This window comes from Schistocerca gregaria, chromosome 6, assembly GCF_023897955.1.
Source record: "Schistocerca gregaria isolate iqSchGreg1 chromosome 6, iqSchGreg1.2, whole genome shotgun sequence".
Classification (NCBI taxonomy): Eukaryota; Metazoa; Arthropoda; class Insecta; order Orthoptera; family Acrididae; genus Schistocerca; species Schistocerca gregaria.
The window spans coordinates 137,431,453-137,575,631 of NC_064925.1; positions in this window are offsets into that span (position 1 = coordinate 137,431,453).

Genomic DNA, 144,179 nt, shown 5'->3' on the forward strand with positions numbered 1-144,179 from the left:
ACCGTACCAAACGACAAGGGCGGCGAACACGGCGAGGCCCATGCACCACGGTTAGGGACGCCGGTTTGTTTACCACACAAGTTGGCTCGTTGAACGCTGACCGGAGACTCTCCGTCACACGTTCACCCGGAAAACTCGCCGGGGGAGCAGTCAAAGATAGCGAGACAGCCGAATATCGATATCACAGATGCAAGTAGAACACCCTAGCGCCAGCCGCCACGGCTCAAATAGTTCTTCCCTAATTCGTTTTATTTTGGGATGTTGGAAAGTAGGATGCTTATGAGGGAAAATGTCAATTACTCATACTTCTATATCCCTTTGGGGAACTGAACAAGAGCAGTATTTAGATTGGATGATGCATTCTTCACCGTGTTGAAACATCCTGGGAAGCTAAAACAGTGTGTTGTACCGGGATACGAGCCAGGAATGTCTTCAAGTAATAGGACCTATAATGAACAGTCTTATTTGGACACGATATCATTCTGGTGGAACAACTGACATACGTATCTCACTATTAATAAGCGCGTTATATTGCACTCAGTAAAATGTATATGTATTGTAGCCTTTGAATGTACTAATAATGAAAAGCAACTTGATCATGCCTTGTGAATCAACACCGGCAGTAGAAACGCGAGGAACAACCACACAAGGTCCGTCGTAGGTGTCTCTAGTTGCATGGCTAAATGCTTCTATATGATACTGGAAGTCTGCTGCTTCTCGACGAAACTAGCTTCTTAAAAAGAACTCTTACGGTTAACACCAAGATAATGCCTTGAGTGTCACTTCATGAAAGACTGTGGTAACAGGGAACACGGAACTTGCGCAAAGACGTGGAACTTCAGTGCTCTAATTGAGTCGCGCAAGAGTGTTCAATCAGCATTGAAAAATATGAAGTGACAAAGACTGAGAAAGGAGCTTCTCGTGATACCTAAAGTGAGATTTTACGCATGAAATACTGAACAGCAATACTTACAAAACTACAACGAGAAACCTTAGGTCTGAGGGCCACATATACCGTGTGTCGCAAGAGAAATGGTCAATATTCAAGTATGTGACAAGAACACTCATTTGAAACAGAAAACTTCAGAATGACGTATTCCCTATTCCGAATGGTTTCCGAGATAGAAGACATTTAGTGTGCATTTGGTTCTTGGCTAGTGGCACTTAGTGTGCGTCTTACCCCGCCCCCCCCCCCCCCCCCCACGCCCACCCCCACCTCTTTGATAACTCCCCCGGGATGTCTTTCTGTCACTAAATCAGCTCCTTGAACGCGCATTTGTCTGTGGTGTGCTTTGAGTGAAGTAGTGTAAGGCACTGAGAGTTTTCAGAGGCCTGGATCCTTTAACTATGCTTTTGCACTCAAGCCAGCTAAAATGCTACAAATCTACATTAATAAAGAAAACATAGATTTGGTTTATGTTTACGGCTTCTTCGATTGTAATGACCCTGCTTCTGTCGAAGAATATCATCGGCGCTTTTTGACACGTCGAATTCCTTATCGTAGAGTGTTTACCTGAGTTTTCAGCACACTGTGTGCAGTCTGTATGCTTCCAAGTCCACTTTATTCATCTGGACATGTACTGCAGCAAGTTGTGCAGGAACAGCAGCATTATTCAAGCGGTGCAGCGTAGTCCTATTACCAGTACACGTCGCATTCCTGCACGTATCAGTGTACAATGAACACGTGTATGAGAAACATTACATGTGGAGTACTTCCACCCATTTCACATTAAGTGATTCCACAATCTTCATATTGGTGAAAATGCCACACAACTTCAGTTTTATTACTTCTTAAAATATCAGTCGTCAATTCGTTCCATTCTGTGCGGCTGGTCCCGGCGGAGGTTTGAGTCCTCCCTCGCGCATGGGTGTGTCTGTTTGTCCTGAGGATAATTTAGGTTAAGTAGTGTGTAAGCTTAGGGACTGATGACCTTAGCAGTTAAGTCCCATAAGAGTTCACACACACATTTCCTTCCATTAATTCTTTTTACTGATGAAGCCAAGTTTATACAGAACGGAATCAACAAAACACTAACAATCATCGATCGTCCAAGGAAAATCCACACGCTACAGTGGAAACCAGTTTCGGAGTTTCTTTTTCGATAAATGTTTGGTGGAGTAGGTTCAGTAACATGTTGATAGGTCCAGTCATTTAGAAGAGTGAATGACGGGACGAATTACTTGCATTTCTTTATTTTATTTATTTGAAAATTCGTTTCTTGAGCCCATTGAGAATGTTTGTTCACCAAGATCGTCGTATATTAACGCCATTAGATTCTGGCTTATGTGCTTGGATGAAGTTTGAGGCATCAAACAAAAGGTGAATACGTAAAATGAACTGCTTCATCTCAACAAGGACGCTGCCGCCCTCATTACGGAACGGGCAAAGGCATTCAGACAAAACAAGACAACATATTCTTCCAAAAGTGCACAAATTCATTGAAATTGACGTCGGGATATTAGAACATTTATTGTGAAGTGTACAACAGATGTAACGTGACTAGGTCCACAGTTTCCGATATTATAATGAAGTGGAAACGTAAAGGGACAGGCCGACCGAGTCTGTTGACTGACAGAGACCGCCGACAGTTGAAGAGGCGTGCGGTTCTAGGGGCTGCAGTCCGGAACCGCGGGACTACTACGGTCGCAGGCTCGAATCCTGCCTCGGGCATGGATCTATGTGATGTCCTTAGGTTAGTTAGGTTTAAGTAGTTCTAAGTTCTAGGGGTCTGATGATCTAAGATGTTAAGTCCCATAGTGCTCAGAGCCACTTGAACCAGTTGAAGAGGTTCGTAATGTGTAATAGGCAGACGTATATCCATACCATCACACAGGAATTCCAGACTGCATCAGGAACCGCTGCAAGTAGGCTGGTGGTAGGAAAACTTGGATTTCGTGGTCGAGCGTCTGCTCATAAGACACACATCACGCCGGTTAATGCCTAACAACGCCTCGCTTGGTGTAAGGAGCGTAAACATTGCATGATTTAACAGAGGATAAACGTTGTGTGGAGTGACGAATCACAGTACACAAAGCGGCTTTCCGATGTCAGGGTGTGGGTGTGGTGAATGCCCGGTGACCGTCATCTGACAGCATGTGTAGTGTGAACAGTAAAATTGGGAGGTGCTGGTGATACGGTGTGGTCGTGTTTGTCATGGAGGGGCTTTGCGACCATTGTTATTTTGCGTAGCACTATCACAGCACAGGCCTACATTCATATTTATAAGCACCTTCTTGCTTCCCACTGTTAAAGAACAATTCGGGGATGGCGACTGCAACTTTTAACACCATCGAGCACCTGTTCATAATGCGAAATGGTCACACGACAATATCATCTCCGTAATGGACTGGCCTGCACAGAGTCCTGACCTGAATCCTATAGAACACCGTTGGGATGTTTTGGAACGCCCAATTCGTGCCAGGCCGACTGAAATCGATACCTCTCCTCGGTGCAGCACTCCGTGAAGAATGGGCTGCCATTCCCCAAGAAACCTTCCAGCACCTGATTGAACATATGCCTGCGAGAGTGGGAGCTGTCATCAAGGCTTAAGTGTGTTCCAGCACCATACTGAATTCCAGCGTTACCTATGGAGTGCGCCACGAACTGGTAAGTCTTCTTAGCTAGTTGTCCGTCACAAGGCCTCACAACAGCTTCCATAGACCTACTCACTCCACCTTTGCCACGTACCCCTACCTTCTACTTATTACCTAAAATCCATAAAGAGAACCATTCTGGCCGTTCCATTGTGGCAGGCTTCAAAGCCCCAACAGAACGTATCTCAGCTCTGGTAGACCAACACCTCCAACCTATCACCTGCAGACTCCCATTCTACATCAAAGACACAAACCACTTCCTAGAACGCCTCAAATCCATTCCCACTCCACTCCCACCTGAAACCTTTCTTGTCACCATAGATGATACATCCCTCTACACAAACATCCCACATACCCATAGTCTCTCTGCCCTTGAACATACCTCTCCCAACGCCCACCCGAAGATCTTCCAGAAACCTCGTTCCTTATCACACTTACCAACTTCATCCTCACCCATAATTACTTCACTTTTGAAGGCTAGACCTACAAACAAATCAGGGGAACGGTCATGGGAACCAGGATGGCTCCATCCTATGCCAACCTCTTCATAGGCCACATGGAGGAGGCTTTCCTGAAGACCCAACAGCTGCTTCCCCTGGTCTGGTGTAGGTTTATAGATGACATCTTTGTCATCTTGACTCATGGTAAAGAAAAACTCCTTAATTTCCTCCATAACCTCAAGTCCTTTTAGAATCTGAATTTCACCTCATCCTTCTCCAAAACCCTAGCTACAATCCTGGATGTTGACCTTCATCTTGTCGAAGCTCACATCCACACCTCTGTCCACATCAAACCCACAAACAAACAATAGTACCGTCACTTTGATAGCTACAATCCATTCCACATCAAACGCTCCCTTCCCTACAGCCTAGGTATTCGCGGCAAACGTATCTGCTCCAGTGACAAATCCCTCAAAAATTACACCAATAACCAGGCCAGTGCTTTCCTCTCCCGCAACTATCTTGCAGACCGTGTCCACAAACAGATCTCCTGAGCAATACATTTCTCCCCGTCCAACAACAATGTTCCTACCCCCAGACCACACAGAAGCATCCCCCTTGTCACAAAATATTATCCTGGCCTCGAATACATCAACGAATTACTCTGCCAGGGATATGACTTTCTCAAGTCAAGCCCTGAAATGAGATCATCCCTTGACAATATTCTCCCCACACCACCCAGAGTTGCCTTTCGTGCCCCCCCCCCTAACCTCCGTAACATCCTTGTCAAACCCTACAATATTTCGGGACCACCTTCTATACCCAGCGGTTCCTACCCCTGTAACCGACCCCGCTACAAAACCTGCCCCATGCATCCCCCCACAATCACCTGCTCCAGCCACGCTACTGGTATAACATACACAATTCAAGGCAGGGCCACAGGTGAAACAACACATGTCATTTATCAGCTGACATGCTTGCACTGCACAGCCTTTTACATCGGTATGACAAATAAATAGGTTGAGCGCATGAACGGGCACAGACGAACTGTCCGCCTAGGAGATGTCCAATACCCAGTAGCAAAGCATGCCCTCCAGCATAATTCTAGGGACCTAGGAACCTGCTGGCCTGGACTGAACCTACGTTAACCAACCTCACTCCTATTTACTCTTCAGTCTTCTCCTTTTTCCCTTTCCTCTTTAGCCATTCACGCATCTTTTCATCCTATATAGTTGTGTTTATCTTTATACTATATACCTCTTTACTTCTGTATGCATCCTCTTTCGTTTGAAGCTGGCACAGTACATACAGTAGAATATCTTTGGCTTCCCTCTGACAACCATGCCTCCATCCTTGCTACCCTCCCTGTTTATCTTTCCCTGTTGCTTCATAACCTCGCTTGTGGGTAACTGAATCCACTTTCCCTTCTTCCTTTTTTACTTTCCCTCATCCCTGACGATGGAACGAAGTTCCGAAAACTAGGACCGTAAATTTTCTGTTCTCTTTTTTGTATTTAACGGCTGTACTGAACTGAGGTAAGTACTGGCCAGCCCCTCTATCTCTTTGTTAGTATTTGTCCGTATTCTTTTGATCCCATAGTGAACCTGATTTCGTGCAGTGCAAGGAACATACTGTCATGTGTGACAGCAATGTGCGGCAATGCTGCAGGAGCTTTCCAGCAGTGTGAGCAGACGTTCATGATGCAGGTGGTCAGGGAAATAAACGTCAACCGACGATCTTGTTCGGCGATTGGATCAGACGGTTCGAACGAAGGGTGCGCGAAGGGCAGTTCAGAACAAGAGAAGGGGAATGCCGTCATCTGGCACTGTCCCTGTACACGACAAAGATCGGCCCCACGCTGTAGATGCACCAAAGACGCTGCTGCAGCATTGTCAGTTGGAAGTGTCTATTCGCCAGCATGCATGCCGGCCTTGGCTGATTCTGATGTTCATCTCTCTGCCCACGTGAATCACTGGTCACGGGATCAGCAGTTTACATACAACGAGCTCTAGACCAGCGAGGAGAATTGGGGGAATGCAAAGGCGGCTGCCCTCTTTGACGAGAATATTGGGAACGCAGTGTATTGGAAAATTGGTACCATGTTACGACAAATGTTTAAGGGGCACTGACAACTGTGTAGAGAAGTTCAAATGGCTCAAATAGCTCTGAGCACTATGGGACTTAACTTCTGAGGTCATCAATCCCCTAGAACTTAGAACTACTTAAACCTAACTAACCTAAGGACATCACACACATCCATGCCCGAGGCAGGATTCGAACCTGCGACCATAGCGGTCGCACGGTTCCAGACAGAAGCGCCTAGAACAGCTCGGCCACACCGGCCGGCTGTAGAGAAGCAGCTGGAACTGTATTGCTAAATGTTGCAAGTAAAACGTTTGATTTTCACTGTGGTTTCGATTTCACGACCGAAGGAATCTTGAAAAAAACTATCCCTCGTATAACTCTTTCTACTTCTGTAAAAGCTCTACTGTATGACAAGTATTTACAGAACCTGATCTGGGAATTAATTAATTAATTTTTACATAATTCATTCCAATTTTACCCTCACTTGTCACCTAGGAAACCACATATACGATGTAGTAAACGTTGCGAAATTTCTTATGTGCAGTGTATTTTAAAAGTACGAACCACCTTAAAAAAATTCTGACGTTCAAGTTTTCTACTGACTTCATCAGGACTGAGAGAAGCTTGTTCTCAACTTGCCTTCAGGGTTCGCTTTTGCGAGCACGAATTCATCCAGAGTTGAGAGAAGCTTTTAATACATACAGCGAGCCAAAGTGTCCCGGTTTATTCCGGAATCCGTAAAGATGACGTCTCCAGAGTGCTCTCATATCGCTGTCGTCGGATCGATAAATGTCGCTAGTCGACCGACGACAGCAATGCCATCACTGGCCGTGGGTATTCCTGGCCACCGCAATGCTGGAACACGTAACCTCCATCCGTCCGTGCTCTGGCTGCTCACGTGTCTGCACGTTTAGTGGCAGTTCTCTCGGAGACTGTATAGTCCAGCTGTGCGTGCTGTTTCTTCCGAATTGCTCGACACTTTACAGCTGCCACAGCATATATCACGGGCTACGCAGATGCAGTCGCAAGAATTTTGTCATCGGACGCGATAGAGCTGTGACTGAAGACAAGTCCTCGTATTCACGTGTCCACTATCTCCTTCGACAAGAGCAGGACTATTTCTTTCCGCAGCCCTTGGGGCTTGTGTTGCATGTCTCATGACCTCAAAGACGAAGAGACGTCAAGGCCTGATCTCTCTTTCTCCCCTACTCTTCTGTGCTCTTTCTTTTGTGCTTCTGCCTTACTCATGTCTTCGCTATACTCTTCCAACCAGAGAACTGGCCTGAGGCTAACGTATTGGCTGACGTCTCGCAGAACCGAAGACGAGTGTCCTCTCCACTCGTTCGTGTTTCAGAATTTTTTCCTGAAAAAAGGTACAGTGTAATCATACGGATTCCAAGAGCAAACATCTCCCTCTGTTCTCGGTCCTTGTTCTCTCTGCCCAGCAGTTACGTGGGGATCGCGCCAGTAACTCCGTTCACGGAGTATTGCTATATAGCGTATCTGTTTATTAGATATAATTGTCTGCATGATTCCAAACTAGCCTCTTTACAGGCTATGTATTGAAATTAAACAACCCCTTGTTTAACTATCCTTTTTCGGTACCCTAATGAAATGCTCTCCGAAGAGGATATTTATTGAAAATTTCGTAATTCCAGTTGTATCTAGTATACCAGCACAAAATAAGTGATTTCGTATAATACATTAAATTTCATAAAATTTATTATTTCATTTGTTTACTTGCATGTCATGTTCGTCCATTGTGTGATAGCATTATTTTGCATTCACTAATTAAGCCATAATTATGAGAAATTTGGTGGGAATTGGTGTTCCGCACTATTTTGTATAATGTGATGTATACCATATGTAAAAATGTTTTATATGATATACTCCAGATTGGGCATCAAATACGAATGGTTTTGGGTACAGTGATTCAAAATAACTTTGAATTTTTTATTGTCAATTTAAAATATTGTACTACAGCTTTGTTTACTTTATTGTTAAGAACATGTAAATAGGGGGAGCAGAAGGCTCAGAGGAGGCTCACTTGGAGGCAATTCACAGACGCGAGCACTGTGTCGCACGCCAGTGTAATAATGTAATTGCTGCACTACGGTTTTGTGACCATGTAGCCTGTTATGTGGTGTATGCTCCCACCAAGAAGAAGTTGTGCAGTTTGTCATTAATAAACGACTACAAAACGACTTGGTACCTGGATTATTTCATGGAATTCATGTAACTATATCCAGCTTGCAGATGAAATGGACCGGAATGAGGACTTCAGCAGCAGCGGCAGGAAGCAGATTACTTCTAGTTGCATAAAACTGAGATATGTATAAGCAATGAACTAAACTTTATGTATCACTGCAGAACTAACTACTAAAGTGTAATATTTCGAAACTGTTCTAGCAGTAAGCATATGTATTTGTCACATGTTATCTTTGAGTAGTGTAGGCCAGAGCGATCAGAAAAAATGAAACCCCCATGAACACACGTTGTTGGTGTCATTGCAACACAAGTATAACGACAAACTTTTCAAATTCTCTGTTCCATCAAATAATCTTTCAATGATTATTTCTGTTGTATATTGAAGCCTCGATTCGAGTCTCCCCTGATGTGAAGGTCGATGGCAGCATGTCATGACCTCACACAAATGCAGGATGCTTTTCGATCGGTACCCCTGGGAGTTGCAGTGGGATGATAGAGGCTACCACGAGTTGGGTAGTTGTAGCAATTTGGAACGTTCTATAATAATTAGTACCGGAATAATTTAGTAAATAACTTTTACTTATCTGTGTCCTGATACTGCCCTCCAGACACATAACTAACAACAACTATCTTTCTTCAATACTAGTGACTCATTAATAAACATTAACTCGGTTATACAACAAGCAAGATAACACAATTCTGGTATTACGTGCGTAATACATGAGCGAACTAGAGGCTACGAAACCTAGCGAGCTGAAGGCTATTCTAATCTGATTTCGCTCACGACCTGTAGGTGACTCGGCCGGCGCGATCTGCAAGTCTCTATCCGTGCCACACGGCGGCGCTCCAAGCGCCAGCGAATCCAGGGAGGTTGCAAGTGCTGGACCGTTATCGAGTATCGCAACCTCTAGCGTGGTGTCTGACGTTGACACTACATTCCTCCCCCCCCCCCCCCCCCCCGCCAAATTTCGTTACAGTACACAACATACGATCATGAGCAAGTTACGAACTAACACTAAAGATATCAACTACGAATACACACTAAGATATATATATATATATATATATATATATATATATATATATATATTGCATGCAGTTGCTACTAATTGTTAAGAAATTTTCGTCCTCGTTATGGAATGAATTGTCCAAAGTAGTTATGATAGGCTCAATTTCAAATATTTTTGCCTCTGTCAGCTATCTATTTATGTTATTGGGAAAATGAAAAGCTTTCGTGCCTGCACGTTGAACTCTCTGAGAAGCCGGCGGCTTGAGTAATGAGTATGGAAGATAAGCTTTTCTTCTTTGTACATGTGGACATCACTATTTTCCCAAATGGTGACGTTAATTTTGACGTTTTTCACTAGCTAACGTATATATTGTGAAACAGAACTCAAATTATCTAATTTCTTGAAGAAGCGTCTATGGGATAATTAAGGAGGAGCACCCAGAAATGGAAGAGGAAACGAAACTTCACGGATTACAGCAGTGATTCAAGTCACATTTATGGAGAACTTGTCAGTATCGACCCACATATCACTATGGCGACACAACAGCTCTGGCTTGGATGTATGCACTGATTCGGTTGGGAGGGTGTCGTAAAAATGTTGTGTCCTCTCGTGAGGCAAACTGGCCCGTAACTGTTTTAACTGGTCCTTGGTACCGTGAATAGTGACACTAGGATGTAGTTGACATCCGAGCTGGTGCCACAAATGTTGTATTGAGAACAGATCTGTGGATTGTGCCGGCCACAGGAGTATCTCAACGTCCTGGGGAAACATTGCTTTTCTGAAAAAAAATGCACCACGATACTGTAGAATGAGAGGTAATGAGTATTCAGGGTGAATGTGACGCGCTATTGGCCGTCAGATTTCTCTCAATCACTACCAGTTGTGGCCTGAAGGTATACCCAATGGTTCTCCACATAATGACAGTAGGAGTAAATCCAGTGAAATCGATGTGGCTCTGCAGAACATTGGAAGAATGGGACCTCTTCCCAGGTCGCCACACTACACGCTGACGATGGTGATCTGGGGCAGTGCAGAACCACGTCTCATCTCTGAACACAGTGTGACACCAGTCATCAATATTCTACACTTCTCGGTAACGGCAACAAGCCAAAAACAGCAGTTTGTGTTGTGGTTCTAACAGAAAGCTAAGCATGGAGTGGAAATCCGATAGTCAGGCTGCAGGTCGTATCTGACCAATGGTGTCTAAGAGAGCGCACTACGTATACTAAGATAACAAGCGCTTGCATGAAAGGAGCTAGATGTGCTTGGTGCAGAATACAGCGATCTTCCCTTGTGGTTGTCAGAAGTGTTGGACTGGAACTTTGAGGACAGACATGCGTGTCCATTGAAACTCTGTCAGATTCTGATAACACTGAATCAACGAGATCACAACATTCTATGTCCTTCAATGATCACTCAAAATCTGATGACGTGAACACCACTTATATGCCCTCCCAGCACTAGTGACAACACTGAAAACGACCAGCACTACCCCACTTTGGTAGTTACGTAATTTACAAAGACCTGCGACACTAATCATTTACATATGCGCTAAAGGCACAGGGTGACACACAAAAACGGGAACATTTCCACAGTCCAATAAAACTTGAAGTGATGAAGAGAAGAAATTGCGTTCATAGTAATTGAAACCTTACCACTTTGCCGTTTACGAAACATTGAGGGCATTTATCTTTTTTTTTTTTTTTAATTGAGTCCTTTAGATGCCGTCCTCCTGTACGAATACATTCTTGAAATTTGCTGTTGAGATACCTCATTGACCTCTGCAATATCTCAGATGGGTTACTGTGAATTGCATGCCGAATTCTCTATTTTAACACATCCAGGGTTCTTGGTCGAGTCGTGTAGACTTCGCTCCTGCTCTAGTCCCACAAGAAAAACTCACAAACGGATAAATCTGGCGATCTATCGGGCCAGGATATCAAACGGTTGCCAAACAGTTCTCGCACATATGCCATTGACTGCCGTACACTGTTTGATGTCGTTCTGTTCAGATGAAACCAGGCTTCTTGAACGTTTGTGAAGTTGTTGAATGCAGTTGTAATGAAAGTTCGTAACATCTCCAAGTAACGATCGGCATTGACAGTTATTCTGTTTCCCTGTTCATCTGATCATATGCGAAAAAATACTGTCCGATAATCCCGTGTGATGAAACACCACACCATACTGTCACTTTGCAAGCGTGTAAAGGGCGCTCACGAACGTCATTGGGTTTTGTGTTTGTCTTTTAACGGTAGTTCTGTTTATTCACATAACCTATGAGATGGAAATTTGCCTCATCTGACATCCACAACTTCTTTAGAAATTCATCGTTATTGTTTATTTTGGTGTCATTTGTTGACAGAATCTTAATCTTAATCGGTAATCGTTGTCCTTCAATTGCTGCGTAATCTGTAGTTTGTACGGATGAAATTTTAAATCAAGATGAATAATTCTGCGAACACTCTCCAGGGGCATTCCAACCACTGCTGCTTGTTTGCGAATTGAGCACCTTGGTCTCCATAAGACAGACTCGTGTAAACACCAATGTTCGCTGGAGAACGCACACTTCTTGGTCGTCCTATTGGTTTCTTCTTGAGGGCAGAACCAGTCTCTTCAGAGTCATTAATCCAAACTTTTATCGCTTGTTTTGACGGAACAGCATCATGATATCCTAAACTATAAAAACGTCGAAACTCCCTCTGATCCGCTACTACACTATCATTGTTTTCATAAAACATTTATATGGCTAAAGCACGCTGTTGTCCGTCCCACTGATCCATGATTACTAAAATGGCAGATTGTTTACTCGCTAACTGTCACGAACCCGCAGTGATGCCACCTGCCCATGGCATTTCAAACATTCTCGTTATTCTGTGTCACCCTGTATTTTCGCATACAATGTTACATTGACATTAGACCATGTCTTCTGAGTGATACACGTTTTGTCAGTCAATACATGTTACTGTATGTTATTCATGAGTTACCCCAGAGTTATACACTGAGTAGCTAAACTACTATGACCACCTGCTTCATAGCGTTTTGGTCCACGTCTGAAGATCAAAGCAGTAGCGATTCTGCGTGACGTGGATTCGACAAGTCCTTAGTATGTCTCCGATGGTATGTAGTAGCATACGTCAAAGCACAGGTTATGCAGTTCCTGTAACGTAGGTGCTGGTGATTTGCCGGTGCTGAGTTGACACGCGATAACATCTCTGATTTCTGTTTTTGGTTTGTATCAGGCGAATTGGATGGCCACGTCATCAACATTAGTTCGCTATACGCTCCATAGATCACTGTAACCGGCCGCGGTGGTCTCGCGGTTCTAGGCGCGCAGTCAGGAACCGTGCGACTCCTACGGTCGCAGGTTCGAATCCTGCCTCGGGCATAGATGTGTGTGAGGTCCTTAGGTTAGTTAGGTTTAAGTAGTTCTAAGTTATAGGGGACTGATGACCACAGCAGTTGAGTCCCATGGTGCTCAGAGCCATTTGAACCATTTAAATCACTGTAGCACGATTCTGGTCCTGTGGCATGGACAGTTATCATGGTGGAATATATCATCGTTAAAGGACGCACCTAGCTGCAGTAATGTTCGTGTAGTCTGAAGCTGTCACGATGCCTTTGGACTGCTGCCACAGCTCTCATGGAAGCCCGCGTAGGTGTGGTTCGTAGCGTTATCCAGCTCTCAGCGACCTGCAACCCTGACGCAGCAAATGTAACCAACAGCCTTTCGTCTGGATAACGACGTATCTGGACATACCCATTGACAAGATACATGATATTTGTAACTTTCCTTTGGTTTACGGCCCAGCCTCGATGATCCCGTGTCTACTGGAATTTTAATTGACTTTATAGTTGGGGCTACATGTCAAAAGGTAGACGTCGTCTGTTGCAGAGCCCCCTGTACAACAATGCAGCCTGACGGTGTGCTCCAAAACACTTATGCCTACACGAGTATTGTAAGACTTCGTCAGAACTCCAATAGAGCGCCGCCGATCCTACTTTACAGATCGAGCAAGCCTCCGAGATCTACGTTCTGTGACGAGGCGTGGACCCCCAACACCTTGTCCCCTGGTAGTCGATTCGCCGCCATTCAGATACTATTCATAAATGCTCACGACAATAGTGTGTGAACCAGACGGGCTTCACAGTTTCTGAGATATTTGTTCCCAAGTGTCGCATCAAAAAATCTGAACATTGTCAAAGTCGTTTACAGCAGCTGATTTCCCCATCTGCGCCTCATACCATCGCTAGAGTGGTTCTCCACTTGTCTCTACTCAGTTTATATACCTTTCTTACAGTGACCGCCAACACCACCAGGCGGCATTCAATCTCTGTCTGTGGATCACTCCCTTCTTTATTTGGTCTAATTGTGTTAACTGTTAAAAATAACATTTTATTTAAATTATTCCTATCGCTTGTGGCCTTCGGCCGACAAATTTTGAACTCTTATTAATAAGGCCTTCAGCGTTCAGTGTAGCTTGTGTTACAATTTTTTTTTAAATGACTGTTTTTAAAAACTTATTTCCTTAAATAAAGTGTACGTGTTTACTGTGCAACCAACGGGAACTGATTAGCCCCGTCCACACCTGTTCCTGCCTTCCCTAACTCCCATGTCTAAGTAACCATTGGAGGAATGAATAACCAATTTTTTAATTGGAAGACGAATATGTTTCAGATGTTTTCCTTGCTGAAATGGGAGCAGAGGGGATTCTTTGCACTAGCGGTCGTTCTGTTGACAGAGACGCACTTACTTACGCGGTAGACTTAGAGTAGGATGCTAGCCTTTGAGGTAGTGAAACGGTTGAAAGAGACACATTTAGAGGTTGTAATCTTCAGACATGGCTTGTGTCCACCAAATAACAAACACCCCTGAGTGTCCATGGGACACACACGTTGCAACGGAGAGAAAACATGGTAAGAACTGTCGAATGGGAGATGAAGGCAATAAGGAATATTTAGGCACGTTGCTCTAAGTAAATGCGATTTCATTTCAGAATCTCATTAAACGTTTGGTGGCACATTAATGATTCAGGAACTTGGGGTTTTGCATTTCATATTCTTTACATCCAATGGCAGGTCTAAGAAGTCATCGTGTCCTAAAGTGGATAGTGCATTTAGCCTTTTGTTGAGGTATGAAGTTTTAATTTTATTATTTCTTTTCTAATGTTTGGGAGCTCTGTCATATTATAGTCATATCTGACTGTTTAACGGTTTTAGATTCTGTATGTCTTTTACTTCTGACTTTTCGGAACTGATAATGTGATTTTATTTAATGTTTTTTGCTGTTGCTTTAATGTGTTATTACGCTGAATAGCAAGGGTTCATGTGTTATTGAGCTGAATAGCAAGGGTTAGAAGGTTAGAAATTTTTCTTAATACCCTTTCACTTTGCCACAGGCGAATGCCTGTCATGCCAGAAACACAGGCAGAAGTAGGAAGTGAGATAGTATGTCGCAAGTGGTTCAGGCCCTAGACAAATTACAACACTGTCTGCCGTGTGAGAATTACATCGTGCAAGAGCTTCCTACAGTAGACCACTTTGGGAGGAACTGACACAGCAGTCAACAGCCTGTTACGTGAATACAGCAGATTTGACACACACGCCGTCATTACAACCAGAGCCTCGCGTCATAGCCTCACGCTAGTTCCCTTTAAATACTCCAGCGTTCCAGCTCTCATCATAAGTTGGTAATTGTGATTCATGGAATTCACGATAACAGCACAAGATTCCACGATTACAATATTGTAGTGAAACGATGTCCTAGATGCACCAGCACAGTCTACGAACTAGCCTACGATCTATTCGAGATGATGGTTTCGCCTGATGAACTTCATGCTGCTCACCGCCTACCATCTATTGATAGAGAAACTCTCTTCTGACAACACCACATCGCAGGATGGTGCCAGCACTGAACCTCAAAGCGGAAGTCAACAACAGTACCTCTTCGTGTCCACGATCCTGTTCAACACCCAGGTGTGTCTAGGTGTTGAAAACTACCAGGAAATAGGGAGGAGATCAATCGACCACGAGACTACTGACACAAGTACAACACGGATTGGTCATCAAGGGTATCGTAGTATTTGAAGCGTGCAAGGTCCCCTCGCTTCTAAACTGATACTATTATTAGCTTAGCCGCGAGTCCGTGGAGGGTGGTATATGTGACGTAGAGTATGACTGGTGAGCATTTCCACCCGGAATTTGCGAGTGTAAGTCGGACCTTCCCAGATCCGCCTTGGTGGGTCGTGTCGTCGGATTTCCTCCTACCTGTACGCAGTGCAGCTCTCGCAAATGCCGTCCCTTGCAGATTCTTCATTGGCGCATTGGATGTCTCTGTCGGTGGAAGATAATTATCTGAAATTGCTGTCGATTAACTTTGGGGTATCTGTTTACTCGAAATTAATATTGAGAATGCCGTAATATCACTTTAATTCCTATTAGATCAATAATGAAACACTCATGCCACAAACTATCCGTAACCGAGAGCATGGCTACCATCGAACAAGACAGGAAGAGCTCTTAACGCCGACTGTCGACTTTGGCGCGCAGTCCGTATCTCTTACTAGTTTCGTCACAGCTCGTGGATTCCCGATAAACTTCGTACTTACTAAGATATGGATTTGTTAATGAACGGGTGTGAATTTTAAAGAGGCAAAATTATGATAAATAGTTTTAAACATCCAGAGGCTCCTCCTAGTACTCACGTTCTCATAAATGACTTTAATTATTAATTATTAAATATAAATAAACAAAATCGGTGACTTTGGCGCCAAGATGGCGGTACTTCTCGTCATGTATATTTCCCAGGCTAAGGCTAGGCGCAAATTAAGACGCGTATAGCGCGTGTGGCACGACGCGGTGCAGCGCGTGTTTTTGTAACATCACAGGTTCAAATCGGACCGCGCAAATTGCGACGCGACGCGACTGGGACGCGACACGCGCCTGCGCCAGGTCGCACGGCGTTGTGATTGCGGCACAGTTTCTCGCGCCGCACTTGCCTCGCTAGCACCGTGGGAAATTTGAGGCGGCCATATGCTCACATCGGAATGGCGCATATCAGCAGTGGTAGTGTCGCCAATACGATAAATTTTGCCTTACTGTGTACTGAATTTTATTGCCTCTGGGTAGTGTTTCGTTTTTCGCCATTTAAACGCTCCAGCTTTCTTCTTTAGCACGTTATGCTTTTTTGTTATTTGTATCTGCATAGTTTTGTTTTGTTTTTATTCTGTCAAGAAAAGTGTATACTTCAGTAACTGATGAGCCATTGGCCGCTGGAATTGCACCATATACCTCCGCGATGTTTTCAGATCGCAAGAAGGGACGGAGGTTAGTGAATAAGGAAGCAAGGAATATTATAAAATCATGTGATTAAGACTCAAGGCAGGAAAGTAAAGCAAGGTTATATTCTCGCTGCCTAGTAAGCTAGCGTATCTGTACGATCAGTTTCATAAATTTAGGAAGGGATAATCTCTACAGGTGTGATACCTTTGTGCTTGTGGTAAAAAGCGTCCAAGATCTGAAGTATAGAAGTTTCACTGTGATCACTCTGATATGAATGTAATAATGTAATACGACACACTGTACTACATGCATGTGAACAACATACACTCCTGGAAATTGAAATAAGAACACCGTGAATTCATTGTCCCAGGAAGGGGAAACTTTATTGACACATGGGCTCAGATACATCACATGATCACACTGACAGAACCACAGGCACATAGACACAGGCAACAGAGCATGCACAATGTCGGCACTAGTACAGTGTATATCCACCTTTCGCAGCAATGCAGGCTGCTATTCTCCCATGGAGACGATCTTAGAGATGCTGGGTGGCACGGGATACATGCGGACGTGCATTGTCCTGTTGGAACAGCAAGTTCCCTTGCCGGTCTAGGAATAGTAGAACGATGGGTTCGATGACGGTTTGGATGTACCATGCACTATTCAGTGTCCCTTCGACAATCACCAGAGGTGTACGGCCAGTGTAGGAGATCGCTCCCCACACCATGATGCCGGGTGTTGGCCCTGTGTGCCCCGGTCGTATGCAGTCCTTATTGTGGCGCTCACCTGCACGGCGCCAAACACGCATACGACCATCATTGGCACCAAGGCAGAAGCGAGTCTCATCGCTGAAGACGACACGTCTCCATTCGTCCCTCCATTCACGCCTGTCGCGACACCACTGGAGGCGGGCTGCACGATGTTGGGGCGTGAGCGGAAGACGGCCTAACGGTGTGCGGGACCGTAGCCCAGCTTCATGGAGACGGTTGCGAATGGTCCTCGCCGATACCCCAGGAGCAACAGTGTCCCTAATTTGCTGGGAAGTGGCGGTGCGGTCCCCTACGGCACTGCGTAGGATCCTACGGTTTTGGCGTGCATCCGTGCCTCGCTGCGGTCCGGTCCCAGGTCGACGGTCACGTGCACCTTCCGCCGACCACTGGCGACAGCATCGATGTACTGTGGAGACCTCACGCCCCACGTGTTGAGCAATTCGGCGGTACGTCCACCCGGCCTCCCGCATGCCCACTATACGCCCTCGCTCAAAGTCCGTCAACTTCACATACGGTTCACGTCCACGCTGTCGCGGCATGCTACCAGTGTTAAAGACTGCGATGGAGCTCCGTATGCCACGGCAAACTGGCTGACACTGACGGCGGCGGTGCACAAATGCTGCGCAGCTAGCGCCATTCGACGGCCAACACCGCGGTTCCTGGTGTGTCCGCTGTGCCGTGCGTGTGATCATTGCTTGTACAGCCCTCTCGCAGTGTCCGGAGCAAGTATGGTGGGTCTGACACACCGGTGTTAATGTGTTGTTTTTTCCATTTCCAGGAGTGTATTTCCACTGCAAGCTAGAAACAGTCAAAAAGCAGTCACAAATAACAATGTTTTAATTGGTTCGCCGTGATGAGAAAAAGCATTTCAATTGTTGCATGGGCATTATCAGCATTAATAAACTAATTATACTGCAACAGGCTACACAAATGAAGAAATTGGTCGGTATTATTACGATAGTAGGAATATCCTAAAAGAGTGTTATGATTACATATATTTAATTTGTTGAAATGTGCTGCTGACAAAGGCAGATCTACTTTCATGACAATGTTTTTCTAACTCCATCTCACAAGGCACACATGGCTAACTTGTGCATTCCTGTCGCGCACATTATGCTTCGCTGCTGACAATACACTGACCATTGTGTTGTGCGACAGACCAATTGTTTATTTTTCTCAATAACAACTATTGTATTCGCGATCACGCAATGTCAGTTTGGCAAGCCGTAGGTGGGTAAACAGCGTCTGGCATGTGCCTATGATTTTGCCTGAAGGAACGCTCGTCATTATTTTAACACTGCTCAGATCAAGAGAAGGAATAAAATCCTTTGGTAAGTTTCCATTCCAGTCGCTCAGTGTTAGAAATACGATGACTTATGGGGATTCCACCAAAATTCCAACAGAATTGCCAATCTGTTTTTGTGTGAGTTGTTTACCTTTCCTCATTCGAAGAAGCATCACCATTTATGAGTAAAGGCCACATTTCTCTTGGTGACTGGTTTAATTGTACTTCCTTTGTCACAATGTAATTTGCCAAACTCATCTCACAGCAGTTATTGAAACAGAAATCCGAAACGGAGGGCCTCATTAAACAAGTAATTAGCAATCACAGAGCTCAATACCTTACGAAAAACCTCAAAGTATCGGTTTGCAGTAACATAAAAAAAGAAATTTCATGTTTATTTTCATACTAGGAAGCTCTTGTTTCGCTAGCTGTCGATAACTGTTAAACAATTACAGTCACAGGAGTGAAATAAATAAAAAAAGAAATATAAGTAGTGATATATCACCATAGATAAGAAAGTTCTGTGTGTTTAATAATTGGCCGCACACTCTCCTCCTTGTGTGCTATCATTCGCCAAACCTTCGTTTCGATGTCTCGAGCGGTTTAGAAGGTACGAGAGGTGTTGCGAGTATTTCATTCTCGCGGGCGTGGGATCGGAAGTGAGCGCGCTACATTGGATCCACTGTCTCGAGATCGGAGGCAGATAGAGATCTCCTCCCAAGTCTAATCAAAAATTCTGCATGCTAGCTATATTTCATACGCAGCAACATATGGTGTAATCGGCACCAAACGCAAAATCATAGCGATCCCTAATTTTCGTTGCAAACTTTTTGAGTTTGCGTAGTGTCTCACTAGTGTACATCACAATAAGAATGGTCATTAGCGAGGTGATGTACACTTCGTCACGAAGATGACATATAACGCTACAAGTAAGGCAAAAATCAAAGATTTTCAGAGAATAGTTTCTGTAAAATCGTTGGAGAAAGATAAGAGGTTGCGCGCGCTTCGGTTCAGTCAGCGCAGAGCTTCGCCAGTCGGCGCGTGCGAAGTTGGTGTACGCGTCGCAATATGCGCTGGACCGGCACGTGCGTGTCGCGCTGTAGTGTCGTGTCACTTCACACGTGCTACACGCTTCTCAATTTGCGCCTAGCCTAATGCTTGTTGCTACGGTCCAGCGCCAAGCCCCACCCCACTACGCGCGACATATGGTCGCTTCGTCACATAGCCAGCCAACGTGGGAAATGCTCTCCGATTCATGGCCGGCTACGTGCTACAGCACTTTCTAACTATCGTAAATACATTATTAAGAGACAATAATTTTTTTTTTTTTTTTTTAAAAAAAAATTCTTTATTTCCATAAACAATGTTAATTTTACATCTAGCCCACTGCCTTATTTGATTAGTGGGCCAAGTTAGTTATACAAGGGTAATTAGCAGCTAATTCTAAGTTCTATGTAGTAACTAGTTAGTATATAAGTGAACAGTAAGCAATGGGCAACATTATTGTTAGTCTACTACAAACATTTAATCTTTAGACTAGTTACTAATCCTACAGCGTTACAGTTGTGTCAGCTAATTTATATAAACCTACTGTAGAGCCTTGCTCATTGAGCTAACCCCAATGAGCGTGCCCCTGACACTGGGCAGGCCGAGATGGTGATCGCTGCAGGTTACTAATAATAAAATCTAAAAACTAAGTCCTACAACTAACTTATCCTAATGTCAAGTCCGGTGCGTTGTCTGGTTTGGTAAGGCTGCACCCCACCCCCCCCAGAATCCTGTGGCGCGGCGGATTCAGACTGAGGAAGTCGGCCTTTCCGCGCCCAGGCGGTTTGGGAGTAGGGTATCATACTCTATCTGTGTCCTGGGTTATCTCTTTTTGTGCTACTATAGGTCTTTCAGGTAGTCCTTTAGGACTTTCTGAGATACCGCGTTAGCCAGTTTGTTTATGATGTCGAAAGTGTCGCGATGTCTGATTAGTCTAAAAGTGTCGTTATGTGGTAGTTGGTCCCGCAGTACTGAGGCCACATCATTGAAAAGGGGGCACTCGTAGACTACATGGTCAGGAGTACCCTCCGGAACACCACAGTCACACGCAGGTGTCGCCTTTTTACCAAATCGACATAGATATGTCGAGTACGGTCCATGCCCAGTGAGGAAGTGGATGAGTCCCCGGGATGGATCGAAATGTGACATTTCCATCCTTTCCCTAACATCTGGTAGGAGCTCAAAGGTACGACGCCCTGTTTCTTCGGTTTCCCACGAAAGTTGCCATAGCAGCTCCCCTTTTTTCCTAATTTCTACTTTATTTTCTGTCCTGCTGCCCAGAATTTCCTCGGTTTTTTCCAAATTCCCCTTTTTAGTCCAGTACCAAGCGGCCTGCTCCCGAATTTTGATATCCAGGGGGCAAAGCCCCATAATAACTAACAGGGCTCCTCCCGGTGTAGTTCTGTATGCCCCCACTGATCTCAGGATCATATTTCTCTGCACTCTCCTCACTGTCATGGCGGGTACCACCCTCGTGAGCCTGTGTGCCCAGACTCCGGATCCGTAACCCACTATGGATGTTAGTATACTGTTATGATAGAGTTTGATGAGATGTGGTGGAAGATGAAACCGCTTATGCCCAATGGAGATGAGGTTGTTGAGTACCTGTAAAGCTCTTTGAGTTACGGTTTCAATGTGTCTACTGAAAGTCCACCTTTCATCAATGATGATACCTAGATAGCGTGTCTCACGTCGCCGGAGAACTGGTGATCCATCTATCCTAACAGTTGGGTTACGAGCTAATTGTCCCTTTAGAAGAAGATAGGTAGACTTGGCCGGTGAAATTGTCATTTTTGTCTTGCGGCACCACAGTTGGAGTGTGTTTATTGCTCTCTCGATCTTAGGCTCTATGTCCTCTCGGCTACGGCCGCCGACCAGTAGGAGGAGATCATCTGCGTAGGCTATCACCTCCAGCACTTCGTCGCTTTGTTGTAATGTATCTAGTAAGGGTTCCATGTGGATGTCCCAGAACAGCGGACCCAGTACGGAACCCTGGGGACATCCCTTGGTGATAGTTTTCCTTACTCTTGTGCTAGCAGATGATAGCCAGACCTCCCGATCTTCACAATAGCTCCTCAGACAGCCATATAGCGGCCCTGGACACTCCTTCTCCCTTAAGCAGGAGAAGAGCGAAGGCCACCACAGGTTGTCGAAGGCGCCACTTATATCCACCATGATGCCAACAACGTACTTGTACGGGGTAGAGCCGCAGACCTCGGCCGCCAGGGCGATTGCATCAGATGCCGATCGTCCAGACCTGAAGCCAAACTGCCTGTTGCTCATTCCGCACAGCACTCGGTGTGCCGCCAGTCTATCAGCCAGAAGTCTCTCCAGAATCTTCCCAAGCAGATCAAGCAGGCAGATAGGTCTATAAGATTTGGTTTCTGCTGGGTCTTTGTCAGCCCCTTTCTTTATAATTACCACATTTGCCCTCTTCCATATTCGAGGGAACTTTTTCTGCTTGATGCATTCGTTATATAAATGAGTTAGAGGGGCGACTATCTGGGGGGCCAGGAATTGCACCACTTCCGCCACAATACCGTCTGGCCCAGGAGCTTTTCCTCTCTTCAGGGAATTTATGTGGCCAGCTACCTCTTCTTCTGAGAATGGGTAGACTGCCATATCATTTTCATACGCATTGTTGTTATTCTCCCGCAGCTGCCGTTGTTCATCTGTCTCATCCGCTGTATCATCAGGCAACAGGGAGTGGAGAAGGACCTCAGCAGTTTCCTGCCAAGACCCCGTCATCCGGTCCCCATGCCTGACGGTTGAAAGCTCCATCGGAGAACGGATCTTTTCCCGGACAAGCCTGTAGGGAACTCCCCATGGGTCTATTGCTAGTTGGTTCAGAACAAAGTGTTCCCAACTTTTTGTTCTAACTTCCCGTAGCTGTTTTTGGAAGTTATCTTTGGCTTCCCGGTAAAGCTGCAGCCATCTTTGTCTTTCTTGCCAGACGACACTGCGCTGGTAGTGCCTCCTGAGCCTTCTGACCGACCGGCGCATCTCCTCTAGTTCAGCAGACCATGGTGATGGAGAGGCCGCCATGGCCCTCCTCCTAGTAGGTACGGCTGCCTTGACTGCTCGAGTTATTACTGAGACCAGTTCTTCGGCTCTGTTGTCAACGTCAAAGTGTCTGTGGTCGTCACCTTCTGATATCGGAGGAATGTCGCACTCCCCAGCAAGTCTCTCCCAGTCGGCTCTATTGTAATTGTATTGTATTTCCCACCCCATGGCCCAGCGGCTCTCGCCATCTCCTATGTTGAAAGTAATAAGATTGTGGTCACTTGTAGTGGCATTCTCAACTACTTTCCATTGCTGGATTAGGTATGCTGCGTTTGGCGTAGCCAGGGTCACGTCGATGTTTGTGCCTTGGCCCCCTCCCGCCGCATAGGTCGGAGGGTTGCCTGGCTTGTTAGCCACTACAAGCTGCAAGGCCATGATGGCTTCTTCTGCCTTCTCTCCATTGGGATCCCTGGTGCCGCTGTACCATAAGGGGGATTTGGCATTCATATCGGCAGTCACAAATGTTTTCCGCCCCCGCAACGCCGTGATAGCTGTGGTGAGATGAGCTAGGTGTCTTTCAATATCATCACCATATTGAAAGTATGTGTTGATCATAATAATAGCTCCTGCTGGAGATTGCAGCTCCACGACGTTGCAGTGGCTGGTTGTGAACTGCGTTAGAACTGTAGCCCTTATCAGTTTGTTAGTGATAATAATTGCCGCTTTTGGGTCTTCACCTCTGCAGACGACTTGCCAGGTCGCAGCTGTGAAAGCAATCTTCCCGTTTAGGGAGTACGGCTCCTGCAGGCAGACCACATCCAGTCTCCTCTCCTCCACTTCCCTTCGCAACTCCTGCATGACAAGTCTGCTGTTATGGGTGTTTAGTTGGCCAATGGTGATTTCCGTCATGTAGTTGTCTATGGAGTGTATGTGTGAATCCTGTCATGAGGCCATGTTTTGTTCCAGTCGAATGTGATACGTCCATTTGCCAGAACAGCTTGTCGATAAATTTCATTCAGGTCGAATTTTTCTCCACGTCTGTCAAAGACTTTCTTTAGTAGGTCACGCAGGGCTCCGAAGTCAGTGGGGAGATTCACTGACTTGAGTTGAATTCTGTCCACAGCCTCCATTACCGAGAAGGTGACTCTCTGTCCATATTCATGTCCCACCCGAACCACATGTCTCAAGGCAGTGGTCAGGGTAGTCGGCTGCTCCAGCCTCGCCAGTTGCATGGTGAGTTCCAGGTTTGGATAGACTCTGACTGGATCGACAGGTGGCAGTCTCACTACAGGATCTTTTATTGCATCTGGTTCACTTGAACTAGTTATTTTATTTTCTTGAACTGGTTGTTTTGTTGTTATATTTAATTCTGCTGAGACTGCCACCGTCTCTGGTACAGGATGCCGTTGCCGTAGGTCTTTTGTCGGCCTTGTTTCCCTGCTTGGGGAGGAGGGGAGCGTGACTGCCAGAGGCCTCGTTTGTGTCCCTCTATCCGTAGTGGTAGAGTCGGTTTGAGTGCTTTTATCTACGGTTCTGGTTGTGGTGCCCATGTGCAACCTCAAGAAAAGCTTGAAAGCACTCGCCCTCAGGGCATCCCTCCTCCTTTTGCTAGGGGATTTCCTTTTGGGCATCCTGTTGGCTTTGGTTTGATCAGCCATAGTCTATTCTTGAAATAAGCCTTTGTTCCAAGAGACAATAATTTATTAAAACTAGTAAAAATGTCTTCCTCACTTACAAGTGGGACCAGGAACACTCCAGTAGCAAGCGCGAGATCACTTCCCCTGCACGCCGGCAACCCGCTGTGCGGCCAGGGTCACTCACAACTTCTCTTGGGACTGCAACCGCTGAGCTGCCTGGACAGACGTGAGCTAGTATTCAACAAGCAACTGAATGCGCAACAGCCGTGGTGGCGCAGAAGGGCGACAACTTGTAAACATTGTGAATGAATGATATAACTCCGATGCTTCACTAGCGTCTAAGACGCTTCAGAGCTTCCCAAAATCTATCCCGACTTCACTCAGAGGTGTCTCGGCTCGGCCCCTCTGTACATTTATGGTTATATTAAAAATGGTCAATTTGGGAAGCTTTGTAATTTTAATATTTTGGTGAACAGAATAAGCCCTTATTACAACTGATATTTGTAAGGGCCACATCTGGACTCATATGTTAGGATGATTAGTTTTCTAACATTTTCGTTGCGAAACAGCTTTTCATTTGTGTCGTCGAAGTCTCTCGCGGTATCATGCTTCAATACAATCTTCTCGGTTTACGAACGGGGTCATTTCGAATAAAACACTAGAGCTTCATCAGATGTCTCCGCCGTCGTCATCAAGAGTTCAAATCACTGACTACCGGAGCTAGCAGGTGTTTTGATTATAGAGATGTAAAGGAGCTCCTGGTACTTCCAGAGAGGGCCGAAGTGGCGCATATGCGTAAGACAATTTGGGCAGCTCCTAAGGGCCCCGTCCCACCACGAAATGGGATGACGTCACATGGCGCGAGCACCGGAGCCACGTTTGAAATTGCCGCTCCTGCATGTTTGCTTCTGCTCAGTGTCTAAAGCTCGCCCTACTAAGTATGTAACCATGGTCCCTGTTAAAAGTGTTCGTGTTTGTTGTAATTTCGGCCGCTTCTTTAATAACAGAATCCCAGTACGATGTTTAAGCCAAAACTGTCGTTTATTCAGATTCTATTTTACTCCGGTTTTTAGGCAATTTTCAGCCACGGCCGACATCTCAACTTTTCTTTGTTTGAGGTGTCATGAATACCCTCCACATTTTTCTACAATAGTGCGGATGTTTCGACCTGTTTAAATACTACCACATTCACAGGAGACACCGTACACGACAGGAACTCAAAAATCTCTTGTCTTTGACGGGGCGTAACATCTCTTACCTTGGAGACGGGACGGAACACTGGTCTCGCTCCGTGGCTCTTCAACACGCGACCTAGCTTACTAGTAGTTGCTCCACAGTATTGAAGGATTGCAGCTGACATCGCCTCTTCCGCCGATTCACGAGACGTCTTTCGTCGGTACCACTTGAAAATCTTAGGACTTTCTTTATTGCTGTAACCATTTTCTATAAATACGCGCTTCAAATACTGAAAATGCAGACTCTAGAGAGTCGTCGTCAGCAAAAAACTTTGCCCTGAGCTGAGAACCGTTTTCTGATGTACAAGGTGGTGACAACTGTTGGCGTTCAAATACCTGCCAGCGTGCGTAGATTCCTGAACACTAAATGGCCAAGCCGACCTCCTACCTTCCGTACAACTAAAACATCAGAGAACGGAAGCCTTCCATCCCTCTCAGACTCGACAGTAAATTTAACGTTTGGATGGATACCGTTCACGTGGTCTACGAACTGCTGCAGTCCATTTTCACCATGAGGCCATATCAAGATGTTCTCGTCAACGTATCGTAGAAAGCAAGGCGTGCACAACCTCGCAGCGGTCAGAGCTTGCTCCTCAAAGTGCTCCATGAAAATATGAAAAAGATCGCGACAGCTGGAGACATTAGGGATCCCATGGCTGTGCCATCTATCATCTCATAATATTCGTTACGGTACCGGACGCTCCATCTGTCCAAAGCTCGTGTATTTTATTCGAAATGACGCGGCTTGTAAACCTAGAAGATTTTATGGAAGCTTTTCATTTCACATTTGACTCTGCGGGGAGCAATCAGCACCTCGATAGGGTTCAATCGATGCAGATCAGAGTGGCAGTAGAGCGAACATCGTGGCACCTCACAGCTATTCCTGCAATAGCTTACTTTATCGATTTCATCTCTTATGGCAAGCAGAAGAAGGTTAGCTGAGAACCAAGAATTTAATCATGTGTGACGTGCGGATTCCATCTTTTTTTTTGTCATCTTCATCTCAGAGTAGCACTTGCAACCTACGTCCTCAATTATTTGCTTGACGTATTCCAATCTCTGTCTTCCTCTACAGTTTTTGCCCTCTACAGCTCCCTCTGGCACCATGGAAGTCATTCCCTCATGTCTTAGCAGATGTCCTATCATCCTGTCCCTTCTCCTTATCAGTGTTTTCCACATATTCCTTTCCTCTCCGATTCTGCGTAGAACCTCCTCACTCCTTACCTTATCAGTCCACCTAATTTTCGACATTCGTCTATAGCACAACATCTCAAATGCTTCGATTCGCTTCTGTTCTGGTTTTCCCACAGTCCATGTTTCACTACCATACAATGCTGTACTCCAGACGTACATCCTCAGAAATTTCTTCCTCAAATTAAGGCCGGTATTTGATATTAGTAGACTTCTCTTGGCCAGAAATGCCTTTTTTGCCATAACGAGTCTGCTTTTGATGTCCTCCTTGCTCCGTCCATCATTGGTTATTTTACTGCCTAGGTAGCAGAATTCCTTAACTTCATTGACTTCGTGACCATCAATCCTGATGTTAAGTTTCTCGCTGTTCTCATTTCTACTACTTCTCATTGCCTTCGTCTTTCTCCGATTTACTCTCAAACCATACTGTGTACTCATTAGACTGTTCATTCCGTTCAGCAGATCATTTAATTCTTCTTCACTTTCACTCAGGATAGCAATGTCATCAGCGAATCGTATCACTGATATTCTTTCACCTTGTATTTTAATTCCACTCCTGAACCTTTCTTTTATTTCCATCATTGCTTCCTCGATGTACAGATTGAAGAGTAGGGGCGAAAGGCTACAGCTTTGTTTTACTCCCTTCTTAATACGAACACTTCGTTCTTGATCATCCACTCTTATTATTCCCTCTTGGTTGTTGTACATATTGTATATGACCCGTCTCTCCCTATAGCTTACCCCTACGTTTTTCAGAATCTTGAACAGCTTGCACCATTTTATATTGTCGAACGCTTTCTCCAGGTCGACAAATCCTATGAACGTGTCTTGATTTTTCTTTAGCCTTGCTTCCATTATTAGCCGTAACGTCAGAATTGCCTCTCTCGTGCCTTTACTTTTCCTGAAGTCAAACTGATCGTTACCTAGCGCATTCTCAATTTTCTTTTCCATTCTTCTGTATATTATTCTTGTCAGCAGCTTCGATGCATAAGCTGTTAAGCTGATTTTGCGATAATTCTCGCACTTGTCAGCTCTTGCCGTCTTCGGAATTGTGTGGATGATGCTTTTCCGAAAGTCAGATGGTATGTCCATCATATCACTTGTCAAAAATTTCACTGTTCACGGAATATCATTTGGCAAGAGGCTCGGTAAGTCGCAGTATGTGGAAGTAGGGCTGTCACATACACAAATATCTGCACACGATTGTTCACCCCAGTAAGTCTCAGCCCGTCTGTGTCCATTTACGCCTCATCTCGCTGAACGTAAGAAAACATCTCATGTACAGGAATATAGAGTTTCAACGCGCTTTCAGTAAAAGTCAATCTGAGTGGGTGACTGGTTCAAGCTGCAAAATATACCAGGTTAGCAATGAGAGGGTAATGAATCATTGGTGTATTGGACGCTATGACGCATTCAGACATAAATAACGTTTACTTAAATTAACTCCAGCAATACTTATATACATTGTCCATGTGACTCTATTATTGTTTATACCTTTCAGCAGAACGCCGGTCCCCGCCTAAAGGATCTATAGCATTCAGTATCAGTACCAATGGACCAACAGTTGCCATCATCTCTATGAGAACAGTCATGCACAAAATAACTGTTTAATTCTCTTCAACACGGTAGTATAATTCATTCACCGCCTGAACTGGAGGTGGAATAAAACAGTATGCTACTGCATAAACTATGGCGAGAGCTAGACGAACGTTGTTTCAAGTATCCTGTAATTTTGTTTATTGACTTTGGTAGCACATTTCTTGAAGATTGATGCGAACTTCTGTGGCCATCTATATTAAAACAGAGGCAGGATTCCATCTCCCACGGAGATGAAACTTAATAACTGCAGCTTAAAAATTCATGACAGGCTAGTGGTGAATTCTCTGTAAGATGGCGAACTGTCGATATCAAATACGAAGTAGTGACCATTTCGTATGCACTGTGCTTATTTGGCATTATAGGAAACCTAACAATGCAAGGAATGCCGTGGCGTCCTGCACAAGGCCCTGACATCGATTGTCTCCTATTAAGGGCTGCCTAATGTCTATAATGAATGCCATGTATTTTCCCGCTGTCATATTCTTCCTGGTATCTTCTTTCTGTCGATGTCTTGGCGGCTTGTTGGTCTACATAAGCTGAGAAGTTCGTGCTCACCCTGCACCAAGCTATCATTTTCTACTCCATCTTGAGTATCGACAGAAGTAATGTGATGTTCAACATGCTCATACTGCATTCTGAATAAATGCCATACAAATCGGCGTTCTGTCACCATTACTTAGTTTTTCAATGTTTTCTCCAAACAAATGCTGTGGCAGTTTCTTCACCAGTAACACGATTTCATTCCCCGTCCATCCTCCACTCTGGTTCGGCATCTATAGTGACTTTGGCTCCGACGAGACGTTAACTTCAGATCGGGCTTCTCTCATTTCATTCGCCGTGAGAGCATCTAATCCAGTCAGATGACCTTAGAATATATTTTGAGGCCACTTTTCTTAGGAAGAAACTCCGCTCCCGTCTAAGAAATATCGAAGAGATTTTTGGTAGTTAGATTACTGTGCTCTTTACCACCCTTCCTTAAGCGTGCTTTACAATTATTGTATAGTAAAGGAGCCTTTCAGTTCGTGTGTCCTGTGCTTTGTCGTCTCCTGCGACTTAACGAGCCGCACAACAGGAATTACTTTCGCATTTACTTTAAATACTCTTCATAAAAGTCACTGACGGATAAATATTTTTTCACTGTTTACTAGTTGTAGTTGCAAACAATACACACGGAGTATCAGGTAAAGGATGTTTACTTTCATTTTTAAGTAAATGGAAACTGTGAACTTGTTTAAGTATAAGATGAGTTGATGTTTACTGGAGGACGGAAAAGCGGACAGTAACTAACATTTATTTGCCCAAATGATGCCTCCCAGGCCCCTCCGCAGGCATAAATATGGAAAGCTGATGAGTGACTTTTTCTCTAATTTTCACATGACTCGTTGCCAACTTCTGCCAGGCGATGATTGATAAATCAAGTTTTATTGAGACCACATAATAGCTGACAAATCCTGCTAGACGTACCATTTTGAAACTGTACCGTGCAACTTCACAGAAGAAATAAGTGTCGGAAAATTGGACATCTGATTCACAGTTCCATTAAGTTTCGGGTGTGCAGCCGCAAGAAATCTCCTTCTTCTTCTAATATTTCGGCAGTTTAACGTTCAGCCATCTTCAGAGTGAGCCGCAAGACTGCCGCTCCAGTGCTCGCTTCGTCCCTTTATACTGTTGTACCGCGCGATTGCACATGGGGCCACAGATGATGTAGTTGCCAAAATTTCGACGTTTTCGTACAACATACTGTGACAATTATCAATACAGTGCTCTGCCACTGCCGAATTGTTAGGTTGTAAAAGTCGTGTTTACCTCCGGTGTTCTGTACATCTTTCTTGGACAGTACGAGTTGTTTGTCCGATGTAAGAAAGGCACATTTGGCAACTACATCATCCTTTTGGGACTCGATAGCGAAGGAGGCAATTGAAATTCGCTTGACGACGAATTTAATTATTAGAGATAGTGGTTTCAATCTTGATAAATCATGGAACCCAGCACTTGCTGTAATAAACTCGCAAAGACATCGTCACAGTGCAGCTCACAATGATATATCGATATGCCAACACAGATCAACTGCGGAGTCATAGATACAACTCGGGCTTTATGCACGTCTCTGCCGCCGACCAACGTCTCTTGCGCATTTGCATCTGTGGCCGCATGCCCAGTCGCGCGGTACAACAGTATAAAGGGACGAAACGAGCACTGGAGCGGCAGTCTTGCGACTCACTCTGAAGATGGCTGAACGTTATACTGCCGAAATATTGGAAGAAGAAGAAGGAGATTTCTTGGGGGTGCACACCCGAAACGTAATGGAACAGTCTTTGCACCGCCAAAACCCGAAGATTCACATCTGATTCACACTTTGTGATCCAGAAGCTTGAGCTCTGAACATCGATTCCATCAGTTTTATTTAATCCCGCACATGGAGACTTGTGTACGGCAGACCGTGACTTGGACTGCTCTCAAGCGGGTCGGCGATTACTCATCTGCCACTGGTGGGCGTTGACGTAGAGGTCTGCACGCGTTCCGCACCTGTTGCTGCTTAATATTGTCTAGGGCTGCGTGAGCAGGCAATGGTCCATAACGGCAGCCTACAAACAGTGCAAGTATGTACACACTGATTGGTCTCTACACTGAACAGTAATATGAAACAGTGCCTGCGAAGCTAATGACTATGGACGGTTGTTTTTCACTCAGAGTATATACTCGCTGCTGTGAAATAAGATGCAAGCAGTTTTTCGGCTGCTGCTTTGTTCTCCAATGCTGCACAGATGCTTGACAGGTACACACAAGTCGCTCGTCTTTCCACTTGGACACACAATATAAGAACTTAAAGCAATAATTATACATTAACATAGCACGTATAGTAACCAATAGCGTAAACTGGCGCACGTGAATGTTTGCGATAAGAGAAACGAAACCTTCCCACGAACATGGTCCCGCCAAAGTGTCTTCTGTAAAATAATTGCAAATGTCTGGGTAAGAGCCATAACGAAATATTGCCCTAGGTAGCACAGCTATACGGGTATTCTAAAAGTAACTTTTCGATAACGTACCTACATAATTGACTGAAAATCACCTATAATCTACATTAACAAGAAATAAAGTACTTCCTCAGTGGATTACGTGTTAAAATTTACTGTTAAAAGAGGTATTCCACGTGTCGTCCTCGCTTTTGCAAACAATTCTGTACTCGTCTCTGCAATGGATTACGGATAAAGTTGTGCTCTTCAAAAAATTACGGTTCGGTAGTTTCGGTAAAGTACATAAATGACGTAGTAAATGGTAGAACTACCGCTAGTATTGGTAGTGCTGTTAGGGAAAGACACGTAACCGAATGTGCAACAGAGGAACTTGAATCCGACAACTTCTGTTTGTCTTTCGTTTCTTTGGTTGTTTGTTTCCATATAATCAAAACCACTCATTATTCAGCGTTAGTTCATTGTGTACTTTACATCCTTACATAACATAATTGTTTTTAAAATATATACAAATTAGTTGATCGCCTAACTTCTGTAACCAAACTTCTATGTAATTAAAGCAATTACTTTTGAAGCAGGCACAGTTTTCATGCACAAACATAAAAGTTACATCTAATTATTGTCAATTTTTCTATCACAGCACAGCGCTCTTCATCATGATCAAAGGCAAGAGTTTCCTGTTACGATTCACCTCTTCAGGTTTCTAAGAGAATCTAGTAAGATACTGATCGCATCCATAAACAAAGCGATCGAGATGAGATAGATTCCTATAAGTGTGCAATACGCCTAACGTAGAGGTAACGCGGTTGGGATCTTAACTGACCAAGGCTACTGGGAAAGCTACCGCAGTCTACGCTTTCTTATGATAGTCTACGGTAGTTTTACAACTCTAGTTTTGGATAATCTCATAAATCTTGCAAGACTGTACAAAGCGCTACTCCAACTCTTCAGCCATCAGAATAGGTGTGTTGTACACTTCACTTTTGACAAGACTGAAGTCAGGTGCTCCTGGACGCCGAGGTACGGCCCCTGACCGACGTATCCGTCTTGGGACATACTGGCACGTTATGTGTTGTCTAATGCTTGGCGTCTGTTTAAACTTGGAACAACTTGATACTTCCGGAAATACATAGCGTACGAAACGAATGTTACAAAACAAAAGTTAATGTTTTCAAAAGGAACATCTGTTTGTGTTACAACTGGCCAGGTCCCAACGCCCTCTGCCATGGGGTGGTCAACATTTTAATTCTAAATGAGAACTCCCCAGTTTTATTTCACATTCGGATTCTACGCCAAAAATATCCAAAACCGTTTTCCCGTATGTGGTACTTGGATCTCTAACCCACAAAATTCAATTTTTTCGATCACTGCATTTAAGAATCGACGCAGTTTATTCCACATTACACATACGCTACAAAACGTAAACGTTCTGTTCTAAACAGTTGACTTTTTTAAAAAATATAATTTAGTTTTCAAAATTTGATTATACAGTAAAACTTCTTAATTTAGACATTTAAACTTTAGCAAATACGCTACTTTTAACGTTTTCTGTCCCATTGAGGTTTAATTTCGGTGAGTCCACACACCATCGGAGTGCTTCATTTCGCTGAGTTCGCTCGAATGTCGCCATTAGGCTGGCTGATTGTGGCGTGTTCTTCCGTCCAACCAGTGTAACTCTTGGCCTGGCCACTACACGGCTACCAGCGGAACACAGTCCACAGCCATTGTGAGGAAAATAGTGACCACCGGAAAAAATGCTCCTATTGGAGCACAAGGAAGGCTAATTGCTCCTGTTCAAGAGACTGACTGAAATGTGGGTTAGCAGTTGCCTCATTCTGCCTCATTCTGCCTCATTCTGCATTCCTCAGCACCTTAAAAATTTCCCCAAAAATTGTGGCGTGGGAACATATTTGCGCTCTTTTCACAACGCATGAGCGTCTCACTCCCACAAACTCCCGTTCTTGTAATTCGCTCATACCCACTATGCCGTAGCTCTAAGTCACTCGAACTCTCACCTGCCCGTTCTCTCTTACTCTTTTAGCCCAATCCGTAGTCATTTTCTATTTGGGTCTAACTGCAATTGTCTGCTTCGTTTCTTCCTGGTGCTACCACTATTACTACTACTACTACTACTACTACTCAATACTGTCTCCTCGCATTGTCACTATCTCCCTCTTACTCTCTCTTGCTGCTAGTGTCTCATTCACTATTTCCGACTGCTTCTATTCTATCTCTCTCTTCCTAGTTGTGATTGTCATAGACCCTGTGCCTCATTATCCCTGGGTCTTGGCCACATCCACTTTCTCCTTCTATTCCTCTCTCACTGGCCACTGGCTCTGTCTCATTCATTCTTCTCCTAGCACCGTTCTGTCACTATCAACTATGTTCCACTGCTACTGTGTCCGCTCTTTCTCTCACACTGCCATTGTCTCTTGTGCTCTTCGTGTACCACAACCGCTGTCTACTATCTTACAGCATTTCTTACTTTTCCATCTCTTTCCCACTGCCATTGTCTCATTTTGTCTTAGCGTCAACAGGCGCCAATACGTACTCATGCCAAAATTTTTGCGCAATTTTTAAAAGTACTGACGAAGGTAGAATGAGACGCCTGGTATCCCCACTTTTCACACAGGAGCAAGCCCGCCTTTTTGTGCTCCGATAGGCGCAATTTTCCATAGCTTCCCTCTTTTCTGTACTACAGCAGGTAATATCACTGATATAAAAAGACCTTTATGAGTCATCGAAATTCTGATAATTTACTCACGTGAAATTGAACTAAGGGGAAATTAATAGTACACCTCAGACATGATTTAACGTACACAAAAATTTTGCATGTGCTTTAGTGCTACAACATGGGCTTTCCAGAACTGTTTTGTTGACAACAGACACACTTTACAGGATATTTCTCCGAGGTATGATATGTTTTCGTCTCAGAATGGGTATTACTTGCGTCTTCTTCATTTGTTATGTACACTCCTGGAAACTGAAATAAGAACACCGTAAATTCATTGTCCCAGGAAGGGGAAACTTTATTGACACATTCCTGTGGTCAGACACATCACATGATCACACTGACAGAACCACAGGCACATAGACACAGGCAACAGAGCATGCACAATGTCGGCACTAGTACAGTGTATATCCACCTTTCGCAGCAATGCAGGCTGCTATTCTCCCGTGGAGACGAACGTAGAGATGCTGGATGTAGTCCTGTGGAACGGCTTGCCATGCCATTTCCACCTGGCGTCTCAGTTGGACCAGCGTTCGTGCTGGACGTGCAGACAACGTGAGACGACGCTTCATCCAGTCCCAAACATGCTCAATGGGGGACAGATCCGGAGATCTTGCTGGCCAGGGTAGTTGACTTACACCTTCTAGAGCACGTTGGGTGGCACGGGATACATGCGGACGTGCATTGTCCTGTTGGAACAGCAAGTTCCCTTGCCGGTCTAGGAATGGTAGAACGATGGGTTCGATGACGGTTTGGATGTACCGTGCACTATTCAGTGTCCCCTCGATGATCACCACAGGTGTACGGCCAGTGTAGGAGATCGCTCCCCACACCATGGTGCCGGGTGTTGGCCCTGTGTGCCTCAGTCGTATGCAGTCCTGATTGTGGGGCTCACCTGCACGGCGCCAAACACGCATACGGCCATCATTGGCACCAAGGCAGAAGCGACTCTCATCGCTGAAGACGACACGTCTCCATTCGTCCCTCCATTCACGCCTGTCGCGACACCACTGGAGGCGGGCTGCACGATGTTGGGGCGTGAGCGGAAGACGGCCTAACGGTGTGCGGGACCGTAGCCCAGCTTCATGGAGACGGTTGCGAATGGTCCTCGCCGATACCCTAGGAGCAACAGTGTCCCTAATTTGCTGGGAAGTGGCGGTGCGGTCCCCTACGGCACTGCGTAGGATACTACGGTCTTGGCGTGCATCCGTGCGTCGCTGCGGTCCGGTCCCAGGTCGACGGTCACGTGCACCTTCCGCCGACCACTGGCGACAACATCGATGTACTGTGGAGACCTCACGCCCCACGTGTTGAGCAATTCGGCGGTACGTCCACCCGGCCTCCCGCATGCCCACTATACGCCCTCGCTCAAAGTCCGTCAACTGCACATACGGTTCACGTCCACGCTGTCGCGGCATGCTTCCAATGTTAAAGACTGCGATGGAGCACCGTATGCCACGGCAAACTGGCTGACACTGACGGCGGCGGTGCACAAATGCTGCGCAGCTAGCGCCATTCGACGGCCAACACCGCGGTTCCTGGTGTGTCCGCTGTGCCGTGCGTGTGATCATTGCTTGTACAGCCCTCTCGCAGTATCCGGAGCAAGTATGGTGGGTCTGACACACCGGTGTCAATGTGTTCTTTTTTCCATTTCCAGGAGTGTAGATCCAACGGCCGTGCCGCAGTGGTAGCAATGGTTCCCGTCAGATCATCGAAGTTAAGCTCTGTCGGGCTTGGCTAGCAGCTGGATGGGTTGCCGTCCAGGTCTGCCGTGTGCTGCTGGCAAGTAAGGTGCACTGAGCCCTTTTAAAACCAATTCAGGAGCTACTTGGCTGACAAATAGCGGTACCACTCACGATAACTGACAACGACCGGGAGAGCGGTGTTCTGTCCACATGCCCCTCCATATCCGCATCTGGTGACGCCTAATGTCGGGCGGCTGATCGGTAACGTTGGATCTTCAAGGCCTCTTCCGACAATGTTTGATTGTGTTTTTTTCTTTTATTTTATGTTTCATGTAGAAGTGAGATAACGTTTGACCACCACATCTCGGAAATGGATGAAGATCCCAAAAACGTTTTCAGGGTTGTCCGAGTCGCGGTCTTAGGAATATATCGTAAAAATTACGGCTATTTGCTTTGAATAGCTGTTTTGGGATCCGCAGATCGGTTTCGGTACCCAAAACCTAAGTTCTTGCTGTGTTTCTAGGTAACGGATAAAAATTTTTTTAATGGGAAGATGGCACTTGATAAATGTCTAGAGAATATACAGTTAAAATTTGAGGAATTTTCTGCGGTAAGATATTTTGATATCCCCTGCTAGTGGCAAAAAATGGTGAAAAACGCTTTTGTCGAATTTTCCCAGGAACCGTCCCTGAACTAAATCGTGTCTTCACGAGACGCTTAAGGCACACCATAGGCCATATCCAACGAATTCAAAATTTGACGCTGTACTCTAGAAATAGTTGTATAAGACGACCCTTCTGTTGGGCGTACAAATGGTTCCTAGTCCGAGCACGCCAAAACCCTTGGCCCTAGGTCGGCCGGAGTGGCCGAGCTGTTGTAGGCGCTACAGTCTGGAACCGCGAGACCGCTACGGTCGGAGGTTCTAATCCTGCCTCGGGCATGGATGTGTGTGATGTCCTTAGGTTAGTTAGGTTTAAGAAGTTCAAAGTTCTAGGAGATTAATGACCTCAGAAGTTGTTTCCCATAGAGCTCAGAGCCATTTGTACCACTTGAGCCTTGGCCCTACCTTTCTATCACCTATAGAACCCAACGTACATTTATCGTACTACATGCTGTCGCATGCGTACCAATAGGGGCGCCTACTTCACTCTCGTCCCCGCTCTCAGTACCCCACCACGTGGCGCTTCCAACAGTAGCACAAGAGCCTTTATAAGCACGAACACTGAAAAATTCGGTACCACTCCTCCCCAAGGAGCTGTTTCAGGCACAACTGAAGTAATGAATGGTTTACCTGTAGAAGAGTAAATCGAAATAATTCTAATTTATAAGGAGGCTACAAGTAATCTGGACGCCATTCTTGTCCTTCATGCTAAACGTTTTGCTGATTGATCACGATCTCGTACGACTGTTTATCGTGTTATAAAATATTTTAGCACCGAAGGAAGCCTGAAGATTAAGAAAGAAACTCGCAGAGCACTTGGAGGTTTAATGAAATTGTAGTACTGGCTGTAATGGCTCGTAATGCACAAGCAAGTTCCCGAGAAATATCTGAACAGTCAGGAATTGCTTACACAAAGGCTTTGGTGATAATAAAACATCACAAATACCACCCCTAGTGAGGGGGACTTTATATCAAGGGAAACGTGTTCGCAGAAGTACTAGGTATTCGAAAGAACATGATAGAAAGTATCAGAAATGCTTGCGCAAAAGTTACACCAGATATTCTAGTAAACTGTGTACATGAATTCGAAGGATGAATTAGTAAACGTATCGAAATTGAAGGTCATCAGCTTGAGCATTTGTTGTGAATTACAATAATGGTGGTAGCCAAGCGGGATCACTAAAATCACGGACTGCGATGGTGGGAGACAAGAGGACTGAGCAAAATCAAGCACCTTAATGGTAATAGAAAACTATGAAGTCCACTTTATGGATAATGCTAAAAACAGTTTATTTACAAAACATTTTTAATGTGTAATCAAATTTACAAGACAAAATTAAAACTCTCAACTGTTTCCAATTAAACATTTTATATTTCTATAGCAGTTGTAAGTTAGAATCAAATACGTCGGTTGTTAGTTGCAATAACCATAAAAACTGAATTTTGTCGCTTACAGCGCCACTTACCAGGAATGGAAAAATGTTTTGGGTAAACTAGAGATACTTTTTGGCGCAGAATCCGAATGTGCAATAGGAATGAGGGGTTCCCGTATCGAAACAAAGCTGAGTCGCCCATGAAGGAGGGGGTGCTTTAAGGGTTAGCCAGTTATAGGTCCGTCTGGAACATTTTTCTTCGTATAATTCGTATTTTAGGGATATTTAGTTGATCCAAGATAAAACGAACATTCCGTATATGCAGCAAAATGTGCTCCTTTCCCATCCTGAAGGTATCACGTTTCCCCCAATAGCAAGGGCAAAATTCTCAAGCAATTTGGAAAGATCGAGCCACTGAAACCTAAGGTCCACTCATCCATCAAGTTTTCTAGAAGAATGCGTATTCCATTGAAACTATGACCTAGCACGCATAAGAACACATTCGATGAGAAACATTGTTTCTCATGGAAATGTGGGTTGACATATAAGTTAACCTCAAATGGAGAAGGGATTTAATCGAAAATAATATTTGAAATACGTCTGTAGGAACTAGAAGAAAAATCCAAATTCTTAGGCCCTCCCGAGATACCAGCAATTTTTTGAAGGACGCTGTTTCTCGATTTGCCTTTGGCAGCTGTGTTTAAAAGACGCTGCTTGTATGTTGGAGCTGTACCGAACGTAATTCCTAGGTATTTCGGTGTACTGCAATATTAGAAGACTTTGTCTCTAATTGTTACCTCTACTTTGCAACTTGCATGTCTGTTGCGTAGGTGAAATACACATATAATTGTATTCTGAGAATTTAGGTCGAGACACTTATTCTTAAAGTTTACATTCAGGCTTTCCACATGAATGGATGAGGTGCTTACAGCATGAGAATGACTGCAGCTCTGGGCAACCAAACAAATGTCATCAGCATAAATGAATTTTCTTGAAAATGATTCGGTAAGTCATATGCGTACAGGCAGAAAAGTAGGGGAGCCAGAACAGATACCTAAGGTGAGCTATCAATTAGTTTAAATACTCACTTCACCTTCCTGGTAAACATGTTCTGCTACGGCCGATGACCCAGGCGGCAATTCGTCCTATGTTGGACAAAACGCGTGTTAACACTTCTCTGTCCACAACTACAAGGAATTTTATGTACCCCGGTATAGCCAAAGGATTTGCCTATCTTAAATATTGTTTTATTTTCCTGGTGGGTCTGAAAATACTTTGCATCCCATATTTGAATAACACTTCCCCAATGCGACCTGTGACCTTGCTAATAAACGGAAGAAAACCTTGTCGGTGAGGGGCTGTCGTTCGTCGTTGCTCCTGATTGACTGCCTAGAGCGAGGTGCTCGATCTATCTACCAGCTGGAACAGCCATTCTTCGCAAAAGTCGACCGTATGTGTTAAGTCCTATCTTTTAAATAAACAGGTCCACAAATTTTGTACGCCCTGTCTAACAAGGTTTTATTACACCTCTTTTTTGTCTAGGGTGGTGGTTTGAATCTTTATGCAGATAAAGATCAGTACGTGTGGCCTTTCTATACACATTATGGCCCAACGTTCCGTTCCGTCGTTTAATCACAGGCACATCCACAAACTTCAGTTCCCCGTTTCTCTCAGTCTCCATAGTAAATTGGATTTTCGGATTAATGCTGTTTAGATGTATTAGGAAGGCATCCAGCTCCTCTGCTCTGTGTGCCCATACTACGAAAGTGTCATCGACGCAGCGATACCATCTGGATGCTCCTTACTGGCGGTCTGCAAGGCCCGTTGTTCAGAAGTCCCCGTAAACAACTTAGCCCAGCAGGACTAAGAGTACTTCCCATAGCCACCCCGTCGATCTGTTTATAAAAGTCACTATTTTACTGAAAGTAGGTTGTGTGAGGCAGTGTCGGAATAATGCCACAATATCGGCAGGGAAAATATCCGCTATACATGAGATAGCTTTGTTTACCGGAATCATGGTAAATAATGACACAATATCAAAACTAATCCAGGCCCACGCTCATTTCCTATAACTTATCAGTGAAATGAGCTGAATTTTTAATCTGACTGTCAGTCCTACCAACATAAGGTTGCAGCAATGAGGTGACGTGTCTGGCTAACTCGTGGATGTGACCGCCTACAGCGCTGACAAAAGGCGTTAAAGGAACCTCAGGTTTATGCATTTAGAGGGATCCATGGAGTCTAGGTGGGTACCCTTCTGTTTTACACTTCAGATTCTTGTCGTCGTAGGAGATTGAAGACGTTTTCCCAGTTGAATCTTCATTTTTAAAATCATCGTAGTTGGATCCTTCTGAAGTTTTTTTCTAATTGGAGGGAATCAAAATATCATTGGTCTTTCCATAGTAGTCTTCACTTTTCACACACACTGATCTTCATCTGCATAAATATTTAAACCGGCCGAGGTGGCAGAGCGGTTCTAGGCGCTACAGTCTGGAACCGCGCGACCGCTACGGTCGCAGGTTCGAATCCTGCCTCGGGCATGGATGTGTGTGCTGTTCTTATGTTAGTTATGTTTAAGTAGTTCTAAGTTCTAGGGGACTGATGACCTCAGAAATTAAGTCCCATAGTGCTCAGAACCATTTGAACCATTTTTTGAACCACCTTAGACAAAAAAAGAGGTGTAATACAAACCTTGGTAGACAGGGCGTACAAAATTTGTGCACCTATTTATTTGAAAGATGAGACTGGACATCTACGATCGATTTTCGTGAAGAGTGGCTAGTCCAACAAGCAGATAGATCGAGCACTTCGCTCTAGGCAGTGAATCAGTGGCAACGACGAACTACATCCCCCCCACGGCAAGGTTTTTCTTCTGTTCATTACTAAGGTCACAGGCCGCATTGGGAAAGTGTTAAGCAAATATGGGGTGGAAACTACTTTCAGACCCATCAGGAAAATAAAAGAATATTAAAGAGCGGTGGAAGATGCACGACATCCTTTGGCTACACCGGGGTGTATAAAATTCCTTGTGGTTGTGGACAGGTTTATATCGGTACCACAAAGAGAAGTGTTAACGCCCGTTTTGTTGAACATAAGAGGAACTGCCGCCTGGGTCACACGGGTAGCAGAACACGTTTACGAGGGAGGTGATCATGAAACAAACTTCAGCGAGAAGAGCGTTGTATCTAAAACCTCGCATTATTATACGCGCATATATAGAGAGGCTATTGAGATTGATAAACACGGCAATAGTTTTGACAGGAAAGAGAAAGGTGTCAACCTGGATAAAATTTGGATGTCAGCGTTGCACCTGAAGCGTGACGATCGATTACTTTCAATCGAGAATGTTTGAATTAAGAGTCAGTCTCATGGCAGACGCCACGTGATGGACAGTGGTGCCTTCTGCACTGCCTATATAATGAGCGCTTCTTCGAATTCTATTTGCAGTTCGCCGCTTTATCTGCAAGGGTTTTTCCCGTAATCTGAGCCGAAAAGACAGGGGAGAGTTTTAAACATCGACCACGGCCTATCAGGCCCGAAGTTTTAAGTGAAGAAGTTCCCTCTTTTTTTTAAAAAAATCTATTTTTTATGGGAAAAGGGCAATGAACAACAAAACAGCATTATGAAAGTGAATTTACTAAGACCAGTATACAATTTCGGAAAGTGTTTCGTCACACCAAAACTAGCCACTGCGATTTATGTACTGAGAAATATTGTCCAAAGCGGCGTAACAGTTTTATTTTTTTTATTTTTTCGTTCTCCTGAATGTTGCTACATTCATACAGAACGCAGTCCAAATGAATTCACCCGGTCTCAGTAGATCAGTGTTCTGCAACTGGTGTGCCGCAGCACACTGGTTTGCCACCACTAAGTAATAAATTTGACACGAACGTTTAGATTAAGAGATTTTGATTTTAGCCGTTGCGAATTTTGGTGTCTGTAAAGAAATTAAATGTAGCTTTATTTCGATTTAAATTAAGAATTAACTTGTTTATACTTTAAGTATTTAATGCATACTGCTAATAGTTATATTTTCATGTAAATTAAAATTAATTTATTTGTTAAATATTGTTGTTGTCCTTTGCTTTCCTTCAGTTAATTGCATTATAGTCTGTACCACAGCACCGGCTCTGCCAATACGATGGAAGTTCTATGTAACACCATACGTTTTGTGTACAGTTGATTATAATTGTTTTTCACTAAAATTCCGGAGATTAGCAAAAATGGCCCTACCTTAGTTTTTTTATTGCTTTATTTTGATATTTGTTCCTGCACCTAACCGCTTCTTAAACCTACCTTTTTCTTTCTTTCATCGCCAAAGGGTCCACACATTCTCATAAAATAATACAGTATTATATTTCAACAATATTATTTTCACTCTAGCCGGGGCTTTCCACTATTTAAGTATTTCAGTTCAGTTTTATCATAACTGTGCTCTGCAGCAGTACGAATATTGTGATTACTAAACTAATATTTTCTATTACAGAGTTATTACACTTTTTTCGATCCAAATAATTTCATTATGAAGTGCTCAGTCCTTGAATACAAATACTGACACCGTCTAGCACGAAACAAAGAAACAGAAAGTACAGTAGATCAAAGATAACATAGCAACAACCATTTATCTCTTGAGTTTCTTCGATGTGGTGATAAAACATGACCAATCCACGAGTTAATTGTGTGTGGTGAAAAACTTAGTAGGGCTGCTGTGGTTCCCAGTAAACTGATTCGAGATTTGTCAACAAAACATTCCTATTTGTTAAATAAAGATGTAAACTACTGGCGTCGGTTGTTGGAACAAAATGTGAATGTTATATGCAAATTTATGATTGATACAGCAATCATTTCAAACATCCATGTTTGCGAGTATCAAAATATGTGACATAAATTGTCGTATCTTATGACCTCATTGACTTAGAAGCTTAAATTCTATACACCACCAAGGGATCGAAGACCTTAATTACTTGGTTGCCTTTTTTTAGTTGAGTATTTTTTTAAGTCGTCAGTCTTCCAACTGATTTGATGCACTCCGCTACAAATTTCTCCCCTGTGCCAACCACTTCATCTCAGAGTAGCACTTGCAACCTGCTTCGATTCTCTTCTGTTCTTGTTACCCCACACTCAGTGTTTCACTGCCACTGAATTCTCTGCTCCAGACGTATATTCTCAGAAATTTCTTCCTCAAATTAAGGCCTATGTTTGATACTAGTAGACTTCTCGTGGCCAGGAATGTCATTTTTGCCAGTACTAGTCTTCTTTTAATGCCCTCCTTCCTCCATCCGTCATTGCAACTTTGCTGCCTAGGTAGCAGAATTTCTTAAATTCATCCGCTTCGTGACCATTAATACCGATGTTAAGTTTGTAACACCATAGTTCTAATACTCCAATGATTTATTTTGGCTTTTGTTTCATTTAATATTACATCGTTAAGCTTCTGTAAATGTGTTTGAGTGAATAGATAACACAGAATTCTATACTCCTTTTTTGTACAAACTTTGATGTCATGGTTTGCTTCTATGCAAAGTAGTGTATCTGTCATTTAAATTCTTTGTCCCATTTGGAGGGAACAAAACTTACTATATATAATTGTAATTTTGTGTCAATAATTTTTGGTAGAAATGTCAATATGTGCAACTGTTCTGTTTTATTTATTGTATTTGATTACTGTTATGTAAACTGCTGAGCCTCACTTAGGGTTCTTAGTTAGTTTGTATGTAAAAGGTGTAGTGGTTCCCCTCGGTAACGGAACTGTGTAGTGCGCGCAAATTGTGGTTGGCATAGGTAGAAAAGGTGGAACAAGAGTCAGTAGGGGAGGAGCTACGAAACTGTGAACTGCCATGTAACAGTTGCATATTGTGCTGGTCCCGAGATAGGATATTTTTTGCTACTTTCCAATGCCTCGGATGGATGGATAAATAGCTGGAACTATTCTGGAATTTGTATCTACCATCGCCACCAAGAAATGACAGAGTCCACCAATTCTAACTGCAATTCCACCTACCAACATTCAATCGCCACCACATTGCGCAATCACTGTAATGGAGCACTATAGTAATGTACAGTGAAGGATCAGCTTGATGTATGTGTTAGTGTGCTCAAATATACGGTAATTTATAACTAAATTTATGTACCTACCTTGATTTTTCTCCTTATCATAACACCTCTCAAGTTCCTCTCCGTTTGAACTAAAGTGATTACCGAGTGTCCCTACTGAAAGAACATTAAAGACCAGTGTTTTGCTAATTAATGCCTCTTGAACATAGTAAAAAGTGAGTTTAAGTTAATGATGCTTGCTGAAAATAATTTTCATAGTAAAACTGCTTATTAATGTGTTTTTGCCAACTTCAAATTAAAAGTTCTTAAGACAGAAGGCTTATGAAGTTTTTCTTAGTAAATGATCACATTACTGCCTGTTGTAAATCGCAGAAGGTGAGTCAGTATCTTAAATATATGTTAATTTTGTCTCTCACTGTAGTAAAAGTGGAAAACTGCAGTTGTGAAACGTCATATACTCATGTTTGCTGTTTGTCTCTCTTGTGTATTAGAAATGCATATGAATAGTATAACAGGATCCACAATTTGTCTATTGTGTTAATGCTCGGTAACATGTAACAGAAAGACCATTAATTATGAAAACCATAATTTCTTTATTCAAATGATAGTGAGAAGCAACCTGTTAGTGGATTCCAATTAACATTCATTTTAAATAGTAAAGTATTTAAGTGAGAGAGACTTAACGTATATCCAATTACTGATTCTGCAGTGAATAGTAATAATTACGTTATAAAGACCATTCAGCTTGTGTAAGTCCTGAAAGTAATAGTGTGTTTCGGTATCTGTTATAATTTTGCAAATAGTTTGTGCTGCTCTAACTGTTAGTTTCAATCTTACCGTAAACATATGTATGTGTCAGAGTTCTCTGCACTCGCGTGTGACAAAGTATACGTTGTGTTTATCCATAAAAGTTAATAATAGCTATTTTCTTGAACGAGAATGTTAATCATTCTCTTGCCTAGTTAGGCTGGCGACCGTTTTCTTTACCCGTTAAACAGTGCAGATAGGCAAAACTTTGTTTGTTACTGTTCAAATATTTACGTAATTCTGACTTCCACTTCCGCTAAGCCACCTCCGTTAGGTACAACACGGTCAACATAACAAAATTCCTCTTAGAGGGTAACACTGCTCTGTTGCTTTATACCATAACTGCTTTAACAAATAAGTTTTATTTCACGACCTGCTTCCAACTTTAAGGTTATGGTACAGCAGTAGCAGACGATAGTGTTATAAGTTTCTCGCTGTTCTCATATCTGCTACTTCTCATTACTTTCGTATTTTTTCGATTTACTCTCAATCCATATTCTGCACTCATTAGACTGTTCATTCCATTGAGGAAATCATGTAACTCCTCTTCATTTTCACTCAGGATAGTAACGACACCAGCGAATCGTATCATTGATATCCGTTCACCTTCAATGTCAATTCCCATTCTAAACCTTTCTCTTATTTCCATCACAGATTTTTCGATGTACAGTAGAGGCGAAAGACTACATCTCTATCTCACACAATTTTTAATCCGAACACTTCGTTCTGGGTCGTCCCCTCTTATTATTCCCTCTTAGCTCTTACATATTGTATATTACTTGCATCCCCCTATACCTTACCCCTGTTTTTCTCAGAATTTCGAACATCTTGCACCACTCTATATTGTCGAACTTTTTTCCAGGTCAACAAATCCTATGAACGTGTCTTGGTTTTTCTTTACACTTGCTTTCACTATCAATTTCAATGTCAGAACTTCCTTTCTGGTGCCTTTACCTTTCCTAAAGCAATACTGTTCATCATCTAACACATTATCAATTTCTTTTCCATTCTTCTGTATATGATTCTTGTCAGCAACTTGGAAGCGTGGGCTGTTTAGCTGACTGTGCGATAATTCTCGCACTTGTCAGACTTCGGAATTTTGTGGATATTTTTCCGAAAGTCAGATGACATCATCCATTCTACACCCCAACGTGAGTAGTCGTTTCGTTGCCACTGTCCCCAGTGATTTTAGAAATCTAACTCTAATAGTCGATCGCCTATCTCTTATAAATCAACTTCTGTTCTCTCTATCACATCAGAATAATCTTCCCCATCATAGAGGCCTTCAGTGTACTCTTTCCCCCCCTCTGCTCTCTCCTCTGCATTTAAAGTAGAATTCCTGTTGCACTCTTAATGTTACCACCCTTGCACTTAATTTCACAGAAGATTATTTTGACTCGCCTATACGGTGAGTCAGCCCTTCAAACAATCATATCTTTTTAGATTTCTTCACGCTTTTCATGCAGCCATTTCGTCTTCGCTTCCCTGCACTTCCTACTTATTTCACTCCTCAATGACTTATGTTCCAGTATTCCTGAATTTCCGTGAACATTTTTGTACTTCCTTCTTTCATCGATCAACTAAAGTATTTCTTCTGTTACCCATAGTTTCATAGCAGTTACTTTTTTGTACTTATGTTTCTCTTTCCAACTTCTATAATTACCCTTTTTGGAAATGTCCATTCCTGTTCATCTGTACTGCCTACTGAGCTATTCCTTATTGCTGTGTCTGTAGCCTTAGAGAACTTCAAGTGTATCTCGCCATTCCTTAATAATTCTATACCCACTGCTTTGATTCTTCCTGACCAAACTCTTAAACTTCCGCCTACACTTCATCACTACTACATTGTGATCCGAGTCTATATCTGCTCCTTGGTACGCAATACCATCCAGTATATGATTTCGGGATCTCTGTCTGACCATGATGTAATCTAACTGAAATACGCGACTATGTCGCAGATGGTGTAACCGAAATCTTCCCATATCACCTGACCTTTTCCAAATATACCTCCTCCTCTTGTCATTCTTAAACAGAGTATTCGCTACTTCTAGTTGAAATTTATTACAGAATTCAATTAATCTTTCTCATCTCTCATTCCTTGTCCCAAGACCATATTCTCCTGTAACCTTTCCTTCCGCTCCTTCCCCTACAACTGCATGCCTGCGTCGCCGTGTGTATCTGAAATATCGTTGTCGGTGTTGCTTTACTGTCGATTCGGGTAAGAACAACCCTATCACAGAACAGTTCACAGTAACAGACAGTCTGCCCTGCCTTCCTGTTCATAACGAGTCCTACTCCCGCTATACCATTTTCTGCTGCCGTTGATATTACCCTACACTCATCTGACCAGAAATCCTTGTCTTCTTTCTATTTCACTGACCCCTATTATAACTCTAGTGAGCCTTTGCATTCTACTTTTCAGACTTTCTAGCTACCCTACCACGTTCAAACTTCGTAAATTCTACGCCCCGACTCGTAGAACCTTATCCTTTCGTTGGTCATTCAGTCTTTTTCTAATTGCGCCATGCTCCTTGGCAGTCCCCTCCTGGAGATCCGAATGGGGACTATTCCGGAATGTTTTGCAATGGGGAGATCATCGTGACACTTCATCAATTACAGGCCACATGTCCTGTGGAAACACGTTGTGTGCCTTTAAAGCAGTGGTTCCCATTGCCTTCTGCATCCTCATGCCTTTGATTATTGCTAATTCTTCCGCCTTTAGGGGCAGTGTCCCACCCCTAGGACAAGAGAGTGCCCTGAACCTCTATCCACTCCTCCGCCCTCTTTGGCAAGGCTGTTGGGAGAATGAGGTTGACTCATGCCGGAAGCCTTCGGCCACCAATGCTGATTATTAATCAAAATTTTAAGCACTGGCGTGGTTCGAACCTGGGAACGTGGACGTTTTGACGACTAATGAAAAACACTACACCTAGACCACAGGTGCTATTCTTAATGTTAAGAAACGGTAAAAGTAAACCTTGGTTCTGAAGCTGCCACTGAAATTTCAAAATTCCTCTCTCTACTAAAACCGCCAGCGATTGAATCTGTGAAATGTCCAGTGACATCAAACGAGAAAATAAACAGCGGTTATAAGTTCTCACTTCAGATCGGAGAGTCCACCGATACCACTGGCCACGAACAACCCCCTTGCAGCATAAGATGTGTTGATGGAAATCTAAGGGCAAGTGATTCTTTTTTGCAAGGAAGTATCTGAACAAGCGACCGGTGAAGATGTATTTCGTGAGACTAATTCATATTTTCTCCGTTATGAATTATCGTGAATACAATGGATTAGTGTTTGAACGCCGGGCATTATGGCCGAGCGGTTCTAGGCTCTTCAGTCCGGAACAGCACTGCTGCTACAGTCGCAGGTTCGAATCCTGCCTCGGACATGGTTGTGTGTGATGTCCTTAGGTTTAAGTAGTTCTAAGTATAGGGGACTTATGACCTCAGATGTTAAGTCCCATAGTGCTTAGAGCCATTTTTGAGTGTTTGAACAGCCAGAGCCGCTTCCATGGTAGCTGAGTGAAAGGATTCGTGGGTAGGCCATTGTTGAAAAGTCTTTGCGTCACGTCTGAAAACAGTGATGGACCAACTTAGGGGTAGGTACTTGCATTTTTCACTGTTGGGGGGTACGAGTACACTGATTTATTTGCAGATGATGACTGGGTATCTAACTTGGCATATCATTCCAATATCTTTGTTCATTTAAATGCATTAAATTGAAAAATGCAAGATAAAATTTAAACTGTTCTGACTAGTATGTAAAATATTCAAGAATATACTAATAAATTAAATTTGTGGATACAGACAACTGAAAAAGGGTTGTGTGTGACGTTCTCAACTGTATGACCCATTAATGACGATAATAGGGTGTTGTTGAACGTAATTAAGGAACATGAGGTGCTCTTGCAACTGAGTGGAGAGAGTGTTGAGTATTAAGAGTGGAATCGTAATCAATTGATGGATTCGAAAGATCTCCGAATAGTTTAGGTTGCAAGTTAAGACGGCATGAGACGCCACACTGAAAGTTAACCCGTGGTGCTGACTATATAAAATGATTGAGAATGTACTAAAATTTAATAACAACATTTATTTTTTAAAAAGAAAGACACACATAAATTATAGTTATTGATTCAATACCGTAAACAAGTAGCAGTTGGGTTAAGAGAAAAATGGACAAGGATCCTGGGCGGCGGAAGTGAGTCAAATACTTTGGCCCTAAATATCTGGATAAGGCAATCTGAATTGATCAGACGCTGAGCAGACCTTGATTGATAGTCTATATAGGTGCAGCTGAGAGCAAGTAGTGATTGAGATCTGTACGCCCTGACAAGGCCGGAACAGCAGTATGTTACCCTGTTTGCTTCGTGCAGCGATTAACTTGCAGCTGGCGAGATGTGTGTAGCGGAGGCTTGGTGTAAGGCGCCACCTGTGAATCGATCGCGGCCACGGAAGAAATGAAAAATCTCAAGGTCTAGCGATCAGGCAGACGGATAGCACTTTACTCTCTACCAGAACCCTGAAATCATGATAGATCTCGCCGGCCGCTGTGGTCTCGCGGTTCTAGGCGCGCAGACCAGAACCGTGCAACTGCTACGGTCGCAGGTTCGAATCCTGTCTCGGGCATGGATGTATGTGATGTCCTTAGGTTTAAGTAGTTCTAAGTTCTAGGGGACTGATGACCACAGCAGTTGAGTCCCATAGTGCTCAGAGCCATTTGAACCATGATAGATCTCAGTGTGTGACACACCCTTTCGCTGGTCGTACGAGGTACCAATTTGGCTCACTTACACGACAGAGCGCAGAAGGATACCAAACGCCTAGACTGGTAAACCAGAAACGAATAAGTGTGCCCTCAGCAAACGAGTGTACAAGACGTTTGAAATCACACTGTCGGTAGAGTTGGAACTTCACCACAGGATCTCCAGTGTAACTAGTTGCAAGTTAAGTCAGTCTCGGGACAGGTAGCAAGCACCAACCACACATTCCAGAGATTCGACCAGAAGATGCTTCCATACCAAAGTCCAGAACCCGAGTGCCTCAAACCTCTCCAGATAGAAAAAAAATCCCTTTTCCCGCAAAGTGCACGAACGACACCGCCTTCACCCCATCTTGAGCCAATCACAGGGCCTTAGAGGCGCTAAATGTCCCCTCCTACACGACAGCACAAACTCATGTCGAACCAACGCAAGATTTAAGAAACCTGCAGCCTTGGAAAAACAGAAACCGCCAATTACTGGCTTTTTTAAGTTTTCGTGGAGGGAAAAGACGTTTTTCTCTGGAGTCGCGTCGCTTCCCATGGCAACAAGTGAACAGATACAATCTTAAAGATTTTTATCTAAATCGCCTGTACCTTGGAGCATGTTAGTCCTAGCTATGATGTGTAATAAAGATTCTATCCCTAAACGTTTCTCAGACAGCAGAGTTTCTTATGCAACCAAGGTGGCTAATGGAAGTGAGTCACAGGTCTATTTGCAGTATCAATGAACACAAAAACTTGTGAACCGTTGTTACATGTGGCTCTGCACACAATGCCCAGATTATGACTCCACTGTGTAGATGCGTCCCTTCAGTCTGTCGCCCTCAGCCCAGCCTTTGCCCGGTGCCAGTGCAGGTATAGTGGCATTGTCCTGCTGGAGACCTGTCTTGACAAGGGGTTGCTCTGTCTGTGCTGTACAGCCATGGGCCTGTCCGGCAACATTTACTGAGGAACTGGCTCGCCGCCACTTGCTTTCAACTTCCAACATGCCGTGTCTATGAACTAAGAACCATAAAAATACCTCATGCCTTTAGTGCCCTACCACGTTTCATCAATGTCTGCTCAGGCGGTTAAATTTCTAGAGTCTCGCTCAAGGTGCATAAGGTTGTAACATAATCTTTAATAATTTTCCATTTACGGAAAATAGGAGAGAGAGTAACCTGTCCTCTCTCAAGCTTTAGGACTACAAGAGGAACTGTCAGATTTGAAAGAGACAACATTGAAATCAAAATTTTTCGAAGTGCCTTTGGATACATTTCGGTTGCTTATAAGCAATGAATCCCAACTCACTCTAAGATGGCAGGTAATGTGTTACCACTATGTCAGCTACATATTTGTGGGAACTGTGCTTCTAAATGTTGTCCAAAATTAAAACATCAAACACAGAGAGTCTCAGATCCATCAGTACAGAAATGAGGCTTCATTTGTCAAAGATTCCGCCACAATTCAGCCGTCTGTGTGCAGCTAACCAAGCTCAAGTATCACATTGAAGGTATGAGTAATTTATTTTAGAACACCTATTAGAAATGTCATTTCTTGCAGTGAACTGAATTATATTGTCAAGAAATGTTTGAGCCTATTCCTGTTCTATTATAATATTGATAATAACAATAATAATAATACAAATTGATTAGATGATGACACTATAATTAGTAATTATATTAAGAGTCACATCATTCTGGAGGGGCAGATATTTTGGTGTTCCATTTTGAATCTAAACACTTCTGGATTTACCATGAGCAAAGAAATGTTGCGGAACACTGCAGCATATGGTGAAACTCCTGCAAGGAAAAAAAGAAGAGAAAACAAAGACATTGTATTGGAGCACAAGAGCCATTTAACCAGGCTATGTTTCCCATTTCTCACAGCAAGCTCTCTTGTGGACTGACACATGGGTCACGCTAAACAGCGACATCATCTACTCATGGTCATCAGTGTGAAATATTGCCTGTATGCGTACGGCTTTAGAGCACGAAATCGTATGATTATCAGTTACGGACTGCGCAACATTATATTCTTTTATTCTTTTTTTCCGACTCAAGTACCAAAGACAACTGTGTTCACTCTGCGCTCGTAATCGATTACGCTGAATCTCCCTGCACCTATGTAGTTTTCTGGTTCTTGGTACCTTCATTGTTGGATTTGTTTCCATTCCTTCATATTGAACAACCGTTACCTTTCAGCAACGTCGTCATAATGCTATATGTAAGTTTGGTATGTTGATACATGGACATCGCGGTTCAGAACTGCCATATCCGTTCAGTGTGTTATTACTGTGTGATCGTATCAGCCAGCTAAGAGAGCACGTCGTTTGCTGAAGACTAGTAGACTTGTTTCTTAGTTTTAACTGAAGTATTTTCTACTGTTTCTAAATATCCAAGCAAAGAAAAATTTAACATATTATAAATTTAAAATACTATCGTCAAGTATGTACAACGCTGGCTCCTCAAGATTCTTAGACTCAGGCAGTGATGTCTCTAGAATCTGAAAACAGTTTATAGCGACAGGTCAGTTGAGGATCTTCACAGAGTGGCCGGTGTCTGCCTTTAACAGCAAGCAGAAACCCTCAAGACAATCCTACATGTCTACAGTGGCAGTTCCAAATAGCTACAGTAGTGTAAGTGTCAACACAGACGGCACGGAATGAACCCCACGAGCAGGGATTATGTACCAGAAGACCTCTCAAGGCTTCCGCTCTAAATTGGTTTCGGAGAGGGGCTCGTGTTGCATGGGCACGAAACCACTCTCTGCGGCCTAGGCAGCAGTGTGACACAACGCTCTTTTGAGATCCGTACCAGTCTCCGCCCTGACAATACTGATATTCATGTGTGGAGGCAACAAAGACAACTTTTACACCCTAACTGTACCACAAACCGCACTCTTGTCGCGGCGATTCAGTCACGTTTTGAGGTGGAATCATGTATATCCTGCGTGCGGATCGGTGTGGGAGCTGACGCCCTATCCACTTGCAAGGTGGCTCGTCCAACTTGTAGACTCGATGCCTGAGGATACAAGATGAAAATACTTGCAAGTCGGTGGGAACAATGGCGTGGACTCAACAAATTAGGATTGGAAACTACTGTCGAATCCTACGAGGCACTAACACAATGAGTATGTTCAGCAATCCTTCATATGCCCTGTGCGGCTAAGTGCCACGAGAAACTGGCATAACTCAGTTCCAGCGTCTGAGGCAGACTGATAACGGAATTACGAGCAGCGCCGATTGTATATGCTCGCGTGACACGCCTCCCACGCCATCACGTGCTGCCTTCTGACCTTCCTTCCTTCCAGAAGCTTCTTCGACAAATTTTCGCGATCAGCCTCGTACCGCACAAGTAGCTCCGCGCTGATGGTCCTTGTTTGCTCTTCATGGTGTTCTGTTATGCAGCGAAGACCTAGCCGAAACACAGCTTTGAATACCCGAACTGGTGGACAACGGTGTTAGCGCTACCACCAAGCAGCAAGGTATTCAATTGTAATCCGTCGATCACCTCGAATGAGTGTACCAGCACATCCAAATATTCCGGCCGCTGTGACCAAGCGGTTATAGGCGCTTGAGTCCGGAACCGCGCTGCTGCTAAGGTCGCAGGTTCGAATCCTGCCTCGGGCATGGATGTATGTGATGTCCTTAGGTTTGTAGGGTTTAAGTAGTTCTAAATCTAGGGGACTGATGACCTCAGATGTTAAGTCCCATAGTGCTTATAGCCTTTTGAACCATGGCCGTATGCCTGGCGTGATCAAGGTCGTACAGGTTTACATGACCTTGCTGAGATGATCAGACACCTCTCCCAACGACTCACAGTGCTTTTGTTCACTGCCAGGTGTCCACAGACAATCTGTTAGCGCCTATGAACATCTGCGATGCTTTGGTTTTTCTCCCCAAGGAAACTCAATGACTGCTCCGGAACGATCCTACCTTAAAGACGCCATTTTGAAGCTACGTATAGCCCCGTCATCTATCAAAAATGGTTCAAATGGCTCTGCGCACTATGGGACTTAACTTCTAAGGTCACCAGATCCCTAGAACTTAGAACTACTTAAATCTAACTAACCTAAGGACATTACACACTTCCATGCCCGAGGCAGGATTCGGATTCGAACCTGCGACCGTAACGGTCGCGCGGCTCCAGACTGTAGCGCCTAGAACCGCTCGGCCACCCAGGCCGGCGTCATGTATCGAAAATTCATGAAACTATAGGGCTGAAACACAAATATTCCAAGGTGTCACACAACAACTTCTGTTCTTTTTTTTTTTAACCTAAATCGGCCGATAAAAGGAAGGGTTACATTACTTTTTGAACGACCCTCGTATTTCCTCCTCTTGTTTCTTGTACATATTGCATGCACACTCCTTTCCCTGTACCTTACACATAATTTCCTGTGTCTCTTATGACTGAAAAAAACATACTGAGAGTGTCGTACATAACAACGATGTGCTGCAAACAAAAATAAATTATGGTTGCCAAACTTACCTCTCAGAAGGCGACACTGGGGAGATACATGACTGCAAAAGCCTGTGGCAAAAAAGTGTGAACGAAACGGCGCTTATAGCTACAGAAGATCCGCCTTGCTGCCATTACTCAAAAGGGGTTGGCACGCTCCCTTCGAGAGCCGCCTTCGGGAATTATTAATATCCCGTGGAGAGGCGAGCCGACACAGGCCGCCGTCGCCTTCACTACGCCGCGGTACGAGTGTTGCTTGCTGGCGGCGACCTCGCTGATCTTCAGCAGACCGCACTCGACGAAGCGCATAAATCATTTCCTGAAACACCCCAGCAGCGGCGTAATTTATTGCCCTCACCAAACTTTCTGTAAAGGAACTCAAAACGCATTATATCTTAAGATGATTGTGATACACAGCTGTAAGAAGCTTTGCTAATATCTGCATCTTATCTTCATTTTCTTGTTATCTTAATAAATCAATTAAGATACAAGATACAATCAGTTTCCTTTTTAGTAGTGAGAAGATGATTTTCCTACCTGCCAAGCTATGATATGCTAGAAAATGTTAATAATTTGTAGAATATTCACAACAGTGGCTTATACACTGAAGCGTCAAAAACTGATATAGGCATGTGTCGCCAAATACATACATATGTAAACAGTCAGAATATGGCGCACAGAGTCGGCAACGCCTATATTAGACAAGTGTCTGGCGCAGTTTTCAGATAGGTTACTGCTGTTATAATGGCACGTTATCAAGATTTATGTGAGTTTGAACGAGGTGTTATAGTCGGTGCATGAACAGTGGGTCACAGCATCTCCGACGTAGCGATGAAATGGGGATTTACCCGTACGACCATTTCACGAGTGTTCCATGAATATTAGGAATCCGGTAAAACATTAAATCTCCCACATTGCTGAGGCCGGAGAAATATCCTCAAGAACGAGACCAACGACGACTATAGAGAATCGCTCAAAGTGACAGAAGTGCAGGCATTCTGCAAATTGCTAGAGATTTCAATGTTGCGCCATCAACAAGTGTGGGCATGCGAACCATTCAACGAAATATCATCGCTATTGGCTTTCGGAGCCGAAGGCCCACTCGTGTACCCCTGATGACTGTACGAGACAGAGCTTTATGCCTAGCCTGGGCCCATGAATATCGACGTTGAACTGGCGACGACTGGAATCATGTTGGCTGGTCGGAAGAGTCTCGTCTAAAATTGTATCGAGCGGATGTACGTGTACGGGTATGGAGACGTCATAAATCCATGTTTTGTATCCCGCCTGGAAAGCGGCGCTTAGGTCTGCTCCTGCAAACTGAATGGTAGGCCGAATGTAATAAGTAAGTAGGAGCAGGTGAGGTAAAAATCTCGGTACTGCAATGAAAAGTGTTTTTACTTAACTTTGGCTGAGATGAGCACGTAGGTTCGAAGCTGTACATCAAGTTGCAAGAAGTGGCTCGCCCACTATGAAATACAAACAATGTTGCTTGGTTGTCTGCTCGGCGTAAAATGGGCTGAATCTGGAGCGGCGCTTGTAGAGCTGCACAGCGCCGGCTAGAGGGCGCTGTCGTCGGTGTCGGTGTCATACCTCAACCTACGAACTTGCAACTACGCCGCGGCATCGTAGCTATCGATACCACATCATGGATCCTGCATGTCAGCAGGGGACTATTCAAACAGTAATGGTATGGGTCGTGTGCAGCTGCAGTACGACTCTGACAGGTGACGCGTATATAAGCATCCTGTGTTATCACCTGCATCCATTCATGCCCATTGTGCATTCCAACGAACTTGCGCAATTCCATCAGGACAATGCGACACTCCACACGTCCAGTATTGCTACAGAGTGGCTCCAGGAAAACTCTTCTATAAACACTTCCGCTGGCCCCCAAACTCCCCAGACATGAACATTACTGAACAACTGAACATATCTGGGATGCCTTTATGCCTTCCAACGTGCTGTTCAGAAGAGATCTCCACCACCTCGTACCCTTACGGATTTATGGAGTGCACTGCAGGATTCATGGTGTCAGTAACTTAGGAGATTATTTGTAACTGGAAAATGTAAGGTACTGTGTACAGCGAAGCCGTCAGCAGTAGCGACAGAGTCTGGGGCGCCAGTCTTGCCTAGGTGGCGTGCATGTCGGAGCATACTGCGCTGCTGTCGCGGCCGTTAATTTACGTCCTCACGGTCTTATGCTCTCGCGATAGCACGCGCGTATCCTTCCGCAGGCATGTACTTAATTTTGCGCTGCGCCCACGGAGAGTTAGTTGCGTCTCGAGCTCCAAGCAACCGGGAGCCGTCTCGAGTCTGCGCTAATGACATCGCCAGCCTCTGTCGCCTCATCGCCCACCACCAAGGAGTCCTGTAGCCCTCATCCTGAACCGACCGCAGCTCGTGGTCTCGCGGTCGCGTTCTCGCTTCCCGAGCACGGGGTCCCGGGTTCGATTCCCGGCGGGGCCAGGGATTTTCACCTGCCTAGAGATGACTAGGTGCTTGTGTTGTCCTCATCATTTCATCATCATTCATGACAGTGGCGAGTTTCGATTGAGCAAAGGTTGGAACTTTGTACTGACGCTGATAACTACGCAGTTGAGCGCCCCACAAACGAAACATCATCATCATCATCATCATCATCATCCTGAGCCTTGTCCGACCCCGCGCTTTTGCTAGCCGCTCCGAGAGCACCGCGCCACACAGTTGTTGCGACTGCCCACGTGCTCATAGCCTTGTGGGACCGTGTCGTTACCAGGAGACTGCCTACGATCTCTTCAGCCTCATAGGACCGTGTCGCCACAGCATCTGCTGCTCATGAGGAGACTACCTATGAGTGACCAGCCGCATGGAACTATGTCGTTGCGAATCTTCCCTGCTCCTCAATAGAATGCTGTTCTCAAGTTTCCTACACATTATTTTCAGAGGATGTATTTAGCTTAGGATTTGTAACAAACAATTGTTATTGCAAAGTGCATGTCTCACTTCAGAGAGTCTCGCTCTACTAGAAGAGGATAGAATAATCTTACCCCTTTGGATTTATAGCCCTGACAGCACATTAACAGGACATCTTCACACGCTACAGGAGCATTCGTGGTTGTGTAAAATTCATAGGACTGACATGTGCATCAGAATGGGATGATTGTTACAGACCCATATCACTGACGTCAATTTGCAGTAGGATTTTGGAGCATATACTCTACTCGAACATTATGAATCATCTTGAAGAATATGACTTATTGATACATAACCAACACGGATTCAGAAAATATCGTTCTTGTGCAACACAGCTAGCTCTTTATTCCCATGTACTAGTGAGTGCTGTCGACAAGGGATCTCAGATCGATTCCATATTCCGAGATTTCCAGCAGGCCGTTGATACCGTTCCTCACAAGCGACTATTAATCAAATTGCGTGCATATGGAGTGTCGTCTCAGTTGTGTGAGTGAATTCGTGATTTCCTCTCAGAGAGACCGTAAATCATCGAGTAGAAGAGAAGTGATATCTGGCGTTCCGCAAGGTAGTGTCAGGGGCCCTCTGCTGTTCTTGATCTACTTCAATGATCTAGGTGATAACCTGAGCAGCCTCCTTAGATTGTTTGCAGACAACGCTGTAATTTACTATCTAGTAAAATCACCAGACGATCAATTCCAATTACAAAATGATCTAGAGAGAATTTCTGTATGGTACGAAAAGTGTCAATTGGCATTAAGCAAAGAAAAGTGCGAGGTCATCCACATGGTTAGTAAAAGAAATCCGATAAATTTTGGGTATACAATAAATCGCACAAATCTAACAGCTGACAATTCGACTAGATACCTAGGAATTACAGTTTCGAGCAACTTAAATTGGAAAGACCACATAGATAATATTGTGGGGAAGACGAAACAGAGACAGCGCTTTGTTGGCAGAACACTTAGAAGATGCGACAAACCCAATCGTCCGTCCTCTGCTGGAATATTGCTGCTCGGTGTGGGATCCTTACCAGGTAGGACTGACGGAGGACATCGAAAAAATGCAAAGAAGGGCAGCCCGTTTCGTGTTATCGCGCAATATGGGTGAGACTGTCACTGATATAATACGCGAGTTATAGTGGCAGTCACTGAAACAAAGGCGGTTTTCTTTGCGGCAAGATCTATTCACGAAATTTCAGTCACCAACATGCTCTTCCGAATGCGAAAATATTTTGTTGACACCCACCTACGTAGGGAGAAATGGTCATCGTAACAAAATAAGTGAAATCGAAAGGAGCTCTAAAGGAAAGATTTAGGTGTTCCTTTTTCCCACGCACCATTCGAGAGTGGAATTGTAGAGAAGTAGTATGAAAGTGGTTCGATGAACCCTCTGTCAAGCACTGAAGTGTGAATTGCAGAGTAACCATGTAGATGTAGATGTATATTGTTTCATGTAACAGCGGGCAGCTGATATCCGACTAGCATGAGCGCTCCGTTCCGACTCTTGCTGCGCTGTTTACAGCTATGAACGGGGTCCTGACAGCGCATTCAGACGAGGACCGTGAGTCTGACACCCATCATGCGTGCTGGATGCGACTTTAAGGCATCTCTATATCATGATCCACTTGTCGGCACAACGTTGCACACCCTCTGGCCTGAGTGCATGTCTCGATCCTGCTGGAAAGGGTGTCAAAACCGTTCTGAGGCAAGATGGTCCACAACCGTTGTAAATGGACCTCGATATCCTGAATACTGACGCTTAGGTTGAGTTGCCATCCGACCTGGTCTCACTCACATTCCATCAGTGGTAGATCTCGGGCTTGTGCTGGCTGTGCGAGTATCTCGACACAAGACAAATAGTTGCTAGAGACGCATCGTTTGTGGACCAATGAAGTCCTGTTCAAAACTGGTACCACGATATTGCCACATCAGAGGTAACACAAGAGGACGCAGGGTGTTAGTGATGTTTCAGTCTTGCCTTAGAAGTCTCAATCACTACCAGCAATGACCCGAAGTCAAATCCATTGGTTGCCCACACCAGTATCACCATTGCGCATTCCTAAAACCACTGAAATAATCAGAAATCTCTCGGCCATACTCGCCGATGATGGTCGTGCAGAATTAATTCATCACTGTACACAATGCGATACCATTCATCAGCAGTCCTAATACTGGCAACAATTCAGACGCAGCAGTGTGTGCTGTGGTGTTAACGACAAACTTCACATGGGGTGGTAACACACTCCAGTCTCTGATCACTGGTGCAGGGAGTCAATTACTTGTTCTGGCATAGTAGGTGCAGATGTGCAGGGGTTCGATGTGCTTGGTGCACAGTAGGTCGTGTTAGTCAGATGTCGACCAAAACCATGTCGACAAGTATGCCTGCTCTCACCTTCCCATGCAGTTAAGCATGGGGCCATAGTCCCATCCGAACGCCCCACAAATCTGGATAAAGCGCGATTCGGCCATCTGGTCCAATGGAGACCAACAATGTGGCCCTTTTAACACTGTTAAGTGCTGCTAACCCTGTCTCACGCGAGTATGCAGCATCTCTAAGTTCTTCATACTGATTAATGAACATTTGACACAGTTCACGCGCCTTAAATACTCTGTACGACCGGGTACAACCACCAGACATGTACAACACTGACGCTCTCTGTCGCCCGTTCCATCCATTAGAGAGAATTTGCAACTCCATTGTGTATGTGTATGAAATCACTTTGACATTCGACCATGTTTTCTGAGTACTTCACATTTTTTTGTTAAGTAGCGTATACGTATGTCGTTCACACACCTGCGCGTCCATACATCAATGTAGTCGGCACTACCCATCGCTGCTGGTTCCATTACATGTCTGACACGAAAGGCTCAAGATGTGAGAGCAGATGGTAACCGTATGAAACAATTGTTGTGTCAACAGGCAGTGGCTGGCTTCTGGATTTCTTTTCTAATCTTAGCTAATACTATCGCGTGTGGGAGCGCAGCATATTACTTTTTAAACAGCACTGCTTTTAATTTAAACAATGAATGCAGTTATCAAGTACTGTTGAACGTCTTATCGCTTTACGCCAAAAATATGGGACACTGAAGACATGCAAAGCAGTGTTATAACAGTTACATCGTCTAACAAGTGTCCTCGTATCTGCTGTACTCAGTGCCATCATTAATTCGTTCCGTATATTAAACCCCGTCCGCCCCCGGTAGCTGAGTGGTCAGCGTGACAGACTGTCAATCTTAAGGGCCTGGATTAGATTCTGGGCTGGGTCGGCGATTTTCGTCGCTCAGGGACTGGGTGTTGTGTTCTTGTAATCATCAGCATTTCATCCCCATCCACGCGTAAGTCGCCGAAATGACGTCAAATCGAAAGACTTGCACCCTGCGAACGGTCTACGGGACGGCAGGCCCTAATCACACTACATTCACATTTATTGTAACCTCAGTTTCACAGGTTTTACGCTTTACATCTACCTTTGATATAATGGAAGTTATGCCCTCACGTATTAACAGTCCATCATTACCTTCGATTAATGTTTTCAATACAAGTCATCCTTGCCAAGTCTGCGGAAAATAGTATTTAGTGTATTATCAACGTATCTAATTTTCATTACTCTTCTGTAATACTACGTCCGAAGCGCTTCGAATCTCTTTAGTGATCAGTTATTTGCTTTCTGTGTCCAAGTGCAAACAGCAGTTATTAGTTCACAAATAAAAGAGTACAGAACAAAATTAACGTCAAAGAAGTCTGAAAGAGATGGGTCCCCGTGGGCAAGCAAAGAATAATACCAAAAAGTCTGTAAGTTATCGTCGAGTTATCAGAGGAGCAATGAAACTTCCATAAAGCAACTCATAGTCTAATCATGTAGAGGGCAGACAGGATCTAATAGCCCGTCTCTGAGTTGATATCAATAGTCTTCACACAGCGATTGAGATGTCTGTGGACGTTGACGACGCAGGCTTCAGTACTGGAAACTATTAAGTTTTAAGGCGAAGTTTTAACAATTTAAAAATCCTATGGTGTACAGATTGTTCCATAAAATCTCCTGAAAACTGCCGGATGTCTGCATCTTCCTACCAAAATGCTTCGGCGCAGTGTCTTCCGCCCATCTTTAGGCGAATACTGACGAAAATGCCTAGAGTTCACGTATTTGAGAACTCACCGCCACATCCATCACCCGTGCAGCTGGTGTTGCCCATGCGCTCCTGCTGGAAGTCTGTGCGGTGAGCTACGCGTCCCCCGTGGTGAAACCTCATTGATCGATGTTGTATCGATTGCCATCAGACGATCGTGGAACGACGCCGGCTACGCAGATCACGAACTTTTTATACGGCAGGATTCCATGCAGAATTGACCTGGAAGCCACTGCCCAGATTAACAAGGGAATCACAGTCATATTTCCATTGATTCATTGATGACGGATCTCCAAAAGTCTGACGTGTGAGCCACAGTTTTGTTTCATTGTACTTAATCAAATGATCTATGGAAATACAATGTTTGGCGATAGTGGAATTATTGGCTTGAAAGAGAGGAGTATGGCGTTGATGTTCAACAACGCGGTCCTGCACAATGCGCGTCGTATGGCCTATAAGCGATGGTTGCCCAGAAAGTAACGCACCACATTTTTTTGTTCAACAATCCTTTATTGAACATAATGAGAAACACACACGCAAAAGAAATATTTTTCATCTACACACCATATTTTTCCGTCCCATCCTATGGCCTTCCTCCAGCGTGAAACAAGGGCTTGTATGCCCCTGTCAGTACCAATCCATGTCCTCGTGGCGATGGTAGTGCCTCACTGTATGAATCACCTCCTTCCTCATCGTCCCCAAAATGACTTCCACGAATGGCATCCTTTAATGCCGATATTCCATCGACTGTCGTTTTGTTTCTGGCTCAAAATGATACCGGGGTTTCAATCACCTGTCACAATTCGGGAAAAGAATTTTGTGTCCTGCCCACTCGTCAAATACAGGCTGCCCAGGAAACCTCTCGGATCGCTCGATAACAATTCAAGCAAACCGTAGTAATGAATTTTTATCACAGTAAAAGAAATGACAACACTTTGTGAGATACACACGTATAGCGAGCAAAGGGCGACAATCAAACACGAGCAAGCTCTTCAATGTACACAATTTGTAATACAAGTGAAACAATACAGTTCATAAGTCACTGCCGTATCGTTCGTAGAATGGCTTGTGTTCAACTTGGCCGCGGCCAGGACGCGCGAGGCTTGTATTCTCTTCGCCTAGATGCCGCTGCTGTCTCAGCGTCGTCCTAGAGAGGGGTCGGTCAGCTTACTATTGGTTGACGTCGTCTCACAGCCCTCTCTGCTCCATCGTGCCTGCACGTCACTTTACGTCGGAACGAAGAAGGCCTCCCCCTCACCCTCAAAACGTTGCAACAAATCAAGACAAATGTTTTTTCTGTGCGATTTGTGGTCCACTGTTAGACAGCGCGTGGTTCATCTTGCACACACTTTTGAAAATCCAAGAGTGCGGATAATTGCATCCACACTTCCTTAGCTAATTGACAGATGCAGCGCCAACTGCTGAGTCGTGATGCGTCTGTTCTCGCGAATGACATAAGATCTCTGCAACATGCCAGGTGCGGCAGCCGTAGATGGTCTCCCCGACGTCTGTAAATCGTGGTGCTTCGCCGAACCGCCTTCTGACAACCTCACCCTCCGTGCCCAGCGGCTAAATGTGCTGTTTTTTGGACAACGTGGTTGTGGAGAGAAGCAGCGATTAGTATGATTAATCAATAATTCAAGAACATTCTTAATCGCATTTATTATTATTATTATTATTATTATTATCCCACCAACCGGTTTCAACCCGACGTAGGGGTCATCTTCTGGGCGTTTGCACCATTGGTCGACTGCTGGTGGTGTCACTCTTGTCTACATAAGTGGATAGTTTCCTGCCGTTATGTAGACTGCAATGACACCACCAGCAGTCGACCAATGGTGTAAACGCCCAGAAGATGACCCCTACGTCGGTTTGAAACCGGTTGGCGGTATAATAATAATAATAAATGCGATTAAGACTGTTCTTGAATTATTATTTAAATGTGCTGTTGTCTACAACAGATGGTTCATAGCCTTTAGACACGCATTTGTGAATGTTCCCCACAACTTCCTTCTCTGCAGTGGGAAATCCAATGACAGCTCGTTGCTTGTAACGTTCATCACCTACAGACGCCATTTTGAAATTGTCCTGCAGCTACGCTATCTGTCGGAAGTGGCGGAAACTTGGCACGCTCACTGAGGAGACTTCAGATAATACATCAGTAATGTTTCACATTAGTAGCATTGTTTTCGGCTGAAAAAGAAATGCGATGCATTGCTCTCTGGGCAACCCTCTTACGATTTTCAGCATTCGCACGGAATCCTGTAAACACCCCCTTTGCGAAACAAGTCTTTAAAAGACGCTAAATTCACCGAGATTTTGGTAGAAGAAGGAAAGATTACTTTAAGTCTTCCTAATATTCTGCTTATTTCCACTTAAACATTTCTAGTATATAGAAGACAGGCACTCGTTTTGAAGGCCTCATCTTCTTCTTTGTTCTGACGTTTGTACGCCTGTACCGCTCTCTGTTTGCTAGGACGAATATCCATTGTTCAGGACCACAGTTTGCAGGTGTTCCAGTTCCGTTTGCAGACTATCGCCATCTGAGATGGTATGGGCTCGGTGGGTTAAGGTCTTCACGACACCCAATTGTTGCACCGCATGAGAGCAATTAGTAACTTGTAAATAAAGCCTGTATGAGAGGGCTTTCGAAAAACCGAACGCCCAAGTATGTCATCGCTCTTATGTCGCACACGTACGTCTAAAACGGCAAGCAGTCATGTTTCTCCATCTCCACAGTAAATTTTACATTTTCTTCCATGGAGTTCAGATCTTGAAGGAGTTGTCGGAGACTGTCCAAACCATGATGCCTGATACGTGGCCCCTTTAATACGATATACCACAACTATTACCCGGGTGGGAAACGGGATGGCGAATCATGGCTGGTAGTCATTCTTTGATTTACACGTACTTAATTAATTATCTTAAGTTTCGTTCCGATAATTCCCCACAATCTTCAGTACAATGCAGCAGTTACTTAGTATGAGTTCTTATTGAAACAAGACAGTTATCAGAACCCAACAAGTATAACCATAAAATGCATGTGAAATCAGTTAAGAAACAACTAGCAAACACATTATTGCCGTAGCTTCGCCACACTTAACAAAAGCTTACAACTGACAGTACAGTTCCTATCTGAGTGGGCCACCCACTTAATTGCATTTGATTACTACACGGCCCAACACGGCCCAAACAACACTTAAAAACTCACATGGTTATGGCTCTGAGCACTAGGGGACTTAACATCTATGGTCATCAGTCCCCTAGAACTTTGAACCACTTAAACCTAACTAACCTAAGGACATCACACAACACCCAGCCATCACGAGGCAGAGAAAATCCCTGACCCCGCCGGAAATCGAACCCGGGAACCCGGGCGTGGGAAGCGAGAACGCTACCGGACGACCACGAGATGCGGGCTCACATGGTTAACCACAATTCACTAGAACATGGATATGTAACAGAAGCAAGAAACAATGTCATTAAACAAATCGAGATTACACTTTTACGTGATTACAGACTGTAATTTAAATAGAGATGTGGCATCGACTCAACAAGCACTGTGGACTATTACTACAGAGGCATATCACTGCAATTAGCCCTAAATTGCGTAACAATCGATAGAGAGGGATTAATTACTTTACACTTGCTCTATTTGCTAACGTTTACTTAGTTGCAGGTCTATCTTTATGAAAGCCAAAACAAACATTTGTTTAAACATCAGAAAATCACAATCAAATTACAAAACGCTTTTTACCCGCCTTGGCGTAAAGGAAAGATATAGTAAACCTTTGGAATGGGGTCTTCGCCCAACGAAATCCAGCTGTGGCAGGGTTACGTAAACACAGCAGGACCTGGGCTGCGGGTTACACCTCACTCCCCGCCAAGGCGTTGGCACTTACAGCAGCTTCTGACAAACACAGAACAATTACAACTCTATGAAACACACACAAAAATTCAGGGCAGAATCCTTGCACCAGACATACGTGCAGCAGTCTAGAAAAAGTCCCGTCCACAGCAACCACTGACCTTTAAATTGAAACCATTTAAGGACGGTTAACCGATGATAGTAATATCAGTTAGGTGAAGTTTTCAATCACTTAATACCCTTAATAATCAATTAGAGAACAACCAGTACAGTTATAACTAATACTTCACTGCGAAGCCAACATTTGACCAGTTCACACGGAGCTCATCCACATACTTTTCGATTAACGGCTGTGTTTAAGTTCCACAATCATCTGCCGACTGAAACGCCTCTTAAATCGTCGCTCAGCCACGTACACTAACGGCCGAGTTACCTGATGTTTCCACACAGCACAACTCAGCGGCTCAAGCAGCTTAACCACTTTACTTCAGGGACCTTTCTCTTGGTAGAAATCACGAACTTTGGATCTCGCCGAGCGGTCTAAGGCGCTGCAGTCATGGTCTGTGCGGCTGGTCCCGCCGGAGGTTCGAGTCCTCCCTCGCGCATGGGTGTGTGTGTTTGTCCTTAGTATAATTTTGGTTAATTAGTGTGTAAGCTTAGGGACTGATGACCTTAACAGTGAAGTCCCATAATATTTCACACACATTTGAACATTTTTGAAGTTGCCTCCTCGTGCTGCTCGGAAACACAGACTTGCAGACCAATACAACTCCGCGGCATATCACGCTGATAGGGCACACCCGGCCGCAGTCGACACTCCTTTCTCCGGAGACGTCCCAAGTCTCTCAATGTTTTCTTTTCGAAAGCTGACGGCCGACTCTTGAAGACCATCAACCGAGAAGAAAGCCACACGATATCCAAAGATCACAAATAACCTCCAGAAACGATCGCAACGATAAAACGAGCGTACGCGGTGCTGGCGCCAGTCTGCCACGGCTCAGTGCCAAACTATAATTAAGCGCCATCAACGTGTCACCAAAAACCCACAAATATGCCCGCAGTATCTTAAGTGATCTGAAGACATTTTTGTTATTATTCACTTGGAGATGCCCAGAAGACTCTGCGCCGAAACATCGTGGCAGGAAGTTGCTGACACCCGGCACTTCGCCGAAATCTTATCGATCGATGTTTTAACACGTTGTGATCTACCTTGAGTCTTCTTACGTGGTTTCTACATCTACATCTACATCTACATGACTACTCTGCAATTCACATTTAAGTGCTTGGCAGAGGGTTCATCGAACCACAATCATACTATCTCTCTACTATTCCACTCCCGAACAGCGAGCGGGAAAAACGAACACCTAAACCTTTCTGTTCGAGCTCTGATTTCTCTTATTTTATTTTGATGATCATTCCTACCTATGTAGGTTGAGCTCAACAAAATATTTTCGCATTCGGAAGAGAAAGTTGGTGACTGAAATTTCGTAAAAAGGTCTCGCCGCGACGAAAAACGTCTATGCTGTAATGACTTCCATCCCAACTCGTGTATCATATCTGCCACACTCTCCCCCTATAACGCGATAATACAAAACGAGCTGCCCTTTTTTGCACCCTTTCGATGTCCCCCGTCAATCCCACCTGGTAAGGATCCCACACCGCGCAGCAATATTCTAACAGAGGACGAACGAGTGTAGTGTAAGCTGTCTCTTTAGTGGACTTGTTGCATCTGCTAAGTGTCCTGCCAATGAAACGCAACCTTTGGCTCGCCTTCCCGACAATATTATCTATGTGGTCCTTCCAACTGAAGTTGTTCGTAATTTTAACACCCAGGTACTTAGTTGAATTGACAGCCTTGAGAATTGTACTATTTATTGAGTAATCGAATTCCAACGGATTTCTTTTGGAACTCATGTGGATCATCTCACACTTTTCGTTATTTAGCGTCAACTGCCACCTGACACACCATACAACAATCTTTTCTAAATCGCTTTGCAGCTGATACTGGTCTTCGGATGACCTTACTAGACGGTGAATTACAGCATCATCTGCGAACAGTCTAAGAGAACTGCTCAGATTGTCACCCAGGTCATTTATATAGATCAGGAACAGTAGAGGTCCCAGGACGCTTCCCTAGGGAACACCTGATATCACTTCAGTTTTACTCGATGATTTGCCGTCTATTACTACGATCTGCGACCTTCCTGACAGGAAATCACGAATCCAGTCGCACAACTGAGACGATACCCCATAGCTCCGCAGCTTGATTAGAAGTCGCTTGTGAGGAACGGTGTCAAAAGCTTTCCGGAAATCTAGAAATACGGAATCAACTTGAGATCCCCTGTCGATAGCGGCCATTACTTCGTGCGAATAAAGAGCTAGCTGCGTTGCACAAGAGCAATGTTTTTTCTGAAGCCATGCTGATTACGTGTCAATAGATCGTTCCCTTCGAGGTGGTTCATAATGTTTGAATACAGTATATGCTCCAAAACCCTACTGCAAACCGACGTCAATGATATAGGTCTGTAGTTAAATGGATTACTCCTACTACCCTTTTGAACACTGGTGCGACCTGCGCAATTTTCCAATCTCTAGGTACAGATCTATCGGTGAGCGAGCGGTTGTATATGAGTGCTAAGTAGGGAGCTATAGTATCAGCGTAATCTGAAAGGAACCTAATCGGTATACAATCTGGACCTGAAGACTTGCCCGTATCAAGCGATTTGAGTTGCTTCGCAACCCATAAGGTATCTACTTCTAAGAAACTCATGCTAGCAGATGTTCGTGTTTCAAATTCTGGAATATTCCATTCGTCTTCCCTGGTGAAGGAATTTCGGAAAACTGCGTTCAATAACTCCGCTTTAGCGGCACAGTCGTCGATAACAGTACCATCGGCACTGCGCAGCGAAGGTATTGACTGCGTCTTGCCGCTTGTGTACTTTACATACGACCAGAATTTCTTCGGATTTTCTACCAAATTTCGAGACAATGTTTCGTTGTGGAACCTATTAAAGGCATCTCGCATCGAAGTACGTGCCAAATTTCGCGCGTCTGTAAATTTTAGCCCATCTTCGGGATTTCGCGTTCTTCTGAACTTCGCATGCTTTTTCCGTTGCCTCTGCAACAGCGTTCGGACCTTTTTTGTGTACCACGGGGGTGCCTGTTCCTTTCGTAAGGCTGTCATTGCATAGAGAAAATTTCGTTGCTGCTTCTTAAGTAGTGGTCATGTCTGCGTAGCTCTCGGCCTTTGGTTATAAAAGCATTCTGCCCTCAGGCGACAGGAGCAGGCGAGTCGCGGGAAGCTCGGTTTGTCTTGAGTTGAGTTGCGCCGCTACCTACACTGGTGTCAAAAATGAAGACAATGAATGGCTGTTTCCCCGTCCTGTGATAATTTATGATACATTCATACTAACTGTCAACAGATGTCTTTACTATCGTGTTCTGCACGAAAGACAGCATTCCGGCCAACGGACAACCACGTCAATGATGATATCAGGGCACCTATCAAAAACGGGGTAGTAGTGTTTGCCGGGGAGTCCCACATCCTTAGTCGCTGTGCACACAGTCACAGACAGTGCAGTATGGCACAGTCTTGCCTACCAGACCCTCTGCGGTGGAGGGCCATAGGAGGAATGGAAGCAGGACAGTCGCAAACTGACGTGGCCCAATGCCTTGATGCGAATTGTTCTACCGTTTCTCGGATTTGGCGACAGTTTATAGAGACTGAAACTGTATTCCGAAGACCAGACCATGGCTGATCACGTGCAACAACAGAAATACTGGACGTGTTGTATCGAGGCGAACGATGTACAGAAGTCTTCGGTAGAGTGACCTTCATTGTTGGCAAATTGCTGCATGTGTACATCTGACGCGTCTTCATAGAAGAGAACGTCTAGAGTGGTCATCAACATTCCATGTGGACGGTCGAATAGTGGTCCAACGTTCTTTTCACAGATGAGTGCCAACTTGGTCTAGAGAGTGATTCTCGACGGATTCGCATCTGGATGAAACGTGGAACATGACTTCGGGAGCCAAACATTGTGCAAAGAGAGAGGTGTCGAGGACGATCCTTAATCCTGTGGACGGGGATTATGTTGTTCAATCGAACACCTCTTCATGAAGTTGTACTAGTGAACTGGCATGGTTTAACAGCTGTCAGGTATCGTGAATAGATCTTGGGACATCACATGCGGTTAAATATCGTTCATCGTCTACCACAAGCTGAGGCGGAGAAGATTAGACAAGAAACGGTATGGGTCCTGACACACGCAAAGCCTCCGAAATATAATATCGGCGTCATGCTACCGCGGAACTGAGGAACATCCTAATTGAGTAATAACACGAGTAAACAAGGGAAATGCGACCGTTGTGTTGGACACGGACGATTATAAGAAACGAGTGGAGCATTTTCTGAGTGAACCGACTTATAAGAGACTTAAGGGAGATCTGGCGGCCAAGATAATCAAATCGACGCAACCACTGCTAAAGCAAACTAGAATCAATGTCAACACGGCCAGAAGACTCATCCCACACGTTCCACAGGCACCAAGGGCACCAAGAATATATGGTCTGCCGAGAGTCCATAGAAAAGCCTTTCCTTGACGACCGATTCTGACCTTTAATTCACCGACGTACAGTTTAGCAAAGGAACTGGCTACCAGGCTCCAACATTTGGTGGGCCACACAAATTCGTACGTTAAGGGCTCCAGCCATTTTGTGGACTAAGACAGCACACCAACTCAGCGCTGGCAGAACACCAGGATGAGTGCTGCGAACAGATTGGTTTTGGTGAAGTATGCGTACTGCCGAAACAGCCTCTTACTTTCAGGAGGAGGATTAAAGAGGCAATAGAAATAGTGAAGCGACCGGCCAATATGAACAGAGAAGACGGGTACCAACTTCCGACGTCTTGGCTGCAAGCAACAACAGCGCTTTAGGACGACAGCTCACGTGAAGCAACATATACAGGTGCGCGGGAGACCTCAGCGGCCACAGGTACATAGAGTACTGGAGCGCCTCGGCCGGCGCTAGAAAGCAGAAAACAACGCCACTTCACAGCTGCCGCCTGGTTTTCCATTCGCCAATTTCCATCCATCACAAGCAGTAATGCCAACACCTATCAAAACGTCGGGTTTCCGCCAACGAAAAGAAATAATAAAAACACCATTAAAGACTTCCTGCCCCTTCGTCCTAAACAGCCTATCAAAATTAAATAACAGCCATGTCTGCAGGTATATAAGAAACAAAGTTTTCTCCTTCAGCAGTAAACAAAAACACTCTGAAGAACGTACCTTGCAACAGGGACCGAGACGTCGGTAGTTTTATATATATTAACACTGCGGTTACAAAACCAGACGAATTTTATTGAATCATGTGCGGTTGTTGTGAGGCTGCATGGCCCAGAGTTCGTATTGTTGGACGATATTGTTCGACCTCAGAGCACGGGTGGGTGATGTTTTCTGGGAGACGGAAGATACTGAATGCATGGCGTGGCCTGGTCGTTCTCCCGATTTGAATCCATAGAGCAGGTCTGTAATGCACTAGGGAGACGTGCTGCATCACTTCTGTATCCACCAACCACTCTTCAAGACTTGGGAGGAGCTCTGCAGGAGGAATGGGTGTTACTGCCTCAATATGACACTAAACACTCATTCACAACGTTGTCCCTCGTCGTCAGGCCTGTATTGCTGTCAGAGGTGGTCACACCCCCATACCAAGCACATTAACCAGTTGTCAAAATGTGTGTGAAAATCCGTTAAGTTGGAAAAACGAAGAAAAATTTTGTCTACCGTTGTGCATGTTGCAGTTTTTTACGTTCTGTACTCTTTAAATTAGGGGAGACCTGGGACAAAAGTAACAGGGTATGAAAGTAACATCCCTCCCCTACCTTCGCAGGTAGCTCCGAAAAACACGTGATTCAAACAAAGAATTTCCTATGTGTCTCCCAACTGCCTACCAGTTGTTGGCCATTGTTGCAGAGTATCTTTTGAGTGTGGAGCAGTCAAATGTTTTTTCAGTGTCTCAAGTAAGTTTTCCCTATTTTCATAGTTTTGTGATAACGGTGGAATTACGCTGTAAACGTAAGTCTACTGTAATAATTTAACTATGTGAAACTGTCAGTTTTATGCCAACATTACCAACTTTTTCATTACTTGTGTAGATTGTGTCTAAAATACCAATTCAACAAAAAAGCGGGGTCTGGGACGAAAGAAACATTACTGCTGGGGACGAAAGTAACGTTGTTTAAAAAGTATTATTAGCTGCAGATCCGCTGTTTTTTCCGTTAGCGAACAGTAAATTAGGTATGATACTGTTAGGAGTAGCAGTGTCTTGCTGAACAACTCGTTGTTACTGAACAGACCCGTTATTTACTTAGTTATTTCGTTACAGGGAATTATGCCACGAACACGGGTTAGGACAACTACAACAGGACTAATTCCTACTACTGTATATCAAACTGCGGCACATGATGTTGCAAATTATACGTATTAGAACAGCAGCAAAGAAACGCAATGTATGCCATGTGACATTCCATGGGTCCATTAAAAAGAAAGAGAAACGCAATTTTGCCATATGATGACATGATAGCAGCACACCAATACATCGTGTTGGATGTTGTTGTTGTTGTTGTTGTGGTCTTCAGTCCTGAGACTGGTTTGATGCAGCTCTCCATGCTACTCTATCCTGTGCAAGTCTCTTCATCTCCCAGTACCTACTGCAACCTCCATCCTTCAGAATTTGCGTAGTGTAGTCATCTCTTGGTCTCCCTCTACGATTTTTACCCTCCACGCTGCCCTCCAATACTAAATTGGTGATCCCTTGATGCCTCAGAACATGTCCTACCAACCGATCCCTTCTTCTGGTCAAGTTGTGCCACAAACTTCTCCCCAATCCTATTCAATACTTCCTCATTAGCTATGTGATCTACCCATCTAATCTTCAGCATTCTTCTGTAACACCACATTTCGAAAGCTTCTATACTCGTCTTGTCTAAACTATTTATCGTCCATGTTTCACTTCCATACATGGCTACACTCCATACAAATACTTTCAGAAATGTCTTCCTGACACTTAAATCTATACTCGATGTTAACAAATTTCTCTTCTTCAGAAACGTTTTCCTTGCCATTGCCAGTCTACATTTTATATTCTCTCTACTTCGACCATCATCAGTTATTTTGCTCCCCAAATAGCAAAACTCCTTTACTACTTTAAATGTCTCATTTCCTAATCTAATACCCTCAACATCACCCGACTTAATTCGACTACATTCCATTATCCTGGTTTTGCTTTTGTTGATGTTCATCTTATATCCTCCTTTCAAGACACTATCCATTCCGTTCAACTGCTCTTCCAAGTCCTTTGCTGTCTCTGACAGAATTACAATGTCATCGGCGAACCTCAAAGTTTTTATTTCTTCTCCATGGATTTTAATACCTACTCCGAACTTTTCTTTTGTTTCCTTCACTGCTTGCTCAATATACAGATTGAATAACATCGGGGAGAGGCTACAACCCTGTCTCACTCCCTTCCCAACTACTGCTTCCCTTTCATGTCCCTCGACTCTTATAACTGCCATCTGGTTTCTGTACAAATTGTAAATATCCTTTCGCTCCCTGTATTTTACCCCTGCCACCTTCAGAATTTGAAAGAGAGTATTCCAGTCAACATTGTCAAAAGCTTTCTCTAAGTCTACAAATGCTAGAAACGTAGGTTTGCCCTTCCTTAATCTAGCTTCTAAGATAAGTCGTAGGGTCAGTATTGCCTCCCGTGTTCTAAAATTTCTATGGAATCCAAACTGATCTTCCCCGAGGTCGGATTCTACTAGTTTTTCCATTCGTGTGTAAAGAATTCGCGTTAGTATTTTGCAGCTGTGAATTATTAAACTGATAGTTCGGTAATTTTCACATCTGTCAACACCTGTTTTTGTTTGGGATTGGAATTATTATATTCTTCTTGAAGTCTGAGGGTATTTCACCTGTCTCATACATCTTGCTCACCAGATTGTAGAGTTTTGTCGGGACTGGCTCTCCCAAGGCCGTCAGTAGGCCGTGTTGGATATAGAAGTGTAAAACGAGTGTTCTCTGATGAACAAGAAAAAATTATAACTGAATATGTGATTAAAGCGCCGGAGATATTTTACGGACTTTGCCCTAAGGATATCTGTGAATTAGGCCACGAGCTGGCAACGATAAACAATATACCAATTCCATCAACTTGGGTGGACAATCAAACTGCTGGTCCAGACTGATTTTCGGCGTGTATGAAGAGAAATCCCCAGTTGTCTATTCGGTCGCCTCAACCCACAAGTCTTGCTGGAACAACGAGCTTTAATCCAGTAAATGTGAATGCCTTTTTCAACAACCTGGCTAGCATTATGGAGAGATATAAGTTAGACCCCATGGACACCTGGAATATGGACGAGATGGGTGTCACCATTAGAAACCAAACAGGATTGTTGGTAAACGGGGAATAAAGCAGGTAGGAGCTATCACTTCGGCTGAAAGAGGCACTCTTGTCACTATTGGTGTTTCCATCAACGCTCAGGGAAACAGCGCACCACCTTTTCCACCTCTCTTTGTATTGCCTCGCTTGAGCTATCATGAATATTTTATTCGAGACGGTCCTACTGGTTGCATTCGAGCAGGAATTGCGAGTGGCTGGATGCAAGAGGAAGAATTTTTGTTGTTCTTGCATCATTTCGTAAAATTTACTAAACTAACTCCCGAGACAAATGTTTACTGCTTCTAGACAACCACGAATCTCATATATCCATCAGAAGCCTGAACTTTTGCGAAAGCAAGGGGATTGTTCCGCTGTCATTCTCACTGCACTGTACACACAGGATGCAGCCTCAAGACAGTTCAGTTTATGGTCCTTTCAAAAAGACGTTGAATGCTTTTGCTGACAACTGGATCAAGAATAATTCGGGAAAGACCATGTCAATTTATGACATCCCTTCATTTGTAAGGGAGACACTTCCACTTGCTGTAACTCCGAAAAACATTGCAGCAGGGTTTCCCTGCACAGGCGAGGGCTGCTATATATATTTCTGGCCTAGGCAACACTAAGTGTTGCCAGGTGCAATCTGACATTTCCATTGGAAAGTTTGACATTTTTTAGCATAAATGTACTCAGAACTTTTTGACTTACGACAATTTTTTTTTCTTTTACAGGGACTTGAAGAAATCAATTTGGCACAAAAATGGAATTAACTCGTGAACATTTTCGTGCGATCATTTTTCACAACTTTCTCCGTGGATTATCACGACAAGAGTGCATCGATGAACTTAAATCTTTGTATGGCGACGAAGCACCATCCTATAGCACTGTGAAAAACTGGTACAACGAATTCAATCGTGGCCGACGCTCGCTCAAAGACGAATTCCGTGAAGGTCGTCCAAAAACAGCCGTTGTGCCAGAAAACATCGATGCCGTACGTGAACTGATAATGCAAGACCGTCATGTGACATACCGTGAGATAGAGGCATGCCTAGGCATTTCTCCCACCAGCATACATTCGATATTGCATGAACACCTGGCCGTAAAAAAGGTTTGTTCTCGTTGGATCCCGCACAATTTGACAATCGCTCAAAAGAAAGCTCGTGTGGATTGGTGTAAAGAAATGCTGAAAAAATACGATCGCGGTGCTTCAAAAGACGTTTATAAGATCGTCACAGGTGACGAATCATGGATCTATGCGTATGAGCCCGAAACAAAACAGCAATCGACCGTGTGGGTCTTCCAAGACGAGCCAAATCCAACGAAAGTTGTTCGTGAAAGAAGCACTTCGAAGCAAATGGTCGCCTGTTTCTTCGGCAAAACTGGTCATGTGGCGACTGTTCCGCTTGAGCAACGTAGGACGGTCAATTCTGAGTGGTACACCACCATTTGTTTGCCTGAAGTCTTCGGAGAAATTCGAAACATGAACAAGAGAAGACGAATCATTGTGCACCATGACAATGCGAGCTGTCACACATTGGGCTCAAACCAGCGCCTTTTTGACCGGCCAAAACGTCGAAGTGATGGGTCATCCGCCGTACAGCCCTGACTTGGCACCCAATGACTTCTTTTTATTCCCACACATCAAGAAAAAAATGCGTGGTCAACGATTTTCGTCGCCAGAAGATGCTGTGGCAGCATTCAAAAACCATGTTTTGGAGGTGTCTCAATCGGAGTGGAAAAAGTGCTTCGAAAATTGGTTTGAGCGCATGCAAAAGTGTATAAATCTTGATGGAGAATATTTTGAAAAACAATAAACCATTTTCGTTGATAAATATTAGTATTTTCATTATTAGGCCAGAAATATATGTAGCAGCCCTACCATTTAATGCGTTCAGCGACATCGATTTTGCACCATCTTCTGTCACTGATCACCCAGCACAAGCTTCCAATTATGGAAATCAAACTATGTCCTTAGCAGAATCATTAGCGATTTCTAGTGACCCATCTGAAGCTGGGAGGGCATCTAATCCTGATCCAGTAGCAATATACGAGAAAACACTTTCAAATGTCACAGCCTGTGATACTGGACCTAGTGGTTCACAATCATCTTCTTCAGTTAGCGTAGCCTTTTCACCCGGAATGTGTTCGTCCGTATCCAAAAACAGGTCCAAGGCAAGAAACATGAAAAGGAAGAAAAAGGAAAAAGTCAGCAATTTTGACCGACACTCCAGAGAAACTGCCTATAGAAGAAGAGCTAAAGGTCCGTCCCCAGGAGATAAAAAGCAGAAAAGAAGTTAAATTTAAAAAGCAGCCGGCCAAGAGTGCGAAAGCAGAAAAAACCTGAAGAATCATCATCGGAATACAATGGTAGCTACTGCCTTGTATGTGTCGAGCCTCCCCGCCACAGTCGTCCCAGAGAGAAGTGGATTCAGTGTTGGGAGTGTAAGGGTTGGTCTCATGTTGCTTGTACCAAAGGGGGGAATGTTTACGTGTGCCACAATTGTGAATCTGAATAGGACTAAGCTATGCATTACTTTTCTCTTTTATTGACTCACTGAACATTTACTCATAAAGCCTGAATTCGTTCAGTGCTATTAATTGCTGTTTCAATTAATATAATAATTGTAAACGAATGAGAATTGAAGTTTATTGATGTTTAATTAATGTTTTGTAATAGTAATGTACATTAAGTTACTGTATGAGCCCTTTAGGTAATAAAATGTGGCTTAACTTATTATGTTACTTTCGTAACCTACCTGTGTAACTTCGTCTCCGGTTACGGGGACAAAAGTAGCAGGTACACTGATGCCTTAAAATTAGTTTTACAAATAGGCCTACCAAATATAAGTAATTTTGTGGAAACTAAATTCATCTGTGTTAGGGAAGCTTCAGAGAACACACACATTAGTTCCTTTTGTTTGAAAAGTTTATAGGGACTTAATAAAAAATGCAATATGCAAAATGTTACTTTTGTCTCCGGTCTACCCTACTTCTACTTTTCTTTCACCTGTTTATAGCGTTTTGTGGCAAAATAGACGCAACGCAGCAAAATTTCCGTTTGTTGATTTAATTATGGACACCAATGTATTTGACCCGTTAGATTCCGTGGCAGAGTCGAAGTAGTTATTCGGGAGAGAGAAAAGAGTTCTAAAAAATGGCTCTGAGCACTAAGGGACTTAACATCTATGGTCATCAGTCCCCTAGAACATAGAACTACTTAAACCTAACTAACCTAAGGACATCACACACATCCATGCCCGAGGCAGGATTCGAACCTGCGACCGTAGCAGTCGCGCGGCTACAAAAGAGTTCTGTTTTCCAATTTACTGCCATACATTTCTGTGCTCCAAACGTAAAGTACTCAGAAATTTGTTTCTCAGATTTAATGCTCATCTTTGATACTAGTAGACTACTTTTATAGAGAATTGGCCCCTATACCTGTAATAGCCTCCTTATTCCATGTGACCTATGAATGATCACGCGTCTCATCTTCCAACACCTTACCAGACAGTCTCTGTCCTTCGTAGAGGCTGTAAGTGTGCTGTTTCTTTTTATCAGCTTTCTCATGGGCGTTTCACAGTAAAATTTCTGTCAAATTATGTATATCTGCAGGCTTTCGTGGCCAGTATCACTGGAGATAAAATCTTCCGGGTTATTGGACAGCAGCATATTTGCTCTAAAATAATCGGCGTTTCGATCCCTCTGCTGGGATCTTCTTCAGCAATTTCTGGTGTCCACTGTTGCTTGAACACTGTCAGAGACCAGTGCCGCGTTTTCTTATAAATGGGAGTTTATGCGTTTGTGCTGAAGACGTTGTAGTATTGGTTAAAATTCTTATGGCTACCATCGGAGGGCCATCGTCATAAGCTAATACACCCACGCTGATGCACAAGAAAGGGAGTTACTAGCTAAACTCCTGTGCATACTATTGGTCGCCCATCGTCATCGGATAGAGAAGCACTATTCCACACTTAGCTAGAGAAGGGTTATTGTTTGAAATTCCTCCTACTGCTTCGTTGGTCGTCATCATTGGATAGATGCGAAACGGACAGAGCAAGAGAGGGGGAATGTTTATCCAAACTAATATTGCCCGCCGAGGTGACTCGCAGCGTGTTGTTTATGTTGCTCGCACAACGCGGCCGCATATTCACTTCCTTTATGACGGGAAGCCACGATGCCGGAAGCCTATAGCCGTCCTCTCTATTGAAATTAGGTGCATTCTTGCAAATTTCAACCGCTTCTCTGACGTATCTTCTATAGATGTCTGTTTCCTTATCCAGCACACGTACGTTATTAAAATCGATATCAGAGCCACAGTTCTCATGATTTTACACTTTGTTTTAGCCGAGTGTGCCGTTCGTGTTTCTCAGTGCGTTCTTTAACAGTTCTTCCGTTTGCCGCAGCCACATGTGGAGGCCTGCATTGTGGAGGCAATCAGGTGCATTCGTTTCTCGTCGGAATAATATTTTGTTTTGTTTTGACTAAAGAAAGATGTCTGAATACCATTTTTCTTTAGAATTTTGCTTATGCGGTCAGTGACCCCAGAAACGAACGGTAACCTAACGGAGTGAGGAGGCAATTCCTCTTCATTCTTATTAGCCTGATTAGTATTCCTCCTAAACGTCCTGTCGATTTAACAACTTTCGTAGCCATTTGCCTTCAATGTCCTCTTAAAAAATTCAACTCCGATTCCAAGTTGTAGTCGTCGCTGATACGGAAGGCATGTGAAGTAGCATCTAAATACCTGTTTGTATTAGTCGGCTTTCTATACAACTCTGTGACCTAGTGTGTTATCAGATCTTCTGTATACCAACATATCTCGGAACGGGTGACCGACCTCACTCTCACAATCCAAGGAAAATTTGATTTTGGGGCGAATCCCATTTAAGAAATTGTGGAACGCATGAAGTTGTTCTTCGCTGTGTGGCCATGTAACAAATGTATCGTCCACACAGCAGAGCCAACAAGAAGGCTTGAAAGAAGCGCTACTTAATGCCTGTTGCTAAAAATATTCCATAAAAATGTCAGCTGCAACTGGCGAAATGGGTGAGTCCATCGCAAGGCCGTCAACCTGTTCATTGAATTCACCATTATATTTAAAATAGCTGGAAGACATAATTCAGTTAAGTCACAAACATCTGGAGCAACTTTCTGACTTATTATCTCCATTGTATCTGATACTGGAACGTTAGTAAATAACGATGTCAGATCGAAGCTAACAAGAATGTCACCAGCAGATATCTTCAGTGTACGATTAATTTCTGAAAAATGTTTCGAATCTTTGACATAAGTCTTTGTTTTGCTAACTAGATGTCTCATTTTACCAAGATAAATGACGTGCTAAAAAATAAGTCGGCTAGTTAATCCCTCTGACGATAGGCCTCAAAGGGGCCGATTCTTTACTTGCCTTGGGTAGGCAATACATTCTGGGTGAGGCAGGTATTCGAAGTGTTGGATTCTGTGTAGTAGAGCTGTCCAGTCCGGAGTCAGATATCAGGTTTTTCGCTTTATGAACAATTCTGTTCGTCGGATCCCTTTTTAATTCACGATAAACAGGATCAGCTAGTAGTTTTTCCATCTTCCTGTGGTAATCCACAGAGTCCAAAACAACAGTATCATTCCCCAGATCCGATTTAGTTACATCGATGCTTTTGTTTCTCATGAGTCTAAGAGATTTCATTTCCCTGTACTTCTACCTAATACTTCATCCTTTTCTTGGGCAAGTTCATTGACAGAATTAAGATAACTGCTTGTAGATCTAACAGCTGTTTCTTCAACAGCAAGAAAAGGAAATATTACTTGCTGGTTACAGTTTCAAGAGGGAATCTGAAGAAATGGGCAAGCAAATCGTGTGAATCTCAATATAAATACGAATTAGTACACCATTATGTAATCTGTCATCATCCTCATCATCATTCTCATCAACATCATCATTCTCATCATTCTCATCATTGTCATCATCATCATCATCATCATCATCATCATTCTCATCATCACCATCATCATTCTCATCATCATTATCATAATCATTCTCATCATCATTCTCATCATCATCATTCTCATCATCATCATCATTCTCATCATCATTCTCATCATTATCATCATTATCATCATCATCATCATCATCATCATCATCATTCTCATCATCATCATCATCATCATCATCATCATTCTCATCATCATTATCATAATCATCCTCATCAGCATTCTCATCATCATCATCATTCTCATCATCATCATCATCATCATCATTCTCATCATCATCATCATCATCATTCTCATCATCATCATTCTCATCATCATCATCATCATTCTCATCATTCTCATCATCATCATCATCATCATCATCATTCTCATCATCATTATCATTATCATTACAATGACCTGATAGCGATATGGGCACATACAGATCGCGGTAGCATCACGTGCACAAGGTATAAAATGGCAGTTCATTGGCAGAGTTGTCATAAGTACTTAGGTAATTCGTGTGAAACTATTTCCGACGTGATTATGGCCGCATGACGGGAATGAGCGGTCTCTGTAAGCGGAATGATAGTTGCAGCTAGACGCATGAGACATTCCATTTAGGAAATCGATAGGGAATTCAGTATTCCGAGATCCACAGTCTGAAGAGTGTGTAGAGAATAGGGGCTCTCGGCCATCACCAGAGAGAAATGGCGTTTGCGTAGAGTTGTCAGTGCTAACAGACAAGAAACAGTGCCTGCAAGTACCACAGAAATCAATGTCGGACTAGGATGAACATATCCGTCAGAACAATGAGGGGAAATGTGGCGTTAATAGGGTATAGCAGCAGACGTCGCCTGCAGTGCCTCTCCTGGGGTCATGATCTTATCGATTGGACCCTAGACGATCGGGAAACCGTGGTCTGGTCACATACGTCGCGGTTTCAGTTGGTAGGTGCTGACGGTAGAGTTCGAGTGTGACTCAGACCCCACGAAGCCAAGGGCCCAAGTTGTAAAGAAGGCACTAGTCAGACTGGTGGTTCACCCATAATGGTGTGGACTGTATTTAGATGGAATTAACTGAGTCCTCTGGTCCAGCTGAACAAATCACTGACTGGAATTGGTTGTGTTCAGCTCCTTGGATATCATTTGTAGACATTCATGGACTTTATGCTCCGAAACAATGATGCGCCATGTCACAAGGCCACAGTTGTTCGCTATTGGTTTGATGAACATTATCGAAAATTCGAACGAATGATCTGCCCACCCAGATCGTCCGACATGAATACCATCGAATGTTTATGGGACATAAACGTTCTATGGGATGCACAAAATCCTGTACCGGAAACACTTAACCAATTACGGACTGCTATAGAGGTAGCATGACTCAATATTTCTGCAGGAGTTTTCCAGCGGATTCTGAGTCCATGCCACGTCGAGATGTTGCACAACACCAGGCAAAAGGTGGTCTGACACCATATTAAGAGGTATGCTATGACTTTCGTCACCTCAGTGTATTGTAAAACAGGAACAGTGTCACTCACATATTAACAACTTTTTATTACTTGAGCCTACTTAGGTGTACAGAGACGGTTGATTAATTGTGGAATTGTTGACAGGGCAAGCCCCATTTCTTCAGCTATGGATTTGAGTGTTTCTCTCTTTGATGTTTTATTTTCAGTCAACCTTGGGAACACCAGTTTACATAAATATGTTGCTGGAAATGGTAGTAACACATTGACTGCCATCTCATAGGTAGCCATATCTTCACTGCTTATTGACGACCCAAATGCACCCAAACGCACTTCGTGAGAAAATTTTATTGCAATATTCTGTCTGCTTTCCGATGTGCCAGTTCCTTTTGCAAGCCTAAACCGAAAGTATTCAGAAGATGTTTCGAATCTACGAATGGATCACAAAACCTTCAGCATTCTCTAGAAAACATTTTCATTTTTATTTTCTTTTTAATTCTGGTCGAGGAGCACTAAATGTTCTTTACTTAAATCCGTCAACACCTTGTCATCGTCAGTAAGGACCCATACAGTTGGGAACATCTCACACGATCCATTTTTTGTTGTCTGTATATGCGTACTCACGCTCCTAAGTAGCTAAAAATGCTAGTACTTCATCTCAAAGTTCAAACATTCGTGTTGTAATATCGTACTTAACCTCGAGATAGTCATCGTACTTACACGTGTAGCAGAAGCGTGGTGTGCTGTGATCTCACTTCTTGACATAAAACGGTAAAAAGCCACATATTTGGGGCCGCGATTTGATGAATGTGACGCTTCTTACTACTTCGTTCATCATAATTTTTAGAGCATATGACAATGACTTAGAAGAATTGGCTTCGCGATGAATGTGACAATGGTCGGTTCGTAAGTTAGGAGTTACTATTCGCACATTACCAATGAATCCTTTCACTTGGTCAGTCACATAAGCTGCTCCGTCTGTGCAAATAACAACGCTGTTCTCGCACTTTAGCTCATTACAGACCTAATATTCATTAGTAGCACGATATATTTGCTCACCAGTTGCTCTTTCGCAAAAGAAAAAAAGAAATTAGTTGCATTTACATCCTTACCGACATGCCTTATGTGCTAGGAAACAAGATGTGGGTACCGCCAATATCGGTGGGCTCGTCGGTCTGGAATGAGAACTTACGACTGCTCTTTATTTTCTCCTTCGAAATGTGTTCGATGTCACCAGACATGTCACTAACTTGGACGGATTATTGTGGCAGCATACGGAGAAATTTTTGAAATTTCAGTTACAGTTTGTGACCCTAGGACTACTCTTAATATTTCTTTCACTCACTTCACTTAACATTTTTGCTGTTGTGTGATTTTTTTTTTTTTTTTTTTTTTTTTTTTTTTTTTTTTTTTTTTTTTGCCCTTTACGATATCTTTGGCTGCCGTATAGCTGATTTCCTGTACATTTTGCGAAACACATCCTAACGTAGTCATTAGCTTCACTTGTTTTTCTATTTTGTTCCAATACCCGATAAAAATAATTCACTTCTCTAGATAAAAGAGACAAATGTTTTATTGACAAATGTCGTTTCAACTTGCTGAGAACAATAGCAGGATTACTGAGCTTTTCATCGCACACTACACATTCAGGGATTGGGCATGTTTTGTCAACACACGAAAAACACCCGCAAGATAAATAATCATTGTATTTTCTTTCAATTAGTTTAATTTCCTTATTTTTCGGGCTTTATGGCTTCACTATTTGCATATGAGGACCGACCACTCCGTACAATGAACATACCCATATCGCAAAACAAACCGTTTCATAATACTGTAATGTAATTGGTGTAGTAATCACAATATTGTCACTACTGCAGAGTACAGCTGTGATAAAAGTGAAATGAAATATTCAAACAATGGGAAGTCCAGGATGAAATAATGTTGTTGATGAAATGCTATATTGTTGTCTGACAATGTGTGGGTCCTTTGGAGGCGAACGAAAAGAGCCCTAGAGTTTAAGAAGGGGCTACAAACTGGAACAAATGTCAGAATAAGGTCTTAAAAATAAGAGGGGAACAATTCTGCTGGCCCCAGGAATTTTAAGGAACAAGCACGTACAGCCCTACACAAAAGATGCAGTGTTACGAAGTACACTCACCCTAGCGGCATACATGGTACAGTGGTACAGGCGAGAATACAAGAAGTTAAGGTAAGCAAAGTGTAACGACCGTACCGAGTAAATAAATGTTGTTATGACGAAGTAACACTTATCAGCATGTATTAAACAATTAAAGAATAACTTGTATTTGTAGAAGGAAAAAAATTACATTTAAATTTCTTAAAAACTTAAATTTTGTGAAAGGTCTATTATCGAAGTCCCTTAACATCTTACAATAATATACAAAATGTCTACTATTCCCCTTACGGACATCTAGAACTTTCAGAGGGGACTGAATAGACAATATCTTGAACTGGAACCCACATTTGAAAACGTACAATGTGTTGAGACTCATATAATGTATAAGGCAAATAAGGATTACATTAGAACAGAAAGGATGGAAGGATAATAAGGTACAAAGTCTTCTCGGCACCGACGTCACGAGAAACTGGATAAGAATATGGAATGAAATCGATGTAGTACTTTTCAGAGAATCATCCTCGAATTTCAGATCGAAATTTTTGCCCTGCAGCGGAGTGTGCGCTGATATGAAACTTTCTGAAACTATGTGCTGGACCGAGACTCGACACTGGGACCTTCGAGTCTCTTACCGGTACACAGTTTTAATCTGCAGGAAGTTGTATCCTCGTGTTTGCTCTAAATGGTTCAAAGACACTATGGCAAATTGATTGCTGCGGAAAGGTTTCAACTCTTTCTCAGAAAGCGTGTCCAGTGTCTCGAACACTGCTCCAAGTAGCTTGTTAGTATCTAAGAAACTATGAAAACGATATAGAAATCGTCTGTTTCCTTAGCTGCAACTCAAGGAGATAAAAAGGAAAGCAGTACGGCTACATTTGTGACGGAACGTTACCGGAATTCAGAAAGAAGGAAAAAATTAATTTACACTGTGCTGTCGTTTTACTTAAGTGCCACGAGTAAATAACAACAGTTGTACAATTTTCACCTACATGCCAAACACTCTATTTCCGCAACTGCATCGATGGTTATGCCGTACAGTATAATTCCGTATACATCACTCAATTTTGAACTATCATAGTTCGCAACGAGTTCTGAGTGATGGTTTCATTTTAGATTACAGACTGGCTTTGGTCAAATACACCGCAAACAATGCGCTGTGGATCAGCTGTATCGTTCGCTGCATTAATCGCAATGCAGTTGGTCGCTAATTTGATTAGTTTATTAAACCTAGTAAACAATTAGGAGGCAAACACCATCAACATATGAGAAATATGCGGCTAATGAGAAATGAAGTTACTCGTTGATAAATCCAGTAAATATTACTGTGAAAAACTACTTTCTGAGCAAACAAGTTACGTACCATCTGAAACAGTTCCCTATTATTTTCAGGAAATGAAAAAAATAAACCTTTCAAAACTAAGAAAATTACTGCGAAATAAAAGCAAAACAATAAGCTAGTTTAAATTTTTTGTGGGGTCCAAGTAAACTGCATTCTTTTTATTTGCTGTAGAATTGGCCAGTTTCAAGCGCGAGTCATTTTCAAGCACATATCTTAAGCTTCTAGCTTCATTTCACAATCTGATGGAAAGCAGAATGGATATTTGTAAGAAAATTAACATCGTCGGTTGGAATAGTTGAGCACAGTGTATACGCAATAGTATGAAATCCAGTATACTGACAAATGGTATCGCATTTGACATCTGTAGAACATTGTATGACAAGACATCAACCAGTCAGGTGGTAGAGGCTGGGAGTCGGTATAGAGGCAGTCGTGTTTGTGCGGTGTTAATACGTGTCCGTGTCTTTCCTGCAGACAGCAAACAGACACCATTAGTGAGGGTGCGTGTTGTGTACCTAAACCACGATTGTGACATAGCCACGAGGAAAATAGTTATCATGTGATGAAAAAGCAAAAATCGTTGAGCAGAAGGAATTGACTCTAATCGTCACATCGGCAAAAATTTGAACACTTCAGATACAGGGATTTCTAATTTCGTTTGATTCGGCGGACGATATGCACAGAACGGAAAATATGGGCAACGTAGAAATTATCTGAGGAATCGAAACGGCTACTTTTGCGCAAAACACAAGGGCAAGAAACAGTTATTCTTCTGAAATTGTTGCTGATTTACAGTTGCTAGCACCTGCCAGACATTTAGGACAAATTTTGTCAAATGATGACATCTTCCATTCAAGATACGACAGCAGGAACCTACTCCGACACCCAAACATAAACATGCTAGATTCGGCTATGCTGAAAGACATCTGTCATGGACTTGAGAATGAGATAAACTGATCTTCAGTGATGACAAGAAGTTTACATTAATTGGCCTGGATGGATTTTAATATGATTGGAATGATCTGAGAACAGAGCATCAGGTAAGAGTGAGCAGAAATTTTGGTGGGGGAAGTGTTGTGATTTGATCAGTATTCTGCACTAAAGGTAAATCACACATCACTTGGGTGAACAATAGACTGAACTCTAATACGTGCACTGAGATGCTAGAGACAGAATAGATTGGAATAGAGGAGGAGCTAGGGAACGTATGTCTAATGTCCCAACAAGATAATGCATCCTGTGCAGATTTCTGCACAACGAAAAATTGGATTGAAGATAAACATATCGATGTCTTGCCCTGGCTTGCATTTAGCCTGAATTGTATCCCAGTGGAAAACTTCCGAGGAATACTTGCAGAGCCTGTTTAACGCAGTTGAGTGCAAGTTGAGATTGTATGTGAGCTGTACACAGGGATACTAGAAGAGAGTAAGATTCACTGCAAGTTCTATCAACCTTAACAAAAACAATACAAAAGAGAATTTTTTAGGCAATTAGGAAGAACGGAGTTTGGACAAAGTACTGCCGGTGCAGTAACACGTAGGGTAGTGAATACCTTTTACTAATTCCCATCAAGAAAATGCAAAAGCTTTAGTTTGTTACTCGTGATATAAAAAAATCAGCAATTCGCTAGTAAATGTGTACAGGCATATATGGTATTCCTATGTATATGTGTCAATAAAACAAACAGTATTATGCATGATTACATTCATTATCCGACACAAACATAAATTATTATATCATAGTACAACAGAACAGCCCTTTCCAAAGTGTAAATCTTTTCACATCTACGAAATTAAAGCGCACTGATTGGCTTTATTGAGTACCATGTTGCACCTCCGTATATGTTATAAAAATACGTGGGCTCTCCCTGACATGCTATCAACGATGTGGCCAACACGTTGATGCACAAGCCAGATCCAGTCTTCGATGGAAGACGTCCTGCAACAATTCTTCGTCTGAGAAGGGTCCCTGCGGCGACGCAATACAAGTTCCGCTTGGTCCCAGAATGCTTTCATAAATAGTAAGAATTTTCAGTTCTGTTGCATGTGCAACGAACTGTTAAGAAAATGCTCATGATAAAGTCTTCAGCCAAAATTTTTAGTCCCAAAATTCTGTTAAAATTCATATGGCACTTATTTTACTTTCAAATCAGTGTGTGCAGAATAGTGTTCCTTAACATTATTGTCAGCATTATGTAAACGTCACTACATTTAACATGATACATTTGATGAATGTGCAGAATTATTAGAAGTCGACGTTTTTCAAAGTAGCATAAGTGACGTCTTGTTCAAAATAGAAGCAGTACTCTAAAAGTAAAACTATCGGTGCAGTTTAAGATTGTGCTACACAAGGACTGGGTTCAGCTGTGAGTGCACTACACCTTTCAAAATATTCGTTTAATGAAATACATAAAACTTTACAATGAATTTCCACTATTTCAAGTGATACTGTTTTAAACTAGCAACATTCGATAGTATTAATAGACTGAATCTCTGAATCAGCCCGAAGTTTCAAAGCGTTAGAATAAACATAAGATATTCCAAGCTAGGTAGCGCCCTCCAAGGATCTCAGCAATTAAGAAAAATTTTGAAATGCATAACGCACTCAAAATAAACTTTTGTGCATTGTACAGGACCAAGATACAAGCTTGCTGTAACTGTAAGTATTCTTACATGAAAACTTATTGTAATTACTAGCCCACATTGTCTGGCCACTAAGTCGATTATGATTTACAGATAATATTACCAGACACAACTAATGCCTAAGCAGTTTGACAATGCAACAAAATGACCAAATTTGTAACGATTTTAGGAGTGGTGGTACTGGAATTGAGAGGTGTGCATGACAGTTTGAACGTAATTTAACAATTATTTATTTTTTAAAACAGTCTCGTACACTGTTTCTTTATCAGGAGGGGCAGCTCCCGGCTTAGCTTTGCACTTTATTATTAAGAAATCAACAAGCCACAATTACTAAAATTGTATGAAGAAACTTTGTTCAAAGTTGGCAAACCACAACACAGAAATGTTAAAAAATTTCTTATAATAAACCTAATAGCTTTGCAACAATAAATCTTACGACAGATACATAAGGTTTATCCGGAACCATGCCTGTAAAATATTGACTGAACACAGCTGTAAAAGAAATGAACTCAGGAATCAATGTCCTTTAGTATGTGAAAGAACAGATGAGACTAAATCACTGTAAGGTGGCGTTGTCTCCTGACCTTCATTTCTTACATATTCCGACCTCACCATCGTATTCTGCGTATCAAGACGTTTCATTCGAGCCCGGACTTGATAGGGTAGAGTCAATTTTACTTATTTCCATTTAATCGATATGTAAATCTAGTAAATAAATCGCAAGTGCTCGACGATATTATAAAGTCGAGGCTGGCGTACACAAACATTCAAGACACGATGGCCACAGGAGTTTTTGTTAGGCGGAGGCAACCAGCCCGCAGGAAAGTCTGTAGGAGGGTGAGTTAGCATGCAGCTGCGCTGGCCGGCCGACCGCCCAGAGACCAAAACAGTTTTTTGCCAGACAAAAGGGATAATGGCCTCCGTGTTCACCTTAAAAGCAAAACCCGCTGTATGGTTGGGAGAGCCCCAGCATACGCAATTTTGACGGACCTAGTGCGCAGTTTCAGAGTTCTCACAAGTGGACAGTAAACGCCTCATGCAGATGCTATATATTTCCGGATTGGTCGACTTAAACGGAGCGCCATTTTCCCGTTAGTAATAGTAAAGCTGATTGGTAGACTATTTCTGACGCAGTGAGCTGGAGGAGTGGGGGAATGACAGTGGATGATATAGCCTTTCGCTTTTTGCGTGGAGAGGAGTCGTTCCTGTGTGGCTCTTGAAGCAGGAACACGTAGCGGGAGCGAGTGAGCTCGTGTGTGCACGCAGAGAGCGAGGAACAAAGTCTCTACTCAGTACTGCACTGAGAGAACGCCTTTGTCGCTACGAATCGGAGTGATTATATTGAGTCGCTCGCGATTAAGCGTTTGTTCACTGTGTTGGCCGCGACACTTAATGTGCCGTCTGAACGCAGACAGAGTATTAGTTAGCACCTGCGAGCGAACATTGAGTGACGAAGGTCAATCCAGATAGAAAGAGATAGTTTTGTTATTTTTCAGCTGCAAACAACGCAGGCAGCAGTCGTCGCAGCTCACGGTATTGTACGCTACAGTGTAGGCGAGCCCCATCCTTCCTCCATTAGAAATAACATACTTCATTCACGTCACTCCATTACATTTCTCACGCGACAGCCTCGACCGTACTTCGAAAAATTCAATCGGATAATTATTCAAGTTGAGATTGCGCGGCTCTCATCCATTGTGCCGAGTAAATAACATTCCTAAAGGAAAGAAAAAAAAGAGCTTTCCCACATTTTGTATATAAATTTCATTAACAGGATTCCTGTCCATTTGAGGTAACCTCCTATTCTGAAAAGAACCCAGAAATTCGTGTATCAGTTTATAAATAAAAGTTTCACTTTATTTTCTCAGATTTTACAATATATAATATTTTCCGTTCGTTTAATGTTTTTCTAACATTAACTAACAACAGTCCAGTACCAAAGTAAAAAAATAGAATATTTTTGTGTCTTTTCCTCACAGTGGACGACCCCAGAAGATATTTATTGCGGAAAGTTTTCCAGGCATTTCTTTTTGGTATGTTAGGAGCGTCTGTCTGACTTCTGTAGTAGGGTGGAAATCGCTTCTTGCAGGAGCCAAAGGGTACTTGTCAGATCAAACCGTTGCACAACTCGTCAGAAATAACACCCATAGACTGAAATCACTAAGAGCTCCTTTGAACAACAGATAAAACTTTCTTAAACTAAGGAGTAGATATCGGCCACTAACACCAGGATATCAATGATTCGATTCGCTGATGACATTGCTATCCTGAGTGAAAGTGAAGAAGCATTAAATGATCTGCTGAACGGAATAAGCAGTTTAATGAGTACACAGTATGGTTTGAGAGTAAATCGGAGAAAGACGAAGGTAATGAGAAGTAGTAGAAATGAGAACAGAGAGAAACTTAACATCAGGATTGATGGTCACGAAGTCAATGAAGTTAAGGAATTCTGCTACCTAGGCAGTAAAATAACCAATGATGGACAGAGCAAGGAGGACGTCAAAAGCAGACTCGCTACGGCAAAAAAGGCATTTCTGGCCAAGAGAAGTCTACTAATATCAAATACTGGCCTTAATTTGAGGAAGAAATTTCTGAGGATGTACGTCTGGAGAACAGCATTGTGTGGTAGTGAAACATGGACTGTGGGAAAACCGGAACAGAAGAGAATCGAAGCATTTGAGATGTGGTGCTATAGACGAATGCTGAAAATTAGGTGGACTGATAAGGTAAGGAATGAGGAGGTTCTACGCAGAATCGGAGAGGAAAGGAATATGTGGAAAACACTGATAAGGAGAAGGGACAGGATGATAGGACATTTGCTAAGACATGAGGGAATGACCTCCATGGTACTACAGGGAGCTGTAGAGGGCAAAAACTGTAGAGGAAGACAGAGATTGGAATACGTCAAGCAAATATTTGAGGACGTTGGTTGCAAGTGCTACTCTGAGATGAAGAGGTTAGCACAGGAAAGGAATTAGTGGGGGGCCACATCAAACCAGCAGTCAGTAGACTGATGACCAAAAAAAAATCCACCAGTAGAACTACAGAATGTTCTAACTTCGGTTGTTCAAAAACCACAAAACATAGAAAATAGCACGTTCATCTTCTGTTTTAATGCAGTCTCCATAAGTAGGAATGGTGTTAGTGAAACTGCTGGCAAACCATGGACGAACATCTTTCTCTGGATACTCGGTGCAGTTGCTTCTCAATGAAGTGTGCCCTCTGGTCTCCACACACACGTCGAGTCCCCATGCATCACCAGGTGCGGCCGCGCTATCATCCTCATTAGAGCGATCTGGCCAGCTGGATCGCTCGCCGGGAATTCTGGGAGTGTAGCGCTGCGACTGCATCCCGTGAGATGCCCTCGCAGCACTTGCGACAACCAAAGCTCGTCTCATCTGGAGTAGGATTTGATGAAAGCTTGCTTACCGGCTCGCACACGGCTCGTGTCTGTCGTCTGTACACCGCTGCCTTGCTGGGAGCTGTGGATATTTCCCGCGATAGTTATGGCTCCCATTTTCCTTATGAGACCTGATAATGTCCCCTGAATGCTACCTGTGCTGCCCAATTACGAGTCTTGTTTGCTGTATGAAATCACAACCTACACGGCGGGAAATTTCGGCCAATGTCAGTTACCATCGACACCAAACAGAATGTCACGCGACCACCGACTGATCTACACCACCGGCTATTAAAATTGCTACACCAAGAAGAAATGAGATGATAAACGGGTATTCATTGGACAAATATATTATACTAGAAACGACATGTGATTACATTTTCACGCAATTTGGGTGCATAGATCCTGAGAAATCAGTACTCAGCCAGCCGAGGTGGCTGAGCTGTCCTAGGCGCTTCAGTCCGGAATTGCGCGACTGCTATGGTCGCAGGTTCGAATCCTGCCTCGGGCATGGATGTGTGTGATGTCCTTAGGATAGTTAGGCGTAAGTAGTTCTAACTTCTACAAGACTGATAACCTCAGATGTAAATTCCCATTGTGCTCAGAGCCATTTCAGCCATTTTTTCTTAGTACCCTGAACACCTCTGGCTGTAATAACGACCATGATACGCCTGGGCGTTTGCGAAGAGATGTCAGTGCTAACAGACAAGCAACAATGTGTGAAATAGCCGCAGAAATCAACCTCGGGCGCGCCACGGTCGTATCCGTTACAACAGTGCAGCAAAATTTGGGGGGCTATGACAACAAACGACCCACAACAGCGCCCTTACTACAGTAATGGCCATTAGAATTCCTACACCAAGACGAAATGCAGATAATAAACGGATATTCATTGGACAAATATATTATACGAGAACTGACATGTGCTTACATTACCATGCAATTTGGGTGTATAGATCCTGAGAAATCAGTACCCAGAACAACCTCTGGCCCTAATAACGGCCTTGATACCCCTGGGCATAGAGTCAAACAGAGCTTGGATGGCGTGTACACGTACAGCTGCCCATGGAGCTTTAACACAATACCACAGTTCATCAAGAGTAGTGACTGACGTATTGTGATGAGCCCATTGCTCGTCCACCATTGTCCAGACATTTTCAATTGGTGAGACATCTGGAGAACTTGCAGGCCAGGGCGGCAGTCGAAAATTTTCTGTATCCAGAAAGGCCCGTACAGAACCTGCAACATGCGGTCGTTCATTATCCTGCTGAAATGTAGCCTTTCGAAGGGATCGAATTAAGGGTAGAGCCACAGGTCCTAACACATCTAAAATGTAATGTCCACTGTTCGAAGTGCCGTCAATGCGAACAAGAGGTGACCGAGACGAGTAACCAATAGCACCCCATACCATCATGCTGGGTGATACACCAGTATGGCGATGACGAATACACGCTTCCAATGTGCGTTCACTGCGATGCCGCCAAACACGGATGCGACCATCATGATGCTGTAGACAGAACCTGGATTCGTCCGAAAAAATGACGTTTTGCCATTCGTGCATCCAGTTCGTCGTTGAGTACACCATTGTAGCGTCTGTGATGCAGCGTCAAGGGTAACCGCAGCCTTGGTCTCCGAGCTGATAGACCATGCTGCTGCAAACGTCGTCGAACTGTTCGTGCAGATGGTTGTTGTCTTGCACACGTCCCCATCTGTTGAGTCAGGGATCGAGACGTGGCTGCACAATCCGTTACAGCCATGCCGATAAGACGCCTGTCGTCTCGACTGCTAGTGATACGAGGCCGTTGGGATCCAGTATGGCGTTCCGTATTACCCTCCCGAACCCACCGATTACATATTCTGCTAACAGTCATTGGATCTCGACCAACGCGAGCAGCAATGTCGCGATACGATAAACCGCAATCGCGATGGGCTACAATCTGACCTTTATCAAAGTCGGAAACGTGATGGAACGCATTTCTCCTCCTTGCACGAGGCATCACAATAACCTTTCACCAGGCAACGCTAGTCAACTGCTGTTTTTGTATGAGAAATCGGTTGGAAACTTTCCTCACGTCAGCACGTTGTAGGTGTCGCCAGCGGCGCCAACCTTGTGCGTTTAATTTCTTCATGGTGTACCAATTTTAATTGCCAGTATTGTAAGATCTTTCTCAAACGATTCTAAACAAACTGCTGAGTAATAAATTATTCTCACTTCTTATAGCTTAATTCATCAGCTTCATGACAGATTGTCTACCATTTCGTTAATGGTTATTTTTGTTGTGATATTTCAAGATTAAGTAAACTACTGCCAGAATTTTGGGAAGTTAACACTGAAAAATAGAGGCCACCAAGAATTCCCGTTAGGTACACGTTAGGTCGTATGTTGCTGCATATGAAATGTAGCTAGCATATTGAGTTATCCTTTAAATGTGGGAAGATATTGCTATCTATCACGTCTTGAGAACATGGATTATGTGTAAAGCACTTCGTCCTGAACTCGCGCGCCAGGGAAAAGGCCAAAATGCAATATCCATAACATTCCACATGTGTCGTAAATGATTTCAGCTACCAAAGGAAGATTTTTGGCAAATGTTCGTATGTAAAGAGGACAGAATTTCGCCGTATGATTAATATGTGTAACTTCCCCTTTTTCAACGGAATGATGTATTTTTTAAGCGTCATCGATATCTGGCGAAACGATAATTGCTGTGATTTGGAACGATATTGTTAATAAATTACAGTTTATTTTTATACCAGGAATGAATATTTTTAGAAACAATTTACTTGCTTTCCACCAGTTGCTGTTTCATGATTGCTTAGTTGATATGAATATTTATAAACTATGCTGCATTTGGCAGAACAAGCCAGCTTAGATATAACCCAAAACTTGCTAGCGAATAAGATGTCTGGCGAAAATAAATCGCTACGCCCGTTCAAATCTCATTTAATAACGAATGATGTGGACTGAAACTGTGCAAGGAATTTCATTTTTGTATCTCAGTGATCACAGAAATGTGGAAACAGTTAGATCTGCAAAATCTTGTCAACTACTCAACAAGGTGTAAACAGATTACCAAGAACTTTGAATAACTAGAAGATAAGAGGCGTGTTTTTCAAGTAAGTTCCGTTGTAGACACTAGTAGTTCGCATGCACACCGCAACCAGCGCTTGCATCGTGTACCGGCATGCCTTGGGATCAACTGTGCTCAGTTTCAGTTCTGTAGCTGACCTGTACCATTCTGTTCTGTGCTTTCATAATGTTTAAGATTATCAACTCGCCCGTTGCCTGTGAAGTTCGCTCAGTGATACGGTTTTTGTCAGCAAGCAACCTGTCAGCTGCAGAAATTCATCGACAGGTTTACGAAGTGTGCGGTGATACTGTTATTAGTGAAAGCAAAGTGCGTAAATGGGTACGAGAATTCGAAGATAGCCGTGACAACGTCCATGACGATGACCTCTCTGGGCGCCATTCTTTGTTTACAGACGATTTTGCTGGCTTCAGTTGAAGCGAGGATTCGTGACAACAGGGGCTTCACAATAAAAATTTCAGTAATATTAATATTAGCACTATTCATGTGTATATATATATCCTGTAATCTGACTTATTAAACATCGATAAAATAATCCGGAAATTGATCTACGGAACATAACTAAAACTTAACTAAAACTACAACAGGTCTCTCAAACGAATTTCCTGATGTGTCGAGATCAGTGCTTTACAACATTGTTTCTGAACGCCTAAGGTTTAGGAAACTGTGCTCCCACTGGGTCCGAAACTCCTAGCAGAGGAACACAAAAACCAAAGATTTGAGTGTGCGATGAAGTTCTTGACTCGTTATCACGAAGAAGGTGACGGCTTTTTGAGTCAGGTCGTAACTGGAGACGAAACATGGGTTTCGCATATCACGCCCGAATCGGAGCAATGGAGCATGGAATGGAGACACACACACACTCGTCTGTAAAGGTGAAGGCCAAACAGACTCTGTCCAAGCACAAAATCATGGCGTCGGTTCTTTGGGGCAGTTATGGTGTTTTGGTGGTCGACTTCATGCAACGAGAAACCACTATCAATGCAGCTGCATACTGCCAAACCCTGAGAAAGCTACGCAGAGCGATTGAAAACAAAAGATACAGCATGCTGACAAAGGGAATTGTCCTTCTCCATGACAGTGCAACACCTCACACTGCAGGTCAGACCTGCGATTTAGTGGACAGTTTTGGGTGGGAAGGTTTAGACCACCCACGCTACAGTCATGATCTACCATCTGTTCCTCCACCTCAAACAACAGCTCAGTGGCAACCAGTACGATGATGACGATATGTGAAAACGGCAGTGAACTCAAAATGGCTCTGAGCACTATTGGACTTAACATCTGAGGTCATCAGTCCCCTAGAACTTAGAACTACTTAAACCTAACTAACCTAAGAATATCACACACATCCATGCCCGAGGCATGATTCGAACCTGCAGCCGTAGCGGTCGCGCGGTTCCAGACTGAAGCGCCTAGAACAGCTCGGCTACACCGGCCGGCCGGCAGTGAACTCTTTGTTGTCAGACCAGGCGGCAAGTTTTTATGAAGAGGGAATTTTCAAATTGGTTGAGAGGTATGATACGATTTTCAACAAACTATGTCGAAAAATAGAGTGGAATATGTACTTTCTGAAAATAAATTTACTTTTTTGAAATAACCTTCCGATGTGTACTTATGTTCAAACGGACCTTACTTAAAAAAACAAGCCTCGTATTTGTAGGAAAAAAGCATAATACTTCATTCAGTGTAGAGATAGGAACGAAGAGATGGGTTGAATTGTTTTCCTTTTTCTTCGATTATTGAGATATGGGTAATAAAATCCGTTGTCCAGTCAATATCATTCTTTATCAAAAATACACAGGGGTACAGGATTCTGCCGAAATGTCAGTAAAACTAACGAGATACTGTGCACAGACATCTTACTCCCCTTATCTTTCTTCAGAGAGACGTTATCAATGACACGTTTTGAGTAATACATAAGATCCCTTGCTCTTGTACAAAAATCTGCTTCTTTTGCCTAAACCTGCAAATATTGATCTCGTTGACATTCTAATAGATTTGAAATTGTGACGCAATCATGATATGGACACTGATAGTAAGACATGTAAATTGTTTGACAGTACTCATTCTCAGTGTACAAAAAAACTTTAATTTGTTCACATACATTGGTCTAAGCCCATGGAAATTCTAGTTTCACCAGCTATCGATGGCGCTTAAATATTACATTATATCATTGAAAAAATTTGTAATCTATAGAAAATTCCGATGGATACGGAAATTTCGCATATTAGTCATATGGTGAAATACTGTCCTCTTTGCTTACTACAATTTGCCAGAATCTTGATTCGATAGATGAAACGGTTTATGAGATAAGAGGAATTTGTGAATATTTCATTCTAGCTTTTTCACTGACATGCGAGATCGGGATGAACTGCTTTACATATGATGCAGTTCCTCGAGACTGCTGATAGATAGCAATACCTGTTCCAAGTTTAAAGAATAATTCAGTTGTCAGCTACATCTCATGTTCAAAAAGATGTGACCAGCCAAGCACAAACACAAATTTATAGCAGCTTCCTATTTTCAAAGCAGACTTTCTGAAATTCTTGTAGCACTTAATTGTGAAAAATCACAGTAAATATGACCATTAACGACATGATAGGCAGAGATGTGAGTATAGATTTTAGGCCCACTTCTCATTAGCGGCAAGTTCCGTCAGAAATGCCCTCAGCGGCATGGCATAGCAAGCTCAGCGTAGTGCTTTGTAGTTGTGGAACTGCTGTTGCGCAGGGCCGCAGTTCCACGCTCCTTATGGGTGAAATAATTTGGTTCTTCTGCATCTTACAGGCTAGTACGAGGCGTGTTTTTTTTTAAGTAAGTACCGTTTTGAAATTAAAAATATATGTGCTAAGATATCTAAATAATTTTATTTTTACATGAAAGCGTATACCTTAATCTACTTTTCTACATAATTTTCGTTGATATTGAGGCACTTGTCATAACGTTGTACCAGTTTTCGAATACCCTTCACATAAAAGTCTGCCGCCTGACTTGTTAACCACTTCAACACCACTGTTTTGACTTCGTCATCATCTTGAAGACGCTGACCGCCCAGGTGTTTCTTCAAGTGCAGGAACAGATGGTAGTCACTGGAAGCAAGATTGGGGCTGTACGGAGGATGATCTAGAGTTTCCAATCGAAAAGATGTGATGAGATTCGCCACATGCGGACGGGCATTGTCTCGCAACAAAACGATGCCCTTGCTCAACTTGCAACGTCTTTTGTTCTGAATTGAACGGCGCAGATTGTGCAATGTCTTACAGTAAGCTGGTGCATTGATTGTCTCATTACGAGACAGAAATTCCACTACCAGTACTCCTTCTTTGTCCCAAAAAACTGTGCACATGATTTTCCGGGCAGAAATTGTTTGCTTAAACTTCACTTTCCTGGGTGAATCGGACGGAATACCGCCATTCCATGGACTGTTGTCTTGAATCTGGTGTGACGTAGGGCACCCATGTTTCATCGCCCCTAACAATTTGGCTTAAGAAATCATCACCATCATTGTGGTACCGCTCAAGGAAATTCGATGCACAAATGTTTGGTTTTGTGCACATCTGTCAACATTTTCGGTAATTCAAGTGCTCTGTCACTATGCCATACAAAACACTATGAGAAACATTAGGAAAGTCATCACACAAGGAAAGCATCTGTTTTCTCTCACCTTATTGTCCACTTCCTGCACCAAACTTTCATTACCGACCGAAGGACGCCCACTCCATTGTTCATCATGCGCATTCATGCAGCCACCTTTAAATGCTCTCACCCACTTTCTTACCATTCCATCACTCATAATGTTTTCTCGGCAAAATGAACAGGTCTCACGATGAATATCGATCGCATCTAGGCCTTAAGCACTAAGAAATCTTACAGCAGCCAGCACTTCACAGTCGGTGGGACTCACGATTATCGGAGACACCTTAAACACTCAGTACACAACGTAAACAAGGAAGAATCAGACTGTAATGGCGTCAGTGAGTAGACAATAGATGTAAGTACCCAGTGCGCATGCGCTCAACGCCGACCGCAGCGCTGCGGCAGCGGTGTGGCAAAACGGTTCTTTCTTAAATAACACGCCTCGTATCTTCGCTCGATAAATGACAATTACATTTCGCCATTCATCGTAGTTATTAGCCATATCTCCTTTAAGTAAATCGCTAGACAAAATTCTATTGAGTTTGCGAAGCTAAAAACGAAGTGCGCAGACTTCGTGTATCGTTCACTTTAGCTCATAAATGCCGCCAAGACATCGAAATTGTATTTAACGTTGAGAGCAAAACGTTATCTTGTACCATTCTCGAGGTATTGCAGCATATCTCAGAGGATGGGCGTTGGGCCGGTCAGATGCGATGCGACCAATTCATTCCTTGCTCGCGGACGATATTGTGGGTGCAGCTTTCGTGAGGTTTCGTAAATGGTTCAAGATACCGAAGCGCGATTTTGTGCAAATGATAGCTCACAAGGAGTCACATATTTTCCTGCGTGATAAATACGTGTATCATTTTTATCGTTTTGGTTACGAAAGCAACAATAGTTTTTTGAAATTCATCGAAGTACTTTTTTAAACAACATTTAACAGTACTTCAAATGAGAAGCACGGTGATATGAAACACGGCAATCATTACAATATTCTACACTCCTGGAAATTGAAATAAGAACACCGTGAATTCATTGTCCCAGGAAGGGGAAACTTTATTGACACATTCCTGGGGACAGATACATCACATGATCACACTGACAGAACCACAGGCACATAGACACAGGCAACAGAGCATGCACAATGTCGGCACTAGTACAGTGTATATCCACCTTTCGCAGCAATGCAGGCTGCTATTCTCCCATGGAGACGATCGTAGAGATGCTGGATGGCACGGGATACATGCGGACGTGTATTGTCCTGTTGGAACAGCAAGTTCCCTTGCCGGTCTAGGAATAGTAGAACGATGGGTTCGATGACGGTTTGGATGTACCGTGCACTATTCAGTGTCCCTTCGACGATCACCAGAAGTGTACGGCCAGTGTAGGAGATCGCTCCCCACACCATGATGCCGGGTGTTGGCCCTGTGTGCCTCGGTCGTATGCAGTCCTGATTGTGGCGCTCACCTGCACGGCGCCAAACACGCATACGACCATCATTGGCACCAAGGCAGAAGCGACTCTCATCGCTGAAGACGACACGTCTCCATTCATCCCTCCATTCACGCCTGTCGCGACACCACTGGAGGCGGGCTGCACGATGTTGGGGCGTGAGCGGAAGACGGCCTAACGGTGTGTGGGACCGTAGCCCAGCTTCATGGAGACGGTTGCGAATGGTCCTCGCCGATACCCCAGGAGCAACAGTGTCCCTAATTTGCTGGGAAGTGGCGGTGCGGTCCCCTACGGCACTGCGTAGGATCCTACGGTCTTGGCGTGCATCCGTGCGTCGCTGCTGTCCGGTCCCAGGTCGACAGGCACGTGCACCTTCCGCCGACCACTGGCGACAACATCGATGTACTGTGGAGACCTCACGCCCCACGTGTTGAGCAATTCGGCGGTACGTCCACCCGGCCTCCCGCATGCCCACTATACGCCCTCGCTCAAAGTCCGTCAACTGCACATACGGTTCTCGTCAACGCTGTCGCGGCATGCTACCAGTGTTAAAGACTGCGATGGATCTCCGTATGCCACGGCAAACTGGCTGACATTGACGGCGGCGGTGCACAAATGCTGCGCAGCTAGCGCCATTCGACGGCCAACACCGCGGTTCCTGGTGTGTCCGCTGTGCCGTGCGTGTGATCATTGCTTGTACAGCCCTCTCGCAGTGTCCGGAGCAAGTATGATGGGTCTGACACACCGGTGTCAATGTGTTCTTTTTTCCATTTCGAGGAGTGTATATACACCTATAGAACTTAAACCAAAACCAGTTTGCCAATTATTCTCTTTAGCATCGCTAAAATGTTCTTTATAGGCAGATATATAGCCTATGATTCGTCAATTCCTTACCGAATGATTTTTCATCCCGAATTGCAAGCTTGCAAAACGCCTTGCACAAAGCACCAAATAAAATATTCTTTGCAGTATCTTTCATATCCACGAGCTTTGAAAGACAAGACATCATGCTAGATGAGCATTGTTACTGGGCCCACTCTCGGAAGTAATTATGCAGGACCCCTCATAATAGTTCGCTTCACAGTTATTATTTTAACTCTTACGACACAACAGTCAATTCGATATTTGGATTCCCCAAGGCACACAATAAATAAAAATAAATTGAGTAGGCTTTGGAATGGCTCCATGAACTTAAAGTCAACGGAAAAGCCTCAAATGCATCAGATATGTACGGCAACAATTGCAGAAGAGCATTAAGATATATTAGCCATCGATGACGGCTTCAAAGTTTGAGAACTGCCAGTGCATTCGAAGTCTTGGAAATACATAACCAGTCATTGGCTGTTTGTTCATGAAGTAACTGATGTCATATGGAAATACCACCACATAATTCAAAGTGGCCAACACAGTAATTAAACATTATCATTTGCAAAGAAAAGTGCATTACAAGTTGTAACATTTCCTGATGTAGGCAATTTGCGGTGCGTAATAGACATGTATACACAAATACATCAGACGTTATTTGTTCTAGAGGAAGTAGTAAAATATACCGGCAATAAATAATGCAACTGACCTAACTAATCAAAGGTGTTGCTAATTGCTGATGGGTTGCCTTAAGAAGAAATACAATTGTTGTGGTCATTAGCCTTAACTGTTGACAAAGCGCTTCATACTACTCTACTCTGTGTAAACGTTTTCCTCATTACATACCCACTGTATCCTGCATCCATTAGAATTTGCTTGTTGTTGTTGTTGTTGTGGTCTTCAGTCCTGAGACTGGTTTGATGCAGCTCTCCATGCTACTCTATCCTGTGCAAGCTTCTTCATCTCCCAGTACCTACTGCAACCTACATCCTTCTGAATCTGCTTAGTGTACTCATCTCTCGGTCTCCCTCTACGATTTTTACCCTCCACACTGCCCTCCAATGCTAAATTTGTGATCCCTTGATGCCTCAAAACATGTCCTACCAACCGATCCCTTCTTCTAGTCAAGTTGTGCCACAAACTTCTCCTCTCCCCAATCCTATTCAATACCTCCTCATGAGTTACGTGATCTATCCACCTTATCTTCAGTATTCTTCTGTAGCACCACATTTCGAAAGCTTCTATTCTCTTCTTGTCCAAACTAGTTATCGTCCATGTTTCACTTCCATACATGGCTACACTCCAAACAAATATTTTCAGAAATGACTTCCTGACAATTAAATCTATATTCGATGTTAACAAATTTCTCTTCTTCAGAAACGCTTTCCTTGCCATTGCCAGTCTACATTTTATATCCTCTCTACTTCGACCATCATCAGTTATATTACTTCCTAAATAGCAAAACTCCTTTACTACTTGAAGTGTCTCATTTCCTAATCTAATTCCCTCAGGTTCACCCGATTTAATTTGACTACATTCCATTATCCTCGTTTTGCTTTTGTTGATGTTCATCTTATATCCTCCTTTCAAGACACTGTCCATTCCGTTCAACTGCTCTTCCAAGTCCTTTGCCGTCTCTGACAGAATTACAAGGTCATCGGCGAAGCTCAAAGTTTTTACTTCGTCTCCATGAATTATAATACCTACTCCGAATTTTTCTTTTGTTTCCTTTACTGCTTGCTCAATATACAGATTGAATAACATCGGGGAGAGGCTACAACCCTGTCTCACTCCTTTCCCAACCACTGCTTCCCTTTCATGCCCCTCGACTCTTATGACTGCCATCTGGTTTCTGTACAAATTGTAAATAGCCTTTCGCTCCCTGTATTTTACACCTGCCACCTTTAGAATTTGAAAAAGAGTATTCCAGTCAACATTGTCAAAAGCTTTCTCTAAGTCTACAAATGCTAGAAACGTAGGTTTGCCTTTTCTTAATCTTTCTTCTAAGATAAGTCGTAAGGTCAGTATTGCCTCACGTGTTCCAACATTTCGACGGAATCCAAACTGATCCTCCCCGAGGTCCGCATCTACCAGTTTTTCCATTCGTCTGTAAAGAATTCGCGTTAGTATTTTGCAGCTGTGACTTATTAAACTGATAGTTCGGTAACATTCACATCTGTCAGCACCTGCTTTCTTTGGGATTGGAATTATTATATTCTTCTTGAAGTCTGAGGGTATTTCGCCTGTCTCATACATCTTGCTCACCAGCTGGTAGAGTTTTGTCATGACTGGCTCTCCCAAAGCCGTCAGTAGTTCTAATGGAATGTTGTCTACTCCGGGGGCCTTGTTTCGTCTCAGGTCTTTCAGTGCTCTGTCAAACTCTTCACGCAGTATCGTATCACCCATTTCGTCTTCATCTACATCCTCTTCCATTTCCATAATATTGTCCTCAAGTACATCACCCTTGTATAAACCTTCTATATACTCCTTCCACCTTTCTGCCTTCCCTTCTTTGCTTAGAACTGGGTTGCCATCTGAGCTCTTGATATTCATACACGTGGTTCTCTTCTCTCCAAAGGTCTCTTTAATTTTCCTGTAGGCAGTATCTATCTTACCCCTAGTAAGATAAGCTTCTACATCCTTACATTTGTCCTCTAGCCATCCCTGTTTAGCCATTTTCCACTTCCTGTCGATCTCATTTTTGAGACGTTTGTATTCCTTTTTGCCTGCTTCATTTACTGCATTTTTATATTTTCTCCTTTCATCAATTAAATTCAATATTTCTTCTGTTACCCACGGATTTCTAGCAGCCCTCGTCTTTTTACCTACTTTATCCTCTGCTGCCTTCACTACTTCATCCCTCAGAGCTACCCATTCTTCTTCTACTGTATTTCTTTCCCCTATTCCTGTCAATTGTTCCCTAATGCTCTCCCTGAAACTCTGTACAACCTCTGGTTCTTTCAGTTTATCCAGGTCCCATCTCCTTAATTTCCCACATTTTTGCAGTTTCTTCAGTTTTAATCTACAGGTCATAACCAATAGATTGTGGTCAGAGTCCACATCTGCCCCTGGAAATGCCTTACAACTTAAAACCTGGTTCCTAAATCTCTGTCTTACCATTATATAATCTATCTGATACCTTTTAGTATCTCCAGGGTTCTTCCACGTATACAACCTTCTTTCATGATTCTTAAACCAAGTGTTACCTATGACTAAGTTGTGCTCTGTACAAAATTCTACTAGGCGGCTTCCTCTTTCATTTCTTAGCCCCAATCCATATTCACCTACTATGTTTCCTTCTCTCCCTTTTCCTACACTCGAATTCCAGTCACCCATTACTATTAAATTTTCGTCTCCCTTCACTATCTGAATAATTTCTTTTATTTCATCGTACATTTCTTCAATTTCTTCGTCATCTGCAGAGCTAGTTGGCATATAAACTTGTACTATTGTAGTAGGTGTGGGCTTCGTATCTATCTTGGCCACAATAGTGCGTTCACTATGCTGTTTGTAGTAGCTTACCCGCATTCCTATTTTCCTATTCATTATTAAACCTACTCCTGCATTACCCCTATTTGATTTTGTGTTTATAACCCTGCAATCACCTGACCAGAAGTCTTGTTCCTCCTGCCACCGAACTTCACTAATCCCCACTATATCTAACTTTAACCTATCAATTTCCCTTTTTAAATTTTCTAACCTACCTGCCCGATTAAGGGATCTGACATTCCACGCTCCGATCCGTAGAACGCCAGTTTTCTTTCTCCTGATAACGACATCCTCCTGAGTAGTCCCCGCCCGGAGATCCGAATGGGGGACTATTTTACCTCCGGAATATTTTACCCAAGAGGATGCCATCATTATTTAATCATACAGTAAAGCTGCATGTCCTCGGGAAAAATTACGGCTGTAGTTTCCCCTTGCTTTCAGCCGTTCGCAGTACCAGCACAGCAACGCCGTTTTGGTTAATGTTGCAAGGCCAGATCAGTCAATCATCCAGACTGTTGCCCCCGCAACTACTGAAAAGGCTGCTGCCCCTCTTCAGGAACCACACGTTTGTCTGGCCTCTCAACAGATACCCCTCCGTTGTGGTTGTAGCTACGGTACGGCCATCTGTATCGCTGAGGCACGCAAGCCTCCCCACCAACGGCAAGGTCCTTGGTTCATGGGGGGAGAATTTGCTTACTGTTGTTAATTCCTCCTTAATTTTACCTCCATTACCAAACTGACGATTCCCGATGACTGCCAACACATCCGTTCTTTTAGACAAGTTGTACCATAATTTCCGTTTCTGCTCTGTTTGGTTCGGTACCTCTTCATTAGTTATACGATCAACATGTCCAGTAATCAGCATTTTTCTTTAGCACCACATTTCCCAACCATAAATTGTCTTCTTGAGAAAACTGTTTGTCGTCTATATTTCACTACAAAGTTGCACTTGAAGCAAATACCTCCGTAAAACAATTCCCGAAATTTAAATTTATATTCGATTGCTACAAACTGTTCTCTTTCAGAAAGGCTGTTATTGCTGTTGCCGGTCTGCGTTTTATGTCCTTTCTGCTTCTACTTCTCAACTACAGCTACCCATTCAGGTCTTTGAAGTCTAACAACCGCAGTCTAGTTCCTGTACAAGTTGTAGGTGATCTTGGTTTCCTGTGTTTTATCCCTCATAGCTCCACAACTTCACAGTGCGTATTTCAGTCAAGAGTTTCAGAAGCTTTCTCTAAATCAACCAAGCCTGTAAACACGCCTTTGCCTTTCTTTAGTCTGTCTACTAAGGTGAGTGGTATGATGAGTATAGCCTCACATGTTGAGACATTTCACGGGAGTCTGACACTGTACTCGTGATAGCTGCTCAGGATTAGCCGAGCGGGCAAAGGCGTTGCAGTCTTGGACTGTGCGGCTGGTCCCAGCGGAGGTTCGAGTCCTCCCTCGGGCATGGGTGTGTGTGTTCGTCCTTAGGATAATTTAGGTCAAGTAGTGTGTAAGCTTAGGGACTGATGGCCTTAGCAGTTAAGTCCCATAAGATTTCACGCACACAAACACTCGTGATAGCCCGTATACGTCGTCCCCCAGCCCCCCCCCCCCCCCCGCTCCCCCTCTCCGCTACATATCTCTTCCACCTTCCATCTCTTCTTTGATAGTTCTGGGTTTGGCATCTGAGCTCTTGATATTCGTATAGTGCTTCTATTTGCTCCAACGTTTTTGTTTTCACTTAATTTTCGGGTAAGCAGCATCTTTCTTTTGCGATTGTAAAATGCAAACCAAGAATGGCTAGGACGAAAACTGAAAGCTATTTACACGGCCTTGAATTTTCGTCCTAGGCGTTCATGATTTGCCATTTAGGACTTTCTTTCAATATCAGTTTCTTAGACGTCTGTATTCCCCAAGGCCTACATAATTTGCTGCATTTTTATATTTTCCTTTGTTGTCAGTTAAATTCATTATATATATATATATATATATATATATATATATATATATATATATATATATATATATATATATATATATTCAAGGATTTCTACAAGAACTTTTTTCCCATTTACCTCCTCTGCTGTCTTCACTACTACTTCTTTACAAGGCACCCATTCTTCTTGTTGTGAATTCCTTCCTGTGTTTGTCAGTCGTTGCCTATTGACGCCTCTGAGATTATCGCCAAAATCAGGGCCGTAACTTATTTATGTTCCATTGTCTTAATTTGCTGCCTTTTGCTAACTTTTTACTCATAAACTGCAGTTCATAACAAATTATCGTCAGTTTGCATCTGCATATGGAAATGTCTTACAGTTTAAAATGTGATTTCGAAAATCTATTCCACATATGCATCCATCTTTCACGATTCTTAAGCAAAGCATTAGCATTGATCAAATTATGCTCTGAGCAAAATTCTACCAAATGACTGCCCCTTTCGTTCCTGAGCCCATGTTCCACTATTTTCTCTTCCTGCTACCCAATTTCAATCTCTGTCTGAATAATTTCTCTTATCTTATCGTATACTCTTTCAATCTGTGGTGCTGTTAGGCGTGTTGACTTGTGCCGCTATGGTGGGCAGATGTTGGCTTTCTGTCTCCCTCAGCTATGACTATGTTAATGGCACTCTAGAAATGGAGCTGAGTATTGTGAAACTACTTCATTGATTGTTTCAGTAACTGACACTCAAAGAGAAGTTAAAAGACACCGGTATCCAAAACTGAAGCAACAAACTGACATGTTGCAAGGTTGTGTTTATTTTGCCATGAAACAGTATAACCAGGTGATAGTAAAGTACAAACAATATAGAAGATACAGAACATAAACAACTGAAACATGCATAGTGGCAGACAAAAATGTTATTCACTTTTTCCATCTTAATGGATTTACACACACATTCTGACAATTGGTCAATGCACTCAGTATGATGTGTGACCACCTCTGGCAACAATACAGCCCTAACAAACGATGGAGCATGCTGTGAATGATGTCATCAATCTCATGTTGAGGCAATACGTAAGGTGGCAGATTAAATGAATGTCAATTTCGCACCGTACATGAGAGATTTTTTACATCGTAATGAGAAGATGAATATGTCACCTGACATACTTCAACGTAAATGAGCAGATTAGCCTATTAAAATGTACAGTATGCTTTGCAAAGGAATGACACTCAGTTCGACGCTATTAACGCTGCGAACCTAAATCCTGCATGTCAATGAGCAAGAGGTGAAAAAAGTTGCTGAAGGAAACGTTTTAGTTTGGGGGCAGACATGAGTTGCGCCATCATGGTCGGAGTACAATGGAATGCTTTTAAGGCGACGCATGGCGACGGACAAAGAACAAACCACATGGAGGAGAACAGGTAGCGGGCCAGCACTGTGTGCTATGGAAAGAATCTGTAGAAAACTGCAGTGGGGAATTTCCAGATGGATACAAACAGGCCAGCAGTGCAGTTGATCACGTGAAAGGCATGTGGTATGCTCATGGTGTACCCATGTAACTTATAGGCGTGTGGAACAGGCACAAAATGTCCGATAGGCTGAAATGAACTAGGAAGGAGTAAAGTGCCGAAATTTCGACCTAGTTTGATGGTAGGCCCTTTGCGATTCACAGAGATAGTTCCCATAATATGAAAGGAACGCTGTGACATGGAGCATGAAAGGACCCAGGTGGGGGACAATTTTGCTACGAGAGACGCAAGACGGCAAACTTCTGGGACTCTTCTCTGAACCAGCGTCAAGTGCAGAACAGGATGCATCACGCTATGTATGATGCAAAGGAGTAATTTTGTATGAACACTGCATTTACTTCGGCTGACATTCAGCTATACATTAGCTGTAGAGTCGTTGAGCTGCAATAGCAGAGACGTGAAACAGCCACACAGTTAATTGTTCTTGAGAGAATGGAGAGGCCATTGTAATATGCACACTGCTCCATCCATGCACGTGCATATCGCCATATTTCATATAAAATCAGTAAAGATTTTGATTAGCTTTTAGAGAACTTTCTGAGGACGAGAGCAGCCCTGCAGCCGACAGCTCACCGTAGCTAAGGTAAATACCGCTAGCAGAGGCTTAAATTTGTTGGTTCATCAGATTGTATTCACTGTGAACTCGCGCAACCTTGAGCAATCTTTTGCTCAGCTTGTCACAAAAGCTAACCGTTCTCTGCAAACTTGACTGTCATCCTAAATAGTACCGAACTTTTAACAAGAATCGGATGATTTGTCATAATATTGGCCAACTACATGTTGTAGTAGTAAGAATAATTTTGTAGAGAGCCTTCTGGTTAAAATTTGACAGTTATGTGTTCAGTATTCTCTCGATTAAACAGGACATAATGCGTTATCTCGACAACTATCCTAACACTGCCATGTTACAACCTATGTAAATTCGTGTACTTCCTTGAGAATAGTTCTGAATTAAAAGCACTTTGTGTACAGCTACACAGTTCTGCTCTCTCATAGAATAAGGGTCCACTCATAACCCTCGTCATTCATTCTATAGACGTTAACGCGCTCACTGCGTGTCTGAAGATAGACAAAAGGAGTGGAGTGTCAGAAATAACGCCCATTATTTATGCAGCGCTTCTCACAAGCCTTGGAGAGTGGTTGGTGGATGCTGACGTGATGCAACCCGTTCATTAGCGCACCCCAGACATGCTCTAAAGGATTCAAATTAGGAGAGCGAGCAGACGACGCCACGCGTGCAATATCTTCCCTTTCCAAAAAAACATCAACCACGCGTGGTGTCGTCCAGCAATACGACGTCTGGGTGCACAGCACCTCGCTACAACCGCATATTATGTCCTAATATCTCATCACGATACCAGACAGCAATTAAACCATGCCAATTTAACCGTAAAATTTCTTGAAGAGGTGTTAGAATGCTCTACATAATCCCTGTCCACACCCTTAGGGATCACCCTCAATATCACTCTCTTTCCAAAATGTTTGGGTCCACGTTCCACGTTCCCTCCAGATGCTAATCCGTCGAGGATCACTCTCCAGACCAACTCGCAACTCATATGTGAAAAGAACATTGGCCCATTGTTCGACCGTCCACGTGGCATGTTGACCGCGCCATTCTAGACATTCCCTTCTGTGAAGACGCGTCAGAAGTACACATACAGCAGATCTCAGACAATAATGGCCACTCCGCTGAAGCTTTCTGTACACCGTTGCCTCACAACACGTCCAGTACATTCTGGGAGGTCAGATACCAGTTGCCGTGCAGTATTAATGTGGTGCCGCCGTGCCATTGCAGACAAATAATGACGCCTCATGTGGTCGGGCCCACGCTGGCCTTCCGGATACAGTTTCTGTTGTGGTTGGCAGGAGAGCCAACCGTGTTTCTCTAAAGGAGGCCGAAATGCACGCGTCTCAGCTTACGCAGGCTGGCGTGAGGTCTGGAACATGACAAGCGAATTAGAATTGAGAAAAACGGACGTAGCTGGTGAGATACTTAACTTTAATCCATTAATGATGCACGTCGCTCTTTATGGTACATGATTCACAATCTCAATAGTACGGATACTGGCGCCTTGCTAGGTCGTAGCAAATAACGTAGCTGAAGGCTATGCTAACTATCGTCTCGGCAAATGAGAGCGTAGAAGTCAGTGAACCATCGCTAGCAAAATCGGCTGTACAACTGAGGCTGAGTGCTAGGAAGTCTCTCTAGACCTGCCGTGTGGCGGCGCTCGGTCTGCAATCATTGATAGTGGCGACACGCGGGTCCGACGTATACTACCGGACTGCGGCCGATTTAAAGGCTACCACCTAGCAAGTGTGGTGTCTGGCGGTGACACCACAGTTTCGACCTCTATAAACTGTCGCCACATCCGAAAAACAAGAGAACGATTCACATTAAGCTATCCGGCCACATGAGTTTGAGACTGCCTTGCTTCCATTCTTCCCATGCCCATCCATCACAGAGACCCTGGTAGACATTTTCTCTGTGCCACACTGCACCGTCTGTGCGGTGTACACAACGGTTGTGGATTTGGGTACAGCCGGAAAACACTATCCCGTTTGATAGGTGCCTTGACGCCTTCGTTGGCTTGGTTGTCCGTTGGGCAGGACACGGTGGTACAGACATCTGTTGACAGTTCATATGATTATCATGAACTAAACACAGGACGTGGAAAGAGTAGTCTGTTGCTTTAATTTAGGACACCAGTGTACGTAACCTCAACATAGCAGTTATAAAAAAAATGGCTACAACATGAGATATTATGTAAAAACATGACAGTAAACAGAGTTTAGGTACGGTAAATTGCAGGGAACACTTATACATGGTTATTCATCAAATCTGAAATTAAAATGTCAGTAATGAAATATGTGAACGAATATTTCGTAAGGAAAGTAAAATATTGGTATCGTTTCACCTAACTCTGTCTTTCTTTCATTTAGGTACGTGGTACAGTTAATTAAATGCACCGTGGGTTCCCACTCATGTTTCCGTGGTGGTCCATAGTGGCTAATACTAGTGTCTTCCACTACCAGGTGGGAACGCCAATTCAGCGAGCTGCCGCATCACCGCGGAAAGTACTAGCCGCTGCAGCCGTCTGGTGAGAAGCAGCTTTTGCTCCAGCAGCGTGTGTTCCACTGTGTACTCGCTGAGCGGGAATTCAAATAAGCTGGTCCTGATGACAAATGAACTGTCACAAAATGCTTTCACGTATTCTCAAAATAATTTAGACTTTGCACAAAGACTGAATTTGTGACAACCGCATTAACCACAGCAAACAGGCTTAAAAATCATTGCAAAAGGAATGCAAGATCGAGAGAAGCATTCTTGTAGAAATATGCCAAGTTCTGTCTTCATCATACGTGTTCGCATCACCTAGCAACATGTACATTGAGCACGGTGCTACAGAACAACTGCACTGAATAAACAATACACTGTACCCAGAACCAGCTGTAATTCCGTAACAGCAGTCGCTCTAGCACTGACTAGATCCATAAGTACACAGAAATAAATCTCCTCTCTCCTATGAGCACACTACATCTACATCTGCATTCACATAGATAGATTGCAAGCCACCGCACTGCGTATGGCTGAAGATACCCTGTGAGTTTTGGAAGCTAGGAGACGAGGTACTGGCGGAATTGAAGGTGTGAGGGCGGGTAGTGAGTCGTGCTTGGGTAACTCAGTATGTATAGGATTTGCTCGCGAAAGCAAAGTTCCCGAGTTCGGGTATCGGTCCGGTACAGTTTTAATCTGCCAAGAAGTTTCATATCCACTTCAGAGTGAAAATCTCATTCTGACGTTGCTACTTTGGTGTTCTATAACAGCCTTAAAGTACATTAGACACTTTCTGCTACCTCATCTATATACACTGTAAACAGTAACGGTCCTATCATACTTGCTTATACTCCGGAAATTACCTTTACATCCGTCGATGTAAATTCGGCAATGTATTCCATGTAAAACTACTGCAGCAAGAAGTATCGTCATTGTCTTTTTCAGTTCTAAATAATGATGTAATGATATTTGGTAATTACAATAATTACTGTTTGTTTACTTGATTATACACACAAGCGAACGGAAGAGGCAACGGAGAGATACTTTAGTTGTTACGAGTTTTGTTATTGCTTATGGTGGAGTGGAGGAAATTCACAGTATATATTAAGAAGACGTAAAGTGGTGTCAATTAGTAGGAAACCCGGGTCCCATACATTATGATTATTCGGGCTCCGAAGACAGATTTACACACTGAAATCTATGTGGAGGATTGCCAAACATGAGATGAGTACTCCAATCTACTAAAATTACACTTCGTGACAAATAATTGCCTGAAAGTTCGGCGCTGGTCGTATTTAAATCATAAACATTCCTGCTTGGGCAAAAGACGCTACTCCTTATGTGATAGACGTGTCATGGCCGTCACCCTCGATATGAACGCCGCTCAGTACCTGGGATACTTCTATCTGTGTTCAACGTAAAGGCGAAGTGTTCACAACTCTCGACGATGCAGTTGAAGAACTGGAGCAGCTAATTATACTGTCTTGACATGAGTTTCTAGCTGATCTGGGGGCGTTTGAAAGTAATCGAGTCGAATGCAGTAAGGAAGGAGGGAAGGAAGGAAGGAAGATTGAGTTTAGCGCCCGGTCGACATTGAGATTATTAGAGACGGAGCACAAGCTCGGAATTCGTCGAGGACTGCGAAGGAAATGGTTCAAATGGCTCTGAGCACTATGGGAGGTCATGAGTCCCCTACAACTTAGAACTACTTAAACCTAACTAACCTAAGGACATCACACACATCCATGCCCGAGGCAGGATTCGAACCTGCGACCGTAGCAGTCGCGCGACTGCGAAGGAAATCGGTCGTACCCGGCACCGAATGCAGTATGTCTTCCAAATGCGATTACGTCACATCGAACACTTCCTTTACTAGACAAGAGTCATTAAAGTGTAACTCGTATCTGGCTGAAATGAATCTGTATTTTTTTTTTTGTTTATATGAGGTCTTAGTCGAAAAATTTACGTTTCAGATTCATTTGCACTTATCAGGACAGTATTTGACACTGGAGGCAATGTCTACTCGTAACCACAAACTCGCATTAGTCTCCCAAACGGCTCCTCTGTTTGCTGGATGTTCTTGCGTCCATTGCTGTGTACTTTCACCTCTGTTCATCGATAGATATGTAATTTTTCAGTGCAAATAAAACAGGAGTCAGCGAAGGCGCCGTAGATTGAGGGAGGCAGCAAACAAAATACGAGAACCGACTAACAAATTGAAGCGAGAGCGCGTACATTCGAGGAGCATAAAAAAAAGCTCGCAACTTGATACATGCTGTTCTCTAGTTGTGCAGTAGTTCTGTCTATGGAAACGGCAGTATCAAGCTTCGACCAGAATATTTCAGGATACTAGAACTGTGTGTAAACGACATGCGTGCTGGAATGAATGGACTGCAATATCAGTGCTAGCTTACAATGCCCTGCAGCACATTATTATACGCAGGCAATGTAACGGCTGCCGTTAGTATTAACAGGGCACGGATAATTAATTTATTAATCTGTATTAATAGAATTAATGAAAATACCTGTGAGTCGTAAAAATAGCTGCATTGGTTGGCAAAATTGGCCCTTTAGATGAACCGTTTGGGAGATAACTGTGAATTTGTGGTTACTAACAGACATTGCCTTCAGTGTTAAACACTATCCTGCTTCGTAAAAATGTATCTGAAACGTAAATTTTTCGACTAAGTCCCATATCAGGAACTTGAGTTTAATTGTAAACACGTACTCGTTTTACAAAATTATATTTGGTGGTGACTTTAATTTACCCTCGATATGTTAGCGAAAATACATGTTTAAATCAGGAGGTACGCATAAAACATCACCCGAAATTGTGCTAAACGCATTCTCTGTAAATTATTTTTAGAATTTAGTTAGTTCATGAGCCCATGCGAATAGTAAACGGTTGTGGAGACCCACTTGACCTCTTAGCAACAAATAATCCCGACTTAATGACGAGCATCAAAACCGATATAGTGATTAGTGAATACTTGGCTGCCGTAACGAGACTGAATACTCTAACCACCAAATCCTTCAAAAATGAACGAGAAATATACCTATTCAAAAAAATCAGATGAACGTTCACTTCACGCTCTCCTAAAAGACAATCTCCTCGCCTTCCAAATTCACAATGTAAGTGTATATCAGATGTATCACGAATTCGAAAAAATATTATCATCTGCCACTGAGTGGTTTATACCAAATAAATTAACAAACGACGGAGATAATCCCCTTAGTACACAAAATGGGTCAGAACACTGTTTCAGAAACAACCAAAAAGCATGACAAAATTAAACGAAAGCAAAATCTCCAAGATTGACTATCTTTTACAGAAGCTCGAAACTTAGAGCGGACTTCAATGCGAGATGCTTATAATAGTCTTCACAACGAAACTTTGTCTCGAAACCCGACGAAAAATTCAAAGAGATTCTGGTCGCATGTAAAGTATGCTAGCGGCAAGACAAAATCAATGCATTCTCTCCGCGATACAATGAAAAAACTATCGACGACCGTGCTGCTAAACCATAGTTACTAAACACAGACTTCTGAAATTCCTTCACCAAAGAAGGCAAAGAAAATATTCCAGAATTCTAATAAAAAAAACAGCTACCAAGATGAGTAATGTAGAAGTATATATCCTCTGAGTAGTGAAGCAATTTAAATCACTTAGCAAAAGCAAGTCTTCCGGTCCAGACTGTATATCAGTTAAATTCCTTTCAGAGTATGCTGATGCAATAGCTCCATACTTAACCATAAAAAAACCTCTTTCTAGACCAAGATACGTAAGGAAAAACTGGAAAGTTGCACAGGCCACACCAATATTCAAGAAAGGTTGTAGTAGTAGTAATCGACTTAATTACCGGCCCATATCATTAACGTCGAAATGCAGTAGGATTCTGGAACACATATTGTGTTCGAACATTATGAATTACCTCGAAGAGAACGGTCTATTGACACATAGTCAACACGGATTTAGAAAACATCGTTCTTGTGAAACACAACTAGCACTATTCACGAGGGATTTCAAATTGAGTTCTTATTTTTAGATTTCCAGAAGTCTTTTGACACTGTACCACACAAGCGGCTTATAGTGAAATCACGTGCTTATGGAATATCGTCTCAGTTATGTGACTCGATTCTTGATTTCTGGTCGGAGAGATCACAGTTCGTAGTAACTGAAGGAAAGTCAGGCGATTTGGCTTTCCACAGGGTAGAGTTATAGGCGCTTTCCTGTTCCTTAGCTATATAAACGATTTAGGAGACAATCTGAGCTGCGATCTTAGGTTGTTTGCAGATGATGCTGTCGTCTGTCGTCTACCGTCTAGTAAAGTCATCAGAAGATCAAAAAAATTCCAAAACAATTTAGAAAAGATATCTGTATGGTGCGAAAATTGACAACTGACGCTAAATAATGAAAAGTGTGAGGTCATACAAACAAGTATTAAAAGGAATACGTTGAACTTCGGATACACGATAAATCAGTCAAATCTAAACGCTGTAAATTCAACTAAAACCCAGGAATTACAACTATGATCCCCCAACTGACTAACTACAGAAATAGTGCTACAAGTTGCCTGCTGCCTCCCAGGTACTGATCCTTAGAAGTCGGCATCATTCGGAGCACTTCGTGTCGACTATTCCGTTTCAGAATGCTGCCTACCATCGGAGACCTCATAGTAGTGACACTGTAATCGTCTGACAAAGTGGTGGTGTGTTGTGCGAGCAGATGGATAATTAATACCAAAAACTGTACTTAAATTTAAATGCATTATGCAATGTGCGGGCCGATCACAAATACTTACTAAGTGTTTTCATTGTCTTTCTTCTGGTAGTATTACAATAGCCTTAATTTAATTATATATTCTTTGCTACAAATACATACCGCATTTGAATATGACCATCTGTATAATGCACATTCACGATCCTAAGTTCCTTCCGCGAGCAGATAAACTAACGTTACCTGACGTTTCTTGATTCGGCTTTTGGTTGCTTTATGCGTAGTGTTACAAAATACGGCTGAGATCCAAGGTTCACACGAATACTTGATTCGGTCCGCATGCGGCCGACACGGCCACTAATGAAGAGAAACCACACGCTGCTTCTTAGATTCCAAGATACACAAGACTGCATGATACTAAAAGGACGGATCTGGATAATTTTCAAAAACACACAATTCGGTGACGTATATAGTGCGTGGCGCCTCGCAGCGTCATCCTCTGGCCCGGCGATGTATCATGCACGAAGCTGACGATACATGATTAGCCACAACTCGGAACTTCATGTGAAGTGTAAGGTGGGCACCACATTTCATCACAGTTCTAATGAACGCCACTGTGGAGGTGTCATACAATTGAAAGGACGTCATAAATGTCCATACCCATACCTCTGTCATCCTCTTCATGCCTTTGCCATGGAGGTCAGTACCGCGACGCCCTACTTTGAATTATCTGTAGGAGACGAAAACATTTCAGACACACCGCCACTCTGAGAATACACTAAATGCTTCAGCAGATGGCATAAAGGGCTACAATGAAACCACCTCACCACTTGGGGCTTTCGTTTAGATACATTTGCCCATCGAAAACTAGCGTTCTTAGTGCGATTAGCAACAGGATAACATTCTTGACAGATTTGACACTTCAAACATGTACCTATACTGTGAAAATCTTTGACTGATTCGTAGGCGCTTGTAGATAGGCAACACCTTCGACACCCGATTCCAGATTCCCGCAAGTAGTCACATGAGCTTGAGTGTAGTGCCACTGATATGTAACACGCAGAAGGGGTTACTGCCTGCATACGCCCCGGAATCGTTCGGTCAGGGGTTATAGAAACATTTTAGAGTACTCAATAAAGCTGTAGGGGCTGCACCGTTGCACCGATGGTGCTGACTAACTGGGAAGAGGGTCTTATAGGAACCCTTCTGACGTTTTATTCATGCATGTGTCAATTTCACGTCCTCCTCTCCCCTCCAAACTTACGATCACACAACAAGTGGCCACAAAACAGCAAAACAGGAGGGCTAAAAAGCATACACACCCGCTGGTGCTTTTATTACGTTCAAATTTTGTCTAATAGCTTTGATCGGCCCTAATGATTCTTCCCAGATTACTTTTCTTTCATCGTTCTCTCACTGGTTTGATGCGGCCCGCCATGAATAACTCTCTTGTGCTAACCTCTTCATCTCAGAGTAGCGCTTGCAACCTACGTCCCCAATTATTTTCTGGGTGTATTCCAATCTCTGTCTTCCTCTACAGTTTTTGCACTCTACATCTCCCTCTAGTACCGTGAGAGTCAATCTTTCATGTCTTAACAGATGTCCTATCATCCTGTCCCTTCTCCTTATCAGTGTTTTCGACATATTCCTTTCCCCTCCGATTTTGCGCAGAACCTCCTCATTCCTTACCTTGTCAGTCCACCTAATTTTCATCATTCGTCTGTAGCACCACATCTCAAATGCTTCGATTCTCTTCTGTTTTGGATTTCCCACAGTCCATGGTTAACTACCATACAACTCAGAACTCCAGACGTACATTCTCAGACATTTCTTCCTCAAGTTAAGGCCGATATTTGATATTAGTAGACTTCTATTAGCCAGGAATGCCTTTTTTTGCCATTGCTAGTCTGCTTTTGATGTCCTCCTTGCTCCGTCCGTCATCGGTTATTTTACTACCTAGGTACCAGAATTTCTTAACTACATCTACTTCGTGATAATCATTCCTAATGTTAAGTTTCTCGCTGTTCTCATTTCTACTACTTCTCATTACCTTCATCTTTCTTCGATTTACTCTCAATCCATGCTCTGTACTCATTAGATTCTTCATTCCCTCCATCAGATCATGTAATTCTTCTTCACGTTCATTCAGGATAGCAAGTCATCAGCGAATTGTATCATTGATATCCTTTCACTTTGAATTTTAGTTCCACTCCTCAACCTTTCTTTTATTTCCGTCATTGCTTCCTCGATGTACAGATTGAACAGTAGGGGCGAAAGGCTACATCCTTGTCTTGAAGCCTTTATAATACTAGTACTTCATTCTTGGTCGTCCACTCTTATTATTCCCTCTTGGCTTTGTGCATATTGTATATGACCCGTCTCTCCCTGTAGATTACCCTTACTTTTCTCAGAATTTCAGACATCTTCCACCATTTTACAGTGTCGAGCGCTTCTTCGAGGTCGACAAATCCTATGAACGTGTCTTGATTTTTCTTTAGTCTTGCTTCCATTAGTAACCACAACGTCAGAATTAACTCTCTCGTGCCTTTACCTTTCCTAAAGGCAAACTGATCGGCATCTAGCGCATTCTCAATTTTGTTTTCCATTCTTGTAAGCAACTTGGAGACATGAGCTGTTAAGCGTATTGTGCGATAATTCTTACACTTGTCAGCTCTTACCTTCTTCGGAATTGTGTGGATTATACTTTTCCGAAAGTCAGATGGTATGTCGCCAGACTCAATCATTCCAGACGAACGCGAATAGTCGTTTTGTTGCCACTTCCCCTAATGATTTTAGCAATTCTGATTCTAATACTGGATCCCCTATTTCTTGTATCACATCAGACAAATCTTCCCCCTCATAGAGACTTTCAATGTATTCTTTCCACCTATCCGCTCTCTCCTCTGCAGTTAACAGCGGAATCCCCATTGCACTCTTAATGTTAGGGCCCTTGATTTTAATGTCACTGAAGCTTGTTTTGACTTTTCTGTAAGCTGATTCTGCCCTTACGACAATCATTACTTTTCCGATGTCTTCACATTTTTCCTGTAGCCATTTCGACTTAGCTTCCCTGCGCTTCTTATTTATTTCATTTCTCAGCGACTTGAATTTTTTTATTCCTGAACTTCCCAGAACATTTTTGTACTTTCTTCATTCATCAATCAGTTGAAATATTTCCTCTGTTACCCATGGTCTCTTCGCAGTTACCTTCTTTGTACCTATGTTTTCCTTCCCAGCTTCTGTGATGGCCGTCTTTAGATACATCCATTCGTCTTCAACTGTACTGACTACTGAGCTACTTCTTATTGCTGTATATATATAGCCTTAGAGAACTTCAACCGAATCTCGTCATTCCTTAGTGCTTCTGTATCCCACTTCTTTGCGTATTGTTCTTCCTGACCAGGCTCTTAAACTTCAGCCTACTCTTCATCACTACTATATTGTGATCTGAATCTATGTCTGCTCCTGGGTACACCTTATAATCCAGTATCTGATTTGAACCGCTGTCTGACCATGATGTAATCTAACTGAAATCTTCCCGTATCACCCGGCCTTTTCCTCCTCCTTTTGTGATTCTGGAACAGAATATTCTCTATTTCTAGCTGAAACTTGTTACAGAACTCAATTAGTCTTTCTCCTCTTTCATTCCTTGTCCCAAGGCCATAGTCTCCCGTAACCTTTTTTTCTTCTCCTACAACTGCATTCCAGTCTCCCATGACTATTAGATTTTCATATCCCTTTACATATTGCATTACCCTTTCATATATCCTGATACACTTTCTCTATCTGTTCATCTTCAGCTTGCGATATCGGTATGTATATCTGATCTATCGTTGTTGGTGTTAGTTTGCTGGCGATTCTGATTTGAACAACCCTATCACTTAACTGTTCACAGTGACACACTCTCTGCCCTACCTTCCTATTCATAACGAATCCTACTTCCGATATAAGATTTTCTGCTGCTGTTGATATTACCCTACACTCATTTGACGAGAAATCCTTGTCTTCTTTCCACTTCACTTCCCTGACGCCTACTATACCAAGATTGAGCCTTTACATTTTCCTTTTCAGATTTTATAGTTTCCGTAGCTTCTGACATTCCACGCCCCGACTCGTAGAACGTTATCCTTCCCTGGGTTATTCAATCCTTTTCTCATGGTAACCTTGGCAGTCCCCTGTCGGAGATCCAAATCCCACAATCTTTTGCAAATGGAAATATCATCATGACACTTCTTCAATTACAGGCCACATGTCTTGTGGATACACGTTACGTGTCTTTAATGCAGTGTTTTCCATTCCCCGCTCCCGGGTTCGATTCCCGGCGGGGTCAGGGATTTTCTCTGCCTCGTGATGACTGGTGTGATGTCCTTAGGTTAGTTAGGTTTAAGTAGTTCTAAGTTCTAGGGGACTGATGACAATAAATGTTAAGTCCCATAGTGCTCAGAGCCATTTGAACCATTTGAATTTCCATTCCTGTCTGCATCCTTAAGCCGTTGATGATTCTTCCGCCGTTAGGGGCAGTTTCCCATGTGTGACTTCTTTAGCCACAGAACACCAATATAGTAGAAGTGCAAAGACCACGTTATTATACGAAAACACAAAACGACACCAGAGCTACTTGTGGCCTGGCTCTGAACTTCAATGCGAAAAAATATGGCTCGAAAAGTTCTTATGTTTATTTCTAAATACGCGAATTATATGACAATATTTTTCATTTAATCTTTGAATGTGGGCCGCATAGTGCAGTAATAAAGTTTTCTGAGATCTTGCAAAGTAATATATAAAAGAAATCTCAATCAAAAACAAACATTAACAACTCGTAGCTGCAGTTTACATTGTGAAAATTTTCGTAAATTACGACGTCACCTTTTGACTGTGAATTTTTTTTGTAAAACTCAATATTGCGATTTTGGCCGTGTGGCCATTATCATGTGGAAATAAACGATCTTTAGCACATGTCAGACTAAAAAAATCACTTGACATTGCATGCATGTATAAATGATTTTTACGTTTCCACATATCCTAAAACACATTATGTCCACTCGCATGATCGAAAGTGGAATAGTGGGTTACACAAATAAATAACTACACAGCTAATGGATAACCAAGAGGTCATTTACAAAAAAATCTGTGCTACAAACCGAGGATGTACAGTAAAGTCTACAAAATCCGATTTATTATTTTTTCTGTTGATTGCTATTTATGGAAATTGAACTTCTGCACAGTTCAAATAAATTTATGAAACACACAAAATACTACTTTACATCAACTGAAAATCAAATTGGGAGCAGAGCAGATAGACACTCCATGAATGTAGCCAAAATGTTTTTGCCAATGAGACATACAAAGAAAATGAACTGCAACACATAACATTTTTTTTATTTTTTTCCCCAACTTGGCTGTTATTTTGGCAACACCCATCATGTTTAAATAATAAAAGAAGACGCTGGTACAACATTTATTTTTAACTTGTTTATTTATTTACTTCCTCTTTGAAAACTTTGCTTGGTACACTACTGAAAATTAGCACAAATTCCCCTTGACAGCACTTTATTCATTATACTTTTAGAATCCAATCATCACATCTAGAAAGTGTTAAGTTATGTTCCTGCTGAACTATCAGATTTTGTCATAACAAATCAAAGGCATGATTTTGATACAAGAACATGTAATTCTCTGCTTTTAACACAACATTTGTACATATAATAAACAAAATACAAAGTCTTTTAACATGATTTGAACTTCTTTTTAAGATGTTGCACACACAATTTCCTCTTGTTTGTAAAATTCTTTTCTTTCACATACTTGTACATTATAAATGGAATACTTGTCTTCAGAAGTCTGTCTTCAATGTCATGTTTATTGCAAATTGTCGTATGAGACAGAACAAATGTTTTTTTTAATTATCATGTAGTCTTGTTGTGTGACCTTGACTATTTAGATACTCATACAGCTGATCATGGAGTGCCCTTAGGAAAATCATGACTCTTTCACTTGCATATTTCAAATGAGAATGCTCCTCACTATTCTCTTTAAATGAGGTAAACAAATGATTTTCAGCCACAACATAGGAGTAGAGACTGGTATTACATGTTTCACAATCATCTGGTACATCTATGGCTTTTAGCACATAGAATGCTACATAGGCTAAGGGATGTTGATCTTCTACAGACTCGATGATACAATATGAGTAAGAATAAATTTGCTCAAGTGTGTCAGTGTCTTTCATCTCATATTCACTTAAATGTTCACTCCTACCACTATCTGCCAAAAAGTGACACAAAGGGCTCAAGAGAGTTCAATCATCATTTTCACAGTTACTTACACTCATGGCTTTGGAAGAAAAAGTCATATGATTGACAACACAAGTCTTCAGAGCTTGTACAAACTGAAAACAAGTTGGGTTTGTATTAGCAGTACCATGTTGTCTTATACAACAAAAGAAATTTTCTAAAGCATCTTCATTGAACGCCAGCCAACCACTTTCAAGGTCTTCCACAAGAAAATAATAGACTGTAATGTAATCTGCCAACCTTTTATGAAGCTAAATATATTACTCTTGTTTCTTCCCGTTTTTAAATCTATTATTTGCCAGCTGCCTATTTCCCTCAATATGCTATACCACATTTCTAAATGTGGCGAATTTTCTGATAAAGCACACCTAAATTGTTTTCCATCCCTGGGATATTGCTCATCACTGTTGAGTGAATGAAATAGATTATACTGGGCTTCAACAAATTTGCTTCAAACAGTTGCTTAAGGGCCTTTTGGTTTGTTGGATTCTGGCCACATACAGTACAAACCACTTTGAACCCAATATTCTGTAGTTCACTTATGATGTGAACAATGAGTGATTTGAAATGGGTGTAGTGGAAAGTGGTTGCGGTAAAGTAATATGCTAGAACTTGTTTCCAAGTTCTGAGAATGCCTTTCATCATAAAAACCAATGCTTGACTAGCAGCTACAGGTGAATGTCCTAAATGACCCAAGTCCTGATACCCATAGATTAGCTGTTTGTGTGCATCATAGTACATACCATCATCCAGAGACATTTCATCAAAAACTAGAGCACAATACTTGTCATTGTCATGCATATTACTTACTTCCTTTGCTAAAAAGTTTAATAAAGCTGGATTAAGTCCTCTATCAAATGGTATGTGGGAAAACACTCCCTTGAGCAGCCTGACATGGAAGGGAGAAGTATGTGGCCAAATATCTGTACAACCAGGGACTACGCTTGTAAATAGATAAAGCAAATGCCTTATCTTGTATAGACCACCGTACTGCTGTGGGTTGCATATTCGCATTTCTTAACTGACTACTAATAAAAGTTTTAGTCACATCATTCAACTCTTCTTCAATTAACTGAAACTTCCTGTCATCATACAACTCTTTTAGAATTTTCAATTTATTTCTCTCATTCTGTAGCTGTTCTTATAATTTACACACTCTGGAAACTGTAATTCTATGCAGTTTATACATTTTGTGTTTTCTTGGAGTTAAGTCACGTTTAGAAACACCAGATCCCATGACACCTGGTCTACTTTCAACATCATTAACAGGTGAGGATAAAAAGCTGTACTCACCATCATCTGTGCTCTGTAAAGGGGGACTGCTTCGTTCTATTACTGTAGATTTTGCATTTTGACCTGTCTCATGCACACTTACATTTGCACCCAATGTGGCGAAACCGCCACCACCACTACTACCACCACCAATGTAACACAGATGAGTGGGGGAAGGGTGATACAACACCAATCCCATGTGCTTTGGTATAACACCAGGATTTAGCCTGCGTCTAGTAAAGTACACAAAATCTGCTTCATAAAAATGATCCTCACACAGATAATAATAACTACAGTTGACACCTTCTATATTGCAGATCAATGTCCACTTCTTTAAAGTCTCACTTTTTGATGCAGCTGGAAATTTATAGAAATGTTTATTCTTTTGTTTGGAATTTGTTTTTACATAATAACTACTCCTGCATCTGGGAAACTGGCACGAGTATTTCAGTTTCAATCTCAAACTGGATTCTTCTCTTCCTGTATGATCCATCCTCATGTGTCTGAAATGTTATTCAAACCAAAAATTAGGGACGAGAAAAAAGATCTGGTATGGTTTACATAGATTAATGTTAAAGAAAACTCAATATGAAATTAATTTCACTATCAAAAATCATATTAGCTTATGTCTAAATGCAGCTATCCTGTACTGAAGTATTGATAACTGTTATCATGGCTTGTAATCTGATGTGGTATTTCTACAAAATAGTGAAAAAACGAAACAAATTCTCATTTCTACTACGGATATGCACATCACTCTATATATAACTGCGTGAGCGTAGTTGCACTATATTCTATACTCAACACTACTTCGTTAAACAGTGCTATCAGGCAGTAGAAACCATGGTAGATACCAAATTCAACTGTACATTATCAGTAACAGTTACAGCTGTAAATTTGTATTACATCGTGTTGAGCATTAAAGTGCGAGAAGATTTCTACTGCATTGATATTGCCACAATAATACGTGTAAGGACCTGCTTTGTGTGACTTCCAAACAAATGTCTTACTATGTGAGAACACAACCTTTGTCGATACAACAGCAACAAACACTTTTTACTTGGATAGAGTGTTATGTACTGTACAGAATATTTACTGTCGAAAACGGGAAATAGAACACACTCGAGGCATTACAAATCAATTGTAACACGTCCAATATTTGGTATGTAGTAAACGGCACAATAAATCGTACTTATTATGTCACTAAGCGTACTTCGTGGCAAAAAGGAAGATGAATCAAAGTCATAATTATATCCCATTACAGGATTCGGAAAGTTGAATACCAACTATGTCAAAAGCTGCTAGCATGGGATTCTCTATGAAATACAAGGAAATATGAACAGAAATAAGAAATATACTTACCCTTTAGGTAAACTGAGCAACGGAAATTGTATTTCTTTGCAGGAACAGATATACAAGAGTCCACAGAACGTAATGTGATGATACAACCTCTTGTTCTATATGAAACATAAGCAAAAAAGTAAATACTGAATCATCACACCATCAAATATTACGAATGCATCCAAAAATTAAGCAGAATAATAGCAACATACTTACACTTCAATTTACACGAAAAATCACGATCACGTTGCTACGATACCAAAACAATTATGGGAGACTACGTCATCCAATACGAACACGAGACTATAAATTGCTAAACTTGCTGCGCTCCAAGTGGCCTGGGACTAAACCAACGTCGTGTTGCCGGAAATCCCTATATGAGATTCACCCCCCTGTCTTCAGCCGCCAATGCTGGTTATTAATCAAAATCTAAGCAGCGTCGGTATTCTAACCCGGGACTGAAGATGTTTTGAATATGAATCAAAGACGCAACCCCTAGGCCACGGGTGCAAAATTCTTCCCAGTCTCCAAAGCCAATACTGTGGTCGCACTACGCAACTAAGTGGCGAGGTCATGTTCAATTGGATTGCAGCCGCACAATGTCCTTAGAGAAAGGGGGTGTCAGCAGTATCATAAGTTGTCAGTAACGTCGTTCTGTTACACATTGCACTACAAACTTTTGTTTTCGGCAGTGAAATATGCGCAGATGAAAGTCCCAAGGAAAGGGCGGTTTCATTGGCGCCATTTGTCACATCCTGAGGCCTTTTTATGAGATTTGCTGTGTCTGAAATGTTTTCCTCGGCCATTAAAAAGCGCAAATTAAATGCTGGGAGTCGCAGTTATGCCTTCCATTGCAGAGACGATTAGAAGAAAGGTTGAGATGGAGGTAAGGCACAACGTTCGTATCGCGTCACACTTCCACTGTGGCGTCGGGGAGAATAGTGGTGAAATTTGGTGCGAATATACCCTCATTAACCCACATTACGCCTCACATGTAATTCTGTGCTCTGGCCTTTTTTTTCACCTTCGGATTTGAAGCGCCGCCGGGGGCGATGTCGCAGGACGCCACACTTCTGCACCATTACAGAGCTACGCTTAGGCACCTCCGAGTCAAATTTCACACCTATGCGTCACAATGGTTCGGAAAAATGATCCCTTAATTCTTTTGCACAGTATACGAGTGTATGATTATTAAGTGCGGAAAGATAGTCCCAACCGGAACAAGGTGCTTCACTCAAGATAGGGTTTCGATAGAAAACGTTTTCTAGAAGAAAAGTTCTGCCTGAATGGGAAAATGTCGTTCCCTGGTGATGCCGTATCTAAGTGCAAACCTCAGGAATCGTTTTGTTGGAAAGGATGTTGGTAAGTGGTATTTATTCCAGAGAGACTACGTCAGCTGATGACTGTCCACGAGGACAGCTCCAATTGGAAGTCGTCTCTTTATTTTACCTGGGTGGATCTTTTTCAAGTGCTTTGTTTGATTTTTACATCCATTAAATCCAGGGATTACCATCAGGAAATGACGCCAGCTAAATTCAAACAGCGATTTGTAAACACTTTGCTTACAAATGTAGAACTCCACTATAATATTTAGTAGAGTACCATATCAAACCGTTCAATTAAACACAGCCCTTTCGCGCAACAGTATGAACAGTCACATAGTGTTGTTGCTCCAGAAGAGCGGCACAAATTAATTGTTAAGGAATTGGAAAAGGAACGCTTTCTGGAAATCGTGAAAGAACATCAATTGTGTAATATCCTTTACGACAGTGACAAAGTTTTGTCACTGCGGAAGAAAATGGTCGTACACTGTTGCGCCTTCCACCAAGTCACTGCCCTTTCAATGCAACAGCATTGCTGAAATATGTCGCAGACAGAATTAAAATATTAAACTAAAATACGTCTAATTTTTAGTGCGTGAGGCATTTTGTTAGTTATTACTCTTGTTAACTCAATCTTTCCTCAGTTCTTGGTATAACAACATCATAATAAATGAAAAGAGCTAGGTTGTTTTTGTTCTGGAGTATTAGTTTTTTATGTTAACCGGTTTTCGGCTTACAAGGCATATTTATTGACTACTGTCACCAAAGAAGTTACAATGTTTGTAAGCGGCATTGTAGAAGTAGTTACACATCTAGGCGGAAACTCAAACGCACAGTAAACGACATCTTTGACAATGTGGTGGTAATGCAATGCAAAAAGAAAAAATTGATCAATAAATAAATGTAAAGGGAATAAACAGGAAAAAAATTTAACACAGAACTGGAAAAGCATGCCAACAAAACAGTTTATATTAATAAACAAAACCCATAAAATAAAATAAAATTAGTACTTCACAAGGTTACTTCCAGAGTCATAAAACAAGGACAGTGATACACAAACCAATTAAAAGAAAGAATTACCAGTTGCAACTACAGACTATATGGAGAACGTAAGCAACATTAATAAGATAAACAGAAATGAGTAAATCCCAGTAAAATGGAGGGATGTGAGGGAACATACAGTACATGCCATCTTTCAAAGTGTGATGGTATTGCACTTTAAAAAGTAAAAATTTCGACAGTAAAAACAGGAAAAACATTAACACTTTACTCAAAAACCGTGCCTACATAACAGTTTGCATTAAATAAATGAACCAAATCAAATGAAAACATTACTTGACGAGACAAATTCAAGATGTATTAAACATGAAAAGTAAGACAAGTACCAGTTAAAAGAAAGACTTTACAACTGTAGCTATAAACTATGTGAAAGTCAATAAAATGATGGGACTCAACGAATACAGAAAAACTGGGGGAAATATGAAGCAACAGACAGTATGAGATGGCTGCATGGATTAAAATAATGTAACATCCTAATAACAAGTGTGTTTACACGTTTATTTACAAACATTTTCTTTTTAATAATGAAGATAATGTGTTTTTTGATCCCCCGAGGCTATTGGTGTTTCTTCGCGATTCAGGAGTTGAGCACTTCAACGGCTCTTAAATTTTCAGGTGTGATATTCGTAGTCAGATAACCGACACGGCGTAAGAATAAACTGCCACAAACTGGTACTGGAAACGTAGCCGCCAGCTGTCACGGCAATAATTAAAAACGGCCCTACTGTGAAATATTTGCCCATTTTTTCAATATACGCCTTTATTATAAAATGATTATTTTCTGTAAATTGTGTTTTGTGTTTGTAATACTGGATTTACGTGACGAGAGAGAGCGAAAACATTGTAGCTATCGACATTTGAGTCGAAGCAAAGAGCATCCGAACAAGTGATTGCAGCTAATAAGCAGTCACGATATATGTACCACTCCTGTAGTATACGTAAATGCTTTCGACCAAGTGCATCCAACCGAAATGTTTTCATCCTACAATGATCATTTGCGTGCTACAGCGCTGAAACTCTGTTTACCGATGTTTTTCTCATATTGTGAATGCAAAGTGGCAGTCGCTGCCACGTTCAAATAATTCTTCACAACGAGTTTTTCCACTTTCTACTCCAAGGAAACTGCATAAAAGGCTAATTAACCCTCATTTTTCCGCAGTAAAGATAAATGTGCACACTGCAAGAACGGCAGTTCTCGTGTAAATGCACGTACTCTGCACACTGAGTGGCGCTGTTTTGAGGTCCGTCAACGCGAGAATCCGTCACCTATCTGCTACAGCTAAGTGACTCAACTTTTAAATGGTTAGTAAGCTCTTCTTGTAATAATGTTTAACTTACAATGTGTGCCTTTCCAATAAATGTTTGTGTAAGAGTATTCATTGTAATTACAAATAACTTACTTGATCTCTCTTATATTTAAACGTATTGTGTGCTAGTAAGAGCATCAATATCTCAGTAATCATTGTAAAAAAAAAACGTACACATTTACCAGTATCTACACTCCTGGAAATTGAAATAAGAACACCGTGAATTCATTGTCCCAGGAAGGGGAAAATTTATTGACACATTCCTGGGGTCAGATACATCACATGATCACACTGACAGAACCACAGGCACATAGGCACAGGCAACAGAGCATGCACAATGTCGGCACTAGTACAGTGTATATCCACCTTTCGCAGCAATGCAGGCTGCTATTCTCCCATGGAGACGCTCGTAGAGATGCTGGATGTAGTCCTGTGGAACGGCTTGCCATGCCACTTCCACCTGGCGCCTCAGTTGGACCAGCGTTCGTGCTGGACGTGCAGACCGCGTGAGACGACGCTTCATCCAGTCCCAAACATGCTCAATGGGGGACAGATTCGGAGATCTTGCTGGCCAGGGTAGTTGACTTACACCTTCTAGAGCACGTTGGGTGGCACGGGATACATACGGACGTGCATTGTCCTGTTGGAACAGCAAGTTCCCTTGCCGGTCAAGGAATGGTAGAACGATGGGTTCGATGACGGTTTGGATGTACCGTGCACTATTTAGTGCCCCTCGATGATCACCAGAGGTGTACGGCCAGTGTAGGAGATCGCTCCCCACACCATGATGCCGGGTGTTGGCCCTGTGTTCCTCGGTCGTATGCAGTCCTGATTGTGGCGCTCACCTGCACGGCGCCAAACACGCATACGATCATCATTGGCACCAACGCAGAAGCGACTCTCATCGCTGAAGACGACACGTCTCCATTCGTCCCTCCATTCACGCCTGTCGCGACACCACTGGAGGCGGGCTGCACGATGTTGGGGCGTGAGCGGAAGACGGCCTAACTGTGTGCGAGACCGTAGCACAGCTTCATGGAGACGATTGCGAATGGTCCTCGCCGATACCCCAGGAGCAACAGTGTCCCTAATTTGCTGGGAAGTGGCGGTGCGGTCCCCTACGGCACTGCGTAGGATCCTACGGTCTTGGGGTGCATCCGTGCGTCGCTGCGGTCCGGTCCCAGGTCGACGGGCACGTGCACCTTCCGCCGACCACTGGCGACAACATCGATGTACTGTGGAGACCTCACGCCCCACGTGTTGAGCAGTTCGGCGGTACGTCCACCCGGCCTCCCGCATGCCCACTATACGCCCTCGCTCAAAGTCCGTCAACTGCACATACGGTTCACGTCCACGCTGTCGCGGCATGCTACCAGTGTTAAAGACTGCGATGGAGCTCCGTATGTCACTGCAAACTGGCTGACACTGACGGCGGCGGTGCACAAATGCTGCGCAGCTAGCGCCATTCGACGGCCAACACCGCGGTTCCTGGTGTGTCCGCTGCGCCGTGCGTGTGATCATTGCTTGTACAGCCCTCTCGCAGTGTCCGGATCAAGTATGCTGGGTCTGACACACCGGTGTCAATGTGTTCTTTTTTCCATTTCCAGGAGTGTATTTACTGTGAAACGTTTTCATATTTAAAATTCTTGAAATGATATGTGCCACACGTTCTCGAACTGTTTACACCTTTACAACGTACGTTGTCATCACCGTTAACGTTCGCCCCTGGTACCTGAGTGGTCAGCGCGACGTAATGTCATACCTAACGGCCCGGGTTTCATTCTCGGCTGGGTCGGAGATTTCTTCGCTGAGGGACTGGGTGTTGTGTTGTCCTTATCATCGTCATTTCATCCCCATCGACGCGCAAGTCGCCGAAGCGGCGTCAACTCGAAAGACTTGCACCAGGCGAACAGTCTACCCGACGGGAGGCCCTAGCCACACGGCATTTATTTTTATTACCTTTAGCAATCTGTATGTGTATTCCCGTGTTTTGGAGAACGCTCTTCTGTGTATGCGAGAGTGTAGGGGTATTTAATTCAGAAACTCAGTGTCGTAAAGCGGCATTCGAACAAGGTATGACGGCACTTTGGCGTTCGACATTAGGTGGGACACCTTCACAGAATCAGGCCAAAATGGTGTTTCTCATTCGTAGAACATTCATACACAGCGGACTGTTTGACTTTGACAGCTATTAGCTGACAGTTGTGTTTACATTTTCAACGTGTCATCTGTCAGTCTTTCCGGTTCTGTGGGTCAACATGCATCAGTTTTCAAGTCAGTAATTTCAACACTAATGAGAGTTGTTTTTAAACCTCATCTTATCAATCAGTAATACGAGGGTTGTCCAGAAAGTAAGTTCCGATCGGTCACGAAATGGAAACCACTGGGAAAATCCGGTAAGGCTTCGCACAGATGTGTTGGTTAGTGTCCCTAGTATGCCCGTCCATCGTGTCGCATCACTCTTTTCAGTTTTAAGTGAACAGTGAGGACGTAAAGAGGTGTAGGCAATAACGTCTCCCACCAAGAATGAGGTTCTGTTTAGAGATTTCGCCTGTGTCATGCAGCCCACATAACACAACTGTCGAGCAGCACCTTCTTCGTGCCAATTCTCGGCCGCACACTGCAGGTGCAATGAAGACGCTCCTGCAGCGTTTCCGACGAGTAGTGTTTGATCACCGACAATACAGTCCGTAATTGGCTCGTCCTGAGTCTCATCTCTGATCACGAGAACCGCTGCCTACGAAGACAAAATTTTTCCACAGACAACGAGCTGCAGACCAGTGCAGATAAATGGCCGAAAGCACATGCGGCTGTTTTCTATGACGAGGATATTGGAAAGTTGATACATCAGTACGGCAAAACTCGAAGTTGGAGCGGCGACTATATAGAGAAGTAGGTGGAAGGTGACCCTAACTGCTACAAATAAAACGTTCCTGGTTTTCACTGTGGTTTCCATTTCGCGACCGATCGGAACTTACTTTCTGGACAACCCTCGAGTGTTTTACATAAATTCCGAAAGTTTTTTATTTCCCTTTCGTATAATTTTCTTACTTGACTTGCAATAGGAACCAAGGGATCACGTAGTAATTGCAGTAGTAGCGGATCAGGATTCTGTTAGAATCGACTTCCTTAATTATGCAGTGAATTTTCTTTTATTTTTATGTACACCGTCAAACGTAAACGATAACAGTAACAACAAAAGGTTATTGATGCTTTCAGAGAGAGCATTAGGCAACGACTGACTGAAATGGGTCGAAGTATAGCTTATAAAATGAATGAGTAGCTTTGAGAGACGAAATTGTGAAGGTAGCAGAGAAAAACGTAAAAAAGAAAAGCCCAGGCCCAGTAGACGTCTTTGGGTAACAAACAATCTATTAAATTTAGGTGATTAAAGAAAATACTAAAGTAGAGTAAATACAGCTGGTAAATGGGTTCCACACATAGTGAAATTGACAAGAAGTGTAAAGTTGCAAAAGTCGATGAAGCCTTTAGGAAAATTAAAGAAACCTGTGGAGAAACTCCAAGCAGCTACGCGAAGACGAAGAGCTGAGATGGCAAGTCAGCACTAAATAAAGAATGAAAAGCTAAAAGATGGGATAAGAGTCAAACGACGTGTAAAGGAGGCAGAATTCGAGTTCTCCGGCACGTCGTTTTTAACTGCCAGAAAGGTTCTAATCGGCACACACTCCACTGCAGAGTGCAAGATGCATTGTAGGTACATTCAAGAGCTAGGAAATATCTTATGAATATATTTGTCTTCAGTATAACCCTGAATGTAAGTGAAATATGGACGACAAGCAGTACAGACAAGATTAAAATACAAGTTTTTTAAATTTGGTGCCGGCCGAAGTGGCCGTGCGGTTCTAGGCGCTGTAGTCTGGGAGACCGCTACGGTCGCAAGTTCGAATCCTGCCTCGGGCATGGATGTGTGGGATGTCCTTAGGTTAGTTGGGTTTAACTAGTCCTAAGTTCTAGGGGACTAATGACCTCAGAAGTTGAGTCCTATAGTGCTCAGAGGCATTTGAACCACTTTTTTTAAATGTAGTACAGAAAACTACTGAGGATTTGGTGTTAGACAGCATATCTATTAAAAAGGTATTGTACCAAATTGGAGGAGAAAATAGCTTTGTGATACAATTTGACTAAAATCTTTGAACCACTAGTTTCAAATTGATATCAGTTACTACCTGCCTTCCGCATGGAACCCGCCTATCTCACCGCTGACTACTAGTGTTAGACACATACGGTCAACAAGTATGGGCCTAAACATGATGTTGTAACAACATCGAAACTAGTTGGCAAGAAAACCAACACCTTAATACAGCTGGAGGAATTTCGATATTTTTAACATATATTATACTCCTTGACGTCCCAAGTCGTGCGTTTCAATTACGGATATATGAAGAAAACAATATATAGACTGATCTGATTCAACCAGAGGAAACAAGGACTCAGTTTGGCAATGGAGGGAGCGCAACGATAATGAGAAGTGACATGCAGAGTGGAGTGGCAACTGTCATCATAGGAAAGTTGGGCAGGAGCAGAAACGATTAGCGAAAACTTAACACAACAAAGAGAAGATTTACTTAGTTTGTATTTCTCCAAACAAACGAAGACTAATTACAGATATCTCAGCAAGAAATGAAGTCCAACTCTCAATGTTAACAAGGAAGAGGCTCTCTGCACTACAGCAGAAACGATGATGTCGGAGCAGCAATTAGGCGGCGTCTACATAGTGAAGTGGCTCTGAACGCTAGTGGACACTGTTAGTGCCGCTGGATGGTCTGTATTGCGGCGACAGAGGCCACTCAGTGTCTCAGCAGCCCTGCACCATTGGGTCCGTCGAATCCCACACGACCGCCATCGGAGTCTAACTTGTAATGCCGTTGCCAACTGCCCGATGCTCAAGGTTGGCATCGATATGTGATACCACAATAAGTTTGAGAGATAATGCATTTTTAGATAAACCAAGGTGAGCTATGCTCTCACCCAACTACGATGTTTCGTGAACTTGGGTGTCTATCTATGTTTGATTTCCCACCCTTGTTGCGGTTACACCGGGGTTCTTCTTCCTTCTACGTGTGGCAGCTGCTATGTGTATCGATATTTGCGCCGTGTACCATCTTTGGATTTGTGCATATAGTTTCCGGCTAGGGCGTCTACGGGCAGTCGGTCGGTTGGAGCGGACCAGTTAAGTTATCTCCGCGCGGTTCAGTCGGCAGGGTCAGCTGGTGGTCCCTGCACAGTGTCGTAGTGAGTGTGGATCTGTCCGATCGCTACGCGTTTCGTGGTTCACCGACCCAGGACGTCAAGTTGAGTAGCGGTTTCAAGTACCCAAGCCACGTCGATTTGTGTTGTGTAGTTCGTTTCAGTGGTTCACTGTTGCGGAGGTTTTCCCGTGGGCAACACCAAGTGTTTCTATTGCTGAGAATTAACTATATTGGTTGACCACATTTCAAGTGCACCAGCGGAATTTTCTGCCTTGTGGACACTAGTGTAATTTCAAGCAGTGTCCTTTACTCACCTGATGTCGCTGTCCAACACTGTATGTAGTTTTGACAGCTTAATACATATATATTGATTGTGGATAATAACGCCCATAACATTTAGTGTTTGAATTCTCATGTACCGATTGGTGGCAAGCAAGTCGTTTGTCGGTCGGTCCGTGACTGTCTCTTGGTTGGGTTCTGACGGATTAAGTGTGGTTGGGCTCACCACCTGTCTCACCTAAGTGAAAGAGGGCAGACCGACCCCCGGGAGGCTTCTGAGTGCTGTTGTCTTTACTGGCTTTCTCACCGGTGTTTAATTGCCAGTTTATAACCTATCGAAGCCAATGATAAAAAAGTTATTGGTTTTACTGTGTTTTATGTAACTAAGTTTGAATTTCAGCAAGTGGATATTTGCTGAAAGGTTATTGTCGTTGTGTTGTCTTTTCTTTTAGTCTGGTTTTAGCTACTTAAAACTTAAGGCTTGTGGTTTTTTAATTTTGGAAAATTAATTGTGGACCTTCAGCCTTGGAACCTTATTCTTAAAATTACCTTTCAAGCTTAAACATTGCGACCTTCTGCCTTTTAAAATCTTGAAAATTTTATTGTGGGGTTTAGGCCGTTTGTATTGTATCTTGTTTATGTTTGTCTATCCACCCTTGCCTTGAGGCTTCCAGCCTAGCTGTGATATCATATATATTTTAATTATTTTATTTGCTATTTTAACTGTATTTTTATCTTGTTGATTTTTAAGATTTCTTCCTTGGAGGCCTTCGGCCGTGAAAGAATTGCATTTTGAAACTCTTAGTTGTAGAAGTTCGGCTATGCGCCGCTTTGGCTGTAAATGTGTTATTAAATTACAATAAATTACAATTTTAAGGTGAAACTGATCCCTACCTTATTTGGCGCTTTCCACAGTCCTAAGCACCTGTTCTGCCCAGCGGCTTTAGCGAGCCCACTAACAGTTTGCAGATTGAAGCAGGTATAGACTGTAGTAGTTATGCAGAGATGAATTCTTCCACAGTGCAGTCTAGAACGGACTGAAGTTCACAACGACTTGATTCACTACAGAATATATGACTGCATATAGTTATCAATAAGTAGCATTACCAGTAGCCAATACAGTTATTCTTATGGTTTCTCTGCAGATGCTCCTCCGCCAGCTGCAGTGCGACCTCTCGTCAACAAACACCAGCATCATCGTTGCGCAGTAGTAAATTTACTTCAGACGAGTACCATACTTAAAGACCATAGCTCTCGCCATCGACGTGGGTTGAGTAGTTATGTAGGTAGAAGCTGCAACAATAGTTATTGTGACGCGTGTAATTAAATGTTTAAACTTGAGTAGCAGCCACATGCCAACCAATGTGTCGCAATAGATATTTATAATTGAGAAAAAAATTAACGTTGTGAAACTGAGGTAACTTATATATCGTATGTCCTAGTTCTGCTAGGAAGTAACTAATTAACTTTCTAAAACTGAAGTAACTTATAGACAGTGTGTCCTAGTGCCGTTAGGACTCCTTTTGTGAAATTCCAAACTGCAATGTTATCACGTGACGAGTTGCAGCGTTACGATTCTTGAAGTTTCAAAAAAACACTCAAAGCGGGCATCCTGCCTACGAATCTAATGAAACGTGTCTGACACTCGACCACTCGTAATGGAGCAGTGACGTAACATCAAGTTTTTTGAGACCTCCACCGTTTGTTGGCGAGAATTCGTCGAACGCCAAGAGGTAGGTTCCTGGTTGCTTCTACATGACGACACCCCAGCACACCAAGCGAAACTTTTGCACGAATTTTTGGCGAACACCCACCGTATTCATTGGAGTTGGCTCCAGCCGACTCCCAATTGTTTCCCAAACTCAACTTGGAAAGGACACTTACGACGCAGTTAAGGACACCCAATAAAACTGTACTGCAGCACAAAGAACTACAGTGACTGTTCAAAACACTTTTTAAACGATTTCAGTTGTTTTTTGATTCAGGTGGAGACCAATTTGACGAAATACAGTGATTTTGTGAACATAATCTGTGCCTGTTATTTTTCATAGCCACAATCGCAAGCAAACTGGAACAAACTTCAGATGTTAACACTTGCTGCATCTTTCCATTAGCCGAACTGGTGTAGGAGCCCATGTATTTGAAATGTGATACATGTTTTATTTTTTCACTGGTACCTTCTTCTTTTGACCATGTTGAGGATTTATCACAGAAAAATCTAACTGTCGTTTTCAGTATTATTAATTTGAGATCGAAATCCGAATACATATGGTTTAGCTGATCGACTAGTAAGTGGAGGTCATCTTCACTTGCTGGACGTTCTGATAATAATGATGTATATGAAACGCTTCATGAACGTCGCAGTATATGCAATAATAAACATAATACTTGACAACAAAATCCGAAAAGACGTTAAATTTTGTAAAACTATGGCGATTCCATGACTGTTGTACGGAAGCGAGAGTTAGGTAAATAATAAAGATAAAGCATTCCTCTTTCGTTGCCCATGAAAAATCATCTCTGCTTAAATCAGCAGTACCTGGGAACTGTGCAAGCAGAAGACACTTCCATATATTAACAGAAACCAGAAAAAAAGTTGCAAGCAAAACTCAGAATTCAATGTGTCTTCTAAAGAATTGTATTAGATCCAGAAAGCCAACCACAGTTGCAAATATGTTTCATTCCAGACCACTGACGATGTTTTAAATCAATCAAACGTTTTAAATCAATGAAACGGAACTGGTCAGCTGATAGTAGCTGCAAGGACAGATTTTATATACTTTCCATAAAAAGGAAACATGGCAGCAAAATAAAAGCAGCAGAGATGAGAGTTTTGATGTAAGCTGACGATGTTTTAAATCAATCAAACGTTTTAAATTAATCAAACGTAACGGGTCAGCTGATAGTAGTTGCAAGGACAGATTTTAAATACTTTCCATAACAAAGAAACATGGCAGCAAAATAAAAGCAGCAGAGATGAGAGTTTTGATGTGAGCGAAGTGCTGCACAAGAAGAGATTTAAATTAAAAAAATAATAGATGAAATACTGTCGGTATAAAGGCTGAATAGGCCCCTAAGCTTACACACTACTTAACCTAAATTATCCTACAGACAAACACACACACTCATGCCCGAGGGAGGACTCGAACCTCCGCCGGGACCAGCCGCACAGTCCATGACTGCAGCGCCCTAGACCGCTCGGCTAAACCCGCGCGGCGCTGAATAGGAGACGCTGTTAGGAGACCGCGACTCGTTACATCACGAATATATCGACACTATTTACATTAGATGGTTCAAATGGTTCAAATGGCTCTGAGCACTATGGGACTCAACATCTTAGTCCCCTAGAACTTAGAACTACTTAAACCTAACTAACCTAAGGACATCACACACACCCATGCCCGAGGCAGGATTCGAACCTGTGACCGTAGCAGTCCCGCGGTTCCGGACTGCAGTGCCTGAAGCGCACGGCCACCGCGGGTGGCTTTACATTAGAACCTGCACATGTTAACACATCATTAACGGTGACAGTTCCTGCATTCTGTTTCGCAAACAAAGCATTCGGAGGGCAAGCTATATAAATATGCGATTCGTTACGGTGTTGATTGTCCCTGATTTATTGACAAACAGTGTTAACTGTGAAACTTCCTGGCAGATTAAAACTGTGTGCCCGACCGAGACTCGAACTCGGGACCTTTGCCTTTCGCGGGCACACAGTTTTAATCTGCCAGGAAGTTTCATATCAGCGCACACTCCGCTGCAGAGTGAAAATCTCATTCTAGTGTTAACTGTGACCATGCCCGTATATCAAAGAGCAACCCGAGAGACATTAGAAAATTCCGCGTAGTGCCCTAGGACATCTTGAGACACACTGATAGCTGTGGTGTAACAAATACACTGCGTAACGTTTATTCCCTCCATGCAACGCAAGGGTATGGCTCGATAGTCTAATTATGTATGTTACATCTTGTCGCCCAAGATTCGCCAAACGTATGAAGTACCTAATCACCGCATTTTAACTGAAATACCGAAATAGTCGCACAGTGATGCTCACCAGAACATCATCTATCTCTTTCGATTGCCTGTATTTTCAAGGGAAAAGTTCGAGATCGTCCTATAACGTTCTCCATCTTATACCAATATTGTTCATTGTTAACGACTGCTTTCGAATGTTCTAGAATATTTTCTAGTATTCTAGAATACAACTTGTCAACGGAACATAAGGCATTAACTCCATTCCGGCACAATCGTCTTACCTGATGGATTGTGGCACGTAGTCACGATAGGTCAACAACTAATCGCAAAAGTGTGTTCGCTTACAGAAAGAAACGTAAGTAAGGAGTGGTTAGATGGGTGAATAATTTTAGCAATAAAATATGATCAGGTGAAGACAAAATATTTAAATCCATTGATACACACATCAAAAAAATTTTGCATCACACCGGTATCCATAACTCCTGAAGATAGACATTCATTGTGGATAGCCGGCCTGAGTGGCGCAGCGGTTCTAGGCGCTACAGTCTGGAACCGCGCGACTGCTACGGTCGCAGGTTCGAATCCTGCCTCGGGCATGGATGTGTGTGATGTCCTTAGGTTAGTTAGGTTTAAGTAGTTCTAAGTTCTAGGAGACTGATGACCTCAGCAGTTAAGTCCCATAGTGCTCAGAGCCATTTGAACCATTTGAACCACTGTGGATATTGTATCACAGTCACAGTCCCTTTGTCTGTTCAGAGATGTCACTAAACACGCCCAAAGATCTAAATAACCATGCATGTGCAGCGCCTATTGGACGGAGGGGGTCCGACAGGCGATCAGTTGCAATCATTCCACCAGGAAGGAGGCACATGGCTCGTGTTGTCTGTCGTTCAACCATGCCTAGACGGTTAATACAGCGGTTAGATAGCGTCCGCGTTGTTACTTTGTGCCGGGAAGGGCCTCTCGGAGTGAACCAAAGCGATGTTGTTCGGACATGGAGGAGATACAGTGAGACACGATGCCTCGCTCAAGCAGCCCAAGGGCTACTACTGCAGTGGATGACTGCTACCTACGGATCATGGCTCGGAGGAGCCGTGACAGCCACGCCACCATGTTGAATAATGCTTTTCGTTCAGCCACAGGACGTCGTGTTACTACTCAAACTGTGCGCAATAGGCTGCAAGATGCGCAACTCTACTCCTGACGTCCATCTTTGCAACCACGACACCATGCAGCGCGGTGCAGATGGGCCTAACAACATGCCGGATGAACTGCTCAGGATTGGCAACAAGTTATCTTCATTGATGAGAGTCGCATATGCCTTCAACCAGACAATCGTCGGAGACGTGTCTGGAGGCATTATGTGGGGCTGACGTACGCCGCTGGTGGCCACGGAAGGCGCAGTAACGGCTGTACGATACGATACGTGAATGCCATCGTCCGACCGATAGTGCAACCATATCGGCAGCAAATTAGCGAGGCATTCGTCTTCATGGACAATTCGGTCCCTCATTTTGTGAATGACTTCCTTCAGGATACCGACATCGCTCGACTAGAGTGACCAGCATGTTCTCCAGATATGAACCCTGTTGAACATGCCTGGCTTAGATTGAAAAGGACTGGTTATGGACGACGTGACCAACCAACCACTCTGGGGGATCTACGCCGAATCGTCGTTGAGGAATGGGACAATCTGGACCAACAGCCCATTGATGGACTTGTGGATAGTATGTCACGACCAATACAGGCATGAATCAATTCAAGAGGACGTATTACTGGGTAGTTGAGGTACTGGTGTGTACAGCAGTCTCTGAAGATCTCTCTGTATGGTGGTACAACCTGCAAAGTGTGGTTTTCATGAGCAATAAAAAGAGCGGAAATGATATTTATGTTGATCTCTATTCCAATTTTCTGTGTAGGTTCCGGAACTCTGGGAACCGAGGTGATGCAAAACATTTTTGGTGGCTGTACAACTGGAAACCAAGAAGAAAGCATAATTTTCTCAACATAATTCCTAAATTCCAGGTTGTCTTGGCATAAATCTTCTAAACACCGTCAGAAAAGCGAAAATATTAGTCAGAAGATGAAAAGGGAAATCAGTATTCATATCACGAATTCCAGACATTTCAGATACAACTTTCCGTTTAGTTTCAGAGGGTTCCAATTTCCAGCAAGATTAGCGTACATTATATCAAAGCACAAGGGCCAACAGTACAGTGTTGCAGAGTGAATTTTAAGAAGTCCCACGGACGACTATACGTAGTGTGTCTGACAACAACTGCCCTTATTCGTCTTTGCACCCGAAAGCGAAACACCAAATATACACTCCTGGAAGTTGAAATAAGAACACCGTGAATTCATTGTCCCAGGAAGGGGAAACTTTATTGACACATTCCTGGGATCAGATACATCACAAGATCACACTGACAGAACCACAGGCACATAGACACAGGCAACAGAGCATGCACCATGTCGGCACTAGTACAGTGTATATCCACCTTTCGCAGCAATGCAGGCTGCTATTCTCCCATGGAGACGATCGTAGAGATGCTAGATGTAGTCCTGTGGAACGGCTTGCCATGCCATTTCCACCTGGCGCCTCAGTTGGACCAGCGTTCGTCCTGGACATGCAGACCGCGTGAGACGACGCTTCATCCAGTCCCAAACATGCTCAATGGGTGACAGATCCGGAGATCTTGCTGGCCAGGGTAGTTGACTTACACCTTCTAGAGCACGTTGGGTGGCACGACACGGGATACATGCGGACGTGTATTGTCCTGTTGGAACAGCAAGTTCCCTTGCCGCTCTAGGAATGGTAGAACGATGGGTTCGATGGCGGTTTGGATGTACCATGCACTATTCAGTGTCCCCTCGACGATCACCAGAGGTGAACGGCCAGTGTAGGAGATCGCTCCCCACACCATGATGCCGCGTGTTGGCCCTGTGTGCCTCGGTCGTATGCAGTCCTGATTGTGGCGCTCACCTGCACGGCGCCAAACACGCATACGACCATCATTGGCACCAAGGCAGAAGCGACTCTCATCGCTGAAGACGACACGTCTCCATTCGTCCCTCCATTCACGCCGGTCGCGACACCACTGGAGGCGGGCTGCACGATGTTGGGGCGTGAGCGGAAGACGGCCTAACGGTGTGCGGGACCGTAGCCCAGCTTCATGGAGACGGTTGCGAATGGTCCTCGCCGATACCCCAGGAGCAACAGTGTCCCTAATTTGCTGGGAAGTGGCGGTGCGGTCCCCTACGGCACTGCGTAGGATCCTACGGTCTTGGCGTGCATCCGTGCGTCGCTGCGGTCCGGTCCCAGGTCGACGGGCACGTGCACCTTCCGCCGACCACTGGCGACAACATCGATGTACTGTGGAGACCTCACGCCCCACGTGCTGAGCAATTCGGCGGGACGTCCACCCGGCCTCCCGCATGCCCACTATACGCCCTCGCTCAAAGTCCGTCAACTGCACATACGGTTCACGTCCACGCTGTCGCGGTATGCAACTAGTGTTAAAGACTGCGATGGAGCTCCGTATGCCACGGCAAACTGGCTGACGCTGACGGCGGCGGTGCACAAATGCTGCGCAGCTAGCGCCATTCGACGGCCAACACCGCGGTTCCTGGTGTGTCCGCTGTGCCGTGCGTGTGATCATTGCTTGTACAGCCCTCTCGCAGTATCCGGAACAAGTATGGTGGGTCTGACACACCGGTGTCAATGTGTTCTTTTTTCCATTTCCAGGAGTGTAGTTTAGAAGAATATACTATGAATAAATTAGGTGCTATTCAAATGAAAGGATTACGAGCATATTCATCCGATTAAGAATACAAAGGCAAACATACCAAGCGAAGTGGGTTCTTTTCAGCTATAATAATAATAACGCAAGGACAGTCTGTTACAGCTTCTTATGAAAGGCCATAAAATGCGATAACGTCGATGTTTTTGTCTAGTAATTTCCTTCATATTTATTGATAAGAACAGCGCAGCTGTGAAAACGTCCATGCGTTAAAAAAGTGCTTTCAAAGAATTTTTTACACATGTAATTAACGGTGTACCAAAAAAAGAACATCATATATCGATTCAGTTTTCCTTAGTTGACGGTTTATTTTCTCTTAGGTGGAACACGTGACACAAAATTCGTTAGTACTCAGTTCGAGTGCTCCTCACCTGCGTGCGTAACTCTAAGTAGAACGTGGCCTCTCTTGTATGAACGAAACATGCGATCCTTCAGACCGTGAAACTGGGGAAGCGACTGCGATTGGATGATGGCTGTTCCTTACCACTCGACACATTCAACAATCAGTCACAGTGTTATTTTAATCGAAGTACAGCGTCTGAGGAAACATCACTTGCTGCTTTCCTGTTACGTTGTGTTGGTATAACCCTCTTACCCCATGATTTACACCAGGATTACACAGCTGCCAACCGAAACTGAGGAAAGTAAGATACTTCCGCGGACAACACGAGCCAACAGTAATTTCGCGTCCAAAGAGATATTTCAATACTTGATGAGTCTCTAACGTTACTCCTTGAGGTAATGCTCTAAGTTCCTGTCAAGGAATACTTCTGTTTTCTTAGTTCCGTGTCTGTTGGGTAAAATATTTCTATTGTCATGAGTTTGTTGATCATTATGCCTTCCCATAATTGGCTTCGATGTTCAAGACGAGCCATGAAACTAAGATTTTTGTTTTATTTAGTAACTTGTGAAACGGTAAAGCATCATATTAATTTTGTCAAAAATGGCTAAATGGTTGAAATGGCTCTGAGCACTATGGGACCCAACATCTGTGGTCATCAGTCCGATAGAACTTAGAACTACTTAAACCAAACTAACCTAAGGACATCACACACGTCCATGCCCGAGGCAGAATTCGAACCTACGACCGTAGCGGTCACGCGGTTCCAGACTGACGCCCCTAGAACCGCACGGCCACACCGGCCGGCTTTAATTTGTCACGATGATAAAAATATCTAGGTTCTCTATATCATAAAGACACAGGTCTGTGTGACTGGTTCGCAAGATGTAAATCCTTGCATGTTTTTAGCACTAAGCCGTGATCGGCTCGCGCTAATGCCGCTTTTCCTTTTGGCCGTTTAGGCATTTTGTCACGATCGAGTGGCGTCTAATTCCTCCCTCATTTACTATCTGAACGAGTTGCTCACTTGCCTCCATCAGTGGCAGCAGCAGCGTTTATCGATACTAGTATTGCCGTAACATATTTGGTGTGGCAGTTTTATTTCCGTGTCATGCTGTGTGAGTAGTCGGTTGGTTGCGACAGATCAGCGAGGAAGTCTGTGTGGCGCATGGTCAGGTCGGGGCCGCTGGCGACGTGCACACCCTGTCGGAGTTGTGTGGCACTTGCTGCGAGTTCGTCGCCCACCGCACCTGCATACTGGAGTTGAGTAATCAGTGAACCTATCATGAAAGCTCAACCGCTGCAACAGCTCTTCGTTGATTGGTGGTTGTTGTATCCTGGACTGTCCCCACAATGAGCAACGTGATAGTGTGATTGAGTCAGCAAAATTCTGCAGCCGTCTCCCTGTATGGTGTTTAACCTTTGATTTGATTCTAATTTATTAGTGAAGTGCACCAGCGGTATCTTCTGCCTTGTGGCCGTTACATGCCCTGGTAGTTAGCATAGTTTTGTGGCAGTGTGTTTTCCTCTCCTCGTTGATGCTGTCCGGCACGGCGTGTAGTTCGACAAATTGGTGTGGTTCTCTTTTTTTATTTGAGCGTTTATTGTTCCTTGACTGTGTTTATACACCAATTATTAAGACATAATCCTGCTGCGATCCTCATTTTCGCTGATACCTTTGGTTGTCGTGCTGTTGGTTACGTGGAAGGCAATTGATTAGGCAGTTGGCTGGTTTTTGCCATCCGTAGTTTGTGCTGCAACCCGATTGTTTAGTGTTACGCTTGGTGTCTGTCTCACCTAAACTGTGGTTAGAATATCCTCCCCAGGCCAACCCGTCGAACTCTTCTGAGCACCACTGTTTGTTGTTTGTGATTGTCATTTTATTTGGTCTCAGGTACTGGTTAGTTGGGGGGAGGGGAAGAGACCAAACAGCGAGGTCATCGGTCTCATCGGATTAGGGAAAGATGGGAAAGGAACTCGGCCGTGCCCTTTCAAAGGAACCATCCCGGCATTTGCCTGGAGCGATTTAGGGAAATCAGGGAAAACCTAAATCAGGATGGCCGGACGCGGGATTGAACCGTCGTCCTCCCGAATGCGAGTCCAGTGTGCTAACCACTGCGCCACTTCGCTCGGTTCAGGTACTGTGCCAGGCCTTCAGCCATGTATTAATATCGTCTGTTTTATGTTTAGTATGTGGCCTTCAGCTGCTCTTCATAACAAGATTAGGCCTTCAGCCGTGTTTCATTTAAAATTCTTGTTGCTCTGTATTTAGGACTTCAGCCACGTTTGTTTCAGAATCTGTGGCTTTAATATGTAAATCCTTGTCTGTAAGATTTCTCTTTAATTAAACTGAAATGGGCTTCAGCCGTGATCTGTAAATGTTTATCTTAAGGTTGTATTTAATTATTCTTGAGTAATTGTTTGGGCCTTCAGCCGACAAGATGCTTCAAGTTTTCTTAAGACGTTTCTCTGTTGCACTGTGCAAAAGCTTATCTTTAAAGCCTCTCCTTTATTACATAAAGAAAAGTTTTTTATTGGACCTTCAGCCGAAGAATTAATCTGAATTTTCCTTAATATGGCCTTAAGCTGGAATTTGTAAATTCGTGGCTTTTAAAAAATTTCCTTAGCTGATCTGAAATATTATTTCGTTCTTTATTCGAGAAGATTTGTAATTTGCTTAAGTAAGGCCTGCAGCCGTTATTCTAAATCCTGGTATTTTAAAAGCAATCATTCAAACTTGTTGTGGAGAAGTGACTTGAGTCGTCAGCCATGAACTGATCTTTATTGATCTAAAGAGAAAACTGTGCATTGGTTTGAGGAATTAAGTTGTGTGTGTTCTTGTATAACTATCAGTAATTGACCTTGGTCCCTTTCCACAACCTGATCCGCCCCGTCCTGCGAAACCAGATTTCAAGCGCATTGTTTAAAAGGATTTAAAGGGCTTTTTGCAGATAGGCAAAGTAGACGCATAAAAGGTTCAGCAGTCCGAAAGGCTTTCCTTTATGAAAGGACATATTGTAACTGAAAAAATCGTTGAGAATAGAAACTATTTCTGTTAAAAAATTGATACATATGAACAACCAATAAACAGTTACACTGCACGATATCAACCATTTACACAGTTACAATTTCTGATAAGTTACCGTATTGTTAGAAAATTCTAGAGTCAAAAATTCAGTCTTTAGGAGAAATATTTTCTTGAGAACGAAAATGTCTATACCTCAGTTTAATTTGTGACTACATTTCATTTCTTATACCGTCTCCTTCAGTCTCCTACTATTGGTTCAGTACGAAGGTACACTGTGTACGCTGGTGATATTTATTTATTTGTTATTTTTGGCCTGTTAAGCACAGGCTATGTTCATTATTATGCATATTATTACTGTCAATACCAACTTTTACCTTATACACCGGCAACTAACGTTATAGAATGCGTAATTACATCTAACACAATACTACTTCCTGTCATTGCCATTACTATGTCCACTACCGCTATCGCCTTCCTATTTGTCAGCAGCGAAGATTGCAACTGACTGGAGCGCATTATAAATAGAAGATAGTAATATCAGTTTCCTTTCTTGCCATATTCCACAATGCACTCCATCGCTCCCCGCTACCTATTCTTCAAGCGTTGCGGAGGACGTTGTGGTTGCATCGGCCCCTTCTGTTGTCTATCAGATCCCTGGTTGCTAGGAGCAACTCAACAATGCCGAGGCAGCACCTTTACTGCCAATGCGGAGATCAGCGTCATGGCGACTCACGTCACCACGGTCCTATACTGCACAAAAGAATTAGAGGGTCGCTTTCTCTGAAACCCCGTCATTTACCCTGATACGACGTGTAAAATTTGGCAGAAACCTCCACACAACCTTCCTCTGTAATTGTGCAAACCTGTGGAGCCCTGAGACGTTGCTGTCTGCCTCGGAGACACTTCAAATAGCAAAGCGTCAACATATGCGAAAAAGGTGCAGAACTCAGAAACTCAAGTGATGGGTAA